The sequence below is a fragment of the Trematomus bernacchii genome, unplaced genomic scaffold (assembly GCF_902827165.1).
Source record: "Trematomus bernacchii unplaced genomic scaffold, fTreBer1.1, whole genome shotgun sequence".
Lineage (NCBI taxonomy): Eukaryota > Metazoa > Chordata > Actinopteri > Perciformes > Nototheniidae > Trematomus > Trematomus bernacchii.
In genome coordinates this window covers 10,991,674-11,135,852 of record NW_022988050.1, presented here as the reverse complement: position 1 = coordinate 11,135,852, position 144,179 = coordinate 10,991,674, and the positions used below count along the sequence as shown (strand labels likewise).

The following is a 144,179-nucleotide window of genomic DNA, read 5'->3' as shown; positions in this document are numbered from 1 at the left end:
GTATCCCCCATATCAACATCCAAGTCATAAGTATGACTTAGAAACACAGAAAATATCAAAAAATATGCACATGGGCCTATGTAATAGGGAAAACTGATGTATCGACCATGTTCAGTGTTTTTTCTTTCAAACTAAATCATTCATACAACAGTATTCAATTGTCTGATGATAGGAACGCTTTTGCTTCACTACCTTCCATGAGGTCAGGTGACAAAATTGGCGAGACTTGGGCAGATAAGACACATTCAGTTCTGCTCTTTTTCCTGCTCCATTGTCAGAACACTGCGGGACTTCAACTGTACACAAACTGCACAAAATGACCTACAAGTCCAATAATGCAATAACCCTCAAACTAAAGCTAAAAGTCAGTACTTCAACATTATCAACCTGACTGATCCATATTCTGCCATTTGGGGAATTGTGTATAAAATGATTGCAAAAACATATATAATTTGTACTTGAAAAGGGTCTTTCTGGCTGCACACTACAATGAAGTGTAGAGGAATCCCAACACACAAACAAAGCACATTTTAAATGAGAATAATTTACAGCACTTGAACACCATTTCCTCAAGCTTTCATTGCCCCATAAGCTATTCCTCCAGCCCTCTGAACAGGTGGCCACCTCTTGAGCTGCGTTCTCCACAGCGGCATTCAGGGAGCAAGGCCTATTTTCCCTCTCAGTCAGCATATGGTGATCATCAAGACACCTTTTCTTAAATCATCCCTGAAAGCTCGGCAAGAGTGTGTGGGGTGCTCTTAAGCTCCCAGAGGAGCGGAGGATATTAATTCCACCCTCATGGTGAGCGTGTTTGTGTATATATAGGTAGGAAGCAAACGGGTGTGTTTGTGTGTAATGGAGATAATCGTATCTCTAACTCTCCCTGCTGTTCTCCAGGATATTAACTCTTCCCTGTAAGCCCACTTCCCTGCTGACACAGGAAACGCTGAACTGGACTGAAGCCAGTTCAACAGATCACATACAGAGTGTCAGCCAGAGAAGAACAACACAAACAGATAAAATACTGCAAAGTGTACAGTGTGTTCAGAGAGTGTGTTCAGTCAAGGATTGTGTATTATATATTGTAAGGTATGGATCACCGTCTCCAAGGAACTGCAGCAGAGCCAGGTCAATAAGACGTTTCCAGCGGGAGTCCTTCTGCAGAGCGATGCCGTATCCTGTGGTGGCAAATACTTTCCCGCTGCCGATGGTCACCAGCTTGCAGCCCTCGTCCTTCCCGGCCATGTAGTTCAAAACGGCAGCGTCGTAGATGAAAGCGTCCAGTTTCCTGCATCACAATAACACGTCTTTATCTGAGAAAAGGTTTAGCTCCTAAAAAGTGTAATAGTTTCTTACACACATGTTAGATTTGTATGTCTGTCCTAAAGAAGTCTTCAGTATTAGTGGTTTTATACTCAAACCATTCAATACAAATGGTGTATACCTATGCTCTGGGGACCATGAATGCGAGAGGTTTTACTGAGTGTACAAAATGTTTAATGCTCAATATGGTTCAAATAACTTCAAATGTTTTCAACTGGTTATAAGTGAAGATTTCATGTTTGACAGCTCTTTTTTTATACAAAGTAAACTGCACTAGGCTTGATTTCTTTTCATCTAAAAATACACCCATCAAATCGGCCTGTTCACAAATAAATGCTACATCACAAAGGACATCAAATCTCTGTTGCGTCACCCAAATGATTATCATAATGACTTGTGATATGTGTCTCAGATCTTCCCTAGCAGGAGGGTCATTTAAAAATAGCCTCTTATCTTAATTGTGTAACAAAGTTCAAAAGTAAGTAAAACTGTACCCAGTTTTCAGGCTTTCTAGAGCTTCTTCCACCCCCTTCTGGTTGTATTTCATCATGTGCATGTGCATGTCGGGGTAGTTGCTGCGGATGTTCCTCTCTGTGCTCCCGTTCGGGACCGTCCCAAAGCGAAAAGGAGGATAATGCTCATGTGGTTTCTGGAACTGTAGGAAGACACGGGATGAGAGGAAAGGAAAGGGGGGAGAAGATATGAGAGATGAGGAGAAGGAGACACGAAAATAGAGGGAAGTAAGAGAAGAAGTTTGGTAGGGACAAGGGGGGGGAGAGACAGAAGGGAGTGAGGATAAAATGAAAGGAGAGGAGAGGAGAGAGACTGAAGGGAGCGATAGCAGAATAGGGGAAGATGGGGGCAAGAAGAAGAGGACATAAAAGAAGGCATAACAAGAGGAACAGGGGAGGAAACAGAGGAGAAGAAGGACAGAGGGTAGAATAGGGATAAGTAAAGAGTCAGAGAGCAAAGAACGAAAGACGAAAAAGGATAAGAGAGGAGAAAAAGGAGAAAGGAAAGGAAAGTAGAAGAGGAGAAAAAGGAGAAAGGAAAGGAAAGTAGAAGAGGAGAAAAAGATGAGGTGAGTGGAAGAAAAAGGAAAAAAGAAAAGAAGAAAGGCAAATAAAGAGGAAAGGTAATCAGAAGAGATGAGAAAATATAATGAAGGCAAGGAGAAGATGATAAATGAATAAAGGAAAGAAGAAGAGGAAGAGAGGAGGAAAGGGGAAAGAAAAAGAAAATGGAGAAAATACGAATAAAAAGGAAAGCAAAGAAGAAAGCAAAACACAGAAGAGCAAAAACGGGACCGGAATGAAGAAATGGTTTGGAGAGGAGTAAAGAGGACGAGGGACTACTCAGTTAAATGAAATCCATTTTAGAGTCAGTCCATTGTTTTTCCCATGGGTGATTTAATCAGCAGCCAAACTCAATGCTGTTTGAATGGCCAGTACACCGTTCAGCTCACCTCCGTTTGATTACATCTGATCAGTACACACATCTGTTTGAATCATTTTACTGCCAACAGATGATCCTAATCCACTCAATCTGTACCCGATTGAAGCTGCATTTCACGAGCTGACGTATTAATGCAGGATGAAGCACAAATACGTCTGTTAGAGCTCAATTAGACTGTAAACAGGAAAGATCTATTCATCTTGTATGCGGCGTTGACCTTTTGAGCCGTGCGAAAATGAATGGGCCAATCAAAACTGTGAGTTTGTGAGTGGGTGTGTGCATGTGAGTTCTATAATCACTCTTCAGCTGCAACTCTAATGGATTTAGTTGAGATTCTATACATCTTTTTGTTTTTTGATAATTAGCTGTCCTAACATTTAAGCAAACGTCAGATGTGAGAATAGAAGGATGAGTCCTATTTTTTCACATCTATCTTATTACAATACTCACTTCAAGATTTTAACAATGACAATATTATTGTAATTGTCCCTGCTCCTGGCGGGAAAGGGAATTCTTGAAAAAGGAAATTCAATGTAAGTGATGGGGGAACAAATTAAGTGGATATCTGTCAGTCTTTATTGAACATAAATACTGCGTTGTGTTGGGATCGCGCTACCACGGCTTTTTTAACTGCATTATCAATAGATTTTTAGACAAATTATTTAAATTCTCATTTCTAAATACGTGGTTAATATAGTAAATTGAAACAAAACAAAAAACACAACTATTGGTTAGGAAAAAGAGTACGGTTTGGCTTAAAAGTATGTTTTATTCATTATTTTAGTTACGGAGCCAAATCAAAAAAGTAAACATTGACTTTTGGTTTCACACCAATTGAAGCCTCCAGTCCTGTGTTTTTGCATCCTTCCACCCCAAACTCCTCCCTATGTTGTCTGTTTGGGTCGACTGCACTTTGAATAATATTTAATTATCTTCTGTCTATTCAGATCAGGCTCTGAGTGTCCTCAGGTCCCTTATGGATTGGGTCTCTGTTTTAAAAAAATATCTATTTATGCATCTAATGATTTTCCGCAGTTCTGCTTTGTAACCGGAGGTAGTCACTGGGGGGAAGCTGGAAAGTATTGAAGGTTACACACCTTGATTTTCATCTTTTCATGCCGTCTATTGACTATATGGAAAATATAGAAAAACACATGCCTTATCCTTAAAACCTGAGAAGTGAGCCCAGCAAGCCCACAACCTAAACTAGCCTAATCCTCTATCGTGTAGGATCTCAAAAATAAGGGGCAGCTGAGGTTGTGTTGTGCTGGGTAATTTATATTAGTCCTTTATGCTGTAGGACAAAAAGCATCTGCATAAAGTTAATATACTGTAGTCAGCTAATACAACCACAGATCACTGAGGTGGCGCTGCTGATCCCTGCCGGGGTGTTGTTTTTCACTTTCTATGAAGTAGGAAATGCTTTCTTTTAAAGCTCCTCTGAGGCTCCTCTTCTAGGTTTAGTGTGTGTGTGTGTGTGTGTGTGTGTGTGTGTGTGTGTGTGTGTGTGTGTGTGTGTGTGTATGTGTGTGTGTGTGTGTGTGTGTGTGTGTGTGTGTGTGTGTGTGTGTGTGTGTGTGTGTGTGTGTGTGTGTGTGTGTGTGTGTGTGTGTGTGTGCTCGCCACACAATTAGAAAAAGTCCCTAGGTGTTGTTTTTTCCTCTCTGGCTTGACTGTTTTTAAGCGCTTGACATTTCACCAACTTGTTTTAACAGTGTAAGCGAGTCGGGAGATGGAGGCGGCACAGGGGGAATATTGATATACGGACCGAAAGACAGACAGGACAAGCGGAGACTCAGACACCATCTGTATTGACAGAAGGCAGTAATTGATTAGTCATTCATGCTACTGGGCTCCCCACTGATAGGAAAAGGACAGAGGCTTTCACAACAAAGTCCTTTTACTTGACTTCATCTTGAAGGCCTTCAGTGAGTCTTTTGTCTTTCTTCGGTTCATGGTTTATTAGTGGATGCAGAGTGATGAACAGAGAGAAAAGGAGATGATGTAGGTTCAAACACAAAGACATGGTATCTCACAGCTCCACATGCTCTCTGTATGTCTGTGAACTTTCACTGAACCGTCCCTCCTCATAATTGCAGAGGTTATTATTCTAAGTGTTTTTTATTCAGTCTCTTACCTTCTTGTCAGAAAGCCCAGACACTGTGTCGATATATTGCTCCTGGATCATGAAGGCAGCCAGGTTGGCAGTGTAGGAAGCCAGGAAGATGACAGCAAAGAAGGCCCAGACCAGGACCATGATCTTACTGGTCGTTCCTTTCGGGTTTTCAATGGGGACCGAGTTGTTAAAGACAATACCCCACAGCAGCCACACTGACTTCCCGATGGTGAACGTTGGGCCACCAGGAGCTAAGGAAACAGAGTGAGGAGGGAATCAGAGAGGCTGTATCTGCAAAAGAAAAGGTCTTGAATATTGAGACATCTTTAGCCAACGTAATTTCTGGTAAAAAATGGTCAATTACAGTAGATATAAATGTTAAACCAAAGCTGTTTGAGTGGCTCACTACCTTTCCTTTTGATAATTTTAGGTCACGTTTTTGCTGTTACAAAGAAATGTCTACTGTTCACCGTGGAAGTATTCATGAGCCACCTCACACCCTTCCGAGATCTACCAAACATCGGAACAATTTCACAGTTTCAGCCTCGCTTCCATCGCTCTCTGCCACTGTTGCTCATGTGCAGCAACGGAGGGTTCCACCGCCATCAATCAGACTTCGATTAGCGCGGCGACCAATGCTAATTAAAACAAGAAAATGACCTTTCGGACCCGGATACGAGGCACACTCTGTCAGTGCTGCATTCAGGGATTGATTAGCCCTCTCCCCAAAATCCTGGAGGAAACTCTTAACATGCGGACGGGGCTGGATTTAGCGGCGGGCATGCATGCTTACAGTGAAGTGCTATGAAGAGGCAATGTTTTGATGTATTTTTTCCCAGGAAACAGCAGACATTGGAAAATATGCCAGATTAAGAAAAAAAAATACATTCATTGAAATCTATAGGATGAACTTTACTCATGTAGTGAAACAAAAGGTTAAACACTCACTTTTGGCGCTGACCAGACTGCGGTTGTAGCCGACTGGACTTAAGTATTCAAACACAAAAACTGTCACAGCCACGACGGTCAGGCACATCACAAACATCATGACCCAAACTGCTGGGCTGTAGGGCTCTGGAGGAGGGGGAGGAAGATGGGGGTGAAGAGGAAGAGGTGGAGAAGAAGAGAAAGAAAAAAACATGAAGGATTAAAGTAGTTCTCTTTTGTACGTCCTGCTTCAAAACCTCGGCCTGTGATGGGGGTCACCATATGTGGTTGGAGGATCGCAAGATGAGAAAATGAGAAGACAGAATTACACTGTTCAGGATTTGGTGCTGAATTTTCTTGTTTGGGGTTTGGAAAAGGGATTTAGGTGTGTGTGCGGCACGTAAGGGGATTTAGTTGTAGGATACAGTTATCGCCGGGATAAAAGCTTAATGGGAGGTTTCCTGAAGCGTCTGCAGAGACAGAACCCGTTTAAGTAGGCCAACCTGGGAGAAAGTGTTGAGGCAGAAGATGGCAGCAACATTGGCTGACACTTACTGTATATCATACAACAGAAAAGTTATGATGGGATTTGACTAACTCTTGGGTCTAAAAGAAGCAATTGTTTTTTTTCCTCACCAAGAAAAGCAGATGGGGAAACTGTGCCATTGCTGCGGGCTACCATGACACTAATGCCCGTCTCAACAAACGGCACGGAGAAGTCGATTATTTCCGAACGCTCCTCGTTGATAGTGAGAGAGCCAATAGCCATGTCAGCTCGCCTGTAGAAAACCTGACAGAAGAAAGACACAGAAAGGAAGTCAAACACTGTGGTAAAATAGTGAGGAATTAATAAAAGTCAGTGGTCTAAAAACATGCTTTTCTTGTTTTTATTTTGCATCTGAACCAAACTATTTTAGTGACTGTATAATTCTGTAAAATATGCCTGAATGGGTTTATTTTATCACAACTTCCTTGTGTCCCGGAGGACTAGCTGCCAAGCTCTTCGTTGCTGAAATGAGAGCAAATTCTGAATTTCATGAGCAATCCTTTTTAGACGTGGAAGCCACAGTGCAGCAATGCAGTTGTCTACAGTAAGGCATGACTCTAACAGACAGTAAGGCTGCGGCATGACTCTTATCACGACTGTCTGCTGAAATACACAAATATTTGTCTCATCATCCGAGCATCCAGAGAGAGAGCATCTCAGGAGTGTTTAGATCCAAGCTTTCTTTTCCAAAAAAGCAGGAATTATGCAGAAAGAAATATGTTTTTATAAATGTAGTACATACACACACACACACACACAAACAGACACAGACTGACAAAGCGCCTGCAGGAACAGAAACACAAGCAGCAAGGCTCTCCTGAGGAACACCTGTTCAGGGTGCTTCACTTTCAGATGCATCTGCGTTTGATGTGGCTCGCTGTGTGGAAGAAAAGCGTCGCTCCATATGTGCATGCAAGGCCTCACACCACTGACCAAGCCAAAACCCATCAAAGAATTTCTCCCCGCCATGCAGTGCTGTCACTCCAGATGCTGTGCATCATTACTGCCATCTCCCAACTGTACAAGGCGATCCTTATAGTGTGTACAGCGGATTTACTATCCTTCTGTACAGCTTTAAAATGCTTATATCACTTCATCTGTGTGACAACGGCTAATTTATCATCAACATTTCAATATAACATAACTAATGCTGTACGTAAAACACCTGACACTTTTCAACCTTTTCCAACATCTGACCAATTCATTTTGTATTTTAATAATGTCATTTGTGGGAAAACGCACAAAAAAACGTTGATTTATTTCAGAGTAATGTTTTGCTTTTGTTGTGTGCTTTTGTATTTTGACTACATTTTCATAAATTCATGGCTACAGAAAGTTATTTTTAAAGATATTGTAGATCGTTTTATACTAAGTCCTTTTCGACCCCAGGATTCATTTGGAGTGATTCAGCTTTGAGTTTACTGCAAATATTTGGTGATAGCTAGCATGCTAAACACCACTTACCTCTAATTTAATCGTTGCATGTCATAGCCCAAAGCTACATTTATTTGGGTTGAATCTGTGGATGAACATTTTAAAGCACCTTGTAGATGAACACTAAGCGACTCAACCCAGCTGCACCAGCTGCTGCATTCAGGGATTTATCCTTCCTTAAATAGCTCAGCCCTCAGTCTTACCTCCCCAATCATGCCGTTCCAAGTACCACGGACCAGCTTGCCATGTTTTCCATTGGTGACTAAGTAGAGGTCATATGAGAACTTGATGGTGCGGGACAGTTTCTTCAGGATATCTATGCAGAAGCCCTTACAGCACAGTTTGGTGTAGGACTCCGCGTGGCCGATGTCACTGAAAGAAAGATGAGAACAAGAAGCGTCACACACAGTAAACGCAGTGATAGTTTTCAACATATTCTGGTAAATAAAGTCCTGTCTGGCCTCTGGGACTATATTTAGCTTTCTAGACCTAAGCTGTTGTTTTGCCTCGTTCCAGAGAGTGGGTGCTAAATAGTTGTGTGCTCTCATTCTGACAGTGACTATTGTCTACAGCAGCGAAGTGAAGGGCAGGCAATGGCTGGTTCATTAGCTAAAATCAATATCTGTTAACAAGGTGTCGATGGAGACGGAGGAGACAGAGAATAGATACATACACACACAAACACACATAAACACAGACAGAGGCAGTGTGACAGAGATGCATGAGTAAATGTGATGGCCTCTAATCAAAGGCCATTAAGGTGTGTAGCATGTGAGAGACACTTACTTCATCTCTGTGTCCTCGCTACTTAATGGGGTGTAGAAGAAGAGAGCAGAAAGACAGAAAATGGTGAAGAAATAATCAAAAAAACAGAGGACGATGAAAGTTAAAAGCATACAGATTGAATAGGACATTGACAAAACTCCAAAGTACCAAAGTGGAGGCCTAAAACTTACAAGGGCTATTCAGTCCTTGTAAGTTATTCAATTTAGTGTGTGTGTTTGTGTGTGCGCAAGATAACCTCAGCATGTCAATTAGTTACCACAGAAGCCAAAGAGCATTTAAAAAGATCATTAACAAATCATGTGAATGAATAAATGCGGGATACACTGAATGATAAAGAGTCAAACGAGTAATTAACATTCAAGTTGATTATTCTCAACAGCGTAAGAGTTCATTTTAGAGAAATTTGAAGTGTTTTTGAAAGGCTCGCTTCTTTCACAGGAGTCAATAGCTCAGATAAACGCTGCGTTAATTAATTGCTGCAGGAGCTGTCCACCTGTCGTCATTATACACACAAATCACACACACATACACACTTATATTGGGCCGTGTCTCTCCGGCACACAAACACATGCACACATGCACACATGTAGTACAGTGTCCGTGGAGGATTAGCAGCAGTTATGTTGTGTTCTTCATAAAAATGCCTGGAAAAAGTAGTGCAACGTGGAGGGAAGTGCCATGAGGGAGTCAGACCGGAGAGAGGAGGAATCTCAGGTGAGCAGTAGACAGGAAACACATGGCGAACAACCAGACACTGCCTGACAGGACAGGGTTCAGATTGGAGGGAAAGGGCGGAGAGAGCAAAGGAGCAAAGATGGAGGAGGACGAGGAGAAGGAGGAAATAATTGTAATCACCACCAATGTGATCATTTAAGAATGGTGAGGGGGAAATACAGTAAACAGTAATAGGGACATTGTCATGTTAAATTCCTGTTTCAAAAATATTCAAGATAACTATTGTCAAAACACGACGTTGGCATGGTGATTTCCCCTAATTAAAAAAAGAAGAGCCCCCATCTAAAAGAACACAAAGAAATCCAGTTTAATCACACAAATTACTCCCTATGCCAAGAGCCAGTACAGGAAGTTATGAATCTCCATTTTTGCTTGGGTTTTACTGTTTTAGTTCCTTAAACTGTTAGCATGGATTACTTGCCATAACTTAGATCTTTCTTCAACGTTATTTGTAGTTTATCAAGATCAGCATAGTTCAAAAAAATGAACTGTTATCCAGGGTTTTGTAAAATCCTCCAGCTCATTCAATTTGGCAATAGGATTTAAAACAAGTTAAACAACTTTTGGTAATATAATGTGTCTAGTTCAAAATGATTTAAAATAAAGAAAATAGTTTCAGAAACTTGTTAGAATGACTTCAAGGAACATTCATTGTCTGATGAATTAGACCCTAGTGGACCAAAACAGCAGTCACTTTACTGCAGCAGGGTCTGACAGTCTGCCTGGCTCAGTCCTGGTTCTGGTTCTCCCGTGCCTCCCTTTCCTAAAGTGGGTGGGAAGCAACACAGCAAAGCTCTGCTCCTAAACATACTATATCATTTGGTTTTTTTAAGTAGAGTAAGACATTTTACGGTAGAATTCCTGCTCCCTAATCAGCACAGAGGTAGACCCAGCTTTCTGGCAAATGAGGCCATCATCTGTCCAAAGAAAAGGATTTTTTAATGAGCAAGACAACATTTTTTTCTAATTTCGCTAAACATCTGCTCTGCAGGGAAGCTGCTCAGGCCACACAGCAAGTTTAACTGATTAATATAGCAGCCAGTCCTCTCTGCCTCTCTTCTTCTCCCTGTTTGTTGGTCAACTTCCAAATAGGACATGCCAGCCTTAGAGAAATGGTGAAAGAGAAACAGAAAGAGGGAAGGATGGGATAACATTGTCCCATGCTATGACAGATGTCCCCATGTTGAACAAATAAATCTTCTTTACTGGCAATCAATGTGCCATTGGGCCCAACAACAGCCGCTACATATCTCTCTCCATAATTAATGTGCCAGCCATGGTCAGCTCTGCAATCTGCATAACTGATACACTCTAACACACACACACACACACACACACACACACACACACACACACACACACACACACACTCAAGGATACATGTGGACGCAATACATGGCAAATTAACATGGCATTTACAGGCTATTGTTTGTTTTCTGTTGTGCGATAAAAAGGTAATTAGACTAAATATATAATTGTTCAATACAAGTTATAGTGGTCCTGTGACATGTGACTTGCTGGATAAAAGGTTCCAACGCAGTCCATAACATAACATTCTGCAACAACAATACATTTAACTTTAGGTAGTTTGTCATTTTGATTAATACATTTGATTGACTTTCTTTCAATCTTAGATGAGAAGTTTCACATCTTTGTGTTTTATATGAAGATGTAGCCAGCAGCTTGTTAGCTTAGCATGAAGAGCATAACCCTAACCCTAGTAGCTAGCCTGGCTTTGTCTAAAGGTTAAAGAAAATCCTTCAACTATAGGACTTATTTGGTTACGAGGCAAATTGTTTGTACCTTTGGACAGAAACATGCTAGCTGTGTTCTGATTTGTGTTTCATGATAAGTAAGCTAACTGTCCAATAATATGGCTTTATATTTAACAGACAGTTAAGACAGCAGTATCAATTTTGAGCATTTTTAGACATAAATCAATGTTTTTACACGTATTTTGTGCTTAAAATATTTATAAATGTGATTCAAGGAACTTAAGATGCAGGAATGTTCCATGTGTGGCTGGATGTATTTTGTTTTGCATGTGTTTGACAATGTGCCACAAAGCCAAATGTTATCTTCTTTTTTTGGTATTATCATACTTCGGCAAATTGTTATGGTTCTATACTTTGGTAAGCTCTATGTGGCAAGCAAACAGCACAGCAGCAGAAATACATAACAATCAATAACAAGCACAAATAAATCCTCCAGTGAGATTTAAAGTTGGAAATAACACAACTCCTGAGTGCATAGTGGAGATATACAGTAGGTCAAGGTTGGGTTGAGCCCTTAAATAAATTACTAAATCAGGGCACTGAGGTGTGGTGGTTCTGGCATTAAAAGGTGCAGAACTGGCAGCAAATTGCGTGTTTTCTCTGTTTTATTGTTATTCCCAAATCTCTTGGCATGCTGGACAGTATATGCTCTGCTGCTTCAGAGGATCTATTAATCATTTGTGAATGTGGGAACTTTTCTTCTGGTGTGCTGTTGTCCCAACATCGGCAAGCCAAATGTACTAGTCCCAAGCAGCCACAGAAAATGGAAAGTCCTTGCATTAGTTAATATTTTATTCTGGTTTCCTTGAAGTCCATAATGAAAACTGTTGGTTGGTGAAGTAGATCTCATCTTTTCATTTGTACAAGTTATTGTCCAATGAAAACGCAACATGAAAGCCTTTAGAAACCAAATCTAAATGTCGTAAATATGCACGCATATCATAGTGAACACCATAAAAAGACTAATCAAGTATTAGCATTTCCTTTCACGCGGACCAACAAAGAAAATCACTTTGAAATAAATACATAGAAATAATTCATTAATGCTATCTTGGAGGATCCAAGCAGAAACACAACAATGTGTCTGTGATCAGAGACATATGTGCCATCTCTGATTCATTATTCCAACACAGCAGGTTTTAGGCACACTTTGTCTCAGATATCATTTGCAAAGAACCGATTTTCAAATGCAAATGGAGACGGCACATTCTAAGGTGTTACTGGCCATCTTATTAAATAATATTACATTCATACGTGTAACGACCACCGATCGGAAACAAGGAGACACTTCATATCTCATGCCGAAGAGAATTTCCAGAGAAAGACAGTAAGTCGACCTTGAGTAAATCTATATTTTAAAACAACTCTGAAACAGTTTGCTTCAGCACATACAGGAACAAGTCAAACATGACTTAGTGATACTTTGACATCCCATTCTTCATCTTTGAGGATAGACACGATTGATTTTAGGATTTCCCAAAATAAAAATATGATGTTTTGTAGGAGTTGTCAATGTGGAAACAATAGAGTTAAAGTGGTTGACAATAGTTTTACGACGCAATTATATTTATGACAGTCTTGAACTTTTATTGTTTGAACATAATGAAGACATTGTGCATTCCTGAAGAGCACCAGTTGTACGTAGTTATAGGTAATAGCTGTTTAATGGCTGTCTTCTGCCATGCTGCGCTCGGTGTTTGACACCAGAGGTGTGTTTTTAAGGTGCTTAGACACTCAACACACACAATTACTCTGTGCTTAATGAAGTGTGGAGGTTCGCAGTGTCGACTGAACTAAACTGGGGCAGAGAAACAGAGCGGGAGGGTGCAGGTGTCTGTGTTTATGACTGCGTATAATTTGAAATGTTTCAGTACTCGTGAAGACATTATACGTTTTGAAATCCATTTCTTTAAAGTATTTTTTATGTAGGCACTCAAAATGTGGCTAAACAAAGATAGCATATTGGCAACTTTATCATCAAAAGTGTCATTATAATCTTAATATTTCTTATCAAATAAATAATATGATTTTTGAGAGATGAAATGCAAGAGAAGTTTTCTTTGAGAATGCAAGGTACAGTAACAAGGGGTAAGTGATTCACAAATAGTCATTTTGTGAAGGAAGTATTCCTTTTAAAAACAGCAACTAACAAAATAATATCAACTTAAGGTCCACTCGCTCGCTTGTTCTGGAGTTTCTGGACTAAATAGACCTTGAGAGGTGATGCTAAGAATCATAGAAAGTTTGCACCTAGAACTACATCAATGGAGAAAACTGGATCTGATGATGTGGACGCTATGATTCAGTAAAAGTAATATGATATAACTTATAATACTAAATTGCACAGCTGATGGAGTCAAAATTGGGTAACACTTTATATTAAAGGTGGGGTAGGTAAGTTTGAGAAACCGGCTCGAGATACACTTTTTGTTATATTCCATTGAATGCTCTTAACATCCCGATAGCAATGAATATCTTAAGTGCTTTGACAAAAAATCCATACAAAAATGTAATCTGTGGAAGCCGTAGTACTGTAAAAAGCACGACCAATCATTTTAGCCGGGCCGGCTAAAATAACTGGATGGCCTACCTGCCTGTCAGCCTTCCATCTGTGCACAAACTTATCTCGTGCCCTCATTGGTCATGTGCTCGTTCGTGTGTTGGAGGAGGGGCTCTATAAGGAAGTGGCAGATTTTTTCCGGCTGTGTATTTTCAAATTCTAGCGATCTCGAGCTGGTTTCTCCAAAATTACCTACCCCACCTTTAAGGTACAGAAATTCACCATCAACTAGTTGTTCATTAACATGCATATTAGCAGTATATTGGCTCTTTATTAGTCATTATAAAACACGTATTAATGCCTTATTCTACATGACCGTATTCTACAAGTAAAAGGCCATTAGTTGAGAGTTTTTCCACAATAACCCTCTAATTAGTGCTTATTTATTGCAAGTAAGGAAGTTGTTGTACATGAGTTTTGGTCTTAATATGCGCTGCTCAATATGGGCCTAATAAGGCAGTAGTACCACAAGAATAGTAATTCTCCCATAATAACACTTAACAAATATGATCTATTCTTATGTAACAAGACATGAAACTATAAGTGTTAATTAAAGGTGGGGTAGGTAATTTTGGAGAAACCAGCTCGAGTGCGCTAGAATTTGAAAATACACAACTGGAAAAAATCTGCCACTTCTTTACAGAGCCCCTCCTCCAACACACACGAACGCGCACATTACCAATAAGGGCACGAGATAAGTTTGTGCACAGATGGAAGGCTGACAGGCAGGTAGGCCATCCAGTTATTTTAGCCGGGCTGGCTAAAATGATTGGTCGTGCTTTTTACAGTACTACGGCTTCCACAGATGACATTTTTTCTATGGATTTTTTGTCAAAGCACTTAAGATATTCATTGCTATCAGGATGTTAAGAGCATTCCATGGAATATAACAAAAAGTGTATCTCGAGCCGGTTTCTCAAACTTACCTACCCCACCTTTAAGTCTAAATAACTCAAAATGAGGTATTTATATCTAAGAACATGTTCCCTATTTTAAAGTGAAGTCTTGTTCATAACCAATAAGCTAGTAATTTGACTCTAATTGACCTGAACAGGTTCCCTATTCTAAAGTTGCCACCTCTTCACACTTTGTAAATACATTATAGCACACAACTACTGAAATTAACCTCAACAGTACATGAACAAAGTAGGCACACGTTGAAATATCTGTTTTATTAATGAACCAATAAAGAGAGGTTCAGACACATAACAAAACATGTCAAGTTTCTCGAAGGCTGAGAACACATGCAGCCTGTACTTTTTAATAAAACAGATGTTTAACAGATTTTATGAAGTTGTGATCATACTGTGTGACCTGCTTGTATGTACTTACACACTAGGTGTACTGTTCTCTCTATGTGTTGTACTGTCTCAGTGTGAACATAGATTAAACAGCCAGCCAAACTCTTTTGAGAGCCAGGGAATGAGCAGCCATGCTCCTTTATTGACTTATTTGCAGTCCACTGAAATTCAAACGGAGTGAAACTATACAAAAAGAAGTTACAAAAAGTGTAAGGATTACACTTACACTTACAGTCATTGCTTTCTGACGGACTTGACCCTTTTACTCTTCAGGTTACATATGGAAAATTAGTAGCAGTCTACTGCCATGCTCTGCCATTCTACTGCCATGCCAGTTAACTTTCTGCTACTTCCTGTACCCGGTTTCCTGTCTAACCTTCAGTACAAATTTCACAAAAATATAAATGTGCAAATATGAAACATACAGGTCAATATCACCTTGCTATTGGTAGCTGAACTGTCAATACCCCAAAACATATTCTTAGATAGAAATACCTAATTTTGAGTTATTTAGACACAATTAACACTTATAGTTTCATGTCTTGTTACATAAGAATAGATCATATTTGTTAAGTGTTATTATGGGAGAATTACTATTCTTGTGGTACTACTGCCTTATTAGGCCCATATATTGAGCAGCGCATATTAAGACCAAAACTCAAGTTCAACAACTTCCTTACTTGCAATAAATAAGCAGAGGGTTATTGAGGAAAAACTCTCAACTAATGTCTTACTCTTAGAATATGGTCATGTAGAATAAGGCATTAATAAGTGTTTTATAATGACTAATAAAGAGCCAATATACTGCTAATATGCATGTTAATTAACAACTAGTTGATGGTTAATTTGTGTACCTTAATATAAAGTGTTACCATTTTTGATTGTCACAGAATCATACTGAAAGACGCAAAAATCCACGATCCACGTTTATTAACCAACCTGAACACCGCATAACACACAATACATTGGCATGCTAGCATAATGGTACTGCATAAAACACAATTAGGCCAACCGCAAACTTACATTCAGGACTTAAAGGTGGGGTATGTCATTTATTTCAGAAACACTTTTTGTTATATTCCATGGAATGCTCTTAACATCCTGATAGCAATGAATATATTAAATGCTTTGAAGATAAATACATTAAAAAATTTCATCTGTGGAAGCCGTAGTACTGTAAAAAGCACGACCAATCATTTTAGCCGGCCCGACTAAAAATAACTGGATGGCCTACCTGCCTGTCAGCCTTCCATCTGTGCACAAACTTATCTCGTGCCCTCATTGGTCATGTGCACGTTCGTGTGTTGGAGGAGGGTCTCTGTAAGGAAGTGGCAGATTTTTTCCGGCTGTGTATTTTCAAATTCTAGCGCACTCAAGCTGGTTTCTCCAAAATTACCTACCCCACCTTTAATAACCTCTTTTAAAAAATAAAAGTACACAAGACTCTTAACCTGACCGACATTCAATACAAGATTTGGACAGTTTTTGATAACCCAAAAAGTATTAGGGTTCAATAGCCATCTCTGTGTCTAAATCTTTAGTATGTCATGTTCGTGCATATGTAACAAGCGTGTTTGCGTTGCTTTGCGTACCTTCCTGTTTGATTGGACTGGCGCCTGCAGGGCACTGTGTTGCGGACACATGTGCCAGTGCCCGGGTCCACGTTCTCCACCATGACGAAGGGATGCTCCTCCAGCGTGGCCACAGTCAGGTGGCGGTCATCGGACACCTGCTCCAGAAAGCTGCCATATCGAGGCCAAACCGGGTAGCGAACCTGAAGGATCCCTCGGGAGAAAGTTCCGACCTGAAGAGGGAGGGTGAGAGACAAAAACCTCAGCACGATCCTGCACAAGTGTTTGAATCTCACCCTCGACCTGATCTGCATATCAACCCCTTCTCTCTTTCGCTGTCTTGTCTCTCCCAACTTCACAGGATGAATGCATTTTCTATTTTATTTAAAAATGGAAATTAGCATGTGCTGACCAGGAGGAAGAGGATTAGAAGATGAAAGAAGAGTAGAGTTCATTAATGCCTCAAAGACTTAAAAGTGTTTGAGTTAGACATTTTTAGAAAAAAAGCAGAATATAAAACAAAGATACCAACTGCCTCACATTAATTATACATCCCAACATGTGTTGCCTTCAATCTGTGTTCATTTTGTTGAATGATTATTCAATTATTAATTTTCTTCTTCAAGTGAATAACAAATTGAAATGTCACTGTTCATAAATGGGAACTGTTCAAGTAATTAGTGGTGTTAATTATCTGTGTGTTAAAGTCTTTTTGCTTTTCAAATATTTGATGCTATTTGTAGAGCTACTTTCATAATTAGAAATCATTTTGATAACAAAGCGTGCTCAACTGTGATTGACAAACAGATTTGCTGCCAGACTAAAATATACTGTAGCCAAGAGAAAAAAGAGGTGCATTTAGTTTTTCAATGTCAGAGGGAGCCACTTGGGACTAGAATTGTGGTATATTGTCACATCACACAGAGAATAATCCCATCGATGTTGACACTAAACTCAGTGAAACCCTCTCTGTGAGAGCCAGGACTGTTTGTCATATCAACCCAACCTAATGAGCCATGGTGAGCTCAGCCAGCGCTGACTTACTGCATGTGAAACTTGCTCTCTTACAGCTTTAATGAGAGCTCTTATTCATACCCACTCTTGATTTGTTCTTCTGCTCGCTCATGCTAACGCTCTTCCTTCGTCATGCATGGATGATTTACAAATCTGCATGAAGGTACAGTATATTGTGCGAGACAGTGATTTGTTTCTCCACACCATCTGTGAATGAGGGTATCGCAGAGATGCCAGTTGTGAAGATCGCTCATTTCAATCTGTCTTGTTATGGGATGTCGCTTCCTCTCATAGAGGATCTTAAGTTGAAGCTCTGTCATTTGTTGCCACAACTGGTATTGATTCTTGGATACTGGGTTAAAAATCTAAGAAATGTCCCCAATACTGCATGTTAAAAATCAAAGTTAATGCATGATTACATTTGTTCTTTCTTAGATGTTAAGATTCATCCTAGGGCATCCATATTGGACGTCATAGATTTCAAATGCATGTTTTGTAGGTAAGCATTTCTCAGTCATGGTCTCATCAGACCTCTGCAGAGAATCCCGCTTCTCCATTCACTGCGCTGGCCCCCTGTTTGATGCAGTTCAAAACTCCAGTGTTGGTCTACAGGGCAGTGAAGGGAACCATTAATCAGAAAACCTATGGTCGCTTATCTCGGTCCTGGCTCTTCTCACTGGTGGAATGAGCTCCTTGCTGGAGTCAGGACTGTAGAGTCACTGCCCATCGTCCACCGCAGGTTAAAAATCCGCCTTATCAGACTTCATCCCAGCAACCTTTGATAGCATACAAAAAAACAATCTCTAAGGACTTGTACTGTTGCACTGAATTTAAGTTATCCGTTTGAAAGGGATATACCCCTGAGTTTATGTAATGTTACGTAAAATGTTAATGTTTCATGAGATTGATATTGAGTCATGATATTTATTGTACCGCTGTTGGTAGTACTAACGTGAACAAAATGAATTTCCCCTTTGAGGACAATAAAGATCACACCTATTATATCTGTTGACTTAGCAGTACAATCACCTTGTGCAACAATTCAACTGTGCAAAACTCTGTGTGTGTGTGTGTGTGTGTGTGTGTGTGTGTGTGTGTGTGTGTGTGTGTGTGTGTGTGTGTGTGTGTGTGTGTGTGTGTGCGTGCGTGCGTGCGTGCGTGCGTGCGTGCGTGTGTGTGTGTGTCCACAACAGCAGTATATCTACACTTCAACATGAGGACATAAGGAATAGATGAAGTGCTGGCTGCTACCTTCAAATCTACACACACACCAAAACAAAACCCCACTTCAACACAATTACATGTCCATGTTCATACACACACGCCGACTTACACACCAGCCAGGAGGTGACATTGATGAAGTAGGTTGGTCTTTCCAGGCCAGAAATAAATGAGTTCAACTGTAGCTGTGAGATTACGTTCAGGTCTCTCTATTTAGTCTAACTTTTTCAATACACCCTCGGCTTTGAAAAATTGGTGTGTGTTTGTGTGTGTGTAAAAGGGAGTGAAAAGTCTTAAGAAAATTGCAAAGCATGGCGACAATAAAACCAGAGTAAGAGGGTGGCTTCAAGAGGAAACACACAGACACAAAACATTATTGATTACAATCTACACTTGTACCTTTCAAATACCATCTATTTGTGAGGTTCAGAGTGATTGGGGAGTTATCTTTTGATCAATTGTTCAAGTCAAGGATGCTGACATCTCCACTGTGACAGCAAGAAAAGGGGTGGAGGGGTTAGAGGGACAGATGTGAGGAAAAGATACTGTGTGTGGTTAAAATACAGGTTCACGCTGGGGTTCTAAAAACAACGGGAAGATATTGTTTTCTAGTTTGTCCTGCTGTTTATGCCGGTTCACCACTGCGGTCAGCACAGTTGGAGCTGCAGCAGTGGATGTGACACACAGCATAAAGAAGCAATCAAGACACTTAAAAGAAACCTTAGTGCCCCGTTGATGTAATTTGGGTAAACAATTGTATAACTCAGTCAAATCTGAACACAGACATGATACACATATTCTCCTAAATATTCAATGTGAATTACACTTTCCGAGAATATCATTATTTTTGATGTCGAACACAACTTCACATTTAGAGATCATAAAAAAGATACTCCTACGAACGATTCTATCAGTATCAACGCACTCCAATGGCAGTTATTTGATCATCCCTGGGTGCATTGCTAGCAGCAAATGTTAACTGTCTTTGCAAATGTCACTCTCAGCGTAATTAATCTGTGAATCCGTTATATATCTTGTTATATAAGTCCTCTGTATATGAACTTTATACGGGCACATAACGGGACAAACATCTTATTGTTCGTGTGCCGTCATGCCAGCTTGTTAGTGTGATTCAGTATCTGGTGCCCAGTACCTTGTCCCAAAGTCTGTCACGGTCCAAAGCGACGAGGACCATGGAAGGATTGGTGAGGAAGCCTTGGCTGTTGAATGACAGATCTTTCCTTTCCCACGTCACATTCAGCATGTGCCTGTTGATGTTGAACGCAATCAAGGACTTTGATATATCATTTGAGAATTTGCATTTTCGTTTACACATATAAACACACACAATGATCACCTCCTAATTAAACCTAAAGCTCCACTGGAGGGCTTAATCTAACGTGGGAGGCTGGAAGTAGCTCATTAGTGGAAGAGGGAGGCGGCTGATTGGCGGAGAGTGTTCCTACTGACTGATTTCACTCTGTTAAGATACACATCCTTGACAGACAGGGTCTGTGAATAATGAGTCTAGGTCAATTTGCATTTCAGAACATGTGAAAAAGAGTCGCAACATACTTTCACTTCATGCTGTTCAGCTGAAGTTTAAGTGTTGCTCTTCCGTACGTGCCACAGTAATGATCACTCTTATAAGAATACAGTGCTGCAGGAATGAGTCCCAAAACCCCAAAATGAGTCAACACTTTTGCACTTCCAGTTACCTTGTTTGGAGGTCAATTTTAATTTCTGTATGGTCTGTGGTTAACATAGGCTTATAAGTTCATGTTTTGTTCTATGATGTCGAAAATGTCAATAAAAACCAAAATTAGGAATTTGGAAGCTTTTACATGTCCTAGAAGTTGCGTTCGCTGACTACATGACACAACAGAGGTTTTGGGGGACACTGAACTTCATCATGTAGCACAGCCCCCCTGTGCTACATGATGAAGAGTCCCCCCGACTCATGTACTTCATGATGTCGACATTGAAGACATGCCACCGTGGTGTACAGTAGTTAGTTAATAGCATTACATCAGCTTTGAGGCAATCGTATTTGAACTTCAACAATTATAACAATTGTGGTAATTATCTTGTTGAGCAAAACATGTAAGTAACATAAACATTTGTTTGCTTCAAAGCTTTTCTCTCTGCACTAGGCCAAAATCCAATGAAAAAATCCTGTTGACTTTTTGTCGGGGAAACCATTGTGCTGCAAACTTCCATTTTGTCCTACAGAAATATCTCATCCCTGGCACAATTCATTCAAGTTGTGTTCACTGAAAGAAAGTGTTACTCACCTGAACAGAGTATTGTTGTCTGAGTGTTTAGCCAGTTTGGTGCAGTCACCTTGTCCCTCAGGAATAAACCCGTACAGCTTCTTGAAGCTCTCAGCCCCTTGAGCTACAATGGCGACACCCTCCCTCACCCTCTGCCGCAGGCTCTTCCTCCACTGGTCCGTAATCACACCGATAACACCAATAGGGAAGCTGGCAGGTGGAGGGCTATCAGGGTTGCCCACGGCCTGACTGGGGATGATCCAGATGTATCCTGGCCCCAGCAGACCCACCTCAGCAGCCTGTTGAAACAAGTACTGTGCCTCCTCATAGGAGCAATACGCCATCAGGACCTGAGAATCCACCTGCGGAGGGAGAAAACAAGTCCGTCAGAGAGAAAACAGCCTGAACATGCTGCAGGTCATCAAGAGCCTGCAGCACCAGCTGTTCCCCAAACTTTAGCCTGCTTCTAAACTTTTTGCTGTTTCAGATTTAAGTTTCACGAAACTAATGCCAACCAATTAAACAATAAATACAAAGATTGCCTCACACAGACTAGTTCTTTCATAGACAAATGTAGTGAACCCAATGTAGAAGTGACCTAAACCTGCATTCTCTCTGATATCAAGCCGACTTTACTGACTGCAAAAATGAATCTGATGGTTAAGACATCTATGAGAAAATTACAGTACTATCCTTATTGCCCCAGTAAACATGTTCCTAATAATAATGATAATAATACATGTTATTTATATAACGCATGGTGTTCAAAATGAGTCTACTGAATTTTTTTTTCTTTTAAAGTAAATGTGTTTTACTGTATAGTTTGTACATTGTTAACAATTGTCATGTTATGGGAACTCAGGCAACCAACCTGCGGCTCTGCTTCAACTGTGCAAGAGCCTGACGTATACGACATGTATAAAATGTCCACCTGTACAATCATTGTCAAGCTTTAGGGTGGAAAAAATTACATATTTATCATTTGAATTGGAAGATAGTCATTCGTAAAGGTAATACATTCCCATCAAAGCTCCAACCCACACTCAACCTGAGTAGAGGTCGAATCATCCAGAGTAACTGAAAACACCATGTAGGTGTTCAGAGACAGGTTTTGATGCAGTAACCCCATTTAGTACAGCACTTATTTGTAAGAATTGAGCCCCTCACACAAACTAAGTGATAGATTAAAGCTGGTGCCACCCAATATGGGATTTCTATAGCTCATTGTACCTGCTGCAACATGCGCTTCGTCCTCGCATCATTTGACCCAACGGACATTTCCAGAGACAAAACATCCTGCAGGTTCCACAGGAAATAGGAGGTATCTGTGTAGGACTGAACTATATCCACAAAGGTGTCGTAGCCCGGCAGCAAACTGGTGATCACCGCAAACTCGCCCCAGTCATACTCCTCCATGAGCTGAAACAGGGACATATAGAAATAAAGTAGCAAAATGATAATATCCATGGTAATGAGGTTATCAGATGAAGGACTTAGTGCAAAATTGTGATGGACTGATGATGAGAAAATCAGACCATGTTTTGGTTTCACAGACTGAACTGAGATCATCCCTTTGATTGGCAAAACATCAGTGACATTAAACCCTATGATCTCATGAGAATTGTTTGTACAATCATAAACACAGATTGTATCAACTTGTAGAAATTGGGGCCATGACTTCAGATCAGGGATTCCCTTGCTGGTTGTTGTCCTTACATGGACTTTATCAGCCTGGGTCGTCCCAGTTGTCTGGATTGACCCAACAACCAGATTTTAATCCCAAAATTGGGTTCAAATGAGGTTGGATTGTCAGTTATTGTAACTCTGAAATGTTTTACTATACCTTGAACATGCAGACGATCTGCTGCTCAAGAGACGCTCCCATCTGCAGGAATGAGGATCCCTCCGCCTGTAAAGAGTAAGAGTCATATTTAAGGATTCAGGTGGGGGAGGTTATTCTCCTGAGCTGGTCTTTAACACAGACATCAGCAGTTTGGGTTTTTACTTTCAGGTTGATGAGCTTTTTTTAGGCTAAAGTTCATTTTTTCCACTTTTGAAAATGCTTCATGAGTCGGAAATCAGTTTCAGGAACTTATATATTTAACAATCAAGAAACGAGCATCTGAGTAGAGTGCTGAACTTTCTGCCGCAACAGAAGCAAACGGATGAAAGCTTTTTCAAATTAACTCGGCTGCTGCTGCTCATTTAAGCATCACCTTTAACATTTTTACTGCTGCGGAACAATCACATTTGTATACAACTTTTCCACTACTAGGACACTGCATTTTAATAATCTGTCCACTTGTTTAATAAGCATTTCAATTGTTAAAACATCACTTTAAAAGTCATGAGAAAGAGGAGCGGCACTAAATCCAATTAATTTAATGAGAAATTATCAATAAAGAAAAACTACATTTTAGGTGAGGTGCTTGGACAATGGCACCTAACTTGGCTTTTTAAAATGTACATTTTCATCCATATCCATGATTTCCTAAAAAGTGTCTCTGAAAAGAGAATGTAAAAAATAATTGATTGATAGAAACCACTGTCACCTCCACCCTAGAGTACTATGATGCCGATTCAGAGTGATGTGTCGTATATAGAACAGTTATGAATATTTATACTACAGTTTCCACCTTTATTGAGCTTTGCTTGTCCATATTCTGCCTAGATCTGGTAAGAGTGTTTCCAATGTGCAGAAATAAGTCCTGCTGCTCTCTTTCTGTCAAGAAGGGGTGGTCCACTCTTACATTTGTCTTTTCCTTTTAGCATACATTTGCATACCGACTCATTGTGCGTTGACGGATGGACATAACGCTGAACCCATGTCCTTCAAATATCATTTAAATAAAGTAGGCCATCACGAGGAGAGGAGGATGTCTATTGAAAAGTGTAAAGTAGATCAAATATAGACACAAAGAGCAGAAATCATCAACCAATAAGGAAACAATATTCTTTGTATGTTAACCTTGAACCTTTAACCTTAACTGTGAATTCAACTAGCATTTAATGTGTGATAAAACATTTGTGTCAAGACTGACGGATACATTCTGAGCAATGATTTGGTGATTTGGAGGTCAAAATGTTTTAGCAGTCTTATTACTGAATTCAGTCATTAAAAGAACTATTAGTAGGATGTATCTATCTGCAAAGACCCTGGCCCCTGCCTGCATTTGATCTTTTCTTTTAATTTAGAAAAATATAAATCCATTCAAGCCACTGTCACAGTTTGTACGCACTGTCCCTGGCCTTTTTTTAGATGTAACTGCGCAACAGAGCTTGGAATAAAGATCTGAGGGGCCGTAAAGTGCTGCAGGGCACAAGTGGACCTGTGATGTAAGCAGGTGCAAGACTCTGCAGGGCTTTCATATGAAGGAGTAATATTCTGAATTTAACTGGGGAGCAAAAAGGTGAAGATCAGGGTAATATTGAGTTTTTTTTAACATGGGAATACAATGCAGCAGCATCCAACACAAGTGGAGACAGCTAATCTAAAATACATTGACATACATGCGTGAAGAGAGTGAAGCAGGAGTATAGAGAGAGAGAGAGTAGATAGTGTTAAGCTGTCAAAAGCCATTTGGGAGCAGGTCTCAGATCTCCTCAGTCTGTTCCCGTCTCTGAGGTGACTAACTGTCATATCTCCTTCCTGTTGCTCTTCCCTCTCCCACAGCTCACACGCTGCGAAAAGCCCCAGAGAGCCGTGCAGCCTGAGGAATACCACAGGAATATCACAACTAGACTCTCCCTCACTCAATTTTACCAGTTTTATCTGTCTGAGCTTGTTTGAAGCTCACCTCTGGAGGCTCAAACTCCAACAGACCACTGACAGGGCTGACTACCAGAATAACATTTTAAAATAGTAGTACACAACCATGTCAAGCTGTCACTAAATTAAAAAAAGAAATACTCTGAAATGGCATCCCCGGTCAGCTATAGTGTCCCACTTCGTCTTATGTAGAAGTGATGAGGTGCATTATTTGAAGAAGTATAATTAAAATCCAATTAATTTTGTCTGAGCTATTAAACCAGCAAATAATGTAGTGACCTCCCTCGAGCCAATAAGTGTTTCATCATCCAATTAGCAGCATCTTATATTGTGAAATATTTTACAAACTCGGAAGCAAATGTGATGAAAGACGTCAACCTTCCACATCACAGTGAAATCAAGCAAGAATTACAACAAAATTACGTTCTTTTCCCATGTCTAACTCCCGCGCTCATGAGAAGAGAGTCACCCTCCCCCCTGCGTCCGCCGCTTTCAAGCCGTCTTGTTCTCACCACCTTGGCGGTGTGGCTGTCACACACAGACGTAATTAGCAGTCCTACTGCAGGAGGGTATGGTAATGTGACAGGAAGACAGTTGACATGGTGGTTGCTCACACACTCCTCCTCTCTGCGCCGAGCTCCCTGTCTGTGGAGAGGCTGGTGGGTCAAAAACGAAGCAGGTCGAACACACAGTAGCTCACTCACATTATATGGACTCAGATACATTCACACATGTACAGTAAAATGCATTCTTCCAACGTAAAGGTTGTACATTTGCAAGCTTCCATCTGCAGAGGTGGAAAGTATAATTACTCAAGCTTATGTTGTTGTTAGTTTTATACAATTGTCTGCCAATCATTTCTTATACTGTACCTCATATCAGTTGTAATTAGTGTACTTTGTACTCCACTGCATTTATATACTGGCCACAATTACTTTGCAACTGGAGGTGATGCTGATGATTAGCAGGTACAAGCAGTGAACACCAGAATTAAAGCTGATGGTTGATGGGAATTTATTGTAATATTGGATCTGTAATGGATGCATCGCCTGATTTAAATATAGGTTATTCACAGCTTAAGCTTTGTATAATGCACTTAATAGCTCTTAAGGGTTAATTATTTCCTCATTGAGTTTGACCGTATGCACATTTCAGAAACATCAGAACGCCTAGTACAGGGGTGTCAAACTCAAGGCCCGGGGGCCAAATCCGGCCCGCGACTTCATTTTATGTGGCCCCACAAGAGCTTGCAAAGAATATAATATGTTTATTATACGGTTACATGCTACTTTACAGAAGCACGTTGCCCATAAACGACATGTCCCACAATGCATCTCAAATTTGACTTTTTCTCAGAATTTGACTTTTTTTGTCCAAATATGCCTTTTTTCATAGAATTAGCCTTTTTCTCATAAATAGATTTTTTTTTCAAAATGTCACTTCTCTTTTTCAAAATGTCACAATCAATGTTTTTCCAGAATGTGGCTTTTCTTTTCAAATCATATTGTGACATTCTTACTGAAGAGACTTGCAATTATTTGCTCTAGACTTCTGCTTTCAGACGTAGTTAATTATGAAGTTATATGAATTAATGATATAGTCTTAAAGTTACAACCGGCCCTTTGAGTGCAACCATAATGCTGATGTGGCCCGTGATGAAATTGAGTTTGACACCCCTGGCCTAGTACATACAAAGCTTTTGTTTCATACAACATACACACAGTTCATCTACTATTGTTGGCATTACATTAGTTATTATAGTTTGCCCATTTAGTCCGCACATTATCCTCTTGCTTCAAGTTTATATAATATGTATTACTTCGAGTTACCAGTTCCACACCTAGAGAGTAATCTTGTCAGGCTGGAGCAAAAGATGCACCACCTAGCTGAGCTCTTAAATACAGAAAGTGACCACACAACATGAGGGGGACTTGGATTTGGAAATTTGTGAAAAACACATAAATAACTGTCTTGCAAAAACACAAATGACGGTGTATATCAGTGTATACAATGTTATTATTTAGCTACAAACAGTGGATGAGAACGGATGGGTTATGGTGAACTGACTATTTCAATCAAAACAATCCCATTTTTAGTTGGTAAATGAATGTGGTTTTCTGTCAACATAGTTTTAACAGTTAATGTTGCTGTATTGTTGGCAAAGGAACATTTTGTGCCCTTTATACGTTGGCCAAAAACTGTAAAAGGATGAATTTCCAACAGCGAAGGAAAACGTACTCCCTAGAAGTTTATAAAAAACAATGTACTTCTGTTTGGCCATGTTGGGAAGCTTTGAGGGAGCCAGGCTATTAACGTTTCATCATTCCCGGCGATAAAAAACAGTTTCCAGTGGGAATACTGGGCAGCAAATCTGGGCTTCTAATGACCTGTTTATGGAGAGTCTGGTTTGTGGACCATGAGGCCTAGAGAGACAGAAGTGAGGAGGCGAAGAGAAGAGACAAAAGCACAAATAGAGAAAACGGGTCAGTCTGGCCACAGAAACAAATCCCCAAAAAAGAAACCGTGATCCAATGAGACACGTCTGGCTCATTGCATCACTTTGGTCGAGTATCACAAACACAGTGTGACCTTAGAGTGCAGCCAGGACTGAGACTGTAACTCCAGAAATATAATCTTCTACTGACAGCTTCAAATTGTAATAAATGATGTTATACGCTCGAATACTCAACGTCAACAGTTTCTTTGCTTCTAAAATCCATCATGTGCATACAATACTTAAAAGGGTATTTTGTTCCTGTTTACTGGCAAACACATAAAGCTGTCAGCTTTGTTTATTCTAGGCTTTATCAGCATCTAAAACCATGATCACTCATTTTTTTATGTTTGTAACTGTGATGAACAAAAGACTGGTTTGTGAATGATCAAACATGCAGTATGTATTTCCTCAGAAACAGAGATTTACTGTAATAGTGCCTTGTCATAGTAAATGATGCTCTCTCCAAAACTGATTCAGAGCAGCCCGAGGTAAATGTTTTACATCGCTCTCATCATTTAACAAAAGAATCAATTCTACTGGTTTTACAAAAGCAATTATTTTCTTTTATATGTGCTCCGAAAAGAAATTATCTACAAAATGTCACCTCAACTGTATTTAAAGCGTGGTTATAATGCTTATTTTTGATAGTCCACCATTTTTTATTTAGGGTTTTATAGTGCGTCTGAATCATGTTCGCCACCCCTATCAAGTCAGAGGTACACAGAACATTTATTTATCAGACTCTTAGCAGCATTTACTCAGTTGAGTGCAGGTTTTACCTCCTTACTTAGGGCACTAACAGATGTGAGAGGTCTTTTATTCAGGTACAATTTTGGAGCTATGGTTAGGCTCCCTTTTATCCTTTTGATACCAACCTTTGATTTATTCTATGTGCATATCATTTGTATTTCTTTCTTGGTTTTCTATAGATGTCAGTGGCGGCTGGTGCATCACTTAGGGTAGAGTAGACCGACCCTCACACACACATATAACAACAAAGACTAAAACACTCCTGTTGTGCAACGCTACTTATGTGCAATATACTGTACTGTATATATATATATATATATATATATATATATATATATATATATATATATATATGCCGTAAATGGCTGTGCAATTTATTCTTCCACTTCTTGTACTTTCACCAGGCTGCTATATCGCTAAATTGGTATTGGATGTGCGTTTTGTATATTGTGTAATTTCTAGTTTTTTATCTTAAATATTAATATGTTTTTCTTATGCATGCTTCTTGAGAGACATTAAGCTATCTTTGGCTCTTTGCTTTAACTATTGTAAATGTCCCCTCTGTGGGACGAATAAAGGTATTCTGATTCTGATTCACTTTAGTCCAGCCCGAAATCCCCCTGCATTCAAACGCGCTGAAATGTTCAAATTGGGTCACAGAGGTTTACTTTAGTTTTTTCTCCTTTATGTAATACTATTTTCTAAAACAGCTGGGTTCTGTTGTTTTTAGAAATTGTTAGCCAAACTGGACTAAGTAGTGGATTTGTTGGTGACTATTTTTGGCGAGGATTAGGTGAGTATTGACGGCATCAGGTCGGTTTGTACTCGAAAAAAATCCACGGTGCTGAGGTTGCATTGTAATGACGAAACATGTCATCCTGTGCAACAGTGTGCCTCATTATTGGGTTTTTAACCGTTTTTGGAAAACGTTAGAGCTCTATAGCACAGGGGAAGTCGATATATCAGGCTACATAGACAATACATGTAAATAGGATCAGATCACTGTTGAATATGTGTTCATTTTAAAGGTCCCGTATTATACTCTTTTTCAACAATATATTATAGGTCTCAGATATATAGAAAACATGTCTCTTAAGTATTTGGCTCGAAATACCAAACAGATCATTGTAGCATCCCATAATCCCCTCTGTTTCAGCCCTGTTCCAAAAGTGCTGATTCTGTAGCTTTAAATGCTAATGAGCTGCTGCTGGCCACGCCCCTCTGCCAAGTGTTTGGTTACAAAAAACAGCGATGCTCTAGGACAGGGGTATTCAACTAAAATTCAACGAGGTCCAGTTAGAGAAAATCTCCCCATGCAAAGGTCCGGAACTTCAAAATGTCTAACTTGCTTTATGAATTAGTGTGATATATATTGAAGTAGCCTGTAGCTTTATCAACGTCTGCATGTAATCAACAACTGACTGCCAATCAAATAAAGAAAGTAGAATTCATAAACAACAATATTTATTATTTATCAATTAACATTGGTTATCTTGGTTGGTTATTTGCTAATGCGTGATCAACCCCAAAAACTGTTGTGACATCACAAAGTGGCCATCAGCTCATTTTCAGACATGTTTTTATATAAATAGATCAGGACAAAGAGAGAGAGAATCTTTTTTCTTGAAACTTTCCGAATCTCTTTACACAGAGGGGACACATGTTGATGTATAAAAGACAGGGACAAGTGGATTTTGCAAATAGGTCACCTTTAAGTAAAATATGTACACATAGCCTGTAGCATGAAAAGACCTCCATCCACATACTTTAAAAAACCTTAATGGCGCCTTAGATTCCTATCGGGAAGTCTTAATGATGAACACAGTATTTCAGCGTGCCACCAACTTTGTAGTAAAGGTTTGGGTAATGGGTGTAATGTTTGGGTGTCCACATTCATTTTACCAGCCAGTCAACCAAAAACACTTACACGCACACACACAAATGCACACACAAAGACAAAACACTCTCAACATCTGATTTCCAGCTCCTCAGAGACACGTCGCAGTATTTTTTCTCTTTACCTCGCAGGCCCGATTGAGCAGTCTTTATGCTTTTTCTCAGCCGCTGCTCGCACTTTCTCATTTCCGCCTCTTTGCCTTCGCTTGATGTGTGTGTGTGCCATCCGACAAAAGACACACTTCCTCTCCTCACTTCAATCTTTTCATCATTGTCTCATTCCCCCTCTTCCTTGTTGTTTGCCATAGAGAGATCACTGAGACAGGAACCATAAATAGGCGGCTCGGGCGGGTGCTGCTTCTTTTAAACCCGTCATCAAAGATATTCATCGTCATCAGGCTATTGATAATCAAGCACTATTGAGCTCTTTTATCCCTTAAGAGAATCATGCACTCGCACATATGTCTTTCTCTGTCCAATCCACCTGTCCCATTGTGCCAGACGTCTCTGACAAGCTTTTTTCCTCCTTGCTGACAACAAAGGAGTGTACAAGAGTGAGAAAGAGCGTGAGGAGGGCTGAGAGAGGCCTCGACAGGCAGGCCTCAGAGGAGAGTGCTTTACTCTTTGTGCTATATAGAGAACTGTCACTCACCACTTTGGGCTCGTCAGACAAATGGTCGCTCAGTATGAGAGATAACGTCCCATCTGTGCGTTTGTCTTTTGCCGCTGTCAAGCAAAGAGGTTAAGTAACCCAGACAAAACCCGACGCGATCAACAGTGAGAATCCCAAAACAGGGATAGTTGATAACTGACCCAGTTTGCCCCAAATATTTTCGAGGCCCAGATACTTTACAAAGTTAAAGAACTGCCAAAAGCACATCCAGGGTAAATACGAACACCTTCTCTCCAATTTAAGGTGAAGAAGCAACGAATAGTGCGAGAGGGAAGTTATGAAGGCAGCAAAACAGAAAAATAGAAGGAAAAGAAGAGTGAAAGGATTTGTATTTGTGGGTGAATGATGAGAGCTGTGGGTGGCTTCTACCTCCTGAAGGGTCTAATTAACAGTTTAATGGGGTCCTGGAGCTCAGAGAAAGCAGAAAGGAGAACAGGCCACTCGCTTCAAGCCACAGCCCTAATGGATTCAGCCAGCGCACAACAGAGCCTGGATGGATATGCTTTACTAAAGGTGATGGAGGGAACCAAACCAGAAATATGGAAAGGAGGGTGAACAAATACATGGTGAGAAGTGGACAGAGAGAAGGAATTGAAACAAGAATGAGTATTTAACTATTGAAAGACTGTGAAACAGAGCCTCCAGGCGTTTGTCAGCCGTGCTTCATCGAAACATTTTTCACCCGCTCTGTCTCTTGCTAACTCACTCAAATCAATCACACTCCTGCAGCTACCCCTCCTCCTGTTTAATACCCATCTATGACGTGACGTCTGCAGATACCATTTGATTAACAGGAAGATGATAACATTGCTATATGGTTTACAAAATGTGGCCTGGGGGTGAAATCCAACACTTGCAGCCCCATAGCTACAATCTTGCATTCATTTTGGATGCTTCCTGTGGTGGATAGGTGTAGGAATGCATCCATTTGGCTCTGTGCGTGCTCTAATGTGTGAGGGTTTTCATTTGCATGTGTGTTTCTTCGTGTGAGAGTTGGCTCTATAAATACAAGGTGTTGATGATGGCAGTTAAGCAAGTAAATGAAGGAAGGGAAGACAGGCGGAAGGCGTGGAGCGTGAGCGGAAGGAGGGATGAAGCCATTTTTGAAACTCAAAAGAAGAGAGAAAGTAAAGATTAAGAATCCGGCTGGTTTCATCAATCTCCTCTTTACGATCTTTCCACACAGCTCACTGCTCTCCATCTCTATTCATCAATGAGATACATGTTAAACTATAGCGCGAAAAACCTGCCGCTCATCAAGTGTGCGGGGATGATTGATCGAGGCATAGATAGCCCGTAGCACTCGTCTCCCATCGCAGAGTTTCCCTTCCCACAACTCAGACTTTTTCCACCCAGGGATTAGATGAGCTGACGAGGGTCGATGCCGCAGTCATCGCTGTCAGGGAATAACTCTGTATACATGTTTACCTTTTGCCCTCTGATGCAGATGCTCCAACCTTGAGCAGCCGCTATCTCCCTTAAGGAGGGGCTGCCCTAGCATTTTGTTGTTGTTACCAGTTTATGACCGGGCAACCTTCGGTCAGAGATAGTTATTGTTGTGGGACACCTGGAACCAGACCCGGCGGCAGACATACATCTGTGGGCGGGCATTTGATTTACCAGGGCAGGCCCACCCCCCGACCCCCAGGCCCCACCCCATCTTAAGGTAACATATGTGCATATAAAGTTGCCGACAGATTTAGGTGTTTAAAAATAACGTCACTTCAACACCATGGAATGGACATCAACGCTAAACATCAAACAAGCAGAACCAGCATGCAGCTGACTCATATTCATATATACACCTGAGTCATTTAAAACCTTTAATTACATTACAGAAAAAAGCTGTGAGAATGTTGCATAATGTACTACCTAGAGAACAAACAAACAATTTATTGAGTCAAGGCTGTTAACATTTAAAGATTTAATAGAATATCAGACGGCTTTAGTTATGCAGCAAAAAACAGAATACTGCCAGAAAATATACAAAACAAATTTGTTTTAATTTCAGAGGATGAGCATGAGGAGGAAATGACATGTTAAAAATCAGTTTGCACGTACTACTTTAAAGCATATGTGTGTCTCTTGGCATAAAGAAGTGGAATTAAACAAATAACAAATAAACAAATAACAAATATATTGGTAAACATACAGTGAAAAAAACACACTGAAAACTACCCAATATTTTGTTCACTTTAAAGCTGGAAAACAACAGCTTAGCCTACATCGTGATATGATTGTTTGCTACTTTCATGATGTACTCAGGGTGGGCCTAATAAAGCTGTAGCCGACGTTTCCCAGATGAATGGAACCTCCTCAGCAACATGTCTTTCCACTCAATCTTGCATTTTAATGTCAGGTCCCTTCAGTGCTCACTGAAAACGTTTTTCAATGTGGAAAAAGTGTTCTCACATAAAGCTGTCGAAGCTCCAAAGGTAAGTGAAACCTTAAATGCGGAGAGAACACTTGGCATTGCCTCAAGCGTCGTGTGGAGATGACCAAGTAAAGTTTTCAATGTCCATTTCCCATCCTCTGGTGGTGTGAAGCTGTCCATGTGTTTTAGAATCAGCTTTTTGGCCACAATGAACTCAGCATCAACGAGCGTGGTTCCAGACAGTTTAAGCAACGGTTCCACTTTTTCGGGCTCCAGGAAGAAGCTGCTTTCCGGGTTGAGTGAAGCAATAGCCTCCATTAATGCGCTGTTTCGCTCTCCAAAGCGGCGCGCAATTTCTCCCGTAACTGCATCAATGCAGCTGTAAAACAGCCGCCGTTGCTCTGTCATCTGGTGGTTTTCTTGTGTTCCCACTCCCACTGTCTCTTCAACAACATAATCCTCCAAAGAGTTTGCCTTCTCTTGGTGGGACCGGGATGGATAGTATCATCCTCTCTCTCCTCTGCGCACTCACTCCACATCTCCGTGAACACCTTTTCGGTGCGCAGGGCCTCAACACACTCTTTGGCAGTGTTGACAAGCTGGACTGCCGTTTGAAGGTCCATTTCCTCTGACTGCATCATCCTGTTAGCTGGCTCAAGCAGGGACAATATCTTGCATATCATCTGGGTGTGGAATTTAAAGCTTGGCTTTAAAATTCTGCTCAGCAAGCCTGCTGCCTCCATCCTTAAGTCAGCTGGAAATGATGCAGAGTTTTCAACGTGTCGTAGTAGTTCCACTATATCCTGAAAAGATTTCAGAATAATCTGAACAGTGGCCAGGTGCCCTGTCCAGCGCTGTTCGAGTAAACGCTTCAGCGTGTTTCCCTGATAATGTGCTTTCGTGTGAACTTGTAGAGGACATTACAGATGTTGAATAAATCCTCAATGGCTCTCTCACCGGACATGGCGTGAACAACGACCAAGTGCAGCTGGTGGTTGAAGCAGTGCACATATGGGATTTCTCTGCCCAGTTCATCTTGAAGGAGTCTTTGAACCCCACCGTGTCTCCCCGACATAAGACTTGCCCCATCGTATACCTGGCTGAGAATTTTGTCTGTGCTCAGGCCAACTTTGCGTATTTCATCAATGAGTGTCTGTGTGAGGGTTTTTGCATCACCTGCAACTGCTGTGGCGATTGTCAAGAGCCTTTCTTTTATGACATAGTTCTCATCAACAAAACGCAGTACAATTGAAATGTTTTCACAGCCTGTTGGGTCTCGGGTTCCATCCATTTTGACAGTGTAAAAGGAGTCGCCTATTTCCTCAACAATATGCTCCGTTACAACTTTGCTCATCAGGTCAATTATGTCGTTTTGTATATCATGGCTTATGTAGGTAGCATTTTTGGGAATGGTGGGGGCAATTTTCGCGAGTTCTGGGTATTTTTCGATGGTATACTCAAACAATGACAAAAATAACCCACTGTCAGACTTGGACATACACTCTAAAGAGTCGTGGTCACCTCGGAAAGGAAGATTGCTGGTATAAAGTCACACTGTCAATAATGGAGCCCACGTAATATCTGTTACGAGCCAGCTGATCTTTGTTGACAAGAGTTGTGATTTCCTGACCAGTCTCGATGCGCATTTGTTTGCGCATTCTCTCCACAATTTCTCACACACTAAATGTTCCTTGGAAGACCTGTGTTTGCTAAGACCCGTGTCCTTTTGTAAGGCATGCTTCCAGTCTTTGAAGCCTTTTACGGTGAACGATGCGTCATGATGATGAGCCTTAAACGTTCTGCATGGGAAACAGTACGCAGCATCGCCTTTCACAGAGTATTCAAGCCAGGGTCGGTTTTGGTACCATGAGCTGGCAAAACTACGTTTTTTCCCGGAGAACAGTCGAGATGGAAAACTATGGGAGCTGGGCCTGGGCTGCTAAAGGATGAACTGCTGCTGCCCGGCTCCGAAGAGGCTGCGTCTGAATCGGGTCCTGGTGGAGGAGAAGGTAGAAGAGATGGCGGGGGACACGTCAAGTTGCCAGCATCTGGTGCTGAGTTGCCAGTGCCACAATCCTTTTGTGAGCTCTTTTTGTTCGTGAACCACTTCCTGATATCCATTGTTGCCGATACATATAAAAAAGGATAATAGCCATTGGCCAAACTAACCTAGCCAGAGTAAACTGACAGGCTGCTGTGACGCATCTCACTTAAAAAAAAACACACACACGACTCAACCCCGCGAAAAACCAGCTTCGCGCGCAGAGATTAATTCAGAATTTCATAGCAAAATAAAAAAATGATATTATTATTTTTTTAATACAAAAATATATGGTATTACAAAGCCCTACAAATAACAACAATAAACATATGGGGCCCATGACGCCGGGTCTGCCTGGAACACATCCTTCTCGGGGTGTAGATGACCCTGAGCCATAAGCGACAACAAATGTGATTCAGTGTCCTCAGCTGTTAAGTCTATCTATTGAAGAATGTTGATTATTACACTCTGAACTAGTTAAAACCTGGAACTACAGGAGGGTTCTTCAGAATTGATTGTGGCATCTCAACCGTGTGGTCAAACCGTGGCCCGTGACATGTCTTGTGAATTCTCCGGCCGAAGCTCTAAATAAACCGTCAGTGTTTGCCATCAAAGCTCCAGCTCTCCTCGTGTCTCTCTGAGTGTTGACTCCAATTGCTTCAGAAGTTTCCCCCACAATCGCTGATAATTCACCCATCTGTATTGCTCATATCCAAATATTTGCATTCAGTGAGTTGCTTGCCAAAATAGGTTTCACATCTCTGACCTACTTAAGTTGTTTTAAGCTGAATGACGCCGGTTAGAAGAGTTCTGAGTAAGACAGGAGGCTCTGCTGCTGCTGACAGGGTTTACACTGCAGGTTGTTGTTCATCATTACTACGATCTGCTTTTCTTGCTTCCTAAATTGCTAATTATGCTGTTTGTGAAAAATGTTGTATCAACACCTCTAGGACACACATTGTATTTGTTGTGTGGCATCACTGTGACATAGCAGGAAGGAAAACTACTCTAGCTCTGTTTCCAGCTCCAGGGTGGTGATGGGTCAATGCTGAAGTGATGGGCTCATTATTTTGACAGTACCTTGAATGGTATGACAACTGCAGAGCCGCCACTGATGCCAACGATTGGCAGAGCTGTCTGAGTGGAGAGGAAGTCCAGGATCTGTGCCACTTCTGCCACCTGGAGATGAAACAGACAGATTTAGTATTTGCCTAAAGAATGATGTTGTTTTTCCTGCACCAGTGACACAGCACAAATTCAATCAGTTTGAACAGTTAGATTTAATTCAGAAACTTGAATGTTTGCCAAAGTGAAACAACCAGTCAAACCAATGGTTTTTCAATGCAACCATTCATGCCAAAGGTGAGACACTGTTAAACTAATTGATTTTAACTGATAATACTTAGTAGGGGGACTGTTTAGGGTTCTAATAACTGTTACGATTTCATATCACTTTACAATCAGAAACCATGCCAGCAACATCATTTACTTTGAGCAAACACGTACATTCTTGGCATCTCAATTAGTACTTATTTTTTAACTAGATAGCATACCTTTTTCAATAAAAATGTTGCCTTGTGCAGCTTTAAGTAACTTGGCTGTGGGTGACTAAACTGTTAAGCCCTGAGCCTGTTTTTCAGGTTTCAGGCTCGAAAATGACATTCCCAGAACAAATGACCATATCTTCCCTTCTAAAAGGGTTAAATTAATAATCTTTTGTCTCAAAGTAATGATAAACCTGTGAGTTGGATGTAGAAAAGTCAAAATCAATATAGATGTTTTTTATTTTAAAGAAAATTCAGATTTTACATAGTAACAAACTGTAAATTATAGTGTCCGTCCAAAAAATCTTTTTTACTTATAGTGAAAACTACCCTTGGATGATGGGTTAGTAGACTAAAAGCTTTAGGAATCCAAAGTACAACATATAATAAGTACCCTGTATCAAGATTGATGCAAAACAAGTGACATTTGACCTTTTTAGAGAGATTTAGCAAAAATAAACCACTTCTGGGGTCATTTGGGTGGATTTTCCATATCTCTGGCCCCCCTTGGTCGATTTTGATGGTTGACACCTCTTTCTGACCGTTAGAGCCAATAGAATCGAAGGGGGAGTCCCCCACACACACACGTTGTGAAGAGAAAAGGTGGAGGCTTCGTGCATGTAATTTTGCATCAGAGTGAACCTATCTCTAGCTTTGACATCTGGAAACGGAAAAGCAGTTTTAATGCTTATGGATTATCAGATCAATTTCAAAGGGACACAGACACATTAGATTAACCTATGGATTAACTTCAGCAGCGTTTTTATCGTTTTAATGCCATTGAAGACCACTTTGGAGAGACTACAGAGCCAAGGTAAAAATGTTAGCATTTTTAGCTACCTAGCGTCACCTATTTTGATGTCCGTTTTTGCTTATAACGTCGCAAATACGCATAATTCAGTGGTAATGTCGGTGTCAATCGATTCTGTGTCACCTCACGATGTGAATCGATGTGTTGGATGTGGTGAAAAGATAAATAATAAGGTTTTGTGAGTGATTTTCGGTGCAGTAAGGTGTTAGCATTTTTCACTCGTTGCTAATTCAGAGGCTCAGTGTTAGCATTGTGGGGTTTCTTTTGAAAAAAAAAAAAAAGTTTCTTCCCGTTACATGGATATAAAACATTCATAGTTTTATTAAATGAACATGCCCTCAGACACTGTTTCCTGCAAGATGTTGCGGCAGTACCCCGGTACCGGGGTCTCTCGGGTTTAACAGGCTAAACAACGTGACACTGTATGGAATGTTTTATCAGAAAGAAAAAAACACAACATTTTTACCTGAGTGTCGTCACCAACACCCACATCATCCTCAAACACGACTCCGTGCAGCTTCTCCGTTGCCATGGTATCGCAGAGGCGAGTCAGCAGGTCACGGGGGTTGGTGTCGTTGACCAGCACGGTCACTGGGCTGACCACCACGGGCATGTCCACAAAGTTCTCCCCGCTGAGACGACCTCTGACCTCATTCTGGTAGCTGGAGCCGCTGAACACCACCGCCACGTTGATTGACTGCTGGAGGAGGAGGGGCCGGGCCTGCAGGGGGGGTGGGGAGGAGATGAGGAGAAGGTAGAGGAGGAGGAGGAGGAAGAGAGGAGGCCAAGGAGAGGGAGGAGGCTGACCCCTGGGAATGGCCATGTTGGCAGCTTACTACCTGGAAAGGAGGGGTAGAATATGGGCGAGAGAGGATGAGAGAACGGAAGGAGAGAGCAAAAGTCAGACACACAAGCTGCTTTACTTCATGATCTTTTTGACATGATTCACGATTATCCGTATGTACATATCTGTCCCTTATTTGTACCTCCTGGCCTCCTCTCTGACCCTCTTTGTATGACACTATTAGCCCTACAAACTGTGTGTGTGTATGTGTGTGTGTGTGTGTGTGTGTGCGCGTGTGTGTGTGTGTGTGTGTGTGTGTGTGTGTGTGTGTGTGTGTGTGTGTGTGTGTGTGTGTGTGTGTGTGTGTGTGTGTGTGTGTGTGTGTGTGTGTGTGTGTGTGTGTGTGTATTAGCGACAGTGTTTGCAAGTCTGCATGCATGTAATCCCCCCTAATCCAGCCCCCAGTGTCATGACTGTAATCATCTCTCCATCTCTACACATTTTGGATTCAGTGCACACACACACACACACACACACACACACACACACACACACACACACACACACACACACACACACACACACATACACACACACACACACACACACACACGCAGGATGCCAAAACTGCCTCACAGGTCCTCGACCCTCATCACTGGGATTACATTATATTACATTACTTCAGCCAGCCTCACATCAAGTGGGCTGATGTCATCGTTCTGTCTGAAAATACTTTTTTTTAAACCTTAAATTCCTCCTCCTTCTAAACAGAAACCTGTAACAGTCATTTTGGTTTCCATTATGATGTATATTGTAGTTTTGCTTTATAATTATTTATGACCTATTGTGTTCATCTCTTTATTGTTGCAGCTGTTATAGGCAGAGCTAATTTAAATGATTTTACATACTGCTCTGTAGCTGTGAATGTGTCCCAGGGATCAGTGAATCTTAATCTATAATATTACACCATATTTTATCTGTTGATTCATTTGATTTGTTAATCTGAAGCTCCAAAGTATTACAAAGGTTCTATAATGCTAATTTTTACATGCACAAAACCCTATATTACACACTACAGGTAAGGGAAAACCCAAAAAAAAGGATAATGGGGTACCTTTACTTAAGTTATCAAATAAATAGGGGAGTAGCCAACATCCGTGTAAAGTGATGATATTTTTACTGAGATTCGTGAAATCAACAACATTCATAGCTGAAGGATGTCCCAAAAATGTTTTAAATGGCTATGATGCTGTCTCCTAAATTGGGTCACTGCCATAATCAACATCTGATTTTTGGAGTGTGTTCAACACACATCTAACAGAACAAGTGTCTTCAACATCTGCATCCAGCCACTTCAATCAAATGTGAGCAGTTTGAAGATCTCTCCTTGTAATGAAATACCTTTGAAGGTGTTATAAATGCAGGTGGTCTTTCTTTATAGCAAATAAAGATCTCCACATATTTGGTGGGGGGTTTTATATTGAGGGTCGGTCTCATCTGTGGCCATCAGAGACCACCCTGATAATTAACAACACCTCCCTGCTTTGATTCAAAGCTCCTTTCAAAGCAACACAGGGTTAAACGTGTCCCACCTCTCCTCACTGTTCATGCGCCCGGCATATCAATCATTCATCTTCAATAAGGCATTCTGCTCCTGGGCTTTAGGTACCTTAAGAAATACATATCTAATTTAAACCTTTAAAGGCAATTTAATCCTTTTATTAGATGCTTCTGGAATCAAACTTTAGTCAATAAAGGGTTATACCTGCAACAATGGACATGGAGCTGCCTTTATTAAGAATTACTTCATAAATCTGTGTCGCGTGGATGGTGTTTGGTTTCATTTAAAAAATATATATATATTTGTAAAATGATGTTGCAAATGTTCCTCTAGTAAAACTGAATTATGTAATAAAGATATTTTGAGCATTGTCATCTGCATAAAGTGACATATTTACCATTTGGCCATTTATATGTAGAATCAAGTCAATATAGACATGGGTTTGTTTGAGGTCAAATATAAAACATATCATTTGGAAATATGATTTATGCAGAGCCCCCCCGGGAGTTTATGCTGATTTTATCTACGGCCAGGCTGTTTTCTTTCTCGTGTAAATCCTGGGATCACTTCATTTGTATCCAATGAATCATTATGTCTCCATGTGAGCACAGAGCAGCCACTAACCCACCACCCACTTGTGCGAGGTGTAGATTCAAAACAAACAACTCCCCACGCAGCACAATTCAAAAAGGAACAGATCCTAAGTGGCAGACATGAGACGGAAGATTATACTTTGAATATTTCTTAGAATAGAAGACGAACAATTAGTATTGTAGATACTCTGTGTACAGCTAAAGCAGAAAAACAAGGTAACACGTATAATCCTCAACCCACTCTTTTATTTACCAACCGCTGTGCTGAATAAAGCTAATTTTACAACCTGGGCAGACCAGAGAGGCTAATATTTAACACAGAGACAACCTGGTGTCCTTAGGTTAGTTGTTCAACATTGTTAAAGTGTGTGGATCAGAGGTAGAGGTAGATTTATAAAAAAAGCCACACACTATACACTGAATGTGTGCTGTCTGGAGTTAGGCTGGGAATCTTGGATATACCATATCAACATTTTACATCTGATTTATTTAATACAATGGTGGTTCATGCATATTAAATATGTTATTGCTTTACTAAGGATATTTTTTTAATCAAGTCATTATGTAAATTATTGCTTATTTTGAAACAATCTGAGGAAACTGAGAACAGTTTTTTTGTTTGTTATTAATAATTCACAATCCCTGCATTTGAAGAAAGTTATACACAATTGAGTTTCAAGTGTGAGATTGAAAGGAGAATGAGATTCCCACAAACGATCTTAAATTTAAAAGTTATTGTTTTTTAAAGTAGGTAAATAAATTCAAACTTAACATTTAAACAAAAGGAGTGGGAAAGGGTAATTCTAGGGAGGATGATTGCAAACAACAGTCTGAGAACAGACTCACTTGATGGGGCATATGACTGGAGAGAGGGTCAAGAGTTCATTAAACAGTGTAATCGCTGGGATGAGGCAGCATAATGGGGCTTCAGATTAGCTGTGTGTGTGTGTGTGTGTGTGTGTGTGTGTGTGTGTGTGTGTGTGTGTGTGTGTGTGTGTGTGTGTGTGTGTGTGTGTGTGTGTGTGTGTGTGTGTGTGTGTGTGTGTGTGTTTTAGCTCCAGATTAGCAGCAACATGTGTGTAATGTGCAGCATTTAAAGCGCAGTGAGGAATGATGTGACTCAATATGTTGCAAGTGAATTTAAATCACACACTAACACGCAGCAATCAGCTGATTCACTTCTTATCTTTTTAACTGAATTTAAAATTAAATAAATGGAAATAAACTGATTGGCAGCAAACGAGTGAAATTCAGAAAAAAAACCTTCAAACTCCATGTCATCAGAAATTGTGTAATCCTTAAATCCTGTTGTGGTTGTGCATTTAACTTTACACACACACACACACACACACACACACACACACACACACACCCACACACACACACACGCACACACACACACACACACACCTGTGCACATTGAGTGACACAGGTTTTTCTATAATTATAGAGATTTCCAGATGGAGTGCAGCCCAGGATACACTCTCTCACTGGGACCCACGTCATACTGTACATGCGTCAGCATCAAAATTACTACACACATACAAATTCCTCGTAGAATGTACTGTTATATGAAAATAGCCATGCAGCTGCGGTTGTACATTTGGTAAGACAGGATGGGAAAATAGAACAACGAGATTACTGTGTGACACTGCCGGGAAATGAGTGAAAGAAAGTTGAACAAGAAAAATTGAAAATGTGTCATACAATAAGAGGAGCGCTGTTCATTGTCCAGCTGCAGCATCAATTCTCCAACAAATGAAATACTAAATATATACATCATACAATTGTTCTCTTTTTTTTTATCAGTAAAATTAATCTTCTAAGTCTCTTTGCCTCTAAACATTTATTTAAAATATTTCCTGTAAAAACACTGTATCTTTTTTTTCATTGGGCTGTTCACTTGCAGCGCAGGAAAAAAGTAGCAGGGCTGGACATTTTTGTAGCAAACCGGCAGGCACTTAATAACATATTTCCTTTTAACTTCATCATAATGATGGGAAGATGATCTTTATAAACAAAACGAATAAACAGCAGCAAAACCTGATACTCTGCATGTTTAGATCATGCATTACTTCTACTAAAATACAACATACCTCCTTGGTAATACAGTATATATACATTAGGTAGCATTTAACTTAGCTGAGACATGATGGAGTCCCCAGGGGGTGAAGAGGAAATGAGCCGAGAGGATCTACTTGATAGAATAAGCATCCTCACCAGATAATTATTAACATGCCTTCATTGAACCTTGATTTTTAACAGCACCGTGGAAGCTGATTTGATTGCATTAATTAGGGAGCTTGAATTAGTGGGCTGGTAATAATGTAGTAGATGGCCTGCCTCTCATCAGCTTACTGCAGGCGGTATGACAGCCGCATGAAACGTCAGGATTCTCTAGAGCCTCATTTATGCAGACCTGAGATCAGTCCAAGAATTCCCGGTGTGAAAACGAATTCTGCGGCAGTCATTTAATTTTCTGGTTTGATTTTGAGAGTTCACTTTGCTCTGCTCTGATGACTGGAAGCTATTTATTCAGTGGTGTTAGAAGAACTCTTACTGAAGTAGAAAGGTATAAGCATCGAATACATAGTACCAAAGTTAAAGTAGTTATTATTCTGAATTATTGATGCATTAATGTCAACAAAATATGAATGTTGCAGATGCTAAAGCTAGATTTAACTTGAATTACTCTATATGGTGCCGAGTAGCTGCTGATTTAAAGCTTATCTTAACAGATACAAATACATTGTACTTATTTTGTTGTATATATGTTGTAGTATAAAACCAAAACTGCAAAACAGATCATTTATAAATTGTGAAATAAATTGTAGTGGAGGACTAAAGAACACAATCTGACTCCAGCAATACTGATGCAGGCATATAGAATATGGTCTTTAATACAGCTTCCAACTTAGAATGGCAGCACTGAGTACAGTGTTGCTGGTCAACGCTCAATGAAAGATAAAATGTTACACCATCTTGGTTTTTGCACATATAGTATCACCTGCATTTTATCTCGACAGCTTGTTTTTGATATTCTTAACCAATGATTCCATGTTAGCAATGGATCAAATGGACTACATGTATGTGAAGAAAGTCATTTTTAGTGACAATCTCAATTAATACCAACTCTACAGTTTCCCTCAGATCTATGGAGTCTTTGGAAAAGTATTGTTTGCTTCACCCACAGTCCTCTAATCAGCATCAGCAAACACTCATATGTCATGCACATTATACGTACTATGTTAGTGTTAGCATTTAGCAGCTAAAGAGCAGGACAAAGGTATAGTGAATTTAATGGAGCATTCCCCTCAAGAGTTGGTTGAGACCAAAAATAAAGCTAAAAGGAGAGTTCATTGTGGACTTACATTCATCAGGCCTTTAGAAATAAAAATAAAATCCATCACTATCTGCTAGATATTAAGATAAGTCTTTTTTTTTTGCAAACAATGTTGCCTTTGAGGATGATGACTTAGTGTTACTACTTGATTCTGCTGCTGCCCCCAAGTGGCCAAAAAAAACGTGCCTTTAACACAAAATGAAGTGAAAATGAAATGAAAACTCAGTCTTATTATTTAGCTACACCTTCCCATTGGTGAGTTTATTCCACTACATGTTCAACATTCTGCAATAAGCAAACTTTATGAGTAATGGATATGAGTAATGGCTGTGTGAAATGGGCGGGTTCCCTCAGAGGCTACATTGTTTTGTGCTCTTGTGGACATGTGGACACAAAAAAAACGCCTAATGAACCTGTTTAGAACTTCAATACGAGTCAGTACTCAGGGAAAAAAGACTTCAATCACACGTTGGATTAATGAGACTCCACTCAATGAAGCACTTCCATCGCTCTTCCCTAAAGTCATCATTAAAACAGTTACATTAACAGTTATGTGCCAGTAAACACACCGTAGAGACACTCTGTCAACGTCAACCAGCTCAACTGCTCCACCCTTCTTTTCCTCCTTTTATCTCTCCATCCCTGTCTCGCCTCCATATGGATGGATTGTGAAAGACAAGGTGATTTGTGAGTGCATATGTTCATGTACACACACAGCTGATACATCTTCCACACACAAATTAAACTCACAATATGACTTAACCCAGAGCTTATAACGAATCCTATCACATAACATCTGCCACATACATTCATCATATGGGGTTTAACTGGTAACTTTGCCACCCCATCTCTCTGTGGGTTCCCGCTCTCACACATGAAGACCTGACAGCTTTACAGGAAATCATTGCAGACCGGACGTATCAGCCAAGATGAGTGACGTTGACAGGACGGGAGCATTTCTAGATCGGCTTGGCCCCTCGTCAAATCAAACGTAAAGCAATGGAAATCTCAGTATGCTGACAGATTTACCAAAATATACATGAAGCGAAGATAGTATGGCTTCATTCACATAGTGACATACATATTCCTGGTTGTATGTCGGCAGTTCCCACCCCTTTTTGGTTTGTCACTCTTAATACAAATCCTTGTTTCTTCACCATATTAGTGTGTGCATGTGTTGGGAACAGCCCAATTGTCAGGTTGTTTAATTTAAATTGAGAAAAATACATTTAGTTTTATGTGAAAGAAATATGATTTTCTGCAATTTTACCATCCCCCGATCTTGTGATCCCCTATATCCCCTATATCAAGGACCATGGGTCTACTGGTGTCTCTTGCAACATTATACATTTACAAATATTTCAGAAGTCTGAAGAGTTTAAAGCTGCCAGTATTTTACAAGATTAGACAAAGGTCAGATATCAATATAATTTTGTCCCATATAAATAGGATTTGTCTACCCCTTCTAATCATATTGAAACTGTTTAGATCCATATGATACCACATGGTCAATTATGATCAAAAGTTTATCAAAAGCCTAAAGGCAAAATAATCTAATTAGACACAATAATTCATTTAAATTTAAAATAATGATATCTTTCACTTTTATTTTCCTGTCAATCAGCTTGTGACCCCTCAGGTGTATCTTGTGAGCCTTTCAGGGGGCCACATACACCCTGCTGGGACCCGCTGATCTATGTTAATGTGAACTATGGAGCTCAAAGAAACTGTGTTACATTATGCTGCAACATGGTATATGCAAACTGGAAAAGAAAGTCACTAATGAAGAAAAATTAGAGCTGCTACATGCAGCTTATGGGACCAATCAATGAGCATTACCAGACAACTGATACGACAGTGAAACACTGCTAGTGCAACATCTATAATCCATAAGTCATTTTAAGTGATTGTGAAGGTATGAAAGGATTTTGCGCACACACACACAAACAAACACACTTACATACACTCTAAACAAGCAGCTTACCGCCAAAACTCAGAGTGAAATATCCTAATATGTCCTCTTGTTATAGTAACAACTGGCTGTTCTGTTTCTGTCAGCAGCAGATGGGAGCTTTCTCTCGAGGAAACTCTTCACTTATGAAAACTGAAAGTATGACTGCACTCATACTGTGGGTCTGTCCTCACATTCCCCCTGAGCTGCTTGTGCTAGTATTTGTCTATTCTATCTTCATATCTTATATATAAAACCATTTCCTGACGGTCGATCAGATAAAGTGACAGAATAAGTGTGTGATGCAGTGTGTGTGTGTGTGTGTAACTTACCTGTGCTTTCTGCTGTCATCCAACTGCTCCATCGTTCCCCGGCTGGTTTCCTCCAAATGTCTTTCTTTTTCTGTTTCACCTGTTTTTCACCTGCCTCTCTCAGCACCTGTAGGAGTACGCATTTAGACCAGTTCTCTGTGTGAGAGCGAGTGTGTGTGAGCTATCAGTGACTGTGTGTGTTTGGCAGCTTTGGATGTCTGCACACTCCCCCTGGAGAACTTCACAACGTGACAGCAAGTGTTTTCCCCCCCCCAGAAAAACTGTCTTTTCTAACTCCTCTCTTTCTTCGCTCCTGCTTGCACTTCTTCCTCTGTTCCAGATTTACAACTGGTCATGAAGGTGAAGACAGGACATCAAAAATGGGGAAGGAAAAGTGAGGGAAGAGGAGGGTGTTGAGAGGTGCGGGAACAGCCAGTGTGTGTGTGCATATGTGCATAAACCCACAGTGTTTAGCTCTCTGTCTGTATCCCTCAGGCTCCCTGCTGCTCGGATGAGGAGAGGAGCTAAAGGGGGGTGGGGGGGGCGGGTGGAAGAATGATAAAATGCCTCTTGAGCGAAGGAGCACAAACACCGGTAACACTTCAGCAGCGGTGGCAGTGACGCTTCCCCGCCGTCTCCTCCTTTCTCCCCCTCTCCACCTCCTCTGTCTCCCTTTCCCTCTCCCTGCTCGGGGGTACAAGACACGACAGATCCATGGGAAGTTAGAAAAATCTCACATAGCGGTACAAAAAGGGTCCTGTGCACGCCTCTGCATGTTTGGAGCAAAAGTTTCCCCCCCCCCCCCTCTGGTCTGGGTATCAGCCCCTCAGGTGATGTTACTCCACGGCAAGGGATCCCCCCGGTGACGATGAACGTCCTCAGGTCCTCTGTGATGAAAAAGGATGAGGGGAGGAGAAGATTTGGGTTTTCTGGCCCCCCCTCGCCCTATTTCCCATATGGATGGGGGGTGATCCAGATGTTGGTGGATGGTGGGAGCGTCAGGAACGCAGAGAGAACGCCGGGACAGATGGCAGGTCTGCGGGGTTGGGCCGCCCGTGCACTAGCAGGTCCTCATCCTGTTGCACTGATTTGTTTTTTTTTCTTTTCCCACTAGAGTTTTTCTCTCTCTCTCTCTCTCTCTCTCTCTCTCTCTCTATCTCTCTCTCTCTCTCTCTCTCTCACCGCTACGCTGACGCTCATCTGCCGGTGCTGTCACACCAGTAATCCTGCTTTCCACTTCCTTTTTAACTCCATCTTTTCTTTATCTCTTTCTATCTCCTCTCACTCCTTCACAGGAGGGGCTGCATGTGAGTCCTGATAATAATGGTGTGAGGATTTAGTCTGCCTCCCTTCCTCTCATCCCTCTCTCGCTCACTTCAGCGCAACCCCTCCTCCTCTCCCAGCCCACTTTTGCTCCCGTTTTCTCAGTATTATTCACCTTCATCCTGTCATGTATCCTGCCTTCTTCTCCTTAAATCACCCCACTGTAATGCTCTGCTGCTTCCTTCCCTAGTTCTGCCTTTTTTTTGTTTCCTTTACCCTCAACAGGTCCAAAATGCATCCTATTAACAGCATTGTTTTTCCAGGCTGGTCCATTGTTTATTAGTGTGAATACATTTCCGCATTGTCAATAAGCCAACACACATCTCATTTACCCTGGGCTGTCGACAAGAGGCACACAAGCCAAAATCCCAACAAAGAGACAGAGGAAATACCGCTGTGATCTTTGTTAAACAGTCCATTAAGGGGAGTTTTCAACTTCAGCTTACTTATCATAAGAAGTGTTCAAACTGAATAATAAGCTGATTTTTCTGCCTTGTGTGATTTGCATAAGGTTCTCTGGGACCGTCTGTATGTCTGTGTTTGTCTGTGTTATATATACCAACTGTGCAGACATTTGCTATGCCTAGCTAGCAACATACGCAGTGTGTGTGTGTGTGTGTGTGTGTGTGTGTGTGTGTGTGTGTGTGTGTGTGTGTGTGTGTGTGTGTGTGTGTGTGTGTGTGTGTGTGTGTTTGTGTGTGTGTGTGTGTGTGTGTGTGTGTGTGTGTTTTTGATTGGCAGCTCAGCCTCTGACTGATCTCAGAACTCACCAAGTTGAAAACAAGTTCAAACATTTTCTTTGCTCCAGTTAGCGTCACCTAGCGAAGAGCTCATTTGCGTCTTGTATTGCATTTTTTTTTAACAATCATCCCAGCTAGAAATGTTGGGTTCTAAAAACATTCTGAGAATGTTACCATTCACTGTTCTAGGAATGTTTTCAGCGGGAAGTTTTCTGTTGGTTCCCAGATGTTCTTCTGAAAGGTAGGATAACGTTCTCTAAAAACATTCTTAAAATGTTTGTTGATAACATTGTTAGAACATTATGCCCTACTGTTCTTAAAACGTTTTCAGCGGGACGTTTTATTTTGGTTCCCAGAATGTTCTTCTGAAAGGTAGGATAACATTCTCTAAAAACATTCTTAAAATGCTTGGTAATAACCTTTTTTAAATGTTTTTGATAACATTGTTAGAACATTATGCCCTACTATTCTTAAAACGTTTTCAGCTGCAAGTTAGTTTTTTTTATGTTGCCAGAATGTTATTATTTTAGAGTAGGATAACGAGCTTTATCATTCCGATTTATCAGAAGTCTTTTCGTTTTTTTTAAATGCGACCTGCAGCTAGTACAAGTCACTGTCGGTGTCACATGTACTGGAGGGGACCCAGAATCAGACTCGGAATCAGCTGGTGAAAGTAACATTTGTTTATTACAAAAGGGGAGCTGGGAGTGGAGGTTGGTTATGGTGGCAGTGGGAAACAGTTGTTCCAGGGTGGGTAAGTGTGGAAGTGTGGAAGGCCTTGGATTCCTCCTGGGAGAGACATAAAAATGAGTGTAAGGCAAAATCAGGCAAAGTTGTCAAAGAATATGCTGGCAAAAAGCTAGAGCGGCACGCAACAAACCGTTCATGGCAACAATCCGGCAGGGAATGAGTGCAGGCTGCAGGCTTTCATAGTGTGGCTGATGAGCAGGTTGTAGGTGTGGTTGATTGGAGATTGCTCCCAGCCGTGTAGAGCAGACCAGCAGGCAGGTGGGGGGGGGGGGGGGGGGGGGGGGGAGGAGAGAGAGAGAGAGAGAGAGAGCGGATGGAGAGAGAGGATAGAGAGGAGAGGAGAGGAATAGAGAGAGAGAGAGAGAGAGAGAGAGAGAGAGGAGAGAGAGAGAGAGACGAGATGAGAGAGAGAGAGAGAGAGAGAGAGAGAGAGAGAGAGAGAGAGAGAGAGAGAGACACACACACAGCAGAAACAAACACATACAAACACTAACAGGGGTTTCAGGTACGGGCAGTGACAGTCGGTCCGTTCTTCTATATGTCTGTCGGTCTCAAATCTAAAGGGTGCAATAACGATTTTTATCCACTATGCATAAACAGCGGACACTGTTTATACGCAGCCCTCACAAACCACACACGGCCAGATAGCTTATCTAAGTTAGAACCTACATACGAGACACAACCTTTATAGTCAGAAAAAAGTGTGATTATTTTCTGATATTTTACACATAGATATTATGAATACTGTGGGCCTACATACCTTAGTGTGATTATAAGTGCATGTGAGTGAATATTGGCATGCAAATTCGTTTTTATATGTCCTATTCATTGTCTCAATGCGCTCATACATCTTAAGAAAGTTATCACCAAAAATGTTAAGAATGTTTTTAGAGAACGTTATCTTACCTTTCAGAAGAACATTCTGGGAACCAAACTAAAACTTCCCGCTGAAAACATTTTAAGAATAGTAGGGCATAATGTTCTAACAATGTTATCAAAAACATCTTAAGAAGGTTATCAAAAACATCTTAAGAAGGTTATCAACAAACATTTCAAGAATGTTTTTAAAGAACGTTATCCTACCTTTCAGAAGAACATTCTGGGAACCAAAATCAAACGTCCCGCTGAAAACAATCCTAGAACAATGAATGGTAACATTCTCAGAATCTTTTGAGAACCAAAAATGTCTAGCTGGGAACTCACACATGCCACCGCAAACATGAAATATCTGCTTACAGCTTACCATGAATTACGTGCTTCAAACAAATGCAACAAGTTTGTTTTTTAAAACGCTCTAGAAATAAATCTGACGTTGACCATGACCGTGTTAATATTTGCCATCACAGGAACGTTTTATAAAAAAATAATAACCTCCTGAAAACATTATCCGAATGTTGCTTTGAAAATGTTCTTCATTTGTTATCATGTAACATTGAGGTAACATTTTAAAAAGAACATCTTTAATATGTTACCCCAACAACGTCCAAAACACATCCTTAGAATGTTGCAGGCAAAACGTTCCACCTTTGTTAACATATCACATTAACGGAACGTTTTATAAGTCATCTGAGGCCTTAATAACATCCTCAAAACATCCTCTGAATGTTGCAGTTAAAACGTTATGTCTTAGCTAACCTCAAACCTTATAGGAACATTATTTGAAATAATAAACATCCTAAAAAGGTTCTTTGAACATCAGATTAAAACGTTTCTTTAAAACATGATTAGAACCTGTAGGTAATGTTAGCCAAAGTTGTGAGAACGTTCCCCGCTAGCTGGGATGTCACCACTAAATTTACTTCATAATCCTGAACATAATGAATTATGCTATCGAGTTGAAGAATGTTTGTCGAAGTTTCCTAACTTTGTGAAACTGTAATAATAAACCTGTGATGAAACTCTTTATTATTCGTATAACTGAAAAAAAAACATAATCAATAACAATTTTGATTATTTGTATTGATTATTGATGTTTAGGCTATGTTTACAGCAACTACCTCACTGTTTTTTTGTCTGTAGTGCATCATTTTTAATATATACATTTTGAATTATCAGTTTGAGGGTTGATTTAAAGAAAATACAGCAAATAAATAAAACGTAAACAAATACATTCACCAAGGGAAAGCTCAAAAGCACAATGAACATGCTGGTTCACAAACTCTGCAAGTGATAAACAAATACCAATTTTTTTCTGGATGATGTGCGCAAAACACAAAATATGAGTTATAGGCAGTTGGGAAATTATGGACTTTTTTAGCTCATCCTGAGATGTGTTCAAAAACTCATAAATCTCATAAATTGACTTTTGAGTTGAGATTATTTCGCAAGTTAACTTTCATATTCTCAGCATATTGGTATTAATGGAGATATTTGAGATGTGTTTTGTAGGTACGCCTTCTGTTCAAAACAGCATAGATTGATAAATTAGAGTCAACACATCACATTTAACCTGAATTATGTCAAGCTAAACACATGCCGTTAAAGCTGAAGAGACAAAGCAAAATGACAATGAACCTGGACGTGCTACTCCCATACAAATGTGTCTCTCCTTATTGTGTGCTGTCCATCTCAACTAAGATCAAAGTGAACATAGTAAGCCATGTGCCCAAGGGGAAACATAAAAGAAAATCACTCCATCAAAATTCTCACTCTGAGAGAAATCGCATGGTTTTTAAGTAATGTTGACTGGAATCGTGTTGACATGCATAAATGTGTGTCTGTGTAGTGAAAGGAGAACGTAGAGAGACTGCCTTTCACTTTTTTCCTCTCTTCATGGCCGACTTGTAACAGTTATCTCGCGAAGGAGAGACAAACAAATTCCACTTTTCTTTGTCGGACATGTGTTATTAGTTTTAAAGAGCTCTGTCTTTTGCAGGTTGCCATCACTCCCAATAAAAGCTGTTTTCTTCTTTTTGTTCACTAGGCAGCTTGGTCAGGTGACAGGCCTTTTAACACAGCGCTATAAATACAGACGAGTGTTAAAATAGAGTGTTTGAGATGTGAGACATGTGACTGAGGCGTCTATATCTGTGTGGGATGTGTGTAGTAGATACAGTGGTACAGCTGATGAATGGAACAGACAATAGAGGACAGATGTTTTAAAGGGTAGTCTCTCTGACAGCAGCTGGACAGTGTGTACGGCAGCCAGCAGGGGACATATGTTCTCCGGCCCACAGCCCGATCACATCCACAGATTAACTCAGATGGATTCACTAAGATGCTAAATTATGTTTACTGGAAAAGCTTGCTAATAAATGAATAATTCTACAATTTGACTAGTATTTAGGAGGATTTATGTTACATATGTCATGTGAGATGTGGATTTTGTCCAGCAGTTCTTGTCTGGAACATCTGCAACTCTACAAGTAAAATACTCATTGTATATGTTAATATATCAGAACAGAAGATTTACAATTTAGACGAATAAATTATCTTGTAAGTCACTTATAGGTCAAACATTAAGTTCTCAAATGTGATGATCTGTCAATTTTTCTTAAATCCTTGTCAATTGAATGTACTATAGGTGGATTTTGGTAGTGAAACAATTTTTTCCTCACCGACAACTCTACTCAAGTTTTCAGCAGCAGCACTGACGAGTTTGATGTCATGAGGCATGAATTTGCAACTCTCAACTATCAGAAGAACATGCTGGCAAGGATAAAAAGAATAGATAAGCTCTGAGGCATACAATTCAGATGGATTGGTACATTTGGAGCCGGTTATCAACTAAAACTGGGTCTCAACTCCCATCCCTTAACAACCCTTGTTCCAACACATGCCTATTAACATTTGCATGTGACAAAGAAATCAAGCAGCAGCTGTAGAAATGAGGACACTTGGAATACACTGGAAGTCTTAACCTTCAACAAATAGTTTTTGTCCCTAAGCCACCAAAACTTTATATACAAATATGTCATAATCAAAAAAAGCTTGAATTCCTTTAACAGTAAATGTGATTTTTCACAGGTTTGAACTGAACTGACATTTCATAGACCAAACTACTCATTAATCACACAAATCCTAAACTGATTCATCCATTGTCAAAATAATCCTTTCATTGCAGACCTCACCATGCGGAATGAGGACGCTGGCGTGTTTGTTGCCGCTTCACTTCGTAGCCAAAATCGTGTTTGCTGTGCGGTTTTTCCGTGCTATTTTGTTCTAACAACCACAAAGTCCACTGCAAATAGTCTGCTAAAGCTATCATAACTGTCTGGATCTATCTACTGTGTACCTATTACACTTAAACATTCTCCGACGATCAGCTGTCACTGCTAGCTGACGATCGGCTGTCACTGCTAGCCGCCGATCAGTCGCTAGCTCCTGCGTAGCTATCAGCCATCCTCTTCAACCTGGGATCTCTGGAGCTCCATTTCCTTCTCCACATCCACAGTCTGTCCCCTCAACTCAGCTGCTACCCAGTTTCTTGTTAGCATTTTGCTGCTAGCCGCTGCTGGCTTCTCAATTTAGCTGCCGCCTAGCCTCTGCTTAGCAGCTCGTAGCTAGCCGCTGCTCCTCTGTGCTGCTGACATGGCTCTCCGGAAAAATCTCAAATCTCTCCACTCCCTAGCCCCTGCATACATCGCTGACCTCCTTCAGCCCTACACCCCCTCTCGTCAGCTGCGGTCCTCCGACAAAGGGCTGCTCTCCATCCAGCGCTCCAAGCTGAAAAGCTTTGGCAACAGAGCCTTCAGTGTCGCAGCCCCCACCCTATGGAATTCTCTCTCCTCTGCTATCAGGAATGCCGACTCTCTGAACACTTTCAAACAACAACTCAAACACCATCTGTTCACTCAGGCCTTTGGCCTCAGCTAAAATGCAGTACCCAGCAACCTGTCCTTTTTCAACCTGTATCTGTGTGACTATTATTATTTTTGTTGTTTTGTTTCCCATTGTAAAGCGTCCTTGGGTTTCTTGAAAGGCGCTATAAAAATTGAAATTATTATTATCATGTGTAAAGTAACCTGGCAACGGATTTAGCACCATGGACACTCCAAAGACTTGAGGCCAGACACAAGTCCTTAAGGTCTTGGCATGTTTGGTGAATCATCCTCCTAGTTGACAATTCTGTTATTGTGCCAGAGGTCAGGCTATTTTTAGGGTTAGTTGTGCAACTTGTTTTTCATTGGCCCTCTGTAAAACTGCAAACCAGATCAGACACTTCAAGTTCATTCACGGCAACACATAATCAATGCAATCTTTACCATTGGGGTCAATTTGAAGCAACAGAGTTTGGGGGAAAAAATATATAAAACATATTTCTCAAAATTGAAAACTTTCCAACAAGACACTCAAATACTAAAAAATCCTCCAAACTGATCTAAAAAATATATTTAGGAGAGACTTCAGAAAACATTCAGATTAAGAGGCACCTAACGTCAAAGCAGTATTGATTAAATATAGTGTTTCGCCTTTATCTGTATGTTCCAGTATCCTAATAATTGAAGACTCTTGTCATAAATAGATGCCTTACTCTCAGAGTAATGGACAGGCCTGTTTTCCTTCAGAGGCTGTCGATGCGTATTTGACCTCTTCACACAAATTATAGTTTGTTGTTACCTTCTAAAATATCGATGTTCTGCCTTTATCGGAAAGATAATGTTTTCTAAATGTCTTCAAAAACATAACAACAAAAATGAATTATTTGAAAACTGTTTTAATATGCCACAGTTATGATTACGTTTTTTAACTGTGCTTAACTTTTTTTTGGGTGAAATTCCGCTGCGGGGAGTGATGAGGTTAGGGCCTTGACGACCAACTTCAACAATATTACTGTGCTGTATTCTCATGTTTATAATCTTTAGAGTATAAAGAGACAGAAATAACCTTACTAATTGAGTTCAACCTCAAGTTTGGGAGCTAAAGGATCACCATTTTACAATAAAAGATTGTTATTGTGGACCCATTTAAGCGGTGCCAAATGGGAAAATCACTGCAATAAAGGACTATAACAAAAATGAGAGTAGATACAAGCTAAAAAGGGATAAAACTTAAGAATATTAAAGTTGACCAGAAAAGGAAAAACGTTAATACCCTGCCTGCTAAAGCCTTGTTTCTCTGGGTCTTTAATCTGCAGAAGCTCCTAAACTGACCGACAACTAGAAAAAGAAAGGCAATGATGCAGCGATCCATCTATGAGTTAGATAAAAGCTTTGCAGGGATGAAATAGCTCTGATAGTATGTAGTGCTGGAAGCTAGAACAGTATATGATTTAAGATAAAGCAGAGGAAACTTTCTGGAGTGCAGCCTTAGGATGAAACCCCTGATTTCAGAGATGTTCTATAACAGAAGACTGAACAAATAAAACACAGGCTCAAGCCGACAACAACAAGAGCCTTAACTATTGAGACTGTAGTGGACATTGTTACTGGTGTTGAACATTAAGAATTGTTACTGAGCTGAAGGAAGTTCTGAGAACTCTAACTTAATATCTGAACAACAAAGCCAGCATCATTGTGTTGCAGTTAGACAAAGCGGTGTCATCTGCATTACAATTAGAAACAATTTTGTGATGGCAAATGTTCATGCCTACAAATGATGTGCCCTACAGGAAGAATGCAAATGTAATACAATGAATCCTTAATATGAGCCCCAGGGAGCAGAGACAAGTAAAGGGAAACAGGGATGAGCAGCCATATCAAAAACTCTGACTCATGCAAACAGGAACATACAAGTGTGTGTTAATATCACATTGTATGCAGCAGCTGATTGTAAGGTCAGTTGTAGAGACATTATAATATAAGTTGAGAGAGGAACTGCAGAATTCTCTGTGGATTTGTCACTATTAGCAACCGCTTTACATTGTAGGCAGTTATTCAACACATTTTTTTAACTGTAATTTTACAAAGTTTTCTTTTTCCAAATACAGGCCTTGAGGACAAAAGGTGTCTGCTCAACAGAGACAGCCTTGAGGCACATTTGTGATATTGAGCTATATAAATAACAATGTCTTGACTTGACGATTGTTTGTGTGAAAATTATAATTTATGCAGCTCTTTTCTGCTCTGTTTTGTTTTTGTTGAAGTAATTTGTCATTCCTAAAAAATGGCACTGAAGGTCGTTGTTGTTAGTCGAAGAGAGACAACTTTCCTTTGACTTTCATCGCTTGACTTGTAGAACATAATGAAATTGAATATCCAGTCGGAAAAACAAAATTACAAGGTTAATTTGCAGGCAGCATGCAACTATAACAAATTCTAATTTGATTCAGAATAAATTAAGATAAAAGGAATATGCATCAAATGTATGAATCTAGTGTTCACTGTTATAAATGTAATTATAACCGTGAGTGATATTACTGCATTAGCAGATCTGTTCATCTTAAAGTCAAGTAGACACTGATGTTACTGGCTGTCTGGGATACAATCAGACATGGCACTGTTTGTGTGTGTTTGTGTGTATGTAGCTGTGTACACTGGTGTAGACAGATGTTTAAACAGGCAATCATCACTCAATGAGTAAACAGCTCTGGAGATTGGACTAATATGTGTGACTGTGGAGGTGAATACTAAGAGGAAGAGGAAAGAGAGCGAGGGGGAAAAGACAAAGGCAGAAGACAGAGGGTAGAGTAAATAAACTCCTATCAGCTCATGTTAGAAAGCAGCCATCAGGGCTGAATGCAGATTTGTGATTAGCCCACATTTCTGGTATTTTTATCACCCGATGCAACTCTTTGATCACAGCTGTGTCAGGAGTGGAATAACCATCCTAAGGGACATTTTACCCCAACTGTGGGTTAAAATACCAACTCCTCAGCTTGACTGGCTGATCTCCTCTGTTGCCAACACAGACACACACACCTACCTTTCGCAGCACTCGGTCAGTTTGTCCGTCTGCATCTTCATGTCCTCCCCCTCTTCTTCCTCTTAATTCTAAAGACACACTTTGAAAACCAAAATAGCTCAACAGCAGAAGACATGAGAAGTGTCAGATCCATAAATAAATTGGCTCTTTGTGCACTTTGTTTGAGTCTGGCTGACATTTTAAAGCCTGCCAGGTATTAATACCATTTCTCATGAGACAAAGATGGTATGCGTGGGTGTGCATAAATGTGTGTGTGTTTGTGTGTGTTAGTGTTTGCTCTTATTTGTACAATTCATGTGCATGTGTGTGCATATTTTTGATAGTCTGTGTATGGCGAAGAGAGAGAGTGGTTGGCTGGTTTGTTATTCTTGTGAAACTTCGCCCTCCGGCATAGCTGACAGAGATTTCACTGTTTTATTCTGGCTGAAATTCACCTGACATCCGGACATTGTCTCTCTCTCTCTTTTCAATTTACATTATTGCCTTACCATATATTATTGGATATTTAAGTTTTACATAAGTAAACAAAATATCAAAAGATTACAAATACACACACAGTCACTCTATCAAATTTGCCAAAGAAATAAAGTGGAATACGTATTTGTATGTGTGTTTATGCATTAGCCAAACTTACCTTGTTAATCATCATAGACTGTGTAAAAGGAGCTGTTGAGTGTGGTAGCTACACCATTTTAGCAACTTCTCAATCACAAGGTAGCCCTGCCCTAAAGCATTAGCTACATTTACCTTGTTAATTATCATAGACTGTGTAAAAGGAGCGGCCATGTTGATGTCACCAACTGGTCTCGACTTTAGAATTTTAAGTAACCAGCTAGCGCTAGCTAGCTTGGTTAGCAAAATGCTTAGGTTAACTGTAACGTTAGCCAATGCTAATTTGGACTAGAAAAAAACATGATTTAAACAACAGAAAAAAATGACAGTTGACTCTTTAGTATGTCTTTCAGCGCAACCTAAAGCTGAACAATGTGGTAGCTACACGATTTTAGCAATTTATCAATCACATGGAAGCCCTGCCCTAAAGCATCCCCTACTTATTTATTTTTATGTAGATGTGACCGTAACTTACCAAATGAATATTATGCTTTTTAAGAATATTGGTGGCATATGCTTCACTTCTTAGACACAGATATGTTCTTGTCATTATTAGGTATCCATTAGAAATCATAAGATCTCACAACGTCTTACCTAAATAGAAAGTTGGCTTTAAATACTGCATATAAATTATATTACAAATACATTTTGTGCGTACCTGTGTTTGCAGGGTTTGGCATGCCGAATTGAATCAGCAGAATATGGCTCAGATATCAGAGTCCTGCAGTAGAATAGAAGAAGAATAAAAGGTTGTAGGCTAACACAAAGGGAGAATAGTAAGTAGGTGTGAAGAGGAGGCCATAAAAGGTGACCTAAATATAGTTCAAGTTTCAAGGTCATTTCTTCTCTTCCTCTTCATCGATGCTCGCTTTCTCACCTGGTCTGATTTTACGAGGTGGGGGGTCCTTAGTAATTATCTGCTCTTGTCAAACCTAGGAGGCTCAGCTAGACGCCAGGTCACCTGTGATTCTGATTGAGGTTCTGGGCACACACACACACACACACACACACACACACACACACACACACACACACACACACACACACACACACACACACACACACACACACACACACACACACACACACACACACACACACATTCACACAAACACATGCATGCTTACATAGGGAAGCAGCAGCAGGCGAATGTACGGCTTTTCATTACGCTTCTGATTTGGTCATTCATCATGTCACAGCGAGGTCACACGCGGCGGCCGACACATGTTTATGTCTGCCGAGTGTGTGTGTGTGTGTGTGTGTGTGTGTGTGTGTGTGTGTGTGTGTGTGTGTGTGTGTGTGTGTGTGTGTGTGTGTGTGTGTGTGTGTGTGTGTGTGTGTGTGTGTGTGTGTGTGTGGGCATGAAAAGGATGCTTTGTTTTCCTGTTTGTCCTCTTCATGTTTCCAATTCAGGTTATACAAAGAGGAAGTGCCTCTTTAACTGTTTGATTTAAATCAAAGTGGCGCAGGTGAAGGGGATTTTATGATTTTTGTTTTGCATCTTGTAAAATATATTTTATTTTTATATCCTTAAAGAATGCACATATTGTACAATCTTTTTTGTAAGAGTGAGTTAAGAAGCTCCATATGACTGTGTCTTTAAGCCAGGCATGGACCTAGAAACTTTTTGTGTTTAGCGCTAGCTTAGCATTAAGACAGGGAGCAGGGGGAAACTGCTAGCCTGGCTCTCTTCCAACGTGTAAAAGTGCTTATGAATATCCATAAAGGTGGGTTCAGTGTGAATTAGACTTCTAGATAGCAGTACTGTATACAGACTAAACAAAAGAGATTCCGCATGTTTATTAGTTAGCTTACAAGGAGCTGCTAGCTGCAGCGACGTGCAGTCAGTGGAGGCAGGGGAGGCAGAGCCTCACCTGTCATACTCCAATGTAACGGAAAAACAACTAAAGAAAAACGAAATAGTAATAATAATAAAATGTCTCCAATGATCTGTGTTGTAAGTGTGATTTATGTATGATTCTAATCGCTTTTTATAGTCAAAATCAGCAATTTTGCCGAGCTCCGCTACGGGAGCGATGACAAGTGAGGCAGGGACGTGCTCTGCCTCTCGTAAGCCCACAGTAACTTGCTGGAGCACGGGCACTAATTTAGCGCGGGCACTTATTTTGTGAGCGCGCTCAAGCCAGTTACTGTGGGGTGGGTGAGGCACAGATGAGATCTGCCTCACTTCAGAATGCGTCACCCCACAGAAACTGTCTGGAAAGCGGGCCCTAAGCGCATGCCTGTTACCATCTCACTGTAGGTCACCAATGTAATGTATGTAGATCCCTTTATTACATTTATCCTCGCCATCCATAGTCTCTAAATAACTTATTTCACGTATATATGATATTTAGGCTCCCTGGTCTCAACGGCAATGAAAATGCACCAGGGGAGGCAGCCATAACCTCTGCCGCACTGAAGGGGGCGCACGTGAGCCCACAGGTTCTTGTTGCTACTGTGATTCTACGCAGAGACGGTAGACGTAACAACAAACTAGACTTTTGAAACTACAGGAAGATAAGGAGGACTTTTACAAAAAAGTAATAGAGATTGTTGTCCAGAAGGATAGCATGGACTTCATCTTCAAGTCAAGGTAAGACCACATTTGTAATGAAAATGGGATCTTACTAAGAAAGAACAATCCAATATTTAGATTTTGGGTATCCTTTTGTTGAACGGTCTGTTTAAAATGAATCGAAGCATCAGACTAAAAAAGCTTTTGAAAATAACCGAATATTTCGATTAAGGTCAAAATATAATATTTGTAAATCTGACTCAGTGAGTCAGTGCCTCACCAGCCATGAACCTCACCGCACGTCACTGGCTAGTGGTTTCCCTTCGCTTCTAGTGGTTAGGCTAAGCTAATTGCCATGGACTCAATCACTACCTCGCAGGTATCCATATTCTCATCTAATTCTCAGCCAAAAAGGTTGTGTAATTACTAAAATGTTTAACTATTGCTTAATTGAACATAAGGGTGATTTCTAAAGCGTATTGACTCATCAATTTAGTCTTAGTGTATAAACAGATATGTAGACCTTTTTATTTTACATTTTAGTTGTAATTTAATTTGTTTTCTTCTTTACAGATGTTATTCCAGCCATTGTTATAAGAAAAATAAAAGCGTAAAAGGTAGAGTACAGATATTTGACAAATGTACAAATCAAACTGAGGCTGTGTGCCTGTTAACAAAAACAACAACATAAAAGCCATGATAAGTGTGTATATACCTCTTGAAAAACTCATTCAGGTGTAACACCAAACACCAAGGGCCTTATTAAAAGATGCTTGCACGCAAATATATTTTAATATATGCACACCTCAAATGAATGTTAAATGCATTGCATAAATTCCCTCTGCCTTGGTGAGCTAATGTATGAATGGACTGTGTGTCGATGTCCCTGTGTGGGTATTGCGAAATAGCAATTGGATGGTTCTGCACAAACACGTGCACACACACACACACACACACACACACACACACACACACACACACACACACACACACACACACACACACACACACACACACACACACACACACACACACACACACACACACACACACACACACACACACACACACACACACACACACACACCACACACACACACACACACACACACACACACACATCAAAGCTATGCTCCGTCCTCAGATCAGTAACCTCGGTGTAGGCATAAATAATGTTTACTACAAGCACACATTTTGTTATGTTTTAATGTATTCTGCAGCACTACCTTTTGGATATTGGAGCAGTACTATCCTGCTCATACTTACCGAAATATTGACCTTGGTTAGGTTTATGTGGAAATTAGATGTCAGGGGAACAGATTCCAGATTTCCCTCAAATTTGTTTCTGCCTCTGGTTAAGAATATTTCACTTTTTCTAAATTATAAGTAAGAAAACCTTTATGAAAACATTTTGATAAATGTAAAACACTGATTGTCTCGGATTTCATATTTTAGGTTTCAGTGAAGTAATGCACCTGTATTTTGTATTCCCAGCCAGCAGCTTGTATTACGTAATGTAACTGTTGCCTTATTCCATCGCTGTTGTTATTTTGCCACCTTGTGGCCATCCACTATCATCACTAAATACTGAGGATGAAGAAGAATGTTATTGCATATCAGATAAACAAATAGTTGTATTGCATGAGTTATTATTGATTAGCAGAGCAGTTTGTGAATAGTTTCAAATTGATTGCAAATGTTGCGTCAAATGTATTTTATTGTAAACACTTTCTATCAAAGAAATAGTCCCTCCATGTAAATAGTCCCTCTATGTAAACTGTTAGGTGTGACTTAGCTTGACTAAGCTCAGAAGATGAACCTGAAAACAAAATCAAATCAAAATTATTCTTCCATATAGATATGCTGGAAAATGTTACTTTTTTATTGTAGGTAGATACTTTATGGCAGCATCTAATTAAGAAGGTGAGCCTTTTTTGTTAAGACTTTTATTTAGGCACTTCACACAAGCTGTGGAATGTACAAATCAAATACAACAAATTAAAGGTACTTTTCACATTCTTGCATCTGTAAACATTGTAAAGATAATACATTCTGACAGTAAATTCACATTGTACTGTATATCAAAGGAGATATGTGAGAAAAATACCAAAACCTCGCTCAGAGTAGTGCACAGCATACAACAGCTACAAAACATTAGTGAAGCTAAATACAAAACTCTTACCCGACCCCCATTACAGTAACAAAAAAGCAACATGCAGACGGTCTGTTCATGTGCTCTCATTTTAACCTGAACTGCATCTATTTATTTTCACATAATGTGTGTAAGAGGTAAGTACAATGTGGATGAAGCATCTAAATCTATTGAGCAGCACAAAAACACTTCTCTACTTCAAAGATCATTATTCAATTGTTAGCAGGCATGTGCACAGGCAGAATCAAATATGTCTGCCTACAAGATGTAAACATCGTATTTTCTGTATTATATAACATTTATTCATGGTTCTTGGCAATCACAAAAATAATATTTCTTCTCATTTATATTTTTTATCTTTAGGTGTACATGCGTGTGTACATGCAAGGATAAGGCTACTGTTTGTTAATAAATACAGAACGAGGTTTGAATGTGAAAGCTAAAGCTCAAGAGTCCATAACTTGTGGATGTGTGTACACCCTGTTGTCCTCTAGTCGAGCTGCACCTCACAATACTAAGGGTCCAACCTTTAAATCTGGCTGAGCCGGTGCTCACATCAGAAAGGGTTGGTGTCAATAAGGCTATATTAAAAGAAATACTCCACCAAAAACACATGTTGAGTAACCAACACTTATCTGTCTGTTGGCTTGTAAGATGCTATTTCCAAACAACAAATGTGCCAAAATATGGTTGATCACAACTTCCTCTGCCATGCGATAGGACACCAATAACCTGTATAATTGAGGAGTAAAATAAATATTTAGATGGGCACCTGAAGAGCGCAGACGTCTCTCAAGGCCATGATATATCGCAATGTTAGCGAAAGCGAAAAATAACTTCTGAATCTGTCCCTTCATTTGGATCCGCTCCAAATTGTAATGGGTTTTCCTTGCTACATGCTACACTTCCACCGAGTTTCATGAATATTGGGCCAGTTGTTTTCTGTAATCATGCTGACAAACAGGCAAACAAACCAAACCAAACTGAAATATATAAGCTCCTTGGCAAAAGAAATACACAATAAAAATAAAAATGTCAGCCTTTTATGATGGGTAGTCAAGCTTATCTTAAAGCGAAAGGGTTGCACTGGAGGAAAAACTAATATGGTAAACAACTGAAAACACTGTATTTACTCATAAATTGGGGATATATGAATATGGTGATTGTTCTAAAAGTGCGGGCATTGGAGTAAAGGATTATTCTGAGGCAAACATTACACTGGGTCCTTTCAGGCCTACAGGCAGTATGTGTTTAACTCTAGAAACAAACACTAGGTTGCCTTTAAGTAGGTTTATGCTCAGTCTAAACAGCAATCTCTAGTTTCCAGGATTGGCCGTTTGTGTCATGTTGTTTGGTGTTTATGTTGTGGCCTGGCGGTGATTATGTGGCCACATTTACACAGGGATTTAACCACTTCATGTCCTGTTTGAGATCTGTTATCTCAAAAATCTGCCTGCTCAAACTAATTAAAATAACCCTTTTTTTATTCCTGTGTAAATGCAGCCGACTAGCCCGTCCCGTTCTGTGTAGTGAGGCTCTCCCAGGGGCAGATGATCTCTTTGGCTCCCACTCCCCCCCGAAAGGCCGCCCTGCTCTCCTCTTCCTCGTCCTCTGACTCTATGGGGTAGATACGGCACTCTGGGGGAATATCCACTTTAATCTGGAAGAAACTGTAGAGGGTGCAGAAAGGACTTTGTAAGACACGTCTGATATCCATTTTCAGTTCAAATACACTGCTGGCAGAAAGTATTAGATGCACTCCAGACCATTACATTTAATATGTTAAAATGAGTATGACGTTGAAGTGCAAACATTTAGCTTTAATTTGAGGGTGTTTACATTCACATTAGATAAACTGTGTAGAATTTGTAGACCTTCTACTACCTAATAAGAAAGTCAATGGACAATTTAACTATAAGTGGAAAGTAGATTCCACTAATAGTTACTTGTTACTTGAGTAAAGTAAACTTTTCAGAGGCAAACTTTGCACTACATTTGCCTGGGAGCATTATTTACTTTGCAGATCTAATAAGTTATGTTATATTATTAAAGGTTAGCTACACTGCAGTATTAGGTCATTACATTCAGCTCGATATTTACCAAGTGATGAACACATTAATGCAACATTCTTTTGATCCGTAAAAGTAAAATACATTCATCTAAAATGGGTCATTCTGTATAATATGATGCAAACCCTTTTAAACTGTACATTTACTTGAAATAACCCTTTAATTCAGAACATTTTATTTTAACAGTGTGGTATTACTGTAGTAAAATATGTAAAATAGCCTACTCATGGCACTACTGAAGTTAAAATATCAGATAAATCCTCACATTTTAATAGTGTTGTAGAGTTAATCAAATAGAGTGCACAGTATTATAGGTGCAACTTTTTGTCTCACACTCACTTTCCAATCCGTCGGGGTGGAGCCTGGCTGGGTTGGTCCGGGCTGATGGGCTGGATGCGGCTACTTGTTCCGGCTGCTGAGTGACATTTGGGCGACAGGCTGGCGAACATGGTGGCGGGGGTGCAGCCGCCCTTCAGCAGGCGACGCAGGGACAGAGCCATGCGAGACTTGGACACATTTCCACCCACCGGGGCTCGAGCCGCAGGGTTCCCGTCACCCTCTGCTTCCTCCACCCGCCGCTCAGACACCGAGGTGCTGTCCAGGGCCACGCTGATGGGGGACGGACAGGCCGGGGTGTGGGCCAGGAAGGTGAGGGAGGGTGAGGCGGTGGCAGTGGGGTAGTCAGTGAAGCCGGAGTAGACAGCGAGGTGGGGGACGGGAGTGGTGAAGCGGCACAGCTGTGAGGTCAAAGGGCAACAGACACAAGTCAGACAGAGAATAAATGGCATTTTGGAAAACTTACAACAAGTGTTATACTTACTTAAACATCATGATGTTCAGAATAGGTCAAAACCAATAGGACAGAGAAATTATGTGAAACAGTTTATGAATGACAACTCAAGACAAACAGATAAACATGAGGTGGTTTGTGAATGTTTTATTAGCTCATGACTGATGACAGAGAAAACATATTGTAAGTACAGAAGTGAGTGATATAATACACGAGTGGGGATGGATAATACGACATATGAGAAAACAACAGGACAGACAACAGTTACAGCTGGTATGGCTAGAAATGCAACAGATGGAAAGACATCTCAAAATAGCAGTTAAATGGAATTATGTCAGTAAATTCTCAACAGGATTTGAGTGTGTAAAGGATCAGTCGCCCCAAATCTAACCTCTTATAGCGGTTATATGTATGACAGGACATGAGGGGGGGGGGGAATTAAGGAGGTAGATTTGTATTCATCATTTTGAGAATTATCCTTAAATGTTGAAAATAAAGTTGAAATATTGAGAATAAATCCAACCACTAGCATAAGAGCATATACTGATAGCCTAACTTTATTTTTGACATTTTTCTCAAAATGAAAAATGTAAACAAATCTTTCTCCTCTTATTTTTATTTCACGATGTGCGTAGTGAAATACCATTATAGTTAGGTGGGACATTTTGGGTGATCTAACCCTTTAAAAAAAGCTTTATTAAAGTTTACTATTTGTGCTTCTACTACTCTATTCTGCATATTTAAAACTGTCTTTAAAGAAAATCAACTTAATGATGTACTTTCTTGAAGAAAATGTCTTTCTGCAGCACTAACACAACAGCACGGCTTCTGTTAAATCTGTCTGCTGTTTGTTTTGAGCAGGTAATGAAAAGAGTATCTTTCATCAAATACTACACATTAAGAGCGGTGGAGTAAACTAAGACAGTAGTATTCAGAACCTGGAGTGTTTATTTTAATGATACCTCTTTATAATTTAATAAAATCACTGATTGTTCATTTTTTAGGAGGACGAGGGGGCGCCTCCTTGCCCTGCTTGCTGAGTTTGCTCATGACCTGTGTGATGTCAATGTTGGCGGCCATCTTGGCCCTTTGCTCCTGCTCCATCTGCCGCAGGATGATGGGGCTGAGACTCGGCCGTCGCTTCTTATAATTTTGCTCCAACTGGGCGCCACTGGGAGGGAAAGTACAGAGGAACAGGAGAAAGACAAAAATGAGAAAAAGAAGAGGAGGGAGGTAAAGACAAGGTGAAGATGAAGTTTTGGAGAGTGATGGATGTGGTTTCAGAAAGCTACAGTGACACTTATACCAGGCTGAGAGATGAGACACTTCTATGTCATCATTTGCATTAATGAATCACTGCCTTCTTCTCCCCTTTTGTTCCTAATCAGGCTGGTTCAAGGATTCATTTGGTTGTGTTGTCACTATAGCTACAGTGTAGTTTTGGCAATGAACATCTTAAGTCCTGGGCTCCTCCAACAATGCAACATAAATATATATAAGACGTAATACAATACAAATATAGTGCTAGAGAACAGAAATAAAACCGTGCAAGGAAATGTTGCAAGTGACCAATTTGCCAGTAAATGCATAAATAAGTAAACTATATACATGTAAAATATACATGTATGTGTAAAATCGCAAAACATACGATAAGCTGAAAATAGAATGTCAAATTAAATAAATAAACGGTCGAGATAATCACATCAAAAGAATAATGCCTTAAAGATCTTATCCCAAATAAACTGCTTTAAGAACGGTCACTTACCTGAAACGGTGCTCATCAGGACAGATGGCCTTCTTCACCGTATCCTTAAACACCGGAGATTTTTGGTACCGGCCGTATGAGTCCTGTGAAATACAAACAAATTCATCATGAATCATCATTGACTACTTGTTGGCTGGTCTTGGGAACGATCGTGCCAACTACTGATGTGTTTCCTGACCTTCTTCATGAGCATGTAGATGTGAGTTTGGGCGGGGTCCAGGACGTATCTGTGTGGGTGTTTCAGACCTTTCACCGTGACTTCCATGGTCTTGCCGTCAATGTTGATCCACCGCGGTGCACCTCGTGCCAGGAATGTTCTGGGATCAGGAAAGTGGGAGAAACAGATCAAAACCAAGCATCAGTGGACTGTAACCCAGTACATTTACTCAAGATCTGCATGTGAAATACACCTTTGAGGTACTTGTGCTAATTCAATTCCAAAGAAATGTTAAGAAAAAGTAATGAGATATTCAGTAGATGATATAAAACTGAGAAATGTTGAAAATCCTCACAACCGCAAAATTGATGGATTAGAATGAAATCATGAATAAGAGAGATAGATAAGATAAGATAGGACTTTATCCCGAAGGAAATTGTTGTGCCAGAGTTACAACGATACAATAAACACAGCAGCATAATAATACAACTGTAAACCAACAGTGCAGTAAAAAGAGCTAATTAAACAACTACAAAAAACATAGAGGGTCAAATAATTAATATAAAAAAACTGTAAAAAATAGATTATCAGTCGCCTATTGTGCCTGCTTTATCAACGACTTCTATCAAAACTCATCACTTAAATATTCTACACAGAGAATTACTTAAGACATTACTTGTAGATATGCTCTGCTTTCTCTTTAATCGACGCAGCTTTGCCCCACTTTAGATCTTCGCAAGCTTCCCAGAATGCCAAGTTCTCACCTAAGGTGGTACAGAAAAGAAAACAATAAAAATGAAAACTATATTAGTCCCTTGGAATTGTTTCAATATTAACATTGTGTGACCAAAAATGGATCTACAGTGCAGGGATATGGCAATAATAAATATAAATCGTACCGCTGAATTCTTTCTTCAGGAAGAGTCTGAAGTCATCTCGTCCTCGGGTGTCTGACAGCAGCTCTGCGAAGCTGAACGTCCATCGCTCCACACGCATCTTAGTTGGTATTTCCACACTGTTACAATCACAAATAAAATCAACGTAAACTAACAAGTTATTCCAAATGTTCTCTGAATATAGATAACGTATAGGTCCTCAGATGACTCACCAAGGCATGTTCAAGGTCCAGAACGTGACATCATTGGTGATCCAGGGGTTGCTGGGAAGACAATTGGAGAGGAAAGGGTCGTGGTTGTTGTAGGTGGCACAGTATTTCACCAATCTGCAAGAACAGAGGGAAATGTAGTGTTTTTAATGTATCATGAACAGTAAATTAGTGCTATTGTTGGTGAAAAATGTTGTTGATCACACCACTAAATGTTGGCCAAATATGTGTGTAAGGCACAAGAGTGGGATGTGGCTCGTTTATGAGGTAAATTAGTGACCAGAGAAAGTGAAAAATGCATAACCAGCACAGGAAATGTATGTTTTGGGCTTGATTTTATTGATAGCAGGATGACTGAACCCTTTTAAAGTTTTTGCTAATTATTATTATTTTTATTTTTCAGAAAAAGCTACAGTGGCATGATTTAAACAACAAAGGGATTTTAAGGGTTAACATTTCGGGAAATGTAATGCAATGTTGCTACTTATGATCAAGACTGCAGTTGGTTTAAAAAATCCCTCTTGTGAACTCTAAAGAAATATATATGAATCATTCATTCTGTGGCAGGTTGTTTTTTTTACACAGAAACGTTGTCCTCTAAGGATATCAGAGTCCATTTTTTAAGATACACAATGGTTACAAATGTGAATAAATATCTTAAAGATATGAAGAACACCAACGATAAATTCCATGATTATCTATTACAATGTATTTTCCTGCTGGCCATTTTCAATCATTAAAAACAACTGATTTTGAGGATTTTACAGTCTCTAATAATCCAATTTACAAAGTGCTTGTTACACGCCTATAACATGATAACATGATAACTCCTGCAACGCAAACATTTCCCAAATTGGGATCAATAAAGTACCTATCTATCTATAAAAAGTCACTGAACACACAGATTCTGTCTCTATATCATCTGTGATCTACATCTTCTTCATCAGGTCAGTCAGTGGAGAGCTATTTTGAAACACACACAAACACGCTTCTTAGAATTTTGCTCCAACTGGGAGGGAAAGTACAGAGAAACAGGAGAAAGACGAACATGAGAAAAAGAAGAGGAGGGAGGTAAAGACAAGGTGAAGATGAAGTTTGGGAGAGCGATGGATGTGGTTTCAGAAAGCTACAGTGACACTTATACCAGGCTGAGAGATGAGAGACACTTCTAAGTCATAATTTGCATTAATGAATCACTGCCTTCTCCCCTTTTGTTCCTAACCAGGCTGGTTCAAGGGTTCATTTGGTTGTGTTGTCACTATAGCTACAGTGTAGTTTTGGCAATGAAAAATGTAGATGTGATCAATCTAAAGAGACAGACAGGCTTGTCACAGACAGATTTAGAATATGAGGAGCAGCTTACGCGCCAATAGACACTGATGACTTCACTCTGGGCCTCATGATGGACTGCTGCGTAAAGATCATCTACAGTGAGGCGGAGGAGAGATGACAGCTATAAACATGTCAGGAGAACAGTTCTGTCTATGGATCACTAGCGCTTAACACAACTGTTAGCGGAGAGGAAACAGGCTCAGGGGACAAATGTTGGAAATGTCAGAGAAAGAGTCAATACAATACATCTTCACTCACAATTCTCTCGTAGAAGTCGGGTGTAACTGCCTAGGGAAGACAGAATAGATGTTACATTAAATAAAACAGGTCATCGCGAAACACACAATCTACAAAAATGTATGTATTTGGCTTTTTGAATGTTTGTGAACATGGTTTCATTTTTTAAAGGGCTTTTTAAATAGTTGACACTTGGTTTAATGGTTAAAAGGGTAAGCCATTGATTTAACCTTGCAATCCTATAACTCAATATCATTGTCAGAATGTCTGAGGAAAGTAAAAACAAGTAGCAAAACTCGATGGTAGAAGAATCTGCAGTATGTCTTTTTTATTTCATTGATTCTTCTTCTTTGTCAACTCCAGAACCCACAGTGCAAATTGATTGCCGAGAATTCCTTCAGATATTTATCTGTGATGATAGTAGCAACACAGTTTTCCAACTACGGTTGGAATTAAGTTCAAGTTTTTTTTTGTGTAATTATGCGTCTCTTAGTTATTTATTGATAATAATTCATTTAACTTTTACAAAAAGTGTACAAACTCCTAGACTCCTAAATAAAACATTGCTGCGAAGATGAGGAAAGAAACATTGCAAAAGGTTTTTAATAAAATACTGTTACATTAAAGAGGCCCTATTGTGCTTTTTGGGGTTTCCCTTTCCTGTAGTGTGTTATAAGATAAGATAAAGATAAGATATACTTTATTGATCCCAAATTGGGAAATGTTTTAGTCACAGCAGAGTTCAAATCCAGGCATTGCACATAATTAGAAATGGAGTAGAAAATAAAACAATTTAAAATATAAACATCTCAAAAAATGTAAGAAAACAGAACTAAAATGTAAAATAAATTGGTGAAAGAAAAAGACAAAATAAGAAAATAAATTAGTAAAAAGACAAAAAAGTATAATCACAAAGGGGGCTGCTTGCAACAGCCTGCCACCTAATATGACTATTAGGTAGCGCTCCAACAAATTCTAAGTGATAGGCTAAGGGCCGGAAAATCTCTAAGCGGTTGACCAATCACAACAGAGAAAGCCAACTAACCAATCAGAGCAGACTGGGCTCTGGTTTCAGACAGAGAGGGAAAAGAGGTGCTGCAGCACAGGAAGTATGAGAAAAATAAAGAGCTTTTTGACTTCAAAAGATGTAAACATGTCACAGTAGAGCCACAAAACACATAGAGTACATGACACCTGAAAAAGAGCATAACAGGGCCCCTTTAAGTGTTATGCTTAGGTTGGAGAGTCAAGGTTAGGGAAAAGGAATGTAGTGTTTAAAGTACAAACATGGGGGTTGTGTGTGTGTGTGTGTGTGTGTGTGTGTGTGTGTGTGTGTGTGTGTGTGTGTGTGTGTGTGTGTGTGTGTGTGTGTGTGTGTGTGTGTGTGTGTGTGTGTGTGTGTGTGTGTGTGTGTGTGTGTGTGTGTGTGTGTGTGTGTGTGTGTGTGTGTGTGTGTGTGTGTTCATAACCAGTGCTCAAAACAAGTCTGAATCACAAAGAGAGCCATGGGAAAAGTCCTGCAGAAGAAAAGAGAAGAAAAGAAGAGGGGAAGGGTTAGTTTTAGTTAGATAGGATTAGTAAGATTAGTTAAATGATGGAAACAGCAGACATGGAAAGGAAAGAGGAGAGCAGCATGCTTTACTGCACCTGGATCCATGCATCAAAGCCTCTTACTGAATATAAGCTGATTGGCAGGAGTTATGTTCATGCAGGTCACAGAGAGACTCACCTGTTACCTCATCTGAGTTCGGATCTATTTGTCGATCCAGACCGTAGTCCATTGCACTCACTGTCCCCGGCTACACAGAAACAAATTAACAACAAATAAATGATATCACAATGTGTGTTAAACAAAGGGCTCATTATTATAACAGATGGCTGTTTTATAATGCTAATCACAGGATGCTAATGTGTCACACTTCCCCTGACTGTGTGAGACAACAAGAGGCCAGTCACGTGTAAAATGTGATTTATGAAATTACTGTTGCACATGCATAACTTAAAGTAATCGGTTGGTTTCCAGCTGAGGCTTTAAATATATATGACTTGTAATCAAATGTAACAGCAGGATGCCTCTGTGTACAGTATGTAAATGTCAAGTAGGAAAAAAAGTGTAACATACATCCTGATTTGTATGCAATTGAAAATGTATGCTGTTTTGTTCCCCAAAATAAATGTATAATAAGTGCTCTTATCTAATAATGCATCTCAAGAAAAAGTGTTAACATCGATAATACTTCCATGTCTGTATCTGTAAAATGCTCTGCTAGGCTAAATACCTAAATAAGTTAGGTATTGGGCTAACTTAATTAAACACCAAATGAATGACAAAATAATTGCTACTTTGCCTGTCAGCAACCTCTCATATGGTAATTTAAGGAGGTAATTGGATCTTTGTTCTGGTTAATTTGGCATTTAGTTAACAAAAGAATCATGATTTAGTTTCAATGAAAACTGGAGTCCTTGCATTTGCTCCAGGTGTTCTTTAACATTCTGCGAAATACAGGCAAAGAGACTATAACGTTCATTTTCTTTTAAATAAGTGCTGTGTTGGTGATATTAAATATGCCAATGATAAATTAACCGACATCATGACTCGCCACTACTTATGCTTCAATTTTGTTGTTTAAGTGCTTATTAAGTACAGTGCAAACAACCGAATGCTCATGGCCTTTTTCTTATATGTTGCGTAAAATTACTTTGACAAAACACAGATGTATTCAGGAATATGCAACATATAAACACAATTTCACTTAAATTATAAACGCCTTAGCCTCAGGATTACGCAATACAGCCGAACCATGTCAGTTGATAGTGGGATATTAAATTACTAAGAGCTCACTGACTCATGGGTAGAAGATAAGCGTCCTAGCCTAGTCAGTAATCATGAAACAGGGCGAATCTCAGACTCAGCGTGCCCCAAGCACAAGGTGCAAAACGCTGCGCCACATTCCCATTACGCAGTGTGAAAAATTCATCAGCGGTGCCCTTTTCCTCTGACTGGACAAGTAATGATAATGAGGCATCATGGGTAGAGATAATGAGATACCCTAGGAAGTATAGACAATTTATTTCCAGACGTCTCAGTCTGCTGCCATACATGAAGCTGTATCCTGTGTGCAGTACATGTCTGATAACTATCTCTCTGTGTGTGTGTGTGTGTGTGTGTGTGTGTGTGTGTGTGTGTGTGTGTGTGTGTGTGTGTGTGTGTGTGTGTGTGTGTGTGTGTGTGTGTGTGTGTGTGTGTGTGTGTGTGTGTGTGTGTGTGTGTGTGTGTGTGTGTGCGCTCACCGGTGGTCTGTGAACCACCCAGTAGGCTCTCTCCTGGCAGTCGAACACCACTCGGTCCGGTTTCTTCCTCTCCTTCGCAGCCCTTAAAAATCAAACACAAACGTTGAGCATCTTGATACTTGGTTTCTGAAAACTGAGTGACGTCTTTGAGTTTCTCACACACCTACCTGTACTGTTCTTTAGCTTGCATCACTATAAAATCCCATTTATGATTCATCCACTTGTGAAGACGGTTATAGTGTTCCTGATGGGGATATGAAATAACACGTGAGAAAATGCCAGTGGGAAGAATAAATGACTCTCATTTACTGTCGTTCTCACCTGCTCGTGCATCTCCAGGATTCCTTTCTTACGTATGTTTCTTTTCGCCAGGTAGATTGCTTCAATGATTAAAAGGAATGTGTAAGAGTTGGTAACAGGAGGTGAGATCAAATGTGTTTCTGTTTCACTCACCATAATCTGTATCCTCAACAGGCCACTGCTGTGTGGGCCAGAAGTACGGGGTCTGGAACGGACAAATGTCAGATATATTATTGTGATTTGTTTGTTATACAGACTAGAACCAACAGGAGGGGTTTAATTGTAAGTGCTCAGGAAACCAAAAGCAGACAAATGTGAGGTTTTAAATCGTAAAATTGAAACCCTTTTCTTTGCTTCTGCCTCTTCTATCCTCTAATGGTAAACTCTTTAATTTGCCGAGCAGCAGTTTCCACATTTTGTGAACTACACTTTTACCACAAATTGTAAATAAAGTTTGAGAATTACCTCTGTTCTCAATTAAGCTTAATTGTTCTCTCTTTAATATCAATAAAGATAAGATATATTTTATATAAATATCAGTTTTGGCCTGATAGTAGGACAGGACATCACTTTAGGCTCTTGGACATTGTGATATGGACTTTTGAGATTATTTTTTAATAGACTGTACAACTATTATCAAACAAAATATTCAACAGATTAATCAATAATGGAAATAACATTTAGTTTCACTCGTGTTTTTCTCCTATGAAACGTCTGTGTGCTTAAGCTAAAGGCAGCAATGAAAAATGTACTGTGGTCAAACATAGACTTACTTACTTGTAGCATCAAATTAGTTATAGAGCACATTTAAAGCCAACACATATTCACTAATGTGTGTTTTCATCAGCATTCAGCTTTGATTGACTAGATGAAATCCTAGCACTTTGACCAAATAAAAACTGCCCATTGGTTTGTATTTGAATGTATGAAAATAACATCATAACTGTATATATTATAGCATCAAAACAATAGTACCAAAATAAGTATTTTAAAACTAGATTTAGAATGGATGTGCACAGCTTTACTTTTAGTTAAAAAGGTTCGCTGTGGAGTTTTTAAAACATTTGTGGAATTCACTTCCTTTCTCATAAGACACCAACTGCTGTGAATCCACTTGTGAATGCACGACATAAACAAAAACAGGCACCCACTTGTAAAAACATGGCAGTATTAACAGTTGCTTTAAAATCAGAGAAAAAGTGGCTGCACAATATAGCTTTGTTGGTTCGGAGGCTTATGGGTTTACCTGGAAGCGATAGAGGGACGCATCCGGTTTGATCACTAAGCGTTTGTGGTCTTGTAGAGGGTAGATGTATCCCAATGCTACCAGCATAGAGCCGAAACTCCTGGCCTCTGACAACAGACGGAGAGACGAGCAGGAATTTAACATAAAAAACACACGTTTAGCTGGTACTCCATATACCTCATATGAATACAATCGATGGCGTCACATCTACCTTGAGTGTCTACTTGGAATCTGTCAGCTAACCACGCAATTATGTCTTCACCTGGGAAAGAAAGATGGAAATTATAAGGCAGAAAATATTCACTGGAAGCTCTGACAGCAAACATCGAGACATGAGTGTTGTTTGTGTGTGTGGAGAGGTAGGTGGGCTTCTAAATGCCAGACCTCTGATACAACAACACTGACTTCATCTGTATATAGCCTGTCAGCCTCAGCTCTGTGGAGGAGGGAGCACAGCAAGAAACAACAAGGAGACGAGAGACAAGGAAAGAGGAGAGACCGGAAATAAAATGAGAGTAAAGGAGAAAAAGAGGGGGGGGAAATTAAGGAAAGCAATGAGGAGAGGAAAAGAGGAGAGGGAATAAAAGGACAAAAAATAAAATGAAAGGAAAGGAAATTAAATAGAGAGAAGGGAATGAAAGGAACGGAATAGAGATAATAGGAAATGAAGGACAGGTTAGGGAAGAGGAGGGGAGTAAAAGAGAAAAGGAGAGGAATGAGGAGAGAAAAAGGGAAGGTGAGAGAGATGGGAGAAAATGTGAGGATATGGAAGGACATGAAATTAGAAAAGAGAAGAAAAAAGGGAAAGAGAGCAAAGAAAGGAAGAGGAGAGAAGGAGAGAAATAAATTGGACGAGATAAGAGGAGAGGGTTGTGAACAAAGGACAGGAGAGGAAATGGAGAAAATATAAGAGGAGAGACAGAAAAGAAAAGTCAAGTCAAAAAGAGGAGAAGATGTTTTTCATGTTTTCATTCCTTCAGCTGCTGCCTGGACTCAAAGCAAATGACGTAAAAGTCGAGGTTTCCTCTCTCCTCCTCCTCCTCCTCCTCCTCCTCCTCCTCCTCCTCCTCACTCTCTGTTTTTCTCTTGTTCACGTTTCTGTTACTTGCTCTTTTTCCTCTCGTCCACTCAATCATCATCCTCCTCCTTCACCTCCTACTTTTCCCTCTCCCTCACTCGGCGGTTGTCATGGAGATTAAATCTGTAGCTCTTGAGTTTTGAGCCTGAAGCTCCGGTATCCTCCAGTGAGACTATGCAGGCACAATCAGCCGGCTGCTGAATAATACCAAGTATGTGCTGCTGCGTATGGGCAATCATCCCTAAGTGTGTGTGTATATATTATATATATGTGTGTGTGTGTGAGTGAGTGTGAGTGTGAGTGTGAGTGTGTGTGAGTGTGTGTGTGTGTGTGCCGTTTACCAGTGATAGCGTGTGGTATTGTTGTGATAACCAGTCTCTGGGGCTGGGACTTCAGCCCTGTTTTGGGGTCCTGCATCTCCAGCAGCACCTTCTCCGACTGCAAATTTATATGATTTTATCATTATAGGGGTGAGAGGATGTTACTATGACAACTGATTGTGAGTTGAGGGGGAAGGGGTCACCATGCCAACAGGTTGCTTTGACAACAGGTTGTGGGGGCAGCTGTTATGAGGAGAAAAATAGTACAGTAAATGCTGGAATTTGTGGGTAAAAAAGCAGGTTAGACGTGTTTCCGGCCCTTTAACACGATCAGTTTCGGCCCTTTGATAATTTATTGATATACAATATATAGCGTTTTTATGGGAGCATTCTATTTATCAACATGATCGATGGTGGCAAATTTTGACGCTTTTACTGACAACCACTTACTGTTCTTTTTGTTAAACAAAATGCTCACATTGTTTATGTGTTTAAGTTAGCGGATGTTTACGTGTTTTGAAGATGCACCCATATTGATAGGGGAAATTCCGTTTTCCACTCTTTTTTTTTGTTGGATTACATAAACAGTACAGGGTGAATACACACCTGCTTTGGAATATAGTTGCTCAAATGCCTAATACAGAGCAATCGGGATTTATGTGCCTTGCTTAAGGGCACCTCGGCAGTGCCCAGGAGGTACACTGGCCCCTCTCCAGCTATCAGACCACACTCCAGATGTATTTGTTCTGCTTGGGACTTGAAGTGGCGACCCATGGTTACGAAGCCAAGCCAAGTCCCTACAGCCGCCCACTTACATGATTGTTATAAAATCATCATTAATTAGTAATCATCAAAACTCAGGCTGTTCAAACCGGGGGGAAAAAGAAAGAAATGCAACATTAAAACAATAGCCTACTTCTAATATTGAACATGTGAATTGTTTTCACATCTGAAACTGTACAGGGCAGACATAGGAAATGTAAATGTCCGTCCCTATGGCACCGGTCTAGGACAAAATGAAGGCGATAATGATTATCATCTTCATAATCATCAACCCTGTTAACCTGTTTTCAGTTCAATAAAAGATTCAGAAAAATGGGATCTAATTGCCTCTCATTGATTTAAAACTCAGTGGCAAATTGTCCTCCCTGAGATAATAAAGCTTGCTTGTAATGAATGCCTCTTATCACTCAACCTTGCTATTACAAAAACGACATTACAATTAAGTCAGAACCTTTTACGCTGCAATTAAACAAGGGGAGCAGTGAGATGAGAGGCTTGTTTATGCCCTGATCGAATGGCTTTTGTTTGCCGTGTGTGGGAGGTTTGCGATGAGTCACTGCCCTCTAAACAATTTTTTTAAGTTATCATATCATCTGATCCCAAAGCTCCCACCGCTCTGATGAGAGCTGGAAAGCAAGAAATCATGCAGTACATTCATGTAATTTGTATGAGAGTGTGTCTGTCTGTGTGTGACAGTGTATAGGAGGCTGACTCCCGGGCCTGTTTGAAGTGGCTCAGTGCTTTGAAGTCATCCTGGAGAGGCTATAAGCCGCAGCCTGTGCCGGACCAAAGTGGGCTTTCATGGACTAAAAGCACAAAGTTCTCGCTGAAATTAGTTAGCATTCCCCTGGAGAGCAGGACATTGTGAGTGCTGCATCTGGGATCAATAGACGAAGATAATATTCTAGTGAAAGAGCTTTTGTCTTCATTATTTCCTAGACTCTTTTCCAAATACCAAAAAGATAAGTTACTGTGCTTAATATGCAGCTTCTAAAGTGGATAAAATGTGAGACGATGAATGGATCCAGGCTCTGGCCACACTGTTGTTGTCCAATTCATGGATTAACTCCTCTCCAGCGGGTGGTTGGTGTAGATGAAGCACTGATACTTATCCAGGCTTAATGCTTATTAAAATGAGTGACCTTATCACTGTGAAAAGGTTGCAACAAAACACAGTGTAACATTTAGTGTGACAGGCTGATAGAGTGCAAGATGACATTTGTTTATGTTGATGTCTTGTCATTCTGCTGCATGCACTTTTTAATGCTTAGTTATTTTTTATATGTTTTTCCCACGTAATCTGAAAAATTGGGTTATGACAATTCAGATGCATAATAAAAACATGGCATATTTGATGTCTGTTACATTTTCTCGAAGCATGCCAAATGGCACCTGTAAGATTCCTGTAAGAACCTGTGGAGAATACAGATAGTTTTTCTAGTCTAACGCAGTTTATAAAAGAAAATGCCAATACAGTCAGGGTTAATGAGGATACATACTGCAGACCAGTAGTTCCCAAATATTGCGTTGAATAATTAATTTGGGGGACCTATGTATAGGTGCATTTGCAGGTATAGTTTACAAGACTGAACAGGGCTGTGTTCATCATCTTTGAAGTAAAAGGGATAGCCTACCTTCTTGAGACAAGCCATCCGTGGTCGGTATCTCTGCCCATGGTCCTGGAGAGTGTTTCTAATGGTCATGGTGTCAGATGGTCACTCCTTCACAAACATATACAATGCTACTGTCGCTTGTGCGACCTGTGTCGTGTGGGGATGCTGGAGAGGGGAAGTGAAATGACAGAGACTGATGCTGCCTTCAAGTATTCCCCAAAAGCTCCTGCTCAGAAGGTTGGAAATTAGAAATGGTTTTTTTCGCATTAAAGTGGAAGTTGAGATAAGTTTCTGTTCCTTATATGACATTTATTTGGTGGAAGTCACCTCATGAATGCGCCAAAGACTATACACACTCACTACTGATAGAAAATCGAGGGATTTCCAGTATGCATTTTCTATTTGTTGACCACTTGACGTGCGTTCAAGTACTATCTCTCATATTTCCAACAGTCTTTAAAGGCAGCATACCAAAGCGAGGGGAATCAACCAATCAGAGCGCTGCTTTTCTATTAGGTGTGCAATTACCAATATTCACCAGCAGATGACGACATGGCACCACCAGTGTTTTACAAATCTAGCGTTTTACAAAGTAAACTCGTGTATTTTTGATTATCCGAACACTTAAACTCACTCAAACACCATAAACAGCGTCTAAGTTGAGTTTCACATGTCTATATAGTAGAGAGTTTTAATGATAAACTCTGTGATAGTGTCGTTAAGTCCGCTATGGCTAGTTATTCATACTTTAAATGACTTATTCCTACTTTAACCTCATGTAGTTATATTTGTGCGGGCCAACACGTTCTTTAAATAAAATGTCTTATTTGTGTGAGTAAAGAACACACACATAGCACTGCATAAAGAGATTTAAGATTGGTGGTAAACTGTCAGCAGTACTACTTCCTGAGTTTAGGGAAGGGGCTTGGTCCCGTGCCTGCGCCCCGCGAACGCGCATCAAATTAGCATCGATGAAGTTTGTGCGAACATGGCGGATTTCCTGCCGACCAGGTCCGTGTTAAAAGTTTGTCTACCCGTCTGCCTGCTGAACGGGGGCGAGGTTGATCAGCTTCGAAAGTCCAAAGAGATCGATAGATGTCTCTCCCGGGAGAAAACGTACGTGAAGCGGCTGGTGAAGATCCTGCTGCTCGGCGCTGGCGAGAGCGGCAAGTCGACTTTCCTCAAACAAATGCGGATCATCCACGGCCAGGACTTCGACCATCAAGCCCAGGAGGAGTTTAGAGCCACAATATACAGCAATGTTATCAAAGGTAACCTCGCTGCTAACCAAAGGTACATCAGGTGGCGAGATAAGCCGTGTTTCTGCGACTAAAGGCGGTTAAAATGGATGGGAAAGTTTCCACATCTGTTTAGCAGCGCTTGGTGAGAGGACATAAACAGTCTACATCTGCTGTCGGCACACCCATGAACCGTTTTTCTGAATAAATATCACGGTTTTTGAAGGAGTGTATAGCCGTGTAGCTACAACATAGTTTTTTTTTTTTATCATAGTTTATACTCGCAAACAGTTTCAAATGGCCATCGGCAAGTTTTGTTGCTCAACAACTAACATGGATGTAGCTAATGGAGGGTAAAACCCACCACTGTGCTGTAAGGTGTTCCTGTTTTTCCACTCTTATGTATGTACAGGGAGTATTCTAAATAACAGGGACAACTTGCAATGCTAATGAATTCAGTGTAAACAAAACGACCTAAAATGCAGTTTTATAAGTAAATACCGCCCTGACTGTTTTAAAAACAATGTTATAAAACGTTATTTTAAGGTTAAAAAAAGTTTCACCCTTTGCAAAATGAAGTATTTCCTTAACTAGCACTTAACAATTTATCGACATTCTATTAAAACACAATATGGACGAGTCCAAAATCTAATAAAACAGGGAGTGCAATGTTTAAGGCAGAAAATGTCAAAATATTATTTGTATTTGTATTATTATTGTGCTACAGAGACGCCCCAGCCTTCAATAGGTATTCTTAAAACTTAGAACAAATATTAGTTTGGTACTAATCTCGTAAAAACAATCATTAGATTTTTTTTTAAACATTTTTGGTAGTAACTACAAATAATTGTGCAAAAACAAAAAAAATTAGTAAAACAAATCATAAGTCTTTTTGTTATGAATACAAATGTAATATTTATATAAAAATCCTTTGCATGTTTATTGGGTTCATTGTTATTACTGTCACAGTTTCAAATACTGTGAAATCTGCATAAATAATTCTGATATAGTTTTGTGTTTCCCTTTTTTTTACATTCTGCTAAATTACTCTCGTCAGACAAGACACGTTTTTAAGACACCTGTTATTTCTGTTCACCTGCCCTACTAGTCTCTCTTCCACTTTAGGTTTCATTCACATGTGGCCTGGTAAATTCTAACATAGGGGCCTCTCTTCACTTCCTCTCCAGGTATACGTGTGTTGGTGGACGCCCGCGAGAAGCTGCACATCCCGTGGGGTGACACTGACAACCAGAAGCATGGAGACAGTGTGATGGCATTCGACACCCGGTCGGCCAAGATGGCCATCGGTCAGCTGGAGACGTCCGTCTTCTTGCGGTACTTGCCAGCCATCAAAGCTCTGTGGGCCGACTCGGGTATACAGTACGCCTATGATCGTCGTAGGGAGTTTCAGCTGGTAGGTGACACACTGATGTAGCTTTGCTGAAACTTAGCCATGGTCTGCATTTTGTATTTAATGTGGCTTTTACCAAGGCTGTGGTGGGAATAGAAAGTGAAACTGGTTTTCTTCTTTATTCATCCTCCCTTTCCTCTCTCCCTGAGTAGTACTTGCTCTGCTTCTCTCTCTCTTTTGAGCTGCAGACATGTGATTGACTCAGCTTCCTGTTTATACCTCTCCCCACTCCTTATGTCTCGGCTGTCAGAATGCATGTTTTAACACACTTGACATTTTCCCCATAAATAACATCTGTTGTCGCCAGTACGTTCACGTGTCCTTAATGGCACCTCCCTGTGCTCTTATTTGGCCTTACATTACTTTCACAACCTGCCGCCATTTTTTTTAAGAAACTACATTTCTTTCATTGTATGTGAGCAGTCCGGTCATGTGATGAACCTTCCACGCTATCTCCAGCACTTGAGGAGAACTTCTCCAAGTTGCTGTCAGTAATGCGACACAAGCAGAAAATCTATATTTTCCTGTCAGTTGCATAAGGCTGAACAGTTCTCAATGGCGTTTTGTTAGCAGTCTCACACACTGCTTGTTTTGCAGACAGAAGGGGGAATAAGAGCTGGAATGTTGATCTGTAGTTAAACAGCTTTATGCTTACAAAAAGAGCCCCGGCTCTCCCCACTCAGCGTTATTGCTGCTTACACACATCTAGTTACACAAGTACAAGGACACGCGTTCTGTGTGCATGTAGGACTTATTTTCAATCATATTTGGGAAAATAAATATTTAAGTGAAATACAGCTCCACGGCCATTTTTTATAATGGGGAAACAAAAAGTCTATAATTCATTTTAGAAACTTGAAGTTCCATTTAACAAAGAAAAAATCAATCCTTTTGTAATTTATAGCACTAATACCACACATGTTTCTTTATATCACTCTAAATGAAAAACTTGGTCTGTGAAACAGATTTTTGACCGTGACTGTGAGGGAGTGCGGTTGTCTTTACATGTAATGTAAATGTAATGTAATGTCTTTCGTTCTGGAGGTTGAGGGTGCGATGCCAGCCCTTGCTGTCAACATGTTGCTCCCGATGGCATGGCAAACGGTGTGTGAATGTTAACCTGAGCAAATGGCACTGTATGAATGGGTGAATGAGTGGGGTCGTCAAGACTGGATACAGCGCTTTATAGATTAAGCCCATTACCATTTTATAGGCTATTATTAAGAAAAATGTCTCCTTAATAAACAAGAATCTTAATATTTTTGGAGGTTTGGACCAAACAAATATCTTCCTTCCTTTGAAGAAAGGACAAAATTCCAAACTATTTTCTGAATTTGTCCCAGTCTGATCAATTATCATAACCAATAGTTACCATATAAAGTGAAGATGATATTGTTGTATAAAACATTGATATTCGGTCTTAATTCAAATTAAAACTCAAATCTGGGAGCATCACTCTCCCATTCAGACGATAACACTGGAGACCCAGAGGCAGCAGCTGAAGACTTGCTGTGTGGCAAGCTATTTACATTTTCCCAGCCCTTGTTTGCGAGGGCTAATTTGTTTTTCTGCCAGCAGATAGAACCCATTGTGTTTTGACCAGGCCTTTTTAAAGTATTTGCATCACAAATCACACGTGCCCCCAGGCTCGCTTGTTAATTATCATGGAAAACGCATGCACAGGCTGAAACGCACATATATCCTCGTCGCTTTGCTGAGTACAAAGTTCACAGAGCTGCTCTTTAGAACCACCCATAAACATTTGCCTCTCGGTTTTTTTTTTTTATATAAATCTAGCAACACATTCTTGTGAAAAAAAGGTAAAATATATTAGATCTGCTCAAGTGTCCGGTGGCTACGATTCAAATGACACGCTGACATTGCTAGGTATTCTTATGTTTCAGTTTTGCTTTCTCAGCGCTCTTGTATAAACTGCCGGCGTCTTCATGCTTTCAAATGAACAGAAACAGAGTGATTTGCTCTACTTGTTTCTCTTCTCCTTTTTATTTTTTTATTATCAAACTGATTTATGACTATTTCAAAACCACCAGTCCTCGTCAGATTTGAGCTTTTTAACTCGTGGCAAAGCCTGAAATGTTGCAAGAATCAGAATTGTCCTTAGCAGAACTCTTCTTTCTTTCAGCTTTAGCGTAGCACCACGCCACTCTGCTCCTTCCTCTTGTAATCCTAGCCCTGCACACACTTTGCATGTGTGCGCACACACACACAGGTTTTTCTGGTCAGGTTCGTTTTTTTAAAAGATCAAAAGGTTAGTACAGGAGCTTTCAGGAGGAGAATGGCTGGTGCTAAAACAATTACAACATAAATAATCACTATTTCTGATAACATTTGAATTTTAGAGCACGGGTGTTTGTTTACTGCGTCACTAATGCAAAATACATGCAAAACAATCCCCTGATGATGCGTGGCGGCATAATAGAGACGTTGTTGGTCACAGGAGATATGGCCAGGAAAATCTGCTATGCTTTTTGCAGTCAGCTTTTGGTTTATGTTGAGGACACTCACACACACACACACACACACTCACACACACACACAGATAAAGGAATGCATCCCAGTCTTGGCAGCCTCATGCCTGGGCTTGCACTAATTGCGCATGAACAGTGTAAGAAAAAAACACCCCCACACACACACACACACACACACACACACTTTCAAGGACATAACAGGACTAACATTAATTTCCTCTGGACTTACTCTTACCATAACCTAAACCAAAACCCTACCCTAAGTCTTAACACTAAAATCTACCGCGGTGGGGGATTTCGTTTTGTCCCCAAAAGGAAGCCCGGTCCCCACAATGTGACTAAGTAAACAGATTCATGTCCCCACAACATGAGTCAACACGGCCACACATGCAGATGTAGCCACACTTCAGTACACATCAAAGACACGCTTGCAAACGTGTGTCTACTGCAATACCAACAACTTGGCATCCTGCTTTGGCTTCTGTATGTGTGTGTGTGTCCGCTGAAGAGAGAACAATTCTGCTTCTACAACACGTCATTTATTGAATGCAATAGTTATAGTTGGTATGTTAACTGTGCTGTTTATGATTAAAAGAACTGAATCTAATAATTTGTGTAGAATTAACAGAAATTCCTCCTGTGTCCTGTCGCAGGGTGAGTCAGTGAAGTATTTCTTGGATAATCTGGATAAGCTTGGCGAGCCGGTAAGTTGTTTCTTTCTGCACTGATTGTTATATTCAGACGTGTACATGTTATAGTTGATATTGCAACTTGTCTAGACAATTTAAGGGTAGATGACGACAAAGATAACGCAGACATTTAGCCAAAGATGCTACTGTTAGATGGACAGTACATATGCTTATCTGGATCCAGCATACATTTAGTTAATGATATTGCTTAGTGTTATATTCTGCTGGGAAATGGGGACGGCATATTGATACCAATACCAGGGAAATTCCTTGATACTTGATACCCACATCAATACTACAGTAAACAATACATGTGTATCTACTTCAAGATACACTTCTTTATTCCTGTTTGCATACTTATTTTCAGGAAGCTAAACAGGTCATAAATCGCTCTCTAATATCTGCATTATATTGCTCTTTTTTTGTTTTTATTTCCCTCCAATTGCTGCCCAAAATCGACATTTTGAAGAAGCTAAAATAAGGATTTTCTTTAGCAAATATTCACCTTATATTATAAGTTTTCATAAAATGTAATGTTCTATAAAGAAAGATCTTCTGATTAAAGGCCTAGAAATTAAATACAAAACAAAAATGTCTCTACTTTTAGTTGTTATACGTCTAATTCTTCTTAGTCCACTAGCACAATTTTAGTTTTCATCTTGAGATGTTCTATATAAATAGATAAATATATTATATACATGCTGGTATTCATTTGTGTGTTTTCTCCCCTGCAGAACTATCTCCCCACTCAGCAGGACATCCTGCTGGCTCGTAAACCCACCAAGGGAATCCACGAGTATGACTTTGAGATCAAGAGCGTTCCCTTCAAGATGGTGGACGTGGGGGGGCAGCGGTCAGAGCGTAGGCGCTGGTTCGAGTGTTTCGACTCGGTCACCTCCATCCTCTTCCTTGTCTCCTCCTCTGAATACGACCAGGTGAAGAAAAAAAAACACACCACTGTTTCAAATGCTGGCCATGGCATCTTTGGTACACAAGCAAGCACACACACTGATAGCCTGATAAGTGAAACATTAATCAGTTGGTTCAGGCAGATAATGTGTAGTGACTTTTTGATAAGTCGTCTTTGCTTTGTTTATATACCCACTCGTATTCGGTTGAGCTGTTGTGATTCATACTACAGCAAGTGTAAATGTTAGTGTAAATCGGATTCAGTCAATTATGTATTGTGTTGACCATGGTATAGTAAGGTTGCACAAACTCTCAGCTTGATGTGAAGCTCAGTTTTAGGGGCATGTTTCAGTCGTGGGGAAACACAAGAAATAAACACAGGAAAAAAATGTTGCAATTTATTTATCTTTTCTTTGTAGCAGTACTGTTTTTGACATCTATTTTGAAAAATGTATGCATTAAAGATGTGCTCTTTCTATTCGAGGTGTGACCTATGTTAGAGGAGATAACAATCTTTTAAAGTTTGAACCATTGAAATAAACGTATAGGAAACATTCTTTGATTGAATTTCTTAAATGTGTTTATTATTCACTTCAATAAGCTTTATTGTCCCCTGAAAGCAATTCTGTTGTAGCATAAAAGCAAAGTGCGGCTAGCTATAAGTTGGGGATAGTTTAGCTTCTTCTGTTTTTTTTCTGCCAGAGAATCCTCGCAGCCAATCAGTTTAACTACTTAATAAAATAATAATAATAAAATCTAGTACCAATCAAAACAGTACTATCTGTACAATTGTATTCAACCCCACCGTTGCCGTTTACAGGTGCTGATGGAGGACCGGCAGACCAACCGGCTGCGTGAATCACTAGACATCTTCGAGACCATCGTCAACAACCGCGTCTTCATCAGCGTCTCCATCATCCTCTTCCTCAACAAGACAGACCTGCTGGAGGAGAAGGTGAAGAGCGTTGCGCTCAAGGACTACTTTCCCGAGTACACTGGGCAGGAGCACAACCTGCCGGACGTCCAGGCGTTCATGGTGGAGTGCTTCCGGGCCAAGAGACGCGACGCCACCGTGAAGCCCCTGTACCACCACTTCACCACGGCCATCAACACGGAGAACATCAGGCTGGTGTTCCGGGACGTCAAGGACACCATCCTGCACGACAACCTCAAGCAGCTCATGCTCCAATGACCCCTGTCAACCTGTGAAAAAATAGACAAACCCGCCCTGTGCTCCTCCTCGACGGGGACTCGGGAGAGACCAGCCTCAGAAAAATCCGATAGACGTCAGCGTTCTTCTTCAGCCGTTTTTATATTAGTTTTTACTCTCCTCTTCGAAGAGTTAGCCTTCTTGTTAGTTTGGTATGGGAATGAGTCAGTAGGGCAGACTGTCTGTGGTTATAAGCATGCCGATTAGATAACATCTGATCTTGTGCTGCTTCGTTTCGAGAGTCTCTCCTCTGGCCTGAGCGCTGCCTTCCAGCACAAAGACTCGCTGCGGCTTTTCTACTAACAAGGTGCCGGTGATGTTGCCAATGCCAGCGCCTGGATGTGGAAACTTTGAACAAAGCGGGCACATGGCCTCTCAACCAGATACACAACCTGCCAAACGACAAATACAAGAACGAATATTTAAACATGTATGCAAATGACAGTTAGATGGTCAAAATGCATCAAGCTCAGCTGTCCCTGTGTTATAATGCCAGTCTGTGTCCAAGCACTGAATTTAACTATTCCAAAATCACTCATTATTTCTGCCGCAACCTCCAGTACTGCATCTTAAACATTGTTTCAAAGCCCCTATAGTTTGTAGTAGGGTTTGCCAACTGATCAGGAGACTGCAAAACTGTCCTTTATTTTCCTCATATTTCAGCATTCTTCTCCCGTCCCAGTCATTACTTATCCCGGCCTGAGATCAGCAGGCTAAACGTGCCGTCACAGGGCCATTTTTGCAGAGAGAAGGACCATTTTTATTTATGGTGAAAGAGGCTCAGAACGGTTCAATATTTGATGTTGGAAATGGCTCCAGCACTGGCACCTTGTCTTGAAAAATGCTATAAAATGACCACAAGACTGAACCTTTCCATATAATGTCTTATGTAGACCTAATCACTGTTTATATCCTGCATTTGTGCCTCAATAGAATTAAAAGCTGATCCTAGCTGCCTTTGACGGATAATTAAGACGCAAGTTTTCATGTCCTTCTGTTTTTTAGTTGTTTAGGACAACATTACCTTAAATGGCACATTAGGCAGGTGTGTCAGCAAGTGAACATGCAGTCCACTGTTTTCTCAGGTTTGAATCAGAACCAGCGTTTAATGCTGATGTTGTTGTTGGTGAACTAACTGAATAATTTAATCTTTATCTGGGTGGCAGAGCAGTGAGACTCGGCCAGTTCTGAGTACAGTTAGCTGGGTGGTTTTGGTACTGTATCCTCATGGCGTTGACCCCTGAATGTTGACCCAGAATCCCCCCTTTTCTCTCCTTATTTTCTTTCCATCTCTGATTAGATGCCTTGTAAAGGGACAGACCTCCCCTGTTTTCCTGGATGATAAATGTCTGTTAATAGATGTACAGAGATTTGCTCTAGATTTTATGATAATACTGTAACCAACATTGTAATAGTAAGGTGTAACTGACAGAGTTGTGTCTCAAGTCATCTTTGTTAAAAACCTTGAAGATTTAATTATATTCCACAAGCCATCTTGTTTTATTTAGAAGTCCCCTTTAAAAAACATTTTTGAATTTGTTATTAGTGTTGAACTTCAAGTCTATTCTGTAGGGAGCCAGTGTTTTTTTTATTAAAATGTTTTTTTCCTGCCAAATCACCCTATGCTTTAACATCAACAGTGTCTAGTTTTTTTCTCCCAGAATAAAGCTCCTGTGAGCTTTAGTTTGCTTCCAGTTCTGGCTTTGTATATACTGTAATCTGTTGCCATGTAAATAATATTCAGGTTTATCTCTGTATATGTAAATGGTTGTAGAAATTGAGTATTCTTTTCCATTCTGAATGTGTTTCAAATCACTGCTTTTCCAATGAAGATGACCTTTTTATGATTTAGATGTATTTTTGTGTAATCTTTTTTTCCTCACCTTAAAATTCATCCCTGTGCCAAGTCTCATGCCACTCTAACCCTATCAATAAAATACACTTTTCTAATGAGAGTGAGGTGGTTTTTTCTCTTAATTTTGTATAGTTAAGTATTAACATGGGCCCTAAACAGACGTTTATATCGTCTTTTTACTACTACTGTTATTTTATCTTAAAGGTCTCCTATTATACTGTTTTTCAATAATATATAATAGGTCTCAGAATTATACAAAACATGTCTCTGAATTGTTTTGCTTGAAATACCCAACAGATGTAGCAATGTAGCATCCCATAATCCCTCTGTTTCAGCCCTGTTTCAAAAGTGCTGATTCTGTGTCTGTTACTTTAGATGAAAATAAGGAGCCACTGCACCTCTGAGAGATATTTGGTTAAAAAGAACACAATGGCGCTCTAGGAGGAGATTCAGGTGATAAGGTGGGCTGGTGTTACCTTGGTTGGTTATTGGCTAATGGTTACACAACCCAAAAAATCGTTATGACATAAAGTGGCCAAAATCTGATCAGCTCATTTTCAGACATTTTCCTGAAACTTTCAGAATCTCTTTACACAGAGGGGACACATGTTTAAGTATAATATACATGAAAAAGTGGATTTTGCATAATAGGTGACCTTTAATTATACAAATGCATGTTAAGTAGCCTACCTTGTTTTAGTGTTGTAAACCATATCTCCTCTAAAACTTGCAATTACAAATCTATTTCTTTGTATTTTATTGTTAACACAAAATATACATCTCTAAAATGAAAGTCAATTATTGTTTCATGCCTACTTAATACAAATACTACTTGATTTAAACTATTTTTGACAGATGAGCAACTGTATCTGCGAAATAATGTCAATAAGCCTGAACTAGCGTATTAAACTAAATGTACCTTGTGTAGAATTTAGTTTAATACGCTAGAGGGTTTTGTGAATAAACATTCTAACTTAGTCTGAGAAAACGGTTCTAGCAGTCTACTGTTAGCCAAAACAACTAAAATAAATACAATTCTTGTTCTGCCAAATCATATCGCCAGTACACCTGTGGACAATTTAAACAATGAGAAGCGGTTACTTCAGGGATTAACGCTAAACCGGAAGTGAATCATCTCAAATGTGTCGATGCACCACACCCACTGAACAGACTAATGCACCGTTGTATTTCATCAAATGTTGTATATCAAATAACCCTTTTTAACCCGGTCCTTATGAAAACATTATTTATTTTCTCCCTTTTTAACCATTTACAGTCAGGCTCCTAGCGCGCTACCTAAAGGGTCCTTCCGTGTAAACGCAACATGTGAAATGTGTTTTTAGGTTGACACTTTGCGTGAATGCGATCATATTTGTCACTTTACATTTTTCTTTCACGCTTTTACAACTTTTTTCACTGTAGCTTCTTCGAACATGCTGAAACCTGATTAGCTGTGTTGACAGACGCGTGCAAAATGAGCTCTGGTAAGTCATAATCGCATACAATTGTTGTGTGATTCACAAAAGCAGAGTCACCAAGTGACCTAATGACACCAGAAATTACATGTGGTTGTATTAGCCTATTATTTTTGATTGGGACTCTCTGCACTGCTTAGTAATGAAATACAGTCTGCCGTAGAAGAGCCTGTACTGTAAGTACTTTTCCTTCAAGGTCAGCCCATATAGCAGTGGTGGAAGAAGTATTCACATTGTACTTAAGGAAAGGCAGCAATATTAGGCTATAGTGTAAAAATACTCTGTTAAAAGTAATGAAAAAAGTGTACTAAAGTAAAATGTTAAATCTGGACATATTTTCTATGTTCTACTTTACAAATCCATTCCACAACAGATTTGATAATTTACTCCTGGAAATGTTCTAAGCAACATTTCAAAGGATTTCTGGTTCCATCTTTTGAAATGTGCAATTTTGATGTTTGAAATGTGTATACCAATAAAAGTTAAATATCTTACAGTTAGAGAAAACATTTTTCAAATCAGGCAATTTGAAAATGTCACCTTATATTATATTATTGATTTATCATGAAAATGATCAGCAGAGAATTTAGATAAAGCAAATACATTTACATTTAGACATGATCTAAATGTCGAAGTGTTAGTCTACTTTGTAAAACCAGACACTGTTTTGCCGTTTTTCCCCTCAGAGGTGTGCCCATTCTGCGGGAAAGCTTTCAAAAGGTTGAAGAGTCATCTGCCACATTGTAAGGCAGCAAGCTCCAAAACCCCTCCAACCAAACACGATGTCCCGGGGAATCAGACAACATCGTCTTCTCAGCTCACTGCAAATTTGTCCAAACCAACAGCAGACTCGACACAGACATTGTCAAAAGAAACAAGTCCACAATCAAAGAAGAGTAATAAGATGTCTCTGGCATCAGCAGCAGAAACAACACAGCCATCGGCCCCGAGTTCTGCATCACTTCCAACATCAGCTAAGAAGAAGAAACAGAAGCTGTCCGAACAAACAGCCAACTTTCCCTCATCTACAACCAACTCTATTACCTCCCCATTGCAACCTTCCACTATCTCTAAACCCAAAAAGCAGAGTCTCCGAGCTTTGATAGAAGCGGAAAAATCCAAACCGGTTTCTAAGGGCACACTGGAGGGGACTAGATCTGCCTCGGAGGACCTGCCCAAAACTAACCCTGACAAAAACTCAATAAAAGTGGCCAAACCCACTAAAGCCAAGACGTCAAAGACGAAAAAGGCAGCTGCACAATCCTTTTCTACAGCAAAAGATACCTCTACCTCTCTGGGCTCTAAAGATGTCAGAGACAACCTCTGGGTGGACACTGAAGGGAAAGTGGAGGATTTATCTGAAAATGAGATGTTCTTGAAATCAAAAAGCGGTCACCAGGCCAGGATTACCCTCCAGGGAGTTAGAGCCATGTTAGGCCGAGATAATGTGGCCCGTCAGTCCAGAACCGCAAGCATACTGAGCCAGATAGATACTGCGGATGATCTGAGCAGCAAAATCAGTCTCAGTGCAGTCCCTCTCCCAACAGGGAATACAGACAGCTGCTTGGTTACAATTAATACTCTGTCAGACCAGCCACCTTGCACCCCTGCACAACATACAGAGCTACAATCAGTTATGAGAATAAGTTCAAAGTCTAAACAATTATCACTAATCCCCCTGCAACAGTTAGAGCTAACCCCCCCTGCAGCTCCCCTCTCTAGTGGCCCTCTACCGTCTCAGACGAGCAAGGACACGTCCCCTCCACGTACTGTCGGCATGCATGAGGGGATGAAGGTTCCAGGACTCATCACAATATCATCATCGCTCACAAGGTTTTCCCGCCCTCTGACGGCACTGAGGTGTGACACATCGAGAGCTGATGATGGGTTGAAGATGCGGCACGAGGTCAGGAACCAAAACACTGCTGATGGTACTAAAGGTGGGTGTTTGGCAGCTGGGCAAAAGACCTCCACACTACAGACTGAATTTAATCTTAAAGGCATACTTTTCATAATTGCAGGGGGTTGTATGAGGTGCATATCCATGTTTATGGTAGTTAGTTAGCATTCACTAAAGTCACACAATAACTCAAACTATTTAACCAATCAAGGCAGCAGTAGACTAACACCTGTGGTCTGGTGGCTATAAAGAGAGAATAGATACTGTCCTTGTTGGCAAGCGATGTTTGACAGCAAGGTAATGCTGTCAAAATATTGTAAATGTAGCGTAAAATCCAACTAATATTGTTATTTTTTAAGATGGCTAAAAATACATTTAGCTTTTGCCCCTTCTACATTAGTACCATGCTTAGTTTCAGTACCAGTACATCATCTCTAGTTAATACACTACATAAGTACCTCATACCACCCACTTCAAAAAACACAAACTATCCCTTTAAAGTGTTCTTGTTTACTTGTACTTCCAAGTTCGATTTGTTTTAGATTTTGACAAATGGTTATTTATATTTTGTTTATCTTCAGAGTGTATTCATCTGTTTTTGTTATGTCTTAATTGTGTAGGTGCTCTGACAGAGCGGAGTCTTGGACAAGTGAGACTGAGGGAGTTGCCTCAGTGGCTGGCCTACAAAACCCCCAGCCATCCTAAAGATGTAGTGAAAATGGTGCAAGGAGGTGACTAACACACACATCCAACACATACAAATATGTAATGCACATAGAACAGACCAGTAAATGTACTGTGTTTTTTTTGTGGTCTTTTATTTATGTATCTACCTGTATTATACAGAGTGTTTCTTTGAGAAATCTGTCATTTTAAACAAGATAACAATCATTTGGTCACCTACACTGAAGAAACGTTCATACGTTGACTTAAATAAATGTATTTTGTAAAAAAATTACAAATAATTGTATAAGATGAGTTGAAAGCAATAGTATTACGTTTAAATAACAAATAATAGGTTCAACTTAATACTATTGCCTTCAACTAGCCTAACACAATTATGTGGAACCTTTTGACATACTACATTTAATCAAAGTCAATGTTTTCCGTTCTCCTTTGAGAAGGTGTCAGGGAGGTGGTTGTCTGCCAGAAGCAATATCAAACTGACTTTGTATCCAGTTTTATGCCAGAATAGAACAGCCCACTTTTATCTTGCTCTTTTATAATTATTTGTTTTTCCTGGATGAAGGATTGTAGTCATTAGACTTCTTGATCTGCAGTTATCAGAGAAACAAACTGAGCAAAAGTTATTGGCAGCATCAGGGAAAAACTTAATTTTACTACGAAACTGCTTTATTCAGAATTTGTCCAGCTCACTCACCGGGTACAACTCTTTGTATAAGGTCTGCATGTTTATATCTCCTCTCCTCTTCTGTGCTTCCATCAGGCTGGCAGTGGTATAACAAGAAGTATTTTGAAGTGAAGAAAGGTGGAATAGGTGGCCTGAGCATGTTGTTAGCAGGATACTGTGCTATCAGCTACATCTGGAGTTACTCTCATATAAGTAAGTGTGAAGATTTCTCTCATTGTTGCTTTATGTAATGGGCTACATATATTTTGATATATTTTATCTGAGCTTGTTCATGAATGTTGTTGTTTGTTTTTTTCCAGAGCGAGATCGCAGGAGGAAGTACCACTAATGTCAGGGGAGGATGTTAGGACAAGCGTGACTCTGTATAAGAAAACCTCTATCTATTCTCTTTATAGTAATATAATTAGCCCAGATCCAAACATTTCCACATATGTAATGTATTGAAGCTCACCTAGATAGGAAACTACAAACAGCAGCTAGTTAGCTTAGCATAAAGACTTGAAACACGGACAAACAGCTAGCCTCGCTCTTTCAAATTGCTAATCTACCTACCAGCACTTTTAAAAGCGCCCTGTATTTTTTATCTAATTTGTTTTATCCGTAGAATAACAGTTGTGTGGTTGTATGCCTTTTCCCACCACTCCAGTTGCAGTATATCATTTTATCGTATTAGACATTTGTGGGAAATTTGTATAATTAGCGTATGACTTTGTGAGTTATGTCCACAAATGGGTTTTGTAAGGTCACAGTGACCTTTAACGTTTGACCTTCAACTTCTGATCAGTTCCACCTCGAGTCAAAGTGGACGTTTGTGCTAAATTTGAAGAAATTCCCTCCAGGCGATCCTGACATAATGTGGTTCACGAGTATGGGGCAGATAACCCAGAAAACTTGATGCCTCCGGTCACGGCAATTTAGCTGTTTCCAGGCCTTATGCTAAGCTAACCAGTTGCTGTCCGTAGCCTTATATTATAGACAGGAAGAAATAAGGTATTCATTATCTTATTTAACTATTGAACAGAAAGGGAATACGTTATTTATCTAAAATGTATAACTATTCCTTTAGAACTTGAGGGGTAGTAATTCTGACAGTAGCAGTTTCATTCAACTTTGCACCTGCATTAGTCATATGAAGTGAAAGCTGTGTGCACTGCATCAAATTATTTATTTACTTGTATATGTTTGTATTATTTAAATATAGTTTAATTTGTATCTTGTTTTACTTTGAGAAGTAAACATTTTCTAAAGAACCACTGAATATTCGTTTTTATTGTGATTTATTTAGTCCCACTGTTGTTCCAAAGGGCTCCACTAGGTGTCATTGTTGTGTTTTGTTACTAAAACCAAAAGGGCTTGGCAGTCAAATGTTTGCTATGCAGTTTTCTTAGCTCCTTTGTGCAGAGGCAATGGGGCTGGGGTCCATGAGGGGATTAAAGGGAACCAAGAGATTTTTTAACTTGATTAAAATCTTGCTGTGGCAGTGCAGATTCAGACAAAAATGAACATGTCCTGACTTCAGAATGTGCAGAAAGATCTTATCTAGGCTAACAAATGTGTTTTTCCTTTTGGATATGCTTCCCTGTCACATGATGTTATTATGCATGCTTAGTCTGCCGGTGCCTGTATGTGAACACTCACAGAATAGTAATGGAGGGACGCTGAAGGAGGATCTGGTCTGGACTGCAGCGTATTGTTATTGTATTCAAAATTAATTTATTGTTGACTCTCTTTGCTGCTGTAGTGAACACACATTGGCTACAAATGAAGAAATTACAGTATTTTTGTAACCATTTTTCTCGACTCCACTTCATAGCCAACACAATAAAAAATAATTTCCATTTTCTCATTTACTTTGTTCGTTTTTTTTTTTACATTCTTTTTTTTTTCTCCATACAAAAATTATAAATATTTTGTGTTTCACTTTTCATTTTTGTACAAAACAACAAACTATACAAATCAAGTGAGACAAAACGACAGTGAAAATGAAGGAAGAAAAACATCATTGAACTCAACAGGGGAGGAAAAAGCACAGTATGTTTCAACCAGGCCCTCGGACACTGAAGTGCATCCAGATAACATGAACCAGCACTTACTAACTTTCCCGTAGAGCGCTATAGAGGCACAAAGTCTTGCAGCAGCCACTTAAATAAGCAAATCTCACATGACCCTTACATGACAGAGATTTCCTTTCAAAGAGGGAGTTTTTTTCTCATTGTGAACTGGTAGATATAGGAGAACTATAAAGGTTGAGGCAGAGATACAGGCTTGCTGCGATGGCCACTGGCACTCAGACACAAAAATAAGAAGTTTGTTCTCTATCCCCCCCCCCCCATGCAAAAGGCCTTCAGTCTGCTCCTGTAGCAGATAGGTGACACTATCCAGAGTCAGCGTTTAACCAAGCTTTGGTGCTGTGTCGGTTTGTAAATTGCTTTGTCTTGCTTCTACTATAGTGCAGATCTCTGTAGGTTTGCTAAAAAATGCACTTAAAAAAAAAATACTTGGCCAATATTTCATTCTATAGCATGATAAAAATTGAATGATAAATTCAGTTTGGACTATAAAAACTACAAAAAAAGAATCAAGACATAACCATTACACACTAGGAGCTTTAGGGGCACAGCTCCAGAGGAAACACTACAAATCTGTTGTCCCCAGCACAAAGACGTAAAGATCTGACTGGGATTCTGGACAAAGCCACTTTTTCTCCTATTTCGAGTTTTGGTTGCGCTGCTGAGAGGGTAAAAGAGAGGAAATGCTTTCAAACCAACTGGAAAGTGATGAAAACATCCTGTGAGACTGAGTGAACGTGAATAAAGTCAAGAGTATGCTAATCAAACAACCCAACTACATGAAAATATAGTCATAGACCAGTGTGTATGTGTCCAGAGTAACACACACACACTGCCATGTCACTGTAGTAAAGCATAGATAGCTGGATATGATCAGTATATAATTATATGCAGAAGGCAGATCAACATACGTACAATCAATGACCCTTCAGGATCATATAAACTAATGACCATATTGTCATCTTCACGAAGTCGGGGAACAACAAACAGTCATCTTTTTTTAATGTCATTAAAAAAATTAAAAAAATATGAAATAAAAAACAAAACAAAAAATCATAATGTAACATATCTTCCTCAATCTGAGGACTAAACTCCCCCTGACACAAACACGCTGTGAAATGATAAAAGTGGTTGAGATCGAGTATTTGTCCTGTGTCTGTGTCGGGGCTTGCATACCTTTAAGGTACAAAAGAAAAAAATGCCAAATAAACTGTGACTTGAGCACAAGAAAAAAAAGCATTGCTGAGTAAAGTAACACTACTATACATGTTTATATGTGACTAGTTTGACTGGTTTATAGAGTGATCGAGAGGTTATCCTTGTTGCAGGCAGCTGAAAGCAGGAGAACACATTTTGGTTTCGGTTCCAAATATTCACATTCTAGTTAGCCTAGCGTTATTTCAGCAAGCCACATATTCATATAGTTCCTGAAATAAGCAACAGTATGTTTAGTGCAATTTGTCTATGTGATTGTGTCTCTACTGAGCTTACCTAAGGAAATCTATACCTCTGAATGAATGAATCTACCTAACACGGTGTAATAAGCATGTATGCATGTTTGTAATGCAGGAACTGAAGCAGTGGATATTTTTGAATAGAGCTCCTTCATGTAAACACTTCAAAATAAAAACCTAGAATTAGGCACAAAGTCGTAATTTTGTCCCTCCTTTTTCAGCATAGGTAGTGGGGGGTGATTAACTGGCACAACATTTTAATAAGGTGTGTGTGAAGAGAGGGACTCTCATATTCATTCAAGTTACTGAAATTGCAGACTCTTAAAATGTTAAAGTAATCAAAACATTTTCCGTCTGTGAGTACATTGCATTGCACACATTCCCGGATGTTCATAGGTCATATGAAGTGCTTTCATGACTCAAACGCCCCCCAAAAAAAACAACGGGGAATAAAGACAAACTAAATACATGCTACATGGCCGGAGATGGTATCACAAAGAGTAAACCTCTCTTCACACAGATTCTGGGGGGAATACAACAAATATAACAGGGGAGATTGATACACAGGGGAAAAAACGATACATTAGGGATGATATCAGTCCTAACATTCCAAGATGCTGTTGACTGCCGCCTCGAGAGCAGAGTCTGTGTCGGCATGAGGGGGGGGAGGAGAGCTGAGGGGGTAACTGGGGCTGGATCTGCTGTGAGGACAGGTGGTGAGACCCCTCGTAGTGCGTCTGTCCTCTTGATGTTGCTGTGAAAGGGGGGGGGGTACCTTGGGGGTAACTGTTGGCAGCTGGGAGGCTGTTGTTGCTGCTGGGCCCGTAGTGTTGCTGAGATCGCTTCAGTTCCAGGACACTCTTGTTTTCTAAGAGCGGAGGGTGGAGTTTATCTACTGCACCTGGTCCTGCATCTCCACCCCCTCCCGGGTCTCCAAACCCGGGCTTGGAGTCTGTCCTGTGCGGTGACTCCGTGGAGCCTCTGTCCGACGGATTCAGGCTACAGCTGGACGTTGACTTGGAGGGGGAGGGAACTTGGAATAGTTTGGATTTACTCCCACAACAAAAGTCTTCCAAGAATGTGTCTTGGGGGAAAAAAAGTTATATAAAATTAGAGGTGCTCTATAACAAAAAATGGTTTGAAATAGTTCACACTTCCTGAATCCTAAGTGGTCGAAGTCTAATGTTCTTATACTAATGGCGCATTTCCACTGCAGCGCGTAGCACGGTTTAAGCGTGCCGTGCCAAACCCAGACCATTTTTTGTTGCGTTTCCACTAGGGGTGGCCGTCTTGTCTGCAGACTTGTCAAAGCATTAATTCATGGTTTTTACTAACCGGTATCAGTATGTTGTTACTTCGGCATCATTTTGAAACGTGTATTACAATTAAATCACAGTAAAATATGTTCATTTTGTTGTAGTTTTAGCCCCCTTGCCAGTGATTCTCTCACTAGTTTAGCATATTCAGCCCGGTTGTTGGCCCGGAAAGAACCACGATTTTGGAGGGCCAGAAAAACTGTGAAACAGTACCCGTTAGCCGGAAATACCCCTAGTGGAAACGCAACAAAAAACGGGCCGGGCACGGCACTGCACGCTTAAACCGTGCTACGCGCTGCAGTGGAAATGCGCCACAAAATCCAGGTTCTTTCCGGGCCAACAACCGGGCTGAGTTTGCTAAACTAGTGAGAGAATCGCTGGCAAGGGGGCTAAAACTACAACAAAATGAACATATTTTACCGTGATTTAATTGTAATACACGTTTCAAAATGATGCTGAAGTAACAACATACTGATACCGGTTAGTAAAAACCATGAATTAATGTTTTGACAAGTCTGCAGACAGACGGCAGGCGAAAAACCTTTTAAAATGCGTGTTTTCTGAATGGAGATCGGCTAAGCTAACGTTGTATATGCTCCGACCGTCCACACTCACAACAACGGCCTATACAGACATAAATAAACCAGCGACTGTATTCGCCATGACACAGACAGTCTGTGGTTTGTACTCGTTTAACTTTTGTCTAGTTTCTGAACAGATATGAGGAGCTGTGTGCTCTGAGTGCTAACAGCTAACGGCTGATGTTGGTTTTGTGTTTCGCATTGAAGATGACGTCACGGCTCCGCCTACACTGCGTTACTATAGTTACTACCCCAGTTCCTAAACTGTAATGGAAACGCAGCATAAAGTGAGCCTGGCCTACCAAGGCCTAACTATACCGTACTAAGCTGTGTGAGGCCCTGCAGTGGAAATGCGCCATAAGACTACCACTTAGTTTAGCTAACAGCCATATAAAGCATTAAGTATATGTGTTAGCCAGGGTGTTCACAAACCTTAGTTGACGTTTAATATTTTGTGACGTCGTTTGACAAACGCTTACGCAAGAATAGTAAGTCCCAAGACTGATGGTTTACCACTGTGTTGTCGGATCTTACAAGAGTGTGTTGATGAGACAGTTCCTGATTTATCTGTCTAAAAAATGCCATATTAGTGTCAGAATGTTTGAAAGATATGTGACTTGTGTGAAATTGGTTCAACTTTTACTTTGGAGAATATGGTAAAAAAGAATTGGACATATTCTGTGCTCATGTTTATGTCTCCGATTGAATTGAATAGACCTGTCAATATACTCCTAAGGGGGTCAGTCAGTCAGTGGTGAAAATCATTAATTTCAGTGCACTGTGTCCTTGCTGAACTATCTCTTATAAAAAGTTTTTCTGTTGAAAATGATTTGCTTTCTGTTGTTTCTCTTACCTGGATCCACTAGTACCATGCGCTTGTCTTGTGTCAGGTTGCTGCGCTCCTCTTGGTTGAACGTCCTGTCAATCATCACCATTTCTGATGACGGACTGGAACGCTGTAGGGAAAGGAGAGGCAACTTGTGAGCCCTGTGCATGCCACAACATGATACACCTGTTTTTGCAAGTATTTACTCGTGTGTGCCTACCTCCGCTTCCACCATAAGTAGCCGTCTGTATTTGTTAACCATAGCATGAGTCCTCTTCAGCACTTGGGTTGCAACTACTTCAAATTCTTCATCCACTGTAAAAAAAAAGAAGAAAAAAAATAAAAGAAAATTCAGGTACTTTTCATCTGCAAAAGCCACGCCTTGACATGCAATACTTCTGCAGATTTAGGGTGAAGCTAATAAATGCAAGGCTTTACCCTCTGAGAACTCCTCCTGGCTGGGTGGAGTTCCCTGGAACACGTGGTACGGGAGGATTTTCTGCAGTGCATCATCGATTGAATTGAATCGACGCAGATCTATAGTCTGAACTCCAGCATGATCCTTCTTCAACTGTTGTAAAATCCTATAGAGACGACAGGAAAAAGAAACAGGCTCATTCATTGGCTGAACTACAAGCTATACAAAAACATGGCAATATTTCCCACATAAACAAGTATGTAAATAGTACACAGTAAGTTCTATTCTCACATTTCTCCTCTTGTAAGTGGTGGAAGGGCAGGTCTCTTCTGAGCACTGATCTATTAGGAGAAAGAAAACACATTTTGCAAAACAAATAAGGTGTCAGAAATGAGCATAGTTGAGGCGGCTAAAACAGCGTTTCCTGAGATTTTTTAAATAAAAACGTAAAAGATGAATCGATTATCAAAATAATATTTCTGACGCTCTATTAATCGTTGCAGCTCCTGTGCATGATGGGATGACATACCTGAGAGTTCATATTTGAGTCTTGAGTCATTGTTGTCATGGCTAAAAGAGATAATTGAAAACAACAAGGAAACATTAAGTTTAGCAGATTACATTTTTATATATATATATATATATATCATGCATTGATTTTTTGACAAAGATTTGTCGGCCTTTGTTACCATGGATGCTGCTGAGCTGCACCTGATTGAGGGCAGGTGATGAAGAATTCTAAAAAATAAAAATGAAAGGGATGTCTTTCATATAAGCATTTTCAGGAAACAGATTATGAATGTGTAAAGAAAAACCACCGGTGATTATACCTGGCTGTAGTCTTCCTGTGTCCCAGTACTGGCTAAAGGTGACAGGGAGGTGAAATTCTGAGTTTGAGTGACCAGAAGGCGCTGAACGTGGCCCCCCTGCACTTGGCCTTGACCGCCGATCCCCGTCGTTGCTGGACCCACCAGAGTCAGCCGCCCGGTAGAGCACGACGTCTGCATGGGGGCTGGGTTCGCACAAGAAACCCCTGTCCATGTTTGAGTTACACCCCCTCCAACCTGACTCCTGCAGACTACTCCCTGGTTCAAAATGAGCTGTCCTCCCTGCTGTGGAGTAAAGTTCTGCCCCTGAACAATCTGCACAGCGTTCTGATTGGTAATCAGGGGGTTTGAGAACTGTCCAGGCTGTAAGTTTGTCTGGGCCTGCGCTTGCTGCTGCTCCAGTGATGGCTGCACTACGATAGAGCCATTGGCTGTGTATTGTCCCCCAGGAGAAGCCATGTTAGCGTTCACTACATTAGCCATGGTGGTGGAAGTGTGCTGAAGACCAAGGCTGTACACAGTCTGAGCCCCGGTTTGGAGGGGTTTAGGCTGGATGGGTCTAACAAGAGTCTGGGTCCCCCCCGGGCCTCTCTGGATGATGATGTTTTGAAGGGGGATGTTTTTGTAAGGTAGGCCCACCTGCCCTTGGGTAGGGGCGAACACCTGCCCCCCTGATGTGGCCCCCCCTGACGCTACAGGCGCACCGGGCCTCAACACGAGCTGGGGAGATCTCTCCAAGTTGCTCAGAGTCATCACACCACCCCCCGCCCCGAACGAGCCCAACACCTGGATGTGCTGGGCGGAGCCGTTGGGCAGCGGGGACACCCCTTGTAGGAACTGGCCTGTTGGGAAAGCAGCTGTCGCCGTGGTTACAACTCCTCCGCCAAAACCCCCCCCAGAAACCAGCTGGGAGGGGAAGGGTACCGGAGCCTGCACCAGAGTGGGGGCGGGCTGGGAGTCCAGTAAGGCCTCCTGAGCCAATGTCTGCTCTGTGATGTCGGCCTCCATAAGGGACTTCTGTAGGATGTCAAAGGGCTGGTCCTCGCCCCCAAGATCCACCCCTCCGGGAGAATTCCCAGGCCCCAATTCATCCTCGATAAATGAAAGGCTACCAGAGAGCTGGAGGCCTGCCCCTGTTGAATCCTCGCCGAAATCTCCCATTGTAGAAGAGCCATCCTTGAGGCCAGAGTTGGAGCCAGCCTGAATGAAGCATTTAGAGAAAATGAAAAGAGAGTTTGCATGTGAGCTGCATACAAGACAGACTTACTTGTAGGTCTTTTTTATAACCTATACATAAAGGGTAAACTATTGCATAACCTTTTTTTATGAAGGGTGAACAAATTTGGAAAAAAAAACAGTGGTTGTTGGATCAAAGTGCACTTACCGTGTCACTAGAAAAGAAGGACCCATCCGACCCGTAAGCTGCATTTGTTACATCATCCTCCTCAATCTGCAGAAGAGTTTAACAGAGGATCAGTGGATCCTTTATGCATCAAAGACAGTGATGTAATTACTCTGACAAACATATTAAGGAATGGCTGTGAATACATTATGAAAGAGTCACTCACAGACTTGCTGTTGCTGCCATGGAGATAGTCATTCAAAGCATCCACATCTCTGAAAAATGTGCGGAAGGAAATTCAACATTAGAAACATTTATTTGTATTTACTGTGGTTTAAGGAGTGACAGAATGAACCATAATTTGAATGCCTGAATGGGACATAGGATTACCAACTTCCCTAATTTATCAAAAGTTAACAAATAAGTTGGCAGATGCTTGTAGCTTTGATTTCAAAGTGGGACCCTAGTAACAATAACTAACTGTTAAAGCCAAACTTGAGTACAGATAAAAATGTGAGGCCACATTGTGAATGGCATGTTAATGACCAATATTAGTGTCTATTATGTTTATAAAAGGGATTTTACCCTAAAATATCAAGAAGATGGCGATCGTCCTCATCATCCATGACACCTGAAAGAAGAGGAAGGTATATCGAGATAGAAAGGAGCAGGTTAGGAGAGGGCTGATGTGAATTTTAGAGTAGGTAATTCATGACTGCTGGATTCATTGATCATGACAATAAACCTTAATGCACTTTGTTGTTATTCTGAAGTAGGAGCATATGTATTCTGTTTGTAGTAAGGACATCTCACTCACAGATTTCCAGCAGGACGCATGGATTCAGTCATTTAACACCCTTTGTTTTCTGGGCTGCAGGGTGAGAAACTACATTTAGTATTACATAAATAAACGTGTGAGAAGCAGGTTGTGGGAACAACGTATATGAGATTAAGGAAAATATGGGTTTGTGAAATGTGGGAGTGAAGAGGAAGCCAAATGTGTTATTCAGTGCTGTGGTAAATAGGCTATGTATGTAAGCGAAGGGCAGGATGGCCTTCACCCCCTCCTACAGATGTTTGTCTCACACGTAAAACTCCCACCCATTACCCTCCTCTGCTGTCCCACATTGGTTGTCTGCACAGACTGAAAATGGCCATTAGAGTGTAAATAACTCCACCCTGCTGCTCCATTTATACCATGGTTGTTTGAGTTTCTACATAGAAAGAGGTGTTGGCTTTAAGTTGTCAGCCTGCAAAGGTATGCAGCGATCTTAGTGCTTCATTATAAAAGAGGGACTACAAGCCAAATCCATGATCACTAATTTGATGCAGCAGTGAGGGGTAATGAGTGTTTGAATATCTTATGAGGTTACTATTTTAATTGTATAATTGTATTTAAGAAATGTGGAGCACATGGCAAGGGAATGTAGCTATATGTCAGAAAAATGTGGTCATTCATCCAACAATGTATTAAGATGATTTGAAGTCGTAGTTTATGTTGTACTCTGTTAAGTCATTGAGAAATACACTCTTATGTTGCTGCGTAGATGAAACTGCAATGCCACAAAATGGCTGTTACCCTGCCATAGGCTGTCCTTACAACAGAGCCACGTTCAGCCTCCATCTTTGGTTCAGGGAGAACAAAGAACGACAGGGCTGCTGTGCAAACTAGGCTCTTCTAACTGACTTTTAGAGACCATGAAAACCACTAAACGCTTCCTCAATTAAAGAATATTGTAATTCATTTAATATCCACACTAAATGTGCAACAATTTATTTTTCAGGAGATATGCTATAACAGGCAGAGGGGCTCCTGTGTCCTTTAAAAGTGGACACAAAGCTACAAAAACGAGAGGAAGCAATGACGACCTTTCCCAACAAAAAAGGAAACCAAACGATTAACACAGTGACATTTTATTTCACAAAAGAAGCTCCATATGTGGACTGAGTAGGTCAAATAAATACACTACACTCATTTCTGTCATCTATCAATGTATTTAAAAAGCAACGCAGTCGTTAATATACACGTAATCAATGTTAACAATTAAGTGAGCTACTTTTAACCACAGTTAAGCGGTTAGCTTACATTATTTCATTTTTAAAAAGACGACAGAGCTAAAGTACCTAAGCTGACTAAAAATTGCGTTTTAAGTAGCTCAAAAGCAAAGGATTTGCAGACATGTAGGCAATTCTGATCAGTGTTGTCGAAAATAAAGTTATATTTTCCGATACTTTGTACAGTTTGTATAATTTAGGGCTTAAATTCGTAGTCTCCGAAATCCGCATTAGCTTGAATGCTTCGACGCAGACCAAGCTAGTCCCTGCTGCAGTCCTGCTACTACTGCTGGTACCGCGGTTGGTTTAGAAAGCCAGCTAATGTACAGCTTGCGAGTTTTATTTCCAAAAATAGACTGAATCGACAGAAAGATAATCGCATTCAAGCAGCACAAAACGCCCGTCGTCCAGCCTGTGGCTGGTCGTCGCTGACGTGATCTTTCTTTCTCTGTTGGGGAGGCTTTCATTTGTCCTCAATGTGGCTCATCTGCCAGCATGAAAAACGTCACATTTGTCTCGATATACAGAACCGACGCGTTTCAACCGGGGGATTCTGTAGCAGCCCTTGTTCTGGTCGGGTAGCTCTGCGGACAGGACGCTCCGTAACATTGTAACATTTTAACAACTAACACCGGCCTGGTCTGGCTAGCTAGCCGCGGTGTCGACGACGCCTGTTTTGAAAACGTCGGGTGGATTCGTCGAAAATGCTAGAGGACTAAACCGTGTAAAGCCGTAAACATTTATCCCGATTAGCACAACATAAAGACGACTCAAAGAGGCAAACCCTTTACTCCTGTCTCACTCCTCTTGAAACCCAATATCTCCATTTGGCAACTTTTAATTTGCTCCCCCCCTCCTTCTCCTCCTCCTCCTTCTCCCTCTCCCACTCATATATTTTTCTCACTGTCCCTGTTCTGTCTCAGATAGATTTTTCTCTCCGCTCAAACTCTCTTCCCTCCCTGAAGGAAGGGAGGAAGGAGGTTGTGTGTGTTTTTTCCTTGAAATTTTTATCACAAAATTATAATACACTCAAAGGGAAACTCACCGTCATGAAAAAGCAGTGCCTTGTCAACGGGGTTTCCTCGCCATCACCGCACGGGTTGTTGGGGTAGTGCACAGAACAAGGCAACCCAAATCATCCTCAGCCGTGTTTACGACCATCAGAAATTTGAATAGGAATTTTATGGAAAAAATAACGACAAATAATTTATAGACATATTTATATATTTACATTAATTATAATAACATGCATCAATGCCATAATGAATAGCGGAAACATTTTCTTAGACTTAATCATTACCAACGGTAGAGGGCGGGCCTCTGGTGTGTGTGTGCCACACCTTACGTTGCTCAGGTATGACGATACCTATCGGGGAAATGTTTCTTAGTAAGACCTACCTACTAATCTACACATAATAAACTTTGAAAATATAACTTAAATAAAAAATCCAAAGTCAACTCATACTGTGAACCTTTTTACATTAAGATACTATTTTTATTTTATTCAGATAAAGGCATTTTAATGAATTCTTAATTATTTACATTTTTATCATATTCTATTCTATTGAGTGTGTTTTTGCACTTACAGTATCCTACATTTTATCTTTTAACTTCAGTTTCTCTGTCTGGTTTCCATAATACAAACTGTACTTGTCGTACAACATAAGTAAAACAACACAAAGAACATGCTGTAACGTACAGGCATCATGTATAAACCCAAAAGCACTATTTATAAGTGATAACAAAGAAAGTAAATTGGTAAAGAAAATAAACAAAACACAGAAAAAAAGTATTAATAATATTATTGCTATAAATAAAGGTACATATAATATATAATAAAAAGTAAATAAAGTTGTTATTATCATGGTCCAGATCACTTGCCGCTGTGACATGTCCCATACAGCAGGTGGCGGTAAGCTCCATTATTGGCCCGCGAAAGTCACGAAGAAGAAAATGCTGTTGTCACTTCCGCAACAACTGACAGTGCAACAACATGGAAGCAATGGCTGAACATAGCCAGGAAACGCGGGTTACCGGCGAAAGTGGCGCAGACAAGATACAAGAGCGGCTTCAGAGGCGACACCAGGCGAGGGCAGAGGATGCCGAGCGGAAGAAGGAAGCTAAAGAGAGCCGGTCTGTGGCCGAGGAAAACAGCGAGTATTTCTCCAGTACTTTCAACGCAGAGCGGGCCTCAATCGAGGAACTGCTATCCAGCTGCTCCGGAGCGGACCGTGCGGTGGTGACCCAAACACTGGAGGAGGCGACGGTCAAAACGCTGCAGCTGCAGAAGTTTCTGAACGACAGCATGTTGTTTCTCACGCAGTACGATCTGAGACGAGCCCAGGATGCTCTGCAGAAACTCCTCACCTCCTCAGCTGACATCAGAGAGGAGGCTCTGCCCAAGAAGAAGTTTGCCTTTCGAGCTCGCAGTAAAGCAACAGATAAGGTCTCTGCACCCCCAGTGACAGACACACCTGCAGTTACTGATAGCACCAAGGTGGATGTAGTAGCTCCGGCAGAGTCTGTGCAGTGCTGCTTCTCCAACATGGACAATGTGTGTGTGATAAAGACAGCAGAGGAGATCCATAAACAAGACGTGCTGTTGACTCACCTGACTAACTGTAAAGTGCGTCTGTTTGGGTCTCCTAGCACGCTGCACATGACTCACATTGACAACTGTGAGATCCTGTGTGGTCCCGTGTCAAGTTCAGTATTTGTTGATCACTGTAGGAACAGCACTCTGGCCATCCCTTGTCAGCAGCTGCGGACCCACAACACCACAGACACACAGGTGTATCTGCACATCACCAGCCGAGCCATCGTAGAGGACTGTCGTGGGGTTGGCTTTGCCCCATTTACATTTTCTTATCCCACCCTTGATGAGGACTTTATTGTGTCTGGATTGGACCGGGATCGAAACAACTGGAGCCAGGTGGATGACTTCAACTGGCTCGCTGCAGGAACGCCTTCCCCTAACTGGACTGTCATCCCAGAAGCAGACAGGAAAACCAACTGGGAACTCTAGATTTAAAGACCTTAACTTGTTAAAGTAACATGTCAAACAATCAAATGTTTAATTTTCAGCACAAATACACAATGCATCTTGTCTGGGTTATTTCACAGTTGCATGAAGGTTTTCAGTAGGTTGTCAGTTAATACAAAATAAAAAATGTTTTAAAAGGCATTCATGCTTTAGCTTACACTTGCCAAAAAGACTGAAAAACAAAATGCTAAAAAATAGCGTTTAAATGTGTCTTCATAAAGAGAATGCTCGACTCTTCATCCTTAGATTTGATGCCTATTTAAAACATTTTGTTTCCCATGCAGTACGAGCTGTTTGTACTTTTTTTGGTGGATCCCAGCCAATATACCTTGTAGTAAATAGTCTTTCATTTGTAATGCTGGATTTGTCAGCCAATGACTAACAAGAAACAAAATAAAACTATTACTACTAAAATGTTCAGATTAGTAACTATCGTGGTCACATTGTTAAAAAGAGATCTCTACCCAAAAAATTACTGAGAGGCTAATAATTAGTATTGTGTCAAAGTCTTTGAAGAGTAAACTCCTGTGCTGCTGACTAATCATTAATTGATTAATTGTCTTGTTAATTGTTGTTCATTTACTCAAATATTGATATCTGTCCTAAAAGTCAGGCTTGAATTTCCAGGAAATCTTCCAGGAAGATTTTTTAAAAAGGAGCCTCCTGCTGATACATTCTTACAGATTTCACTGTAGTCATTATAAAAGGCACAATTTCCTTGTCAAAAATAATATTCTGGCGCGAATAGAAATTCCAATATGAAAATTGCTGTCGTGGAGGGAAAAACATTCTGCTAACGGAGAAACCATTGTCCAAGAATTTACATAATAATGACAAAGCACATTCAAATGTAGAATACTGTTCTGTTTCCTTGTCATTTTAATAATGATACAAACCTGAAAGCTATTGTGTAATACATCTACAGTAACATCCAATATTCATTCAAAAGATATAAAACCACTCAAACCCTCACGCAAAGAATTAACTTAAAAGCACTCAATGGTACAAAAGCCATTTACATTTTTATTATTTAAGGGGAAAAAGGGTGAAGAAGGCCTGGAATGAGCCCCATGTTAAAATGCTGTGCATTAATGCTGCTGGCGGCCATCAACCTTGAATGGCACTGGCTCTGATCTACAACTTGCAACAATATCTTGTCTGTACTCTTGAAAAGTAACTGCCATTGAAATGAGACAAAAATAAATCATATTCCTGCTCTACATGTTTGTTTGTTTCTTGTGTTTCCTAATGATACCATAGCCCTCTTACAAAGAAACACAAATATTATGAAGTAGTTCAGAATGCATTTTGTACAATTTAAGCACGACAAAGATTACAAAAGTTGATGTACATACAGTACAGCCAGGGATGGACTGGGACTCTCGACCGGCCCACTTCGGTACCGCTAGTAAATTGTCAACGGGGGGGGGGCTAGTGACATATCCGACCGGCCCACATTGTCCGACACTGAGTAGCATACATCAGTGTATAGAAATAGTCCATATTTCTGTCTGTCCATCTTCTGTGGCAACATTTGTGAACACTACAAAAACAGATACAGAAGGACAATATTGAGAAATAAAACTAATAATTATAAATAAATAATAATTCACAAATCCTATAATTTTTTACAACACTTATCGTCATATTTCTTCATTATAGTTTACATGATTAATTACTCATGCTTAAGAGCAGGACTTGTTACTGTTCACTTAAAATTAACATCTGTATAAGATACATCAAAAATAATTCTGAAATTAAAAGATGATAATACAAAGACAGACTAAGACGAGACAAAACAAGACAGTAAGGTGACATTATGAAATTGCAAAGGGGCTGTGAGTTGAATTTGGCCCATTGTTGTAGCGTTGAGAGGAAAAAGAAAGTGGGAAGTTTGGTTTTAAATGTGCATATAGCATGTTTAATACAAAGGGAAACTTCTTCATTGTAATCTTGAGTAATTGAAGACAGGAAAAACAGCATTATTTTAATAACCATAAATGTAGTTATAAAAACAGTTAAAAATACAGATAAGGCCTGGATTAAAAATCTAATTAGAGAGGCAGCTTTGCCATCAATACTTATAACGGAATTTTGCAGCAACAACAACAATTCAGCTTGTGCAGTAAGCAATGGTGTGGTGAAGTATGAAGGAGTCAGAGAGGCCGTTCAGCTAAAGGCGCGGCTTTTGTCAACATAAGCATCTGACTTGAGTTTGTGCCAAACAGAGTGTTAATCTAACTGCCAAGATAATAAGTGACAATTAGACAATAAGGTAATTGAGAGCACTTAAAAATACTTATTGGCTTGTGAGATGACGTTTTCTACAACAATCTTATGTGCATGATTATTGATGTGTGATCTTTTGATGGGTTTTATCCATCAAATGCCTCAGTTTTGTGTTCTTTCTGTGAATGGGTTACTGGGGCGAGTGGTGTATTTGCTCCACTGGGAAGACATCCGGCTTGTGTTGAATGCCAGCAAACTGTGAATGAACATGTTCCATTATTAACTCCACTTTCATGTCCACGGTCTTTGTCAGGCTTCATCTGATGCCATTACAGCTCCACGGTGTGTTCGATCTAGGCACCCATGACCACGTGAACGCTCAAACCAATTATGGCCCTTGGCAACGGCTTACGATCAGGCTCATCTTGTATGCAGGGATTTCTGCAAATTGGTTAGGCTGCTTACAGAGGCTTAGAATGACGTACTGAAACTTTGAGTTTAATCATTAGGATCTTAGGCAATCCTCCACCTTTCCAGGAGAACGCAACATCACGATTAACCTCACCTGCGTGTTGGGGAGGAAAAAACGGTAAAAATTGGGGAAAAATTGCCTGGTGAAAGTGGATGTTTCTGTCACAATGGGAGAGGAGATAGCTTTTAAGAAATAACTTTACTACGCTGCTCCCGGTTTCTCCTGGGTTCTTCATCTCTGCTGTTTTTCTGTGCGATGGATTACAGGCTGAGCTGATTCCTATTTTACCTTTAGACCAGCCAGAGGAGACCCTGATAGCAAAGGGACCGGGAAACAGGAACTGCAGGTTGGCGTGTTCAACAACACCTTGGAGCTCCTGCTGTTCTAGATCGTAATTTTGAGTATTTTCTTTACTGGGTGAGGACACATTACAGCTTCAACAATGGCTTTGATGTTGGTAAAGTTTGATATGAAGAAGCGAGTAAAGCTCGCTCAGACAATATGGTTCCTGTACTGGTTCGCCGTAATGGCCGGCGTGCTGGTCTTCAGCATGGGACTGTTCTTTAAGATCGAACTGCGAAAGCGCTCAGAACTTATGGACAACAACGAGAGCCACTTGCTGCCCAACGTTCTTATATTAATGGGTCTAATAACCTGTGGCGTCAACGCTTTTGGAGGCAAAGTCTGCTACGACTCCCTGGACCCTTCCAAGTTTATAAAATGGAAGCCCATGTTGAAGCCCTTCTTGATGTTCTGCGTGGGGTTAAACGGCCTGTTGTTTGTCACAGCTCTGCTGTGTTTTGTGATGAGGATCCCGCTGCAGTACACCCTGGCTGAGGGGCTGAAGAACGGCATGAGGTTCTACAAGGACACGGACACACCAGGACGATGCTACATGAAGAGGACCCTGGACCTGATGCAGATGGAATTCAGATGCTGCGGAAACGACCACTACAGAGATTGGTTTGAGATTCAGTGGGTAAGCAACCGCTACCTGGATTTCAGCGCAAAGGAAGTCAAAGAGTAAGTGACGCAAATTCATTTTTACAATACAATACAAAGTGGCTTTATTGGCATACCCACATTTTAATTGCCAATACTGTGAAACGCGAATTCATAACTAAATCCTGCATCATACCCTTTAAGAATTTGAGATTAAATGTTAGATATTCCTGTTTTAGGTGACAGGAGAAAGGCTTAAAGAGGTTGGCATTTAAGTTGCATGTACTATCGCAGTGTGTCTTAAGGACCCTTTCACCTTTCGTTCTTTAGGGGTTAGTATAAGTGGATTTCAGGTGAAGGTCAAAGCAGGTACATTATTCCCTTTCGTCCACTGAGAATAACGAAATGATGACAGCAATGAGGACATGGCATTGGGAGCCGTGAGGGTGGAAGAGGTTACTAGGCAGTTTTCTGGATAAAGGTGAGAAGGAGGGACTTGAGGAGGTGATTAGGGACAGAAAAAGATTCAAAGGTCAAAAAGGCATGAGCGGGATTAACAACCAAGTCCAATCCTTAATATCCTCCAATATCAGTTCAGCCATTTATCCAATTACCTATGTCGAGTTGGTCATTTTTTTTCTGGTTGGGTTGTTTGTCAATAGGATTACTTACTGGCCTGATTTCTCATTAAACTTTGAAGAACAGTGTAACATGGGCCAAGAAAGAACTCATTTTATGTTGAAGCGGATCCGAATCATAGGGCGTCTACAAATTATTATTCACTTTTGTTAACATTCTAAGCTAGTGCATTTGGCCTTGACAGAGGTCTGTGCTCTTCCAGTGTTCTTCTTCTTAATAGTGCCGTGACTAGTATCCAGAACTGATCCCTATCCTTTATAGTGTTGTAAGTACTGTGTGTTCTGTAGTAATGCCCAAAGTCTTATCTGGGGCGTTATTTTTGGCTTGTTGATGTTTCTAAACACCACTGATCCATTTCTGACCATCTCATGTCTTAGTGATCCAATCATACCGTCTTTCCATTGACCTACTACCATCAATAACAGTTAGCAAGATCTGTGTAAGGCCCTTTAAACACAATTTGAGACATGTTATCAATAAACATTAATGGTTTTAATTCAGTCATTTACTGCAAACCAATTTACAGTAAATGAAAATGAGTCTTGTACACCAGTGACAGTGTTGTTTAACACAATAAAAAAACAAGGGAATAATATACAATTAACACAATTGAAGCAATACAAACCATTTAATAAACTCGGCAATCATCCAAATTTTGTGATGGTTTAAAGTTTGATATATGCTTATCCTCTTTAACAGAGATGTTACAATTCATTTGCAAGAATGTTGGGTTTGGAGTAATGCATAGCATTGTTACGATTGCCTTAAATACCTTATACTCATTAGATTTGTTTTAATTAGATTATATTCAGTAATTGAAATAAATAGTCTTGATTAAGGTCAGAGTTTGATCAATGCATGTATAGCTGACCAACAGCAGTTTGGTATTTTTTTTAAGATTCAAGGGATACTTTACAACCCAACTGAAAATATCTAATGCCCTATACTCATAGCTAGTAAAAATGCAATTAACTAGTTCACGCATACGTCAATACAGTTCCTGATCTTTAATCCCTTTCACCTCCCGCCAATCTTAATGAGACATTAACGTGGAACTTTGCCTTATCCTCTTAGCCGCATTGGGAGCAACGTGGACGGCCAGTATCTGATGGATGGAGTCCCGTTCAGCTGCTGTAACCCCAGCTCCCCGAGACCCTGCATTCAGGGCCAGATGACCAACAACACTGCCCACTACAGCTACGACCACTACACGGAGGAACTCAACGTATGGAAGCGCGGCTGCCGTGAAGCCATGGTGTCCTACTACGGAGGCTTGATGAACACCATCGGAGCCCTGGTCTTGTTGGTCACCATGCTTGAGGTCAGGGCCAGTGATGCACACAACACAAATATTCACACAGGAAAATTATAATTGTGTACCTCACACTACAGTCTGTTTTGTATTCCATAATTTTAAGTCCCGAAAACCTACACTATCACCTAGCTATCACAAGGACTTTCTCGCTAACCATCTGAAATTCAATGAAGGTAGAGAAATGAACCAGACATGGATTTGCCAAACCCACTTGTGAGTCTTCAATCTTGAAGTTTTTCCCTTGTAAAATTGATGCTTGATAAAGCATTATTGTCACATTTGGGTCAAGTTGTCCAAGTACATTTTCTAGCATTTCATTTAATCGTTTATTTGAAGAGGGACAGTGCACATTGATGAACATTTAAAACAAATAATGCTTTAAAAACGTAAACATGCCGGATTTTAGCTTTGAGCTAGTTTCCATCCGTAGTCCCTCACATACAACATTTAAGAACATGACATTTATATACATAGCAAAAATAAATACATGATATGCAGAAAGAGCATGAGCAGCATACAAGCATTAACCACATGGCAGTACAATGTAGCAGCTACGAAATATAAAGTGCAGGAGAAGATAAAAGGGCTAGAAAACCATTAAACCATCTTTGCCTCATTGGCCAAGATGTAACAGGGCTCATTGATGAAGACACCCACAGGTACCTGACGGTTGTTAAGAACGGCAGTTGGTATTTCCCTCAAACTCCCACAAGCAGCAACAATTCCACATTAAAAATGTAAACGTTCACAGGTGACACAGGTGACACAAAGTTACTTTGTATCAGTACTTTTTGATTTTATAAGAGATAAAGACTCAAACATCCATGTGAAGTAAGGGGGTCAATTTATTGATGATTAAATATGATGTATCTTTTTGCCAAACAATTCAGTGGGGGCCAAATAAAATTGCTCAGGAGTCAAATGAGGACTAGCAGTATGGCGTGAGATGAAGATCTTGTGTATAAACATGCTTAGCCTTGGCCCAGTTGGCACATCTGTCATCCATCACCTCCTTCCTTTCCTAACTCCGCCTCTGCGATCATCTGTTACTGCATCGTCCATAAAGAGTCTATCCTCTTTACGTTCTGTTAGGTTACCCTGCACCACCTTTGGCATGCACGCACATGCAGCTTACCTACAGCATCTCACCTGCTACTCTTTACCTAAATGTTAATCCTACAGCTGTCCTACGGCCGGAACATCCTCTACCAACCTCAATTGTTGTTGTTGTTGTTGTCGAGGTCCAATAATCTTAACTCCACTGCAGTTAAAAGTGATAAACATTTACACATACATTCTCAAAGTCAGTGATAGTCAGTGAGTCCCTGTATCAACTCAACGACACCTCTGTCTGTCCAGCAAACAAGCTCTTGTTCTAGATGTAGGCGACCCCCTGGAAGCTGATCAGACGCACAGTTGGAAGAATCTCAGATTTAAGAGATGTTACGCAAGAGTCTCCATACTGACACACATAGTGTGCTCAGAGATGGAGCGATGGGTTAATCTACGGGAGGTGACAAGGACAGACACACTTCCTGCAGCTTTAGCTCTCAATCTGATCTGAAGTCACGGTCTTAAATTACTACTTGACGTTTCTAATGATAGAGTTGACCTCAGGCTGTAAATACCTTATTTTTCATAATTTCACAAACAGAAACAGAAAAGAGAAAAGTAGGGTAAAGGAACAAAATAGTGATACAAACTAAAGTAAAACATGTATGCTAAATAATTAGCATAACTAGCAATTAATAAAAAATTAGCAATAACTTCTTCATGCATTTCCCACCGATCACTCATACAAACCACACTTACATAACACACATGCACAGAAACATATTCACATAAAATACATCAATATCTAGCTTTAGAAAATGTTAAACACATACATTAAATATACAACTCAAAGCCTCAGTTTTCTTTATTATATTGTTAATGTCTATACATTGAGGGACTTATTTATGCAATGTAATTTTCTTTCAAAATGTACCAATATATCATATTTAGAACACGATATAAATACAACGATGTACCTTCTTTTACTATGTCACTCACACTGCACTAATAGATATTTTGATTGTAATCTAAAAGGCCTGCAACTGTAATCTGCTGATTATGTTCTCCATTTTTATTTACTGGAACAATGTTGGCATATTTGCGTAAAAGTGATCCAAAGGTTTGATCAATCTTCAAAATATGCAACTCTAATTATAATTTATAATGTAGTATTTTTTCACCTATGCGTTTTTATTCCTCTGGTCCCTTGACAGCATAAGCAGTTGATACTTATCGTATGATTACAAACAACACCTTTAAACATGTTGCCAGAGATTGTCCTCATCAGAAGAATCTGTGATTTCCTAGTGTTCAGGTGTTCTGATATGTATTTCTCACTGTTTCAGATTGCTGTGACCATCGGCCTGCAGTACATCAACAGCTCTCTGTCCAGCCTGGTGAACCCTGAGGACCCAGAGAGCGAGAGCGAGGGCTGGATCCTGGAGAAGACAGTGGGGGAGACGTTCACCGACATCATGGCCAACATGAAGGCAATGAGCAAAGGTGGCAAGGTGGAGGAGGCCGAGGCAGGGGTGGCCACGGTGAGCTGAGCTAACCCCTCCTGCAAAAACTGACACAACTCCCACCTAAAGAGGAGAGGAAGGGGACGAATGAGATCTAAGCGTTTTTTTACCAACATTCATTATGTCGACACTACCACACACAAACATACTCAGCTATGAACTCCTTTCAAAGTGGACCCCTTTCAAATGGAATCCTTGCGTAAATAATTCTATATTCATACATAGAGAGAGATAATGTGTAGGGTGAGTAATGTTGTAATTTTACATTTTGGTTTTTCCTCAACCAATCAAATCCATCTGAGGCTCCAGCCCTGCTTTCAGCATTCTTTTAAAGAAATGTTGGCTCTGTGGGGTTTGGATCTTTACAAAAAAATAAGTAAATGTGATATGTATTGATAAATATCAGATGCTTTGCAATCACGAGTAAAATATTGTAATGTTGTTGGATAGTTTGGCGGGGATGGTGGTTGCTATGCAACCCCCCCTCTCATAGAAGGATGGAAAGTATTTAACAGCCCAAAAGATATTTTATTTTTGATTGACTTCTAGACGTTGGCTTGTAGCTCATAATGGTAACAAATAATATCCACTCAGCTCTTTTTATACTCCAGTCCGTCTTTGTCCCAAACGAAGACTGGATAAGCTCCTGAGATGGAGTAAAATTATCAATTGAATGAATCGGTATGAATAATGCATGAATGTTGCGGCGCATGGTCGATTAGTGAGTCATGGGAACTGGGATGTGAGCCCTGTAGAGAGGCAGGGCCAACTCCAAACCTGTGGAGGGCGACTGAAATTGGCAGCTAAATCTTGGCTCCTGACCCCTGCTCTGTAATCTCAGACCCTCTTTGGTGTGTCCCTTGTGCATTCAGTATCTGTATATTAAGACACATGTATGTAAATTCCAACAACCTGGGTTGCTGTGTTTGTACATAGTGTAGAAATGATGAAATATATTTAACTTTTTTAAATAATGTAATTAAGCTAAATCTTTTATTGAAATCCCTGTAAAGTTTTTTCCATTTTTTTCTTGGCTTTGTGAGTCTGTGTAGAATGAGAATTGTAAAAAGGAATAAAGAATTTTAGAAATTGTATTTGATAGTGAAATAACAACGTTGTATTGTCCCGACCTTGAGTCGCACAAACCTGAGATCAAGAGGCGAGGCATGCTGTGAGTGCCGCAGGGTTCCTGATTAAGTCAATAGGATGAGGCCAATTATGGCATTACTGTTTCACATGGACATTGGATGACTCTTCACATGTCCAGTGTAAGGAAGGGGGGGTTGAACCAGATACATTCACAAACTATAGAGTGAATGTATGTGTTTGCAAGGGACTTTTTCATTTCAATTGGTTGTGTGGTGTTTTGATTTAATGTACAATCTGATATTTCTGTGACTTAAATCCGGTCTATAATGAGCCTTGACATTTAAAGATGGAAAGTAACAAATCCCTTGATCCCTTCAGCACATATGTTGATAAATAGCAACCAACTGTTGATCTCTTGAAACACAGTCCACTATGTTACATCTTAACTGAGCTCGACATACACTGCAAACACATATCAGGAAACCACTGTGTGAAAGTCAGTGTTTTTTAGCTAGAGCAGATAGGGGGCCAGGAAAAGTCAGCTGTAAAGAGGTAAAGAGGCCAACTCTGCGCGGTATTTTTGTTGGAGCAAAGCACATAACCAGCACTGAGTAGATAAGAGGCCTAATCGGCTTTAGATTAGCATGAGCCCCTCAGCCAGGTGAGCAGGTGATATCCTGCTGCTGGACTCACGTCACGGAGTCAGGGACACACAGACAGAGATACAAAGACAAACATGACAGAGTAATGATGGTTTGAGTAACATATGGCATTAATGAATAGATTTGAAACAAAACGTAGAAACAGTGGTGGAAAAATTAGATCCTTTAATTGAGTGAACCACAATGTAATGGTACACCATTAAATCAAAAGCCCTGCATTCAAAAAGTGAAAGTACGGAGTAAAGTCTTCTCTGCCAAACATATACAGTACAAATAAATAAAGATAAGGTATAAATATAAAATAAGTTCTAATTTTGATGCAGTGTATAACTATGGATAATATTAAGGGATCCTATTTCTGGTGCTTTAACTTTTAAACAGTATTTAAATGGAGTTTATGACATAGAGCTAAGTGTGACTGTTTCATATAAGAGTATTTTTATAAATATCAGTTGTTTGATCTGTAACATGCATCGTATTTGAAATGCTCCTATTTTTGTGTATAGTTTCTTTTCTTTTTTTGGAAGTAAATAGTAACTAGCGAAAAGTACACAATTTACTTCCAAATTGTGATAAACTATAGTACTTGAGTACATTTACCAATAAAGATATTGTCAAATATAGAACAGTTTTAATCAGTGGTGGAAGAAATATTAAAAATGCCCTTAAATAAAATTCAAGAAATACTAGCAAATATACCTAAAGTACAACAAGTAAAGAAGCCTACTAATTTTACAGAATTATTTCAGAAAATATAATATTAGTAGATTACAAATGTACTGAGTTACTTATCCCCACTGGTTTAAATGTCAGTTAAGCTTCTGTATGCAGCAAACAACCCATTATTGTCCCAACAACTCTTATGTCATGAACAAACCGCTTCCAAAGTGCTATCAGAGCAACTTCTGTTTGACAGCAAATTGTAAATTTAAGATACATAATTTACCAAATTGCATCCGATGTTGTTTCCAAACAATTCTTTCTCATAAGAAGACACATAGCCCACATAGCCCACATTTGTTAACTATCCTGAAAGGAACACAAACAGGCTGCAAAAACATCCTGTGTGTCTATTGTCTTCTGCTGCTCTCTGTTGGTGACTGCAGGTAATAAAAATACAAATACACTGGGTGTGAATCTAATCCATTGAAGATCTCCGACTCCAGCAATAATATAAAATGTAGTTAGCTTCAGTTGAAAATCTTTTATGCTTTTGTGATCATCTCCCCAACTGTTCTTGCAACAACCTTTACTCCCAGCCTCTCTTCAAATGTAGATTATTTGACTCCAAATATTCTAAACTTTCACTGCGTCATTGACAAATTGCTGGCATGCATCGACACTTTAGGCCTCTGACTGTAAAAGCTTTCAGTTACATTAGAAGTCCACAGGAGGGTGTCTTTTCATCAGTGATGGTATAACAGGGATGACCACCCCACTGTTGAAAATACTTTAAGATGAAGAGCATTTAATACTTCAACGTAATAAATATTAAGATGAAACACAAAAGACAGAATTGTAATGAAGTATATTTCTAAGTAGTATGTCATCACTTTAATTAATAAGATCCCTTTTATTGACACTAATGATCAAAGCACATCTTCCAGCAGCTGAAAACTAAATTTAGACAGGATATAAATATTAGTTTAATCTTTGATTGATGTGTTGATTCTTTTTTGGATTAAGTGTTTAGCATAAAAATGTGAGACGGAGTGAAAAAATGACATTTATTTCCAGATATCATTAGTTGTATTCAACAAACAGACCAAAACATGTCCATGCAATGAAGACTCTGAAATATCAGTAGTATCGATTACGTTTTTAGGGGTTTTCTTTTTCCTGTAGTGTGTTTTATAGGTTTTTGTGCATGTAAATGGTCTGTAAAGGCTAAAATCCCAAAGTTCATGCCAGAGGGAGTTTCTTTCCCACACACTTACCCCCTGCCTGAAATGCCTCCATTATAGTCCTTTGAAAAGTGACATCACTCTGTAACACTCGCGCTTCTATTGGCTAGCACTCCAACACATTGTACGTGATATATGCTAAGGGCCGGGACATCTCTAAGCAGTTGACCAATCACAACGGAGCCGGCCAGCTAACCAATCAGAGCAGACTGGGCTCTGGTTTCAGACAGAGGGTGAAAAGAGGTGCTGCAGCACAGGCACTATGAGAAGAATAAAGACCTTTCTGAACATTAAAGCATGGAAACATGTCATAGAGGCACAAAATACATATGAACCTGAAAAAGCTCAGAATAGGGCCCCTTTAAACGTTATCAAATTAATTGTCAATAAATGGTTTCAGATTTGATTTATGGAATTTATGATTAAACAAATGAATGGCCTACATTAAATCATATATGTGACTGTTTTGCATCCAGAATGTGACTAATAGATGAATGTAAAATGTGTAAAATGTGTAAAATATAAAATAATAATAATAAAATAAGAGGTAGGCTTTCAACCTTTAGCCTAAATGAGTAGAAACTATACAAGAACAAGCTTTACAAGACCCGAAAAAAGTTATGAATTAATTCATATTTTTGAGCGATAAGGAAGTCATGTTTTTGGAGTTATACATGCTCTGATATTAACTGTGGTAACGGGTCGACCTTGACGTTTGAGCCAAAGGTCAGGGACAGTGCTATCACATCCCTCTACACTTCACTACAAGCTGAATAAATATGGCAGACAGAAAGAAAAGCAGAGGCAGAGAGTGAGAGAGAGGCCCGTGACTGGTAGATGTGTGGCCTGCTCAGAGGGGCATTGTTGGAGCTATGAGAGGACAATGCACTGCCCCCGCCCTGAATACTCGCCATACCAGCTGATCAGCCATTACCAACGCTGCTGCTGCCCCGTTACAATTCCTGCTGCTTTCACACGAACACACACACACACACACACACACACACACACACACACACACACACACACACACACACACACACACACACACACACACACACACACACACGTTGCATCCCACTCTGCATCAATCATAAGTTTAGTCTTACAAGGCAAAATCATACACTGTGTATAACAGAGAGAAACCAAGTGGGAGGCCAGCAGCGCCGGACAAAAGGCTTAAGTCAAGGCATGCATGGGCACACATGTTGTCTCGCCACTGTGTGTGTGTGTGTGTGTGTGTGTGTGTGTGTGTGTGTGTGTGTGTGTGTGTGTGTGTGTGTGTGTGTGTGTGTGTGTGTGTGTGTGTGTGTGTGTGTGTGTGTGTGTGTGTGAGTGCACATGTGTGTGATTTACAACACGTTAAGTTTAGCCACTAGCACCTATCTGTTCCCCCTTTAGCAATAACGTTTCTCTTCCAGCCACCCAGAGAGGACCAACGCACACATCACACCTGCTTATTATTTCAGGATCCCTGACAAAAGCCCTGAAAGTGGAAGGGTGTGTGAACAGGAGAGGGGGAGTGGGGTGTAGTAGACAGGGATAGAAGAAGTATTAAGATCATTTAACTGGTAAAATAGCCACATCACAGTGTACAAAATACTTAATCACAGGTCCTTCATTTTAAAAGGGCAGCAGGAGTATCAGCATGATTAAAGGGTGATTGTTAGTGATACATGTAAACAGTACTTAACAGAGTTCTTGTTGGAGCTGGTTTTAACTGGTCCAAATACTGTTTGTTTAATCTACAGAAACAATTACTTGATTAGTAAATAAACAGAAAAATGAAGCAGCAACAATATAGATAAACCATACTGTAGTCAAACTCAACATGTGTTGCCTAGTTGCTGTCAAATAAATGTATAGTAAGATATTGATGGAATCTGAAATGTAGTAGTGGAAGCATAGGCGAAAGTTGCACAAACTGGAAATACTCAAGTTCAGTCCTTTTACCTTCAGAGGTCAGATACTCGGTTACAAGTTAAAGTCCTGCTTTAAAAACGTTACTCAAGTAAAAGTACAAAAGTATTGGCATCAAAGTATACTTAAAGTACCAAAAGTAAAAGTACTCGAAAAGTTGGCCCATTTCAGAATAATAAATTATGTTTTGAATATAATTATTGATGCATTAATGTGTTTATCAAAGTTGGTAAAGGTGCAGCTAGTCTTAATGACTAAAGTCTGATTTAAGAGTTGATTATATTTCACATCATTAATCCAAAAGTAACCGAAGGTATTAAATAAAGTAGTGGAGTAAAAGTACACGATTTACTGATATTGAAACAATATTTAATAACGTAGCATTATAAGATTAAGTACAGTAGTTGAGCAAATGTACTTAGTTACTTTACACCTCTGATTGCCTTCAAATGAACTTTGGAGTGGAATATCTTGTAACATTTTAGTCTTGCTAAATTGTTGTCTCTTTTGTCTGGGCTGTTTAAATGTTGCTCCAAGGGATAGTATAAAAGGTGCTTCAAATAAAGTTGCTTTGCGTTCTGCATGATGTGCATTGTTGGTGCTTTAAGTTGATGGTAATATTTATATGTTTAAAGAAGTAGGACTTCAAAACTTATAACAGAGTTTTTCTACACTATAACTACTACCACCACTGCTCAAATGTCTTCAGTGCAGTTCTTGAGGGCACCTGGAGGCACACACACACCCACTTCCAAGGACAAATGATGGACAGTAACAGGTGTACATACCTAGAGCTGTTATATTGTTATTCTGTAGGCGTAGGGTGTGTGAGAGGCAGGGGCTCTGAGGGGACGCGCCTCCTCCCCTGTGATAGCGGAGACGCGCCGCGCGCTCCTGACAACCCACTCGTGCTGCTGCTATACTGTACTGTAATCATATGATAGGGAGTCGATCCCCGCTGCAGAATACCGACACACCGGGCGGACACCAGCAGAGCAGCCGGGGCGGAGGACACCACACGAGAGCAGGTTTTTATTTTTAAGAAGTGCGTGGAGTCTGTTAGCGTGTCGCCACAAGTGTCAAAAAAGAGACAAACTCCCCCTACAAAAAGGAACTTTTTCAAACTCTGGACAGAGAGTCGGCACCGGGGGGAAGAAGAGAGGGCATACAGAAGAAACGTTATCCGAAGGACACTCTTTTTCACCGGGACTGATATTTGAGTTTACTCCGCTATCAGAGCGGCGGTCAGCGGGTCGCGGCCGGTGGAAACCCCTGGGGTATTCGCATCGCTTGTCAGGGCGTGTGCGTTGTTTTTTGAAAATATCCACCACAAGTTTTTCATTTAGACACTTTATTGTAGAAGCTAAAGCCATGGTTGGGGAAACAGAGGTGAAGGAGAGACCCAAGTCCAACCCGGACTACCTAATGCAGCTGATGAACGACAGGAAGGTGATGAGCTCCCTGCCCAACTTCAGCGGCATCTTCTCGCATCTGGAGCGGCTGCTGGATGAAGGTAACTCGGTTTCTTTTCAGGGAGTTAAACCCCGTTTATTGGAGACTCTAACCACTTGTCACACTACAGAGACAAATACCTTTTTTCTTGGCTAATTTGATGGTCAGTGTCATAAAACTGACATTATTGACTCACTTTATTGAAAAGTCATTAACTGCCCGAATTCCTCCCTGGCTCCTAGGAAACAAATGTCACCTCCATCACACCCTGAATGATGCGGACGATAAATTATGAAACTCTTTCATTGTACTTGTTACTTTTCATTGAATTCCCTTACAGAGATGTGGTAGTAAATACAAATTAAAAAACGAAAAGAGATGTGAACCTTAAGTAGCATATTTAATGTGTTGAGAGCAGCAGATGAGCACACACACACACACACACACACACACACACACACACACACACACACACACACACACACACACACACACACACACACACACACACACACACACGGGCAGTTGGTGATGGGAACAAACAGACAGTTGTTAGTCTTTCCCAGTGACCTAATGCGCAGGCTTATGTGAATGCTGCAGCCCATCCCTGAGCAGGAACGAGAGCATGTCACTGTGTAAAATATTTGATTTGAGGCTGCTTTACATGCTGCATGTGCAACTAATCAATGCCCTTCACTTGTTGATGTCAAACAGTTTTTGTTTTTTTTGCAGTTCTGAAATAACACAATCTCACGGCATTGCAACAGTTGCTTTCAAAGTGAGGTCTTATTTGTCAAACGTCCCCTTTTTAGAATGTCAAGGCCTGTTGTTGCTACTGTTGTTTCACATCAGGATCACCGAGATCCTGACTTTGTGCTCTTTGACAAGTCTCATGACGCAGCAAGGTTGATCTCGTACCAGACGACCTCTGCAGCCTGACAAATAGGTCAGGTTAACATCTCCAGTCGTGTACATGTTGACGACTGACAGCCGGGCACATTCATCCCTTACCCTTAATAACGTGACACCCTCGGTTAGAATGAAAGGCATTGTGCCATGCTCATTTTCAGCCTGGCTTTGTCTTCTGCCTGAGTAATGCGGACAAGGGCATTGTACCAAAAAAGTTTTGCAGGGTAACAAGAAAGCCTGTCAGTCAAACATCTTGACCGGCTGCATGTTTGTGGCATATTTGGAAACACAGTGCGGTGGAGTCCGGTCTAAATATAAACCATTGACAAGTTGAAGTGTTGAGATAAGGCCTGCTACAGTCCCCCCCACCACCACCACCCTTTATCTCTCTCTCCTTCCTCCAGTCTCTTGTTCTTCTTTCACTTCTCATTTTCCTCAATGCTCTAACTGAAGTGTGACAAAAGCCCTGCTTGCCTGTGCAGATTTGTTTGTGTGTGTCTGTGTGTGTATGTCTGTGTGTGTGTGAATTTTAATTGTCACTCTTAGTCTGTAACAGGTCAGAAGAGGTTATTAGAGGATCATCATTGTCCCTGTAGCTGTGGCTGTAATTATAGCATCCTACTGTAGTTATTATGGTCAGACTTATCAGAGCAGGGAGACATGCCTGTCAGCCTGCTTAGGTCAGATGATATTTGTGCCTCAAGGCAGATATTCTGTCGTGTGTGTGTGTTGGTGTGAGTTCAAGACGGGGGTCTGTTGGTATGTGTTGCGTATGTGTTTGTGTAGCGCAGTAGTCAGTTATTATTGTGCCAGTGTGTCATTACAAAGGCATCAGAGGCTGACATAGGTCATTGAGACAACACTAAACAAGCAGACAGCCAGACAAACATAGTCTCATTTATTTATGATGGAGTTTCCGCACCAAACCTAAGGCAAGATTTGGACCATTTAGGTACCTTTTAAGAAAGAATTGCTACAATTGCCAACATTTTTTGTGATTATTTTTAACTAAATTAATATCTTTGAGTTTTAGACTGTCGGTCTGAAAAACACATATGAAGACTCCTAGGAATATTTATTCCAATTATGAAATAATAGCCGATAAATGATTGTTTGTTTATAATAGAAAAATTGCTTTCCTAGACAAAAAAAGTAAATATCAACACACTCAGATACAGTAGGTGGTGCTAATATGCATTATTACAGTTGGATTACGATCCCCGATAAATAAAGAGAAGAAAAACAAGCGCAGCACGACAAGACATGTCGTTGCTGATTTGACACTATTACAATTTGAAATACACGTTTTTTAATGTATATTTTTACATTTGTCCATGAACTCCAGGATATTAGCTTCTTTTAAAAGAAAATAAAGTCAAATGATCTTATCTGTATCGGCCATGAGAAGCAGCTGATATTGGTATCAGGTAAAGAAAAAAACACATCATGAATCTTCGCTTTTACTGTTGTCTTTTTAAGAGCATATGATTTATCGATGAGTCTGAAAATGTTTTGAAAAATAATCACTAGTTGCAGCCTTACTGCTTTGTAAAAATATCGATGGCGGTCTATATTGATGTTGTAACACTGTCTTCTACAATAAACACTAAAGGGTCGAGTAGGTCAATGTGACCATGCTGACATGTCTGTTTTTTTTCCTGTTATTTACAGAGTGAAAGGGTAAAATGTGTGTATGTGTGCGTGTGTGTGTGTGTGTGTGTGTGTGTGTGTGTGTGTGTGTGTGTGTGTGTGTGTGTGTGTGTGTGTGTGTGTGTGTGTGTGTGTGTGTGTGTGTGTGTGTGTGTGTGTGTGTGTGTGTGTGTGTGTGTGTCTGTGTCTGTGTCTGTGTCTGTGTGTGTGTGTCTGTGTCTGTGTCTGTGTCTGTGTGTGTGTGTGTGTGTGTGTGTGTCTGTGTGTGTGTGTGTGTGTGTGTGTGTGTCTGTGTCTGTGTCTGTGTGGTGTGTCTGTGTCTGTGTCTGTGTGTGTGTGTGTGTGTGTGTGTGTGTGTGTCTGTGTGTGTGTGTGTGTGTCTGTGTCTGTGTGTGTGTGTGTCTGTGTCTGTGTCTGTGTCTGTGTGTGTGTGTGTGTGTGTGTGTTGGACACAGTTGGAAATAGAAATGGAAATAAAGAAATGGTCTGTTATAGAAGAGGCCTGGTTGCAGAGCGTTAGGTGGTTAGATTCTACATTGGGGTGCAGAATTCTGGTAACTGTCTGTCTGTCTGACTGTCCGTCTGTCCCACTCAGAGCTTCCTGTAATTCTGGTGACAGTGAGTCATCGTCCTGGTAAAGGACGGTCTGAGGAAACGTGACACTTATGGTTGCTCATTCACACTTTCATGGGCGACTCAGTTTAATTTCCCTCCCTCTTTCTGTCTTCCAGAGATCGGCAGGGTACGCAAGGACATGTACAACGACACAGTGAACGGTGGCATGTTCAACGGGCGGGACATGGAGGAGCTTCCCGAAGCTGTCGGCCCCGTGGCTCAGCTCCAGGAGAAGCTCTACGTGCCTGTCAAAGAGTACCCAGACGTGAGTGGATAAATACGTGACCTTTGACCTTTGACAAGAGTTTCTGTTTACTTTATCAGGTCACTTTATCTGCTCTTAGTGACAGAAAGGGCTGCCAAATAGTTACTGAGGCTTTTAATCACCGCTTTTCATTTAATCTTATAGCTGATTTCATTCTGAGATCATCTCTACTCACACCCGATGATGTGATCAAGACTTAAAATAAATCAATAATGAACCCAGGCCAGTGTTTCCGAAAAGATAAAAATGAATATATCACATTATGTTTCAGTCAATATTCCCAATGACAACATTTCATTTAACACCATATATATTTATGAGAGCTTAGGTGGACTAAATATTTTCCCAAAATATAAAGACAATTGCACCACAGTGAAGAAACTAGTACGTATCAGCGCCCGCCAAGCACAGTAAAGCGCTCCAATGTAAGTTACGTTGATCCAGATTGAAATGGCTCACATGATATTCTCCGCGCATCAGCTCACCAATCACTGAATACAATGACAGGCTGTCCTCACTCACATGACAGGAGGTTAACAGGACACACACACTGCAAAACGGTTGTGATCAAGGTTAAATTTAGAGAGCAGTTCCTCTTTCTGGGTTTGTGTGAGTGTGTCGAGGGTTATAGTAGAGCAAATGTGTTGCAACTAAAGTGAACATTAGTTTAAACTTGGTGGAAGAGGCTAGACAAATGGTTTGAGAGACAAATGTGAGAGACAGGGGAATGAAACACACACACACAGAGGGACAGCTGTCTAGTTAATCACTCAGTCTTAGTGACAGATAAGGTTAAGAGAATGGCGCTGTCCTGTTATGCCACCAGCACCAGCCAGCACCCAAATAATAATCTATTTTCGTCTCTGTTAATAACACATCGCAGATGCACAAACACTCACTTGCAGCACATGCAGATACACACACATTTTGAATAGACAGTCTTTGATGTGTGTGTGTGTGTGTGTGTGTGTGTGTCTGTCTTCCTCCAGGCCTTTCTCTTTGATTATCAATGAGACTGTTTTTGCTCTTTTGTGTAGTTTAACTTTGTAGGGAGGATCCTGGGCCCACGTGGACTGACGGCAAAACAACTGGAAGCAGAGACCGGCTGCAAGATAATGGTGCGAGGCAAGGGCTCCATGAGAGACAAGAAGAAGGTATGCACACTGAGAAACACACACAAACACACAATATACATTCTTTCATGGTCAGTTTCACTTAGCTCTGTACGTATAGATGTTATGCATGTTCACATCACCTTTACTTAAAGGTTACTTAATAGTTTGAAAGTCTTGTTTTCTGGTCAGGCAGAAGAGAAAATCCAAAGCCCTCGCGTGTCTGTACACTAAATATGAAGCTACAGTCAAGAGACAGCTAGCTTAGCTTAGACTCAAAATGGGGGGAAGCTTGACTCTGTCCAAAAGTAAAAACAGTATTCTCTTCTCTCCAACCAAAGACTCCAGGTGATAGAGTCGCATTGATTAGTTAACTAAACTAATGTAGAATTTGTTAACTAATCAATAAGTTTATCTATTGACAAATGATCTCCAACTCTTTTGATAGTCTCCTCCTAGACATTTTCATGCTTAAAATGCTGTATACAGCCACTCCAATATAGAAGTCTCTGGAATTTGACCCATTTAACTGAACATCTTTTGGACTAACAAAACAAGCAGCCAAGGGGTCGCTGGAAACAGGCTTAGAAATAATCATAACCATTACCCAGTGAAACCATAATGTGCCATATTTACACAGCACTTTGAGTATGGGTATAATACTGAGATATAACGTGTTAAATTAGTGTGCATTAGGAAGCTTGAGAAGTTCTGCTTAGCACTTAGCTTCAGATAGAGCCAGACGAGCTGTTTTGCCCAGTTTCCAGTCCTTATGCAAAGCTAAGCTAACTGGCTTTGGGTTGATTCTACAGATATGAGACTGGTATCATGTCTTCTTATCTTACTCTCTGCAAGAGACCCCAAAACATTGGCAGCAGTTGGTTCCAATTCACTTTAGCAAAGTTTTAAAAGTCAACCTTCAGAAACATTTGGTTATGACAGGGAAGCCGTCCAGATGCACTTAATGTGTACTTCCATTACTGTCAAAGGAACAATGTTGACATGCTTCAAATTGATTTCATTTTAGTAATGCAATACCACTCAGCAACAATAAAGATGGGTACATGGTGTTCAGATGCATTTAAGAGGAGCAGCTTTGACCTGGAAGGAAGTCAATAGCAGGCTGCAGACTGAGAAAAATACAAGGATCTATCTATCTATCTATCCATCTATCTATCTATCTATCCATCTATCTATCTATCTATCTATCTATCTATCTATCCATCTATCTATCTATCCATCCATCCATCCATCCATCTATCTATCTATCTATCTATCTATCTATCTATCTATCTATCTATCTATCTATCTATCTATCTATCTATCTATCTATCTATCTATCTATCTATCTATCTATCTATCTATCTATCTATCTATCTATCTATCTATCTATCTATCTATCCATCCATCCATCCATCCATCCATCCATCCATCCATCCATCCATCCATCCATCCATCTCTATCTATCTATCTATCTATCTATCTATCTATCTATCTATCTATCTATCTATCTATCTATCTATCTATCTATCTATCTATCTACCTACCTACCCATCCATCCATCCATCCATCCATCCATCCATCCATCCATCCATCCATCCATCCATCCATCCATCCATCCATCCATCTATCTATCTATCTATCTATCTACCTACCTACCTACCCATCCATCCATCCATCCATCCATCCATCCATCCATCCATCCATCCATCCATCCATCCATCCATCCATCCATCCATCCATCTATCTATCTATCTATCTAGCTATCTATCTAGCTATCTATCTAGCTATCTATCTATCTCTCCCTTCTCTCCCTTCTCTCTCAGAATGAGTTTTTGGTTGTCAGTTTTTCTGTCCTGGTGTTCGGTCCATCTGTTCCCTCTTCCTCTCCCCTGGTGTTTGCTGTTGGACGGAGTCGACTCAAGCTTTCCAAACGGCAGGTGGAGCAAGTCCAGCATTCCTCCCCGTCCCCTCTCTCTCTATATCTCTCTCTCTCTCCAGAACATTCCCTACCTCTCACGCCCCTCAGAGAGAGAGAGAGAGACACACACAGAGACAGAGAGGAAGGAAAACAGAGACACAGTGGGAGGCAGTGGGGAGATGAGAGGAAGATGTTGACTTTTGGTGTTTTTCAGAATGATACATCTCACTTGACAAAACATAGCGGATAGGATGTCCCAGCATGCCTTACTGAATACACAGAGCACTTCATAATTTCAGTTTGAACTAGGGATGAAACAAACCGTTATTCTCATTAGATATGTTTAAATAACTGATTGTTCCCGCTCTGAAATGTAAAGTTGTACTTAAAGGTGACTTTTCCCATAAAATGTGTACTTTTTTAGCTGAGAGTTAGATGCGAAGATTGATATTACCCTCATAATATTCTGTTGAATATGAAGCTACAGCTGGGAGGAGGAGGTTAGCTTAGCATCAAGACTGGAAACAAGAGGAAACAGCTGGTCTGGCTTTGAAGTCACTGCGTTCAGCCAACAAATAGGTCCCCGTCCAACACATAAAGTTCCGGTAATGTTTAAACAAAAGTAGTTTGTAAGACGGGTTGCCTAACATATTGGAGATAAAAAGTGATCAAAGTTGTTTGGACACACTTAAAGGTTTAATAAAAAAAGGCATTGAGAGGGGGGTTGGATATTGTTTAAATACGCACTACTCAACAGTATGGAAGTCTTCATAGTGTTGCACTAAGTTGTTCACATGAAAAGTGAGAAGAAGAGCTAAAGATTCGTGTGCAGTCTCACTCTTTCACCTCTGCACAGCTGGACGATCACGGCATGGAGTTCAGTGTGAATGTTGGAATTTCAGAAAGTTACTCTCCAATCTGATGTTGGAAAGCTGTGGGGGGAATTGGTTTCTGAAGCTTTTCATCCATCCAATAACCTCTTTCAAAGAAGCATAATGGAAGCTTAACCACCCATGCAACCACAATTTGTCATTTTAATTTATTTTTATTTTTAAAAGATAAAGAAATCAAGATTGAATTTACTGATTTGGTGAGCTTTAGAGTTGGACTCTTGTAAGCATTTCACTGAGCGAGGCTAGATGTATTCCAGACTTGGCTAAGCTAATGTAACAGTATCTGGACTGTAGCTTCAGATTGAACAGATCACATTGTCATATTGATTTTTCCTATTTAACTCCTAGCAAGAAAGCAAATAAGCAGATTTCCCAAAATATAGAACTTGTCTTTTTAGCACATCAGTGCTTTAAGCAAGTATTTTACATGATTAAAACTTAGCGAGCTAGCATGCAAACATTTGTATTTAGCACTTATTACAAAGAACTGAGGTCGCCATCAGTTTTGAATGTATTTCATGATGAAAGTAGTGGGCAAAGTCTGTCTGTACAAGATATTCAGACATGAATATCTGAGCCAAATTTCATGATAATCCGACCAAGATATATCACTCCAGACCAAATAGTTCCCAGTTGTAAATTATAAAAAAAGGTTCTCTAATAAGTTCCCAGAGCCAAACACACTTTCTTAAATTGCTTAATTTGATGAGCATGGAATAAAATACAGATTTTTAATTGTATTTGGAAAGGAAAGCTATCCAAAACAGACATTTACAAATCTAACCATGTTCACTTGTTTTGTTCTATTAACTAAAGGGAAGAAGTTCAACAGGGTCATTATTATTATTTTTGACTTAATAAACTACTATAATCATAGATGCTGTGGTCAAAATCTGAATTTCAATTAGTAGACTATTAGGCATTAGTTTGGATAAAGTGTCAGTGAGAAAAAAGGGATTGAATAGATAAGGAAATAGCTAAGCAGAGTGTGATTTGGGGAGTGCCTCCTTTAATAAAATGCAACGTTAAACTTGTGAAATCAGTGAAAAGCAACAAGGTTATTTCACGAGTTTGATAACTCTTCCAAAGCTCTGTTACACAACCTTGAGCCTAGTGTGTAGTCTGAGGCCATCCAGAAAATCAAGCCAAACTAGAAGAAAAAGTGAAATCCTGTCCTCTCACTGTGCCAGTCATGAGCTTGTGTGGTGCATTCAAACGGAGCTTTAAAAAAGCTTTTTGTGTTTCAGGAGGAGATGAACCGAGGGAAGCCCAACTGGGAGCACCTCAGCGAAGATCTCCACGTCCTGATCACAGTGGAGGACACACACAACCGGGCCAAGATCAAACTCCAGCGGGCTATCAACGAGGTCAAGAAACTTCTCGTGCCAGCTGTGAGTATCAGTGTGAACCCCTTCAGTGTCCCATATTATGGTCTGGACCGATGGAAAAGCTGCGTGTGACTAGATGAGAGTTCACTGTGTTGGTATGCATGGAAGGGGGAAGGGGATTGTCAGTCCAAAAACTGTGTGTGTTTGTGTCTTTTTTTTGTGTTTTTGTGTGTGTCTCTGTGTGTATGAGAGAGTATGTGTAAGGGGTTAGGGTAATTAGGGAACACGCATAAAGGGGTTTCCATAGTAACCCCGGGTTGTTTGAAAGGCTGCGGGAATGAATGGAGAGTCTGTTCACTTGTTCTCCCCACTCCATCACTCCTTTCACTCGTTCACAACTCACTTCATTCCCAACTACTGGCTACAGTATTCCTTTTTCTCCCTGTTTTTTTGTCATCCACACAAAAGGACATTTTGATTGCACTCTTCAACATTTCTCACATTCTACAGCCCACCTACGTCCCCCCTACGGATATACATGCATGAACGTGATGACAAATAAGTAACGCATTGCTTACATAGATGCAGGAATTGTCTTAATTATCCCGTTAGACGCACTAGCACAAAAGCTCATATTGCGAAAATCACAAGGCACCTTCCTTTTCCCCCCCTTTGCATTATTCACGACAATAGAAACTGAATGAATAGACCAGCAGGGGGATTTCTATTATAGCAATCAGCCGTCACTTCCGCTCCGGTCACAGCACGGGGTCGGCCAACTCCAGAAGTTAAAGGATGTAAGAAATATCTGTGGGCAATCAGGAGCTGGACACCTGTTAACCTTTGTTTGTGTGTGTGTGTGTGTGTGTGTGTGTGTGTGTGTGTGTGTGTGTGTGTGTGTGTGTGTGTGTGTGTGTGTGTGTGTGTGTGTGTGTGTGTGTGTGTGTGTGTGTGTGTGTGTGTGTGTGTGTGTGTGTGTGTGTGTGTGTGTGTGTGTTGTGTGTGTGTGGGTGTTGAGGGTATGGTTAATGATATGCGTTAGTTTAACCCAGCCAACCTTGCTTTCCGACTGTAAATCAGTCAAGCTTTTCACCAAGCTGTAACTGGAGCTAGGAAGTGAAATATGTCCTGTGTGGTGAAGTCACTGTATTCAAGGACTGGTCAACTGCATTTCAGACAATGACATTTGTTTACATGCACACTAATGTTACACGATGGTTACGAACATGATAGATATTCATGTTGCAAACAATCCAACTGACATACGGTTCAGAAGGCTGGGGTTGATGTACATCAGGGCTATTCAATTAGTTTGGAATGGGGGCCGGTTGATGAAAATGATCCAAAGCAAGGGGCCGGGAAAAAGATGGCTTGAAATATGAGCAATCATATTAAGAGCTTCAGATACAGTAAATACTACAACAGCATAGTGGAGTGCATATATTGTGTTTAATTCAATCAAACAACATAGCCCCAAGGCCTTTCTAGATCTAAATGGCAAGTTCAGAACTCAGTAGGCCTACATGCGAAGCTGATTTAACCATCAACATCATTTCATTTGATTTAATTGAGGTGAAATGAACTAATCATTCACGCAGAGATGCAATAAATGACAGGAGTTGTCACTACAGTAGCTAGTAGGTGGGTTCGAAACCCGAGCCCGCCAAAGTTTTCAGGCCATGTCTTCCCCTCTATCTCTCAATTTAACACCCTCTCTGGAATAAAGGCACTCTGTTACTTTTTAACATTATACTCAAAGGGCCAGTAAATATCACCCCGGGGCCGGATTTGGCCCGCGGGCCGCCAATTGAATAGCCCTGATGTACATGCTACAAGAAAAACATGTGGTCGGAAGGAAAACACACTTTGAAACATTATGAAAAAGCTTTTTTTTAACAAGCTTTTTGATTTGCACAAATAAAGCATTTTGGACCTGTTTAAGAAGGTGGTTTTAGGAACAAAAGAGAGAGGCTGTGTTCCCACGGTCTAACAAATCAGCCACCGGTAGAAAACTTTGAAATAATTGGAGTTGTGCATATCAAAATGTGTCTGGGAATATTATGGAGATATCCTTCTTTTTACTGTTTTATTAAATCATATTAGAGTAAATATCTTTTGGTTTTGGGCTAAAAAATAAAACAATAAAGACATCATCTCAGAATTTGAGAAACTGTGATGGACATTTAAAATTTGTTCTGATATATCATAGCCCTAACCATGATTTGATAAAGAAAATAAACCTTAGCCGCATCCCTTCATGTAAACAGCCTTGTAGGAATATTGTTTTTGATTTTTCTAGGGCAAAACCTGAAATATTTTGTGCATGTTGTGTTAATATAATAGAAGGCTAGTGCAAACACAACTACGTCTTCCCCCTGACTTCATTATTTGTTCCTGCATAGTGTAACATTTGCTGACTTTTTGACTCCCACAAAAGTGAATTCATTCACTTGTCAAATGACTGTCCTTGCTAAGTAAGCTGATTGTGCTGTTCTGCTCTGGTGTAGGCTGAGGGGGAGGACAACCTGAAGAAAATGCAGTTGATGGAGCTGGCCATTCTCAATGGGACCTACAGAGACGCCAATGTCAAGATGTGTAAGGATGACATCATAGTTAACTTGTGGAGGAGGGTTGGTGGGTCTGGGTACAGGAGTCCACTGTACATATGAACAATGCCTTTGTTTTTCCTGGTAAATAGACTGTTTGTCTTCTCCTCTTCTTCCCTGTCTATTGTTTGTGTGTGGGTGTGTGCATACTTGCATTATTGCAAATTCGTGTGCTGCACAGCCTGCGCTGGCTTCCCTATGGGGACACCTCAGGCGCCTCGGCTCATCACAGGTCCGACGTCGTGCCTGCCTCCCTCAATGCGCAACTCCGCCCAACTCCCCACGCAGACCATGTTGCCTCTGATTCGTCAGATCCAGAGCTCCGCCCTCATGCAGGGAGCCAATCCGCACCAGGCGCTGGTGCAGCAAGGGCCCGAATCTGGAATCATCTACGCGCCCTACGACTATCCCTACACACTTACGCCATCCATATTGGAATACCCGATTGACTCAACTGGAGTTTTAGGTACTTAGAAAGAAAAAGTTTATAATTTCATATAGAATCAATGGATGTATTATGAGAACTGGATACTGGCCTTCAATGGAATTTGCTTACCAATCGCATACGTCAACAACAACAAAACTAAAACCTAGGACACCAATTCTTCGACCGAACATCAAGCAATATTTGCATTATTGATGGTGGCTAATTGTTGTTTTAGTTATTTACAGTCAGAGTTGGATAACTGAAAACATGGTATTCAACAAGCTATTTCAATTTGGTCCCGTTCTATGACAAATGCAGGCTCATTATTAAATACCGCCCCACATCTGAGTATCTCCACTTGAGGCTTGAGAACTACCTTTGCATTTTAAAGCATGTCAATCAGAGCATCGCTAACATCAAAGCATGTAAACATGTTCTGGTAAATCCAAAAATACATGTATGAACTGGAACATTTGCATGCTATATCATGGCATCAATGCTAAAAAAGGGCATCTTCAAATCAACCCATTATCTTTGAAAGTGAGTTTTATGTGACTTACACTAACAGTGAAGAATGAGCTGTTTCATTAGTGTAGATGATTTAAAGAATTTGCAAAGTTAGTTAAATGTCAACCTTTTTTGAGGTTAGAGTAAGAGGAAAATGTGCACGTACGTCCCTACATGCACAAAATAGTTTCTTACTTCTGAAGTAGCCAACCTCGAGCGAAGACCAAAGTTTTAAGAATCTTGACAGCCGTGATATTTTCAGATTTTGTACCATGGTTTGCAACTGGGACAATTTGGAGGCCAAATCCAGCTCTTGTAATACATCCGGATAAAATGTATAAATGTATACTGAAGCTAATTGTTGGGCTAACAGTCCCTTCTTCCTGTGTTTTCGCAGGTATGGCTTTCCCAACCAAAGGCTAGGGCGATAGCAACCCTTCCTAGCACACTCAAGGACTGGCTTGCAGAGACCCCTCCCCCCTCCCTACATACTTGTCCCACATAGCAAACACTCAAAGTTTGCTCATACTTTAGGATGACAGACAGTCATTCTGTAGTCAAGTGTCCATTCCTGTTAATTTCCTCTTTGTATTAGCAGACTAGTGTTGTGGTTTGACAGCTATTTAACTTTTTTTAATAGTTCAGCTTCCGCTTGTAATTTTAACACATTTTAGTGAACCCATAGATATTTTAGCGCCGCTGTTTGTGATTTAATATAAGCTTATTTTAATCACAGAGCTATAGAGTGACTTTGCTTACAGCTGATGTTGAATCTACTAGTGAAGCTTAGTGAGAAATTAGTGGTTTGGATTAATATTTTCTTTAGAGAACAGAAGACCACAAAACAACAAGAATTCTGTGTCTCAGAGAAGCAAGATGTTTTCGTTCTTTTTTACTTATTTTTCGCCCTCAGCCTTGAACACTTTGTAAATTCCTGGTTTCACTGATGTTGGTGCCATGGGTGGACTGTTTGATGTCTTTCTGATGAGTAACCTTCTGTGTTCTGTTTTGGCGATGTCAATGGCTGTTAGCAGGTGCCATGACCACTAAGGTACGACGCCACGACAAGAGAATCCATCCTTACCAAAGGGTAGTGACCCCAGACAGAGGTTAGTTAGCTCACCAGCCACTTTATGTGTATGTGTGTGTGTGTGCGTGCATGCGGACCAATGGACCAATTTCAGTTTACACTTGTTTGTAGAACCGCATGCCTAAAGTAAAGAAAATAAATATCAGGCGCAAATGGTCACACGCTGAAGCAGCTTCAGTGTAAAATGTGAAACGTTTTTGTTGCAGTGAAGTGAAATAAGCGAGTAGATTTGGGAGGAACTATGTGAGGGGTGACAGCTGCGGCGTTATCTTCACTCACCCTGGTAGATAAACTGGACGGCTTGCAGGCCGGGACCCTCTCAATTATAATGGATCACTCCGTTCATGTGACTCAGTCCTTGTGACTATGGAGTCCTCTCTCAGAATTTTTTCGTTGTTGATGTTTTTATCTCTTCAGTACTATTTTTAAACCCTGCAAATAACTGTGGGAGGTTTTATTTATACCCAATTTCATTCCAGTAGATTGCCACAAATGTTTTTATTATTATTAATTAAATCCTGTGTTGTGCCCAATGACTATATGACACTTAAAGTAACAGTGATTGTCTTTTTTTCTGAAGGTCATCCAATTCAATATGATCTTTGGTCTTAACTACTAAAACACAGCGTGTGATAACTACTGAGGTCTGTGTTACAAGCTCTTTTGTATAAAATACTGTTGTTTGTGGTCTTATCAGTCGCCCACTGGACTTGATCATTGGGGCTGTTTACATCTTTCATATATTTCCTAGCCAGAGTGGTGCTGTTACCATGTATTTAGCTGCAAAATAAATTTGTATATAGGGATTTTAAGGATTTAAGTGCTTATATGAAGCTTATGGAACAAGATCGCTTTGGAAATAGTATTTTTCTTTTCTTTTTTTTTTAGTTTGTATATTTTTATTTTTGTTTCTACGATATGCTTTTTATAGATGAAGTGTCTCCATGTAAACTTCAAACTTTTATTCAAGGTGTGTAGCTACTACTGTTTTAGTCACCGCGAAAGGTGGCAATGAAGGCAGTGTTTTGCTCTGTCTATTTAAGACGAGGTGACCTTCTCAATTCACAGGCCTCGTGACTGTTTTATGCAATAGAAAATGGACTAGCTAGCTACGATATATGTGTGTGTGTGTGTGTGTGAGAGCGGTGGTGCTCTTGTTGTACATGATGGACAAAAAACACTAAAAGGCAATAAAGATGACTATTGAAAAAAAAATCTCTAAACAAAGCCAAAGCCTCTAAATTCTTGTAGCTAGTCTGTCTACTGTTAAATTGTTTCTAAAGACCCTCTTAAATCACCATCTCTTAACCTCTCATCACTATCTCTTCTGGTGCCTCTTTGCTTACTGTATAGTCATTACGTGTTCTTCTAATACTTCATAGCAAATTGATCAAACCATAATCACAACTTTTAATCATCCAGATTTTACGCCTGCTGCTCAACAATAGCTCTACTTGTCAGTAAGCGAAAGTATTTCTGAGGCCCAGACACTTTTCTTGGACATAAAGGTCACTCTCTCACCCACATGAAACCATGCCGTCTCCCTCTCTGTCCATGGTTTCACTGTCTGTCTGTGCTAGAACAGCTAGCATGAGTAGTATCACTATAGCAGCGGTCCCACAGCAGGAGGGGCATCTCCTAAAACGTAACCCTGCTAACACCTTCATGAGCACACGTGAGCATCGCTAACCAGCCATTCCTCGTGTCACCACCCGTGGTTGATGTGAGTCCTTCTGAATGGTCATGCAGGGCTCATGAAGGTGTTGCGCAGCTCCTCCTGTAGCGCCCCTCATGCTGTGAGACTGTAGTAGATCTGCCTTGTTGTCATCCTGACGCCACTAGCTGACACTAATCTCTCTTCTATCTTTTTTTCTTTTTATGTCCCCTTTTATGTGCCCTTTTTGTTTCCTTTCCACGTCTGTCCGTCTGTGTCTGTCTAACTCTAGCTGCCACGGCAACTAACCCATGACCCCTTGACCTTCTGACCTTTCCGCCCACTGATGACCCACCCATCTCCGCCTGCTGGCGTGCTCATTGGCCCACGGCCCCGTCACTCCCCAAGCTCAGCCAACCAGACCAGCACATTGGGAACAACCCGGCTGCTTCTGTCTAACCAGCCAACCAGACGACAGCGATCATGGGAATAAACCTCAGGACCCCGCCCACCACCAAGTCCTAACCCAAACTTTACCAAACGTGCCTTCCTTCCCAAAGTCCAAAGCCAGTCGGAGAATGTTTTATAACCAGTCGAAATCCCAATCTGTAACAGCTGCTGCCATGCATAACAAGTAGACTTTACTGGGGATGGGCTCCTAAACCCAGCTGCCCTGCCCACTGGCCCATGTGATGCAATAATAATGACTCTATTAATATCATGGTAACTATACTGATGATAATGTACTTATCCAGCACAGAAACCCTCCACAACACTAAAACAAAGAAGGATATGTTGGTATTCACAAGCTTCTTTTCTCCTCTTACTTAAAGGAAAATCGACCAAATGATCATTTGTATATTAAATTCTCACCCCATGTGACATATATCTGAGAAGAAAACGTAGTTTTTCTCGCACGACTTCATGGTGGACAAAGAATCGAAAAACTGTTGATAATTTAAGAATTGTCTTAATTTTTTGATTCTCTTTTCACCGTGGTGGAATGCAGTAAGACAACGTTTTCCTCAAGAATTCAAGAGGAAAACTGGGTGAGTATTTGACATGCTACTGGCAATTTCGGGTGGAAGAACTAATTATAGTTTTCCGCACACTCTTTAAAGGGAATAATGAAATACATTAATTGTTTACAGATTATAATTGTTAATATGTATACACACTTTCTCTTGAGTGGTAAAACAAACAATGTATTTAAATTGTTACTTGTTACTTTTCTTCTCGTATTATTTTGTGCGTTAATTCCTTAAAAGAGGAGTGATTTTAAAGGTTTCCTTGGGAAAATAAGACAAAAAAGCCATCGCTAAAGTAAGGTAAACATTTTCCAGGTAAAACGAAACCTGTGACCAGTGAAGGAATCCAAAATGCCAAAGTATCTTTTTGAGCTTTTTCTAAATAAGTAAATAATCTCAATACTGACTCAACATACGCAGTATAAATGCAATGTCTGTACTACAGTACGGACACACACACAGAGGGAAGGTTGCACTTCTTATTTCTAAACAGAGGACTTACACAGCGATGCCTTTTTCACACTACAGTATTGTACGAGCTTGGACAACAGTGCCTTTATTTATTTGAGAGCGATGGAACAATGTTACACCTAAATCTTCCCCTGCATTGTGGGTTTGTGCCCAGCATGAAATTCTGTCCTTTGGGTTTATGCAGATTATTTGTCATTATCTACATTTTATGGCCCACATCCTCTTCTCAATTCAGATGTTAGTGCCAAAAAAAGTGGCTCATTTGAATCGGAAGTGCAATGCGGTATTGAAGCAGCAGCTACGATGTTTGAAATGTTTATGTGTGAGGTTCAGATACCTCCGGAGAACAGTGTTATATTCTATCTTTTTGTTTGTTTGTGTTTTTGATTGTTTTTGTCCATATTTCTGCATGTGTATCCACTTTTTCAGAAGGTGTGCTACGGTTACACACACGCAAACCAACTGATGCCTTGACATAGAAAAAAAAAAAGAAGAAATCATGGAGCCGTAACATTTGTAACAAGTTTATAATGTATTTTTATATTCTCTTTTGTACGTGAGCATAACATTAAATGACCTTTTCAGATACAAAACATTATGCCTTATTACGGAGAGTAATTTGATGAATTTAACGATCCTTCATGTGTCAATATTAGTAACCAATGTCCTAATATACTGGAATCTCTGATGTCCTCTGTATTAACTTGAGCCTTTGAGATCCTTGCTTGCCTTCTGTGCCTTTTGTATACTATAAGTGTGACATTAACAGTGTAGAACAACATTAATCTACTCTTCAGTGACAAGTGTAGGTTACTAACTGTTACCACTTCTGTGACTATTAACCACTTTAATGGTATCTGTGTCTGCTTTGGAGTCCTTTACAAAGAAAACACGTGTGTCTAAAAAAATTGAAAGATATGTGTTGAACTTTTAACTTTTAAAGTGAGCAGGAATAACTCTTTGTACACTATTAAACTCATAGTTGTTAAACTAACAAACTTTGTTGCTTTTTCTCTGTAGCTCTTAATTATGCAAATCAGCTTCCTTTCTGCATACTAATCACCAAACACTCCTTAGATACCGCGGAGGGGGGAAGAGAAACTGGCAGATACTTGAGACAAAATGCAGGGAAAAGGCCACAACATGTTTTTCCCACTTCTCCTTTTCTGTGCTCCTTCTCTTGTTCTCCTTCTGCTATTTAAGTAGACATTACACACATGGATGTCTGTAATAAGAGAGAACAAAACACACCCAGCTCACCATGGTTTCTCTGAGGCATGCACATGTATAACAGAAAAGGAGACGGGGAAAGGGGGGGGGGCTCAGGTTTGGAGGATGGCTGGGGAATTAAGGGGAAATTGATTGTGCAAGCTCGCCCTCAAACATCTGCAGAGTAAATATAACACGGGATCATAGTCTGTCCCCGATGTCTCTGAAATGTCTCATGGTAGCTAGATTTGTTTCAATTAGGCTCTTCTTTGTCTCTCTCCTTGGGTGTAATTATTAAAAATCAAACCCTAAAGAGGGTCATTTGAAAAAAAAAGGGGAGGGCAATGGGAGCCTTTGACACTTGAAGTTCCCTTTAAACTGCACATTTAAGGTTTCACACGCCAGGAGAAGGGGAAAAAAGGTTTCCGTGGTGAATGCAGCAGTGGGTGGCTCATTCGTCCTCTTCCTGCCCTTCCTGCCTTCATTGTGGAGTTGAGGGGTGATATTGAACTTCAGGCTTGGACTTGAGCCTGCATGCTCAGTGGCCGATCACAGACAGAGAGAGAGAGGGGGAGAAAGAGAGAGGGGGAGAGAAAGGACATAATGTGACCGCTGCTGACAATCTGGACAGGAAGAAGCGGAGTGAGAGATAGCAAGTGGGAGAAAGTACAAGAATACACTGTGTGGATATCAATGGGTGGGGGTGCATGAGTGTTTGGATGGATGGGTGTGCACTCTTCTGTTTTTCCTGTTTTCATTCAAGTTTTTTTAAGAGTCTAAAACACTCTTCCAGCATCTGCTAATGTATTCTGCAGTCAGCTCTTCTCCACTGCCAACACTGGGGCCCACAGAGCTCCCAGCGCTTACAATCAAAGTGTGATTGTATGTGTGTGTATGTGTATGTGTATGTGTATGTGTATGTGTATGTGTATGTGTATGTGTATGTGTGTTTGTGTGTGTATGTGTATGTGTATGTGTATGTGTATGTGTATGTGTATGTGTATGTGTATGTGTATGTGTATGTGTGTGTGTGTTTGTGTGTGTGTGAGATAAAGAGAGAAAGTGTGAGGAAAAGACAGGTTGATTTACATTACTATGTATACACAGCATTCTCCACATAATGAGCAGCTCCAGATTCTCCCTGCTTGGTAAATATTTGATAGCGGAGTGGCGGAATGATTTTCGAGCTGAAGAATGAGAATCCTATAAGCAGCTCAGAAGTTGTATTTCAAACCTCTCTCTCTCTCTCCCTCTCTTGTCCTCTTCCCATGTAAATAAGGCCAACTCCCCCTAACTCCACACACCCCTCTGAGGCAGTTTAAAGACCCAACACTGTCTCCTTGTCTCCTTGACAACCAGCATACACTGGGGTCCTGTCGTGGCCTCTCTGTCTTTTGTGTTTGGGAGCTCAGAGAGACAGAAAGAAAGAGAAAGAAAGTGTGAGAGAGAGGAAAAGAGGAAGCAAAAGAAGGCCGGAAGAAAAAAAGACGACATAGATGACATCACAGCTAGTTTATCCCACAACTGAACATGTTGGTATGTAGCCCGACGGTGATGATAATGATAATAATGATGATGATTATTAGCCAGAGGCACAAAATGGGTGGCAATGGCTTAGTCTGAGAGTGTGTGATCTGAGAGAGAGAGAGAGAGAGAGAGAGAGAGAGAGAGAGAGAGAGAGAGAGAGAGAGAGAGAGAGAGAGAGATAGAGAGAGAGGGAGAGAGAGGCCCAGTGCTGAATGGAGCATTGTGGGAAAAGACAGTGGGCACACTGGGCAGTAACACCGAGAACACTAACTCACAGATCATGCCAGAGAGTCTGAAAACACCCACACTGGGCGACAATGGCAAACTTCATCGCTCCAGTTGGCCCCGTCTGAATACACACATACAATGGCAGAATCCAAATAAGATGCTCTGTTATTTGTGAAATTCAGCACACTAAATTCCTTCAGTGCCTCTGTCCCTTTGACCAGCAGCAGATGGCCCGGGGCCGCGCTGCATTGATGTGCACGTACGTGTGCATGTGTGGTCTTGTTTCCTACTGTTGCATCATGTGTGAGAATGCTGTACATTTGAAATGTGGGGAATCAATATTTAAAGGTCTAACAGGTGTCATTTTTGTTGAGATCTACTGCTTTATTTCTAATAATGCAAAAAAGACCAGCAAATACGCTTGTATGTATGGGAAGGAGAAACACATTTCATTAAATCAGTCAATTAAATCAGGTCTAATTAGAGAAAGGGCAGACTAAATGGTACCAGAATCAACAGGTTTGTCCATCCATGGCTGGTTTTACTAGCAGCTCTCTGCTTCCACCCTGTGGAGCTTTGCAGCACTAAACCAAGATTGACGAAAGAATGAAATGTAATTGGTGAGCAGCAAAAAACAAAGAGGAAACGATTAGTCGTTTAACAGATAATTGATGTATAGTACTTTTAGCATTTACATTTTTTTCATTAAAAGTTAAAATAATAAAATAACCAATAATAAAATGAGTCATCCATTCTCATTCCATAATAATGTTTATTATATTATTGAATTATAACCGGGGCCGGTTTTTGGCGGCGACATAGGCGGTCGCCTAGGGCGCCAGATCTGGGGGGGCACTGCGCTGGCAGCTCTGGGAGGGGGGGACATATTTTTGACCGTTGGTGCTCATCCTGGCCTTGATGTAACAACATTCATAATTAAGTAAAGGTAACACCCTTTTCACCCCGGTTACACTTTTCATTTGCCCTGTACGATGGGCGCTGTAAGTGATGAAAGTGGGGGATGTTGGTTTATCTGGCGCCCGCAGCTCACAGCCAAAGTGCGAGTGAGCATGGGAGAGAGTGAGCGTGGGAGCGTGGGAGCGTGGGAGCGTGGGAGCGAGGTACCGGCGCTGTCGTTCTTAGCACCTGGTGCTAGCTGCGCTAACGGATATAAGAAGAAGATGTTTCTACAACAAAGGTGGAGGAGCTCTCTCCTGTCAGACTGAGAGGCTGATAACTACAGCTCAGTGAGGTAAAGGACTCGCTCAGTGTTTAGATAGTTAACTTTAGTCTCAATCAGCGTTTCTCAAAGTGTGGGGCACGCGACACTGGTGGGGCGCAGAGATGTGATAGGTGGGTCGCGAATGGACGCGATGAACGGGATTATTATTATTATTATAGGACAGTAAAAAAAAAAAAAACAGTTTAAAAGGGGAGTGATTCGTAAAATATGCATAAATAAAAAGAAAGAATGCTAACTAGGTAACATAAGATAAGAATAAACACGTTTAAATGATTTGTTATTGGTTGTGATCATATTCTAAAGATGTTTGGATTATTGAAAAGTATACAGCTCCCTTTCATATGAGTGTTGAGAGCTGTATCCATAAATTCATTCTGTGCTCAAAGTGCTCCAGATTGATGCATTTCACTTCAACATTTAAAAAAATATCTTCCCGGGGGTGCATGCCCCCGGACCCCCCAAGAGTATGTGAGGTCCACCCCCAAATAAAGCAGGTTAAAATAATTAAATTGCATACATTTTCTTTTAGTAAACACTGAAAACGGGTCCCACAGACCCAAACAGCACACAAAGGTTAAAGGTAAGCATATCATAATGTTAAAATGTGCTAAATATATACACTGCAAAAAACAAAAAAAAGAGGAGTAAAAGTAGCTCACGACTTGTTTTATTTTTTTAAAGTAGCTCTCGTCCTAAAAAAGCTTGGAGACCCCTGTTATAGAACGATACATTTGACCATTTTAAGCTTGGCCTACCATTTTATTGGAGCGATGAGGGACAGGTGGGGCTTGATGAGGGACAGGTGGGGCTTGAAAAGGCCCACCTGTTCAAAGTGGGGAATGTCAGAAAAAGTTTGAGAACCACTGGTCTAAGGTGCCGTTTACACGAGGACAAAACGTGTTGTATCCGCTACTTTTCTCTCGCGTATAGCCCGTTCGTCCACACGAGGCCGACACGTAAACGCGTAAACGGACCCCGCTAACGATAACGGGTCCCAAGGTGGATAGATCTGCAAACGGAACGCTCTGGGGGGGCAAACGGCTCCGTGTGTACGCCCTATACGATCATTTTCTGATAACGATGAAATAGCCCCGCCTCCCTCTCCCCACGTCTCCCTCTCCCCACCTCTCCTGCTCAGAGATCAGCTGCTGGGCTGTCAGAAGAGGGGGAGGAAAAGAGAGGCTCCGTTTTTTATTCTTATATTATTATATAGAGTCGTTATCAATTTGTTTTAAAGCTCAATAAATAACAAAGAAGACATCTGACCGGCACTTTTCTAATTTTGTCCGGAAGATTTCAACTTTAACGGACATGTTGACCGGCGAAAAAAAATGTTAACGGAAACTCTGCCGCATGGTTCCCTCGTCCCTTGGAAGAGGCGGAGAGGTGGGTGTTTTTCATCTGCTGGTGGACTACCGGAGAGATTTACGGCCCGTCCACACAGCAGCGTTAAAAAAATCTTCCAACGCTTCTGCCCATTCACTTTGAATGGGGTGACGTCACTTTGCCTCACTTTTCGCCGAACTGCATTGTGGGAAGCAAAGCGGAGATTTCCAGGCATCTCAGGCTTCAAAAGTTGAGCAATGTTCAACTTTTGAAGCTGAGGTGGAAGCATCAGCCAATCAAATCCCGTTTATGCAAATCTGACAGTACAAGCGCTAGCCAATCAAACCGCGTGTATGCTGGGAGAGACATACCGCAGGTCATTTCCTCATATTCCAAAAAATGGAGGAGAAATTCATTATAGCGGTAGGGAATCACCCGGTGCTTTATGACCAGTCCCTCTTTATCTACCGGGATACAAATCGGAGGAGCCAGGCATGGAGGGAGGTGGCAGAGACAGTGGTAGGTTTTCGCCTGTTTGGGGAGTTTATATCCAGTTTACTTCTGGCTTTTT

At 40.4% G+C, this 144,179-nt stretch overlaps 8 protein-coding genes across 11 annotated transcripts in view; 5 read left to right on the top strand and 3 right to left on the bottom strand.

Annotated features, from left to right (window-relative positions):
* The window catches only part of LOC117473425 (glutamate receptor ionotropic, NMDA 2C-like), a 50,997-nt gene extending 4,649 nt beyond the window's left edge, over window positions 1-46,348 (bottom strand). The window contains exons 1-15 of one of the 2 annotated variants that reach the window (XM_034119002.1): window positions 45,958-46,348; window positions 37,860-38,232; window positions 36,119-36,217; window positions 22,882-22,947; window positions 22,269-22,457; window positions 21,060-21,400; window positions 19,919-20,033; window positions 16,552-16,763; window positions 8,589-8,606; window positions 8,006-8,174; window positions 6,458-6,611; window positions 5,843-5,968; window positions 4,916-5,145; window positions 1,818-1,978; window positions 1,101-1,288 (exon numbers count right to left, since the gene is read on the bottom strand). In XM_034119002.1, the coding sequence (XP_033974893.1) occupies window positions 1,101-1,288; window positions 1,818-1,978; window positions 4,916-5,145; window positions 5,843-5,968; window positions 6,458-6,611; window positions 8,006-8,174; window positions 8,589-8,606; window positions 16,552-16,763; window positions 19,919-20,033; window positions 21,060-21,400; window positions 22,269-22,457; window positions 22,882-22,947; window positions 36,119-36,217; window positions 37,860-38,216 (2,425 nt within the window). In that variant the 5' untranslated portion in view covers window positions 38,217-38,232; window positions 45,958-46,348. Of the gene's footprint in view, window positions 1-1,100; window positions 1,289-1,817; window positions 1,979-4,915; window positions 5,146-5,842; window positions 5,969-6,457; window positions 6,612-8,005; window positions 8,175-8,588; window positions 8,607-16,551; window positions 16,764-19,918; window positions 20,034-21,059; window positions 21,401-22,268; window positions 22,458-22,881; window positions 22,948-30,075; window positions 30,237-36,118; window positions 36,218-37,859; window positions 38,233-45,957 lie in introns of those variants that run through there. The other variant, XM_034119003.1, reaches the window with a different exon arrangement.
* Window positions 46,349-61,634: 15,286 nt separating this feature from the next.
* Window positions 61,635-78,123, bottom strand: LOC117473317 (regulator of G-protein signaling 9-like). 2 transcript variants are annotated; one of them, XM_034118858.1, is made up of 19 exons: window positions 77,942-78,123; window positions 75,546-75,642; window positions 74,338-74,388; window positions 74,127-74,233; window positions 73,034-73,085; window positions 72,902-72,960; window positions 72,748-72,824; window positions 72,581-72,662; window positions 71,026-71,088; window positions 69,311-69,340; window positions 69,084-69,145; window positions 67,724-67,837; window positions 67,515-67,630; window positions 67,292-67,379; window positions 66,637-66,775; window positions 66,459-66,541; window positions 65,747-65,864; window positions 64,243-64,640; window positions 61,635-63,504 (listed from the first exon to the last, which is right to left on the bottom strand). In XM_034118858.1, exons 1-19 carry the CDS (start codon window positions 78,008-78,010, stop codon window positions 63,342-63,344), a joined length of 1,968 nt encoding a protein of 655 aa, XP_033974749.1. In that variant the 5' UTR covers window positions 78,011-78,123; the 3' UTR covers window positions 61,635-63,341. The 2 variants fall into 2 exon arrangements, with proteins under 2 accessions (XP_033974749.1, XP_033974750.1); XM_034118859.1 differs by lacking the exons at window positions 61,635-63,504; window positions 64,243-64,640 and having other exon boundaries at window positions 64,826-65,864.
* Window positions 78,124-78,850: 727 nt separating this feature from the next.
* LOC117473605 (guanine nucleotide-binding protein subunit alpha-13-like) lies at window positions 78,851-87,821 on the top strand. Its single transcript, XM_034119277.1, has 5 exons — window positions 78,851-79,191; window positions 80,346-80,572; window positions 83,712-83,762; window positions 84,482-84,682; window positions 85,477-87,821. Exons 1-5 carry the CDS (start codon window positions 78,909-78,911, stop codon window positions 85,846-85,848), a joined length of 1,134 nt encoding a protein of 377 aa, XP_033975168.1. The 5' UTR covers window positions 78,851-78,908; the 3' UTR covers window positions 85,849-87,821.
* Window positions 87,822-88,995: 1,174 nt separating this feature from the next.
* si:dkey-21c1.4 (mucin-5AC) lies at window positions 88,996-95,382 on the top strand. The gene is made up of 5 exons (XM_034119178.1): window positions 88,996-89,205; window positions 89,883-91,136; window positions 91,717-91,827; window positions 92,544-92,660; window positions 92,768-95,382. The coding sequence occupies exons 1-5, from the start codon at window positions 89,196-89,198 to the stop codon at window positions 92,794-92,796; spliced, it is 1,521 nt and encodes a 506-aa protein (XP_033975069.1). The 5' UTR covers window positions 88,996-89,195; the 3' UTR covers window positions 92,797-95,382.
* Window positions 95,383-95,522: 140 nt separating this feature from the next.
* On the bottom strand, window positions 95,523-104,354 carry bicral (BRD4 interacting chromatin remodeling complex associated protein like). The gene is given in 13 exon segments (XM_034119176.1): window positions 95,523-96,655; window positions 96,657-97,075; window positions 98,742-98,844; window positions 98,935-99,029; window positions 99,153-99,298; window positions 99,424-99,473; window positions 99,662-99,702; window positions 99,822-99,870; window positions 99,963-101,159; window positions 101,344-101,409; window positions 101,528-101,576; window positions 101,887-101,932; window positions 102,119-104,354. Coding segments are annotated over 12 exon segments (2,319 nt in total). The 5' UTR covers window positions 101,928-101,932; window positions 102,119-104,354; the 3' UTR covers window positions 95,523-96,592.
* A 905-nt stretch (window positions 104,355-105,259) lies between these two features.
* Window positions 105,260-107,619, top strand: tbcc (tubulin folding cofactor C). The gene has a single exon (XM_034119179.1). The coding sequence runs from the start codon at window positions 105,350-105,352 to the stop codon at window positions 106,379-106,381; it is 1,032 nt and encodes a 343-aa protein (XP_033975070.1). The 5' UTR covers window positions 105,260-105,349; the 3' UTR covers window positions 106,382-107,619.
* A 1,923-nt stretch (window positions 107,620-109,542) lies between these two features.
* prph2a (peripherin 2a (retinal degeneration, slow)) lies at window positions 109,543-115,613 on the top strand. Its single transcript, XM_034119175.1, has 3 exons — window positions 109,543-110,123; window positions 111,756-112,002; window positions 114,396-115,613. The coding sequence occupies exons 1-3, from the start codon at window positions 109,543-109,545 to the stop codon at window positions 114,597-114,599; spliced, it is 1,032 nt and encodes a 343-aa protein (XP_033975066.1). The 3' UTR covers window positions 114,600-115,613.
* A 5,459-nt stretch (window positions 115,614-121,072) lies between these two features.
* On the top strand, window positions 121,073-139,073 carry qki2 (QKI, KH domain containing, RNA binding 2). 2 transcript variants are annotated; one of them, XM_034119722.1, is made up of 9 exons: window positions 121,073-121,660; window positions 124,890-125,038; window positions 126,076-126,192; window positions 130,212-130,355; window positions 132,800-132,887; window positions 133,080-133,364; window positions 134,206-134,229; window positions 134,864-134,941; window positions 136,869-139,073. In XM_034119722.1, the coding sequence occupies exons 1-9, from the start codon at window positions 121,519-121,521 to the stop codon at window positions 136,889-136,891; spliced, it is 1,050 nt and encodes a 349-aa protein (XP_033975613.1). In that variant the 5' UTR covers window positions 121,073-121,518; the 3' UTR covers window positions 136,892-139,073. The 2 variants fall into 2 exon arrangements, with proteins under 2 accessions (XP_033975613.1, XP_033975614.1); XM_034119723.1 differs by lacking the exons at window positions 134,206-134,229; window positions 136,869-139,073 and having other exon boundaries at window positions 121,074-121,660; window positions 134,230-136,149.
* Window positions 139,074-144,179: the final 5,106 nt, after the last annotated feature.

Excerpts from the sequence above, each read along its gene's own strand:
- LOC117473317 (XM_034118858.1), bottom strand. The coding sequence starts at position 78,010 with ATGACCATTAGAAACACTCTCCAGGACCATGGGCAGAGATACCGACCA. Across the intron at positions 74,389-75,545 it reads AATACCACACGCTATCACTG|GTGAAGACATAATTGCGTGG; the intron begins GTAAACGGCACA and ends TTTCTTTCCCAG. Across the intron at positions 66,776-67,291 it reads AAAGCAGAGCATATCTACAA|AACATTCCTGGCACGAGGTG; the intron begins GTAATGTCTTAA and ends TCCTGATCCCAG.
- tbcc (XM_034119179.1), top strand. The coding sequence starts at position 105,350 with ATGGAAGCAATGGCTGAACATAGCCAGGAAACGCGGGTTACCGGCGAA.
- LOC117473605 (XM_034119277.1), top strand. The coding sequence starts at position 78,909 with ATGGCGGATTTCCTGCCGACCAGGTCCGTGTTAAAAGTTTGTCTACCC. Across the intron at positions 79,192-80,345 it reads ATACAGCAATGTTATCAAAG|GTATACGTGTGTTGGTGGAC; the intron begins GTAACCTCGCTG and ends CTTCCTCTCCAG. Across the intron at positions 84,683-85,476 it reads CCTCCTCTGAATACGACCAG|GTGCTGATGGAGGACCGGCA; the intron begins GTGAAGAAAAAA and ends TGCCGTTTACAG.
- prph2a (XM_034119175.1), top strand. The coding sequence starts at position 109,543 with ATGGCTTTGATGTTGGTAAAGTTTGATATGAAGAAGCGAGTAAAGCTC. Across the intron at positions 110,124-111,755 it reads AGCGCAAAGGAAGTCAAAGA|CCGCATTGGGAGCAACGTGG; the intron begins GTAAGTGACGCA and ends TTATCCTCTTAG. Across the intron at positions 112,003-114,395 it reads TGTTGGTCACCATGCTTGAG|ATTGCTGTGACCATCGGCCT; the intron begins GTCAGGGCCAGT and ends TCACTGTTTCAG.
- qki2 (XM_034119722.1), top strand. The coding sequence starts at position 121,519 with ATGGTTGGGGAAACAGAGGTGAAGGAGAGACCCAAGTCCAACCCGGAC. Across the intron at positions 125,039-126,075 it reads CTGTCAAAGAGTACCCAGAC|TTTAACTTTGTAGGGAGGAT; the intron begins GTGAGTGGATAA and ends TCTTTTGTGTAG. Across the intron at positions 126,193-130,211 it reads CCATGAGAGACAAGAAGAAG|GAGGAGATGAACCGAGGGAA; the intron begins GTATGCACACTG and ends TTTGTGTTTCAG.
- si:dkey-21c1.4 (XM_034119178.1), top strand. Across the intron at positions 91,828-92,543 it reads AGTGAAAATGGTGCAAGGAG|GCTGGCAGTGGTATAACAAG; the intron begins GTGACTAACACA and ends TGCTTCCATCAG. Across the intron at positions 92,661-92,767 it reads CTGGAGTTACTCTCATATAA|AGCGAGATCGCAGGAGGAAG; the intron begins GTAAGTGTGAAG and ends GTTTTTTTCCAG.